The sequence below is a fragment of the Excalfactoria chinensis genome, chromosome 2, assembly GCF_039878825.1.
Source record: "Excalfactoria chinensis isolate bCotChi1 chromosome 2, bCotChi1.hap2, whole genome shotgun sequence".
In the NCBI taxonomy this organism is placed as follows: Eukaryota; Metazoa; Chordata; class Aves; order Galliformes; family Phasianidae; genus Excalfactoria; species Excalfactoria chinensis.
This window is the reverse complement of record NC_092826.1, coordinates 380,905-494,316: the sequence shown is the minus strand read 5'-3', so window position 1 is coordinate 494,316 and position 113,412 is coordinate 380,905. Positions and strand designations below refer to the sequence as shown.

The 113,412-nt window shown below is 57.6% G+C and overlaps 3 protein-coding genes across 4 annotated transcripts; all 3 read left to right on the top strand.

Moving 5' to 3' along the window:
* The first annotated feature begins 15,722 nt into the window (after positions 1-15,722).
* Positions 15,723-41,981, top strand: EPPK1 (epiplakin 1). The gene is made up of 5 exons (XM_072330589.1): positions 15,723-24,575; positions 24,624-28,278; positions 28,752-28,768; positions 35,800-36,192; positions 38,852-41,981. The coding sequence occupies exons 1-5, from the start codon at positions 15,723-15,725 to the stop codon at positions 41,825-41,827; spliced, it is 15,894 nt and encodes a 5,297-aa protein (XP_072186690.1). The 3' UTR covers positions 41,828-41,981.
* Positions 41,982-53,068: 11,087 nt separating this feature from the next.
* Positions 53,069-76,042, top strand: NRBP2 (nuclear receptor binding protein 2). Of its 2 annotated transcripts, none has more exons than XM_072329712.1 (18): positions 53,069-53,279; positions 64,109-64,231; positions 64,400-64,495; positions 64,894-64,983; positions 65,784-65,824; positions 65,901-65,995; positions 66,603-66,626; positions 66,864-66,947; positions 67,473-67,528; positions 67,831-67,926; positions 68,589-68,721; positions 68,871-68,973; positions 69,105-69,155; positions 69,328-69,463; positions 73,133-73,186; positions 73,555-73,618; positions 74,402-74,457; positions 75,237-76,042. In XM_072329712.1, exons 1-18 carry the CDS (start codon positions 53,163-53,165, stop codon positions 75,303-75,305), a joined length of 1,488 nt encoding a protein of 495 aa, XP_072185813.1. In that variant the 5' UTR covers positions 53,069-53,162; the 3' UTR covers positions 75,306-76,042. The 2 variants fall into 2 exon arrangements, with proteins under 2 accessions (XP_072185813.1, XP_072185812.1); XM_072329711.1 differs by having other exon boundaries at positions 53,080-53,279; positions 64,400-64,501.
* A 3,472-nt stretch (positions 76,043-79,514) lies between these two features.
* Positions 79,515-111,793, top strand: PUF60 (poly(U) binding splicing factor 60). The gene is given in 12 exon segments (XM_072329396.1): positions 79,515-79,635; positions 89,786-89,881; positions 92,581-92,670; positions 93,742-93,792; positions 98,066-98,227; positions 103,928-104,020; positions 104,373-104,586; positions 105,030-105,220; positions 108,766-108,901; positions 109,723-109,958; positions 111,367-111,510; positions 111,512-111,793. Coding segments are annotated over 12 exon segments (1,596 nt in total). The 5' UTR covers positions 79,515-79,608; the 3' UTR covers positions 111,668-111,793.
* Positions 111,794-113,412: the final 1,619 nt, after the last annotated feature.

The window sequence follows — 113,412 nt, the reverse complement described above, 5'->3', positions numbered from 1 at the left end:
TTGTCGGTCCGGGGGCGCCTTACTTATATGCAACCCCCCCCCCACCCCTTAAACCGGCTGAGCTCCCCCGGCTCCCGGTGCCGCCTGGGCGCTGCGCTCCGCCGGGACCCCCGGAGGCCGGTCCTGAGGCCCGGAGACGCTCGGCTCCAACCGGGTCCGTCCGTCCATCCGCACCCGGTGGGCGCGGAGGTTCCGTCTCGGGCTCGGAGCCCCGATGCTGGTGCTACCCCCGACCCCTCGGCCTCCCCTCATCCCCCCCCCCTCCCCAACCCCGTTGCTGAGGCTCCCGTTGCGCCCCGCATGTTCACCCCCGCTGACCGGACGGCAGTTAGAGCTGAATGGAACCACGGCGGGGCGCAGCCCCACCGCCACAATAAAGAGTAGAGAGCTTTTCCGTTCGCATCCAAGGGCGTGCCGTGCATTGCCGGCTGTCTGTCTGTCTGTCTGTGTGTCTGTGTGTGTGTCTGTGTTTGCTGCCGGGCTCCCAGCCAACCCAATGGCACCGGCACAGACGCGGCGCCGGCCGCAGTTGGCAGCGGGTCCCTCCGGGTTCTCAGCCGCCTCAATTCCTCTGCCAGGAACGCGACGCTGCCGCTCCTGCCGTGCCGGGGTGGGGGCTCAGAGGGAGACGCTGCCGACGCCCACGCTGCAAGGATGGGATGGGCCACGGCCTCAGCACCGTCACATCCATCCCATAATATCCCATCCCCATCCCATCCATCCCATCCCATCCTATCCCATCCATCCCATAATATCCCATCCCCATCCCATCCCCATCCCCATCCCATCCCATCCCATCCCATCCCATCCCATCCCATCCCATCCCATCCCCATCCCATCCCATCCCCATCTCATTCCCATCCATCCCATTCCATCCATCCCATAATATCCCATCCCCATCCCATCCCATCCCATCCCATCCCATCCCATCCCACCACCCATCCCATCCCATCCCCCATCCATCCCATTCCATCCATCCCATAATATCCCATCCCCATCCCATCCCCATCCCATCCCCATCCCATCCATCCATCCCATCCCATCCCATCCATCCCATCCCCATCCATCCCATTCCATCCATCCCATAATATCCCATCTCATCCCATCCATCCCATCCCATCCCATCCATCCCATCCCATCCATCCCATCCCATCCCATCCCATCCCCATCCCATTCCCATCCATCCCATTCCATCCATCCCATAATATCCCATCTCATCCCACCCCCTCTCATCCCCATCCCCAACTCTATCCCCATCCCACCCATCCCATCCATCCCATAATATCCCATCCCTTCCCATCTCATCCCCATCCCATCCCACTTCCTCTCATCCCCATCCCATTCCCATCCCCATCCCATCCCCACCTCTATCCCCATCCCATCCCATCCCATCCCACCCCCTCTCATCTCCATCCCCAACTCTATCCTCATCCCACCTCATCCCATCCCATCCATCCCATCCCATCCCATCCCATCCATCCCATCCCATCCCATCCCACCCATCCCATCCCATCCCATCCATCCCATCCCATCCCCATCCCATAACATCCAACCCATCCCCCTCCCATCCCCATACCCTCCCATCCCCATCTCATCCCATCCCCATCCCATCCCACCCCCTCTCTTCCCCATCCCCAACTGTCCTCATCCCACCCCTCCCATCCCATCCATCCCATAATATCCCCATCCTTCCCATCCTATCCCCATCCCATCCCTATTCCCATCCCCATCCCATCCCATCCCATCCCATCCCCATCCATCCCATTCCATCCATCCCATCACTTCCCTTCCCATCCATCCCATCCCCCTCCATCCCCACCTCTTTCCCATCCCATACCACCCACCCCATCCATCCCTTCCCATTCCCATCCCATAATATCCCATCTCTCCCATCCCCATCCCCCTCCCATCCCCACCTCTATCCCCATCCCATCTCATCCCACCCCCTCTCATCCCCATCCCCAACTCTATCCTTATCCCACCTCATCCCATCCCATCCCACCCATCCCATCCCATCCCATCCATCCCATCCCATCCCCATCCCATAACATCCAACCCATCCCCCTCCCATCCCCATCCCATCCCACCCCCTCTCTTCCCCATCCCCAACTCTGTCCTCATCCCACCCCTCCCATCCCATCCATCCCATAATATCCCATCCCATCCCATCCCCATTCCCATCCCACTTCCTCTCATCCCCATCCCCACCTCCATCCCCATCCCACCCATCCTACCCTCATCCCATCCATCCCATAATATCCCATCCCATCAAATCCAATCCCCATCCCACCCCCCTCCAATCCCATCCCATCCCCATCCCACCTCCTCTCATCCCCATCCCCCTCCCATCCCCATCCCCACCTCTATCCCCATCCCATCCCACCCCATCCCATCCATCCCACCCATCCCATCCCTTCCCATTCCCCTTCCCATTCCCATCTATCCATCCATCCCCATCCCATCCCATAATATCCCATCCCATCTCATAATATCCCACCCCATCCCCATCTCATCCCATCCCATCCCATCCCATCCATAATATCCCATCCATCCCATCTCATCCCATCCAACCCATCCATCCCATCCCCTCTCATCCCCCTCCCATCCCCATGCCCTCCCATCCCATCCCATCCATCCCCATCCCCCTCCCATCCCCATTCCCACCTCTATCCCCATCCCATCCCACCTCATCCCATCCCCATTCCAATCCATCCCATCCCTTCCCATTCCCATTCCCATTCCCATCCATCCCATCCCATCCCATCCCATCCCATCCCATAATATCCCATCCCATTCCATCCCATCCCATCCCATAATATCCCATCCCATTCCATCCCATCCCATCCCTACCCCCTTATCACCCCAGAATCCCCTCCCCACATCCCCCCGGTGTTGCCCTACAGCCATTCGGTTCTGGTTCTGCAGTTCCAGACCATCCATGGGCTGCAGGATGGGGGTGTGGGGACCCCATGGGCTGCAGGACGGGGATGGGGGGACCCCATGGGCTGCAGGATGGGGATGTGGGGACCCCATGGACTGCAGGATGGGGGTGTGGGGACCCCATGGGCTGCAGGACGGGGATGGGGGGACCCCATGGGCTGCAGGATGGGGATGTGGGGGACCCCATGGACTGCAGGATGGGAAGGGGGGACCCCGAGGGCTGCAGGATGGGGGTGTGTGGACCCCATGGGCTGCAGAATAGGGGTGTGTGGACCCCGCCGTTCCCAACCCGGTGGCAGCGCCGTCCCACTCCGTGTCTCGGTCGGTCCCCCCCCGCAGCGCCCACCACGCCCGGCGTGGGCCGCGGCCGCCGCTCCGTGTTGCGCAGCGCATTCCTGAGCCGCGCAAACCGAACCCGCCCCGCAAACCGAACCCACCCCGCACCCACCGCCGCCGCCGTCGCTTCACTTGGGGGTCCCCGCGCCGCTCCGCGCCCCCCACCAGCACAACGGGGACCTCCCTCTAAACCCCCGGGATGCCCGTTTCGTGCCGTGCTGTGCCGTACCATGCCATGCTATGCCATGCTATGCCATGCTGTGCCATGCTGTGCCATGCTATGACATGCCATGCTATGCCATGCTATGCCATGCTGTGCCATGCTATGACATGCCATGCTATGCCATGCTATGCCATGCTGTGCCATGCTATGACATGCCGTGCCGTGCCATGCTATACCATGCAGTGCTATGCCACGCTATGCCATGCTGTGCTGTGTTATGCCATGCTATGCCATGCCATGCATGCCATCCTATGCTATGCTGTACCATGCTATGCCATGCCATGCCATGCTGTGCCGTGCTATGCCATGCTGTGACATGCCATGCCATGCTGTGCCATGCCCTGCTGTGCCATGCTGTGCCATACTATCCCATGCTGTGCCATGCTGTGCCATGCCATGCTGTGCCATGTCATGCTGTGCCATGCCATACTATGTCATGCTGTGCTATGCTGTGCCATGCCATGCCATGCTATTCCATGCTGTGCTAACACATGCTATGCCGTGCTTTGTCGTGCCATGCTGTGCCTTGGTATGCGTTGCTATGCCATGCTATGCCATTCTATGCCATGCCATGCCGTGCCATGCCATGCAGTGCCATGCCATGATATGCCATGCCATCTATGCCATGCCATGCCACGCTATGCCATGCCATGCCGTGCTATGCCATGCCATGCCATGCTATGCCGTGCTATGCCATGCTGTGCCATGCTGTGCCATGCCCTGCCATGCTATGCTATGCTATGCCATGCTATGTCGTGCTATGCCATGCTGTGCCGTGCCATGCTATGCCATGCCGTGCTGTTCCATGCTATGCCATGCCATGCCATGCCATGCTGAGCTATGTTGTGCCATGCTATGCCATGCTATGCTGTGCCATGCCATGCCATGCTATGCATGCCGTGCTGTTCCATGCCTTGCTATGCCATGCTGTGCCATGCCATGCCATGCTATGCCTTGCTATGCCATGCTATGCCGTGCTATGATGTGCTATGCCATGCTATGCCATGCCGTGCTGTTCTATGCTGTGCTGTGCTGTGCCATGCTATGCCATGCCATGCCCTGCCTTGCTATGCCATGCTATGCCGTGCTATGATGTGCTATGCCATGCTGTGCTGTTCCATGCCATGCCGTGCCTTGCTATGCCAATCGGTGCCACGTTACTCTTCACGGTGCCGCCCGACGGGCTCATCCCGCACCTGGATACCGGCATCCGTCAGCCAACACAACTCCCCCGCACCGCAAACATTGCGCCCAACGCGGCCTCAACCGCCCTCCACGCACCGCCCGAACGCCCCGGAGCGGCTGGGGGGGGGACACGGCACGGATGGGGGGCGGACACGGCACGGATGGGGGGCGGACATGGCACGGATGGGGGGCGGACACGGCACGGATGGGGGGCGGACATGGCACGGATGGGGGGCGGACCGGGGCTCGTCCCGGATGGGGTCCGGGCTGGGGGCGCAGCGCTGCGGACGGGGCCCATCCCCGCAATGATCCGCATCGGGGGGTCCCGCAGCGCAGAGCTGGCACGGAGCTGAAGCGCGGAGCGTCGGAGGGGGGGGGGGGGGTGGGGGGGGGGGGGGGAGGGGAGGGGGAGGGAGAAGAAGGGACGGGGAGTTCTATGTGGGGGCAGAGATGAAGGAAGGGGGGGGTGGGGGGCTGCTGAGAGATGGGGAGGTGGAGAGGAGGATGCTCGGATGGGCGGAGGGAGAACAGAACCCAGTGACTCCAATGCAGGAAGGTGAACATGGGGGGGATCCGGGCTGGGGTTGGGTTGGGGGTTAGGATTGGAGTTAAGGATGGTATTGGGGGTTAGGATCGGAGTTAAGGTTGGTATTAGGGGTTAGGATCGGAGTTAAGGTTGGTATTAGGGGTTAGGATCGGAGTTAAGGTTGGTATTAGGGGTTAGGATCGGAGTTAAGGTTGGTATTAGGGGTTAGGATCGGAGTTAAGGTTGGTATTAGGGTTAGGATTGGAGTTAAGGTTGGTATTGGGGTTAGGATTGGAGTTAAGGTTGGTATTAGGGGTTAGGATCGGAGTTAAGGTTGGTATTAGGGGTTAGGATCGGAGTTAAGGTTGGTATTAGGGGTTAGGATTGGAGTTAAGGTTGGCATTGGGGGTTAGGATTGGAGTTAAGGTTGGTATTAGGGGTTAGGATTGGAGTTAAGGTTGGTATTAGGGGTTAGGATCGGAGTTAAGGTTGGTATTAGGGGTTAGGATTGGAGTTAAGGTTGGTATTAGGGGTTAGGATTGGAGTTAAGGTTGGCATTGGGGGTTAGGATTGGAGTTAAGGTTGGTATTGGGGTTAGGATTGGAGTTAAGGTTGGTATTAGGGGTTAGGATCGGAGTTAAGGTTGGTATTAGGGGTTAGGATTTGGAGTTAAGGTTGGTATTAGGGGTTAGGATCGGAGTTAAGGTTGGTATTGGGGTTAGGATTGGAGTTAAGGTTGGTATTAGGGGTTAGGATCGGAGTTAAGGTTGGTATTAGGGGTTAGGATTGGAGTTAAGGCTGGTATTAGGGGTTAGGATTGAAGTTAAGGTTGGTATTAGGGGTTAGGAATGGAGTTAGGTTGGTATTAGGGGTTAGGATCGATGTTAAGGTTGGTATTAGGGGTTAGGATCGGAGTTAAGGTTGGTATTGGGGGTTAGGATCGGAGTTAAGGTTGGTATTGGGGGTTAGGATCGGAGTTAAGGTTGGTATTGGGGGTTAGGATCGGAGTTAAGGTTGGTATTAGGGGTTAGGATCGGAGTTAAGGTTGGTATTAGGAGTTAGGATCGGAGTTAAGGTTGGTATTAGGGTTAGGATCGGAGTTAAGGTTGGTATTAGGGGTTAGGATTGGAGTTAAGGTTGGTATTAGGGGTTAGGATTGGAGTTAAGGTTGGCATTGGGGGTTAGGATTGGAGTTAAGGTTGGTATTGGGGTTAGGATTGGAGTTAAGGTTGGTATTAGGGGTTAGGATCGGAGTTAAGGTTGGTATTAGGAGTTAGGATCGGAGTTAAGGTTGGTATTAGGGGTTAGGATCGGAGTTAAGGTTGGTATTAGGGGTTAGGATCGGAGTTAAGGTTGGTATTAGGGGTTAGGATCGGAGTTAAGGTTGGTATTAGGGGTTAGGATTGGAGTTAAGGTTGGCATTGGGGGTTAGGATTGGAGTTAAGGTTGGTATTGGGGTTAGGATTGGAGTTAAGGTTGGTATTAGGGGTTAGGATCGGAGTTAAGGCTGGTATTAGGGGTTAGGATCGGAGTTAAGGTTGGTATTGGGGGTTAGGATCGGAGTTAAGGTTGGTATTGGGGGTTAGGATCGGAGTTAAGGTTGGTATTAGGGGTTAGGATCGGAGTTAAGGCTGGTATTAGGGGTTAGGATCGAAGTTAAGGTTGGTATTAGGGGTTAGGATTGGAGTTAAGGTTGGTATTAGGGGTTAGGAATGGAGTTAAGGTTGGTATTAGGGGTTAGGATTGGAGTTAAGGTTGGTATTAGGGGTTAGGATTGGAGTTAAGGTTGGTATTAGGGGTTAGGATCGGAGTTAAGGATGGTATTGGGGGTTAGGACTGGAGTTAAGGATGGTATTGGGGGTTAGGATTGGAGTTAAGGTTGGTATTAGGGGTTAGGATTGGAGTTAAGGTTGGTATTGGGGGTTAGGATTGGAGTTAAGGTTGGTATTGGGGGTTAGGATTGGAGTTAAGGTTGGTATTGGGGTTAGGATTGGAGTTAAGGTTGGTATTAGGGGTTAGGATTGGAGTTAAGGTTGGTATTAGGGGTTAGGATTGGAGTTAAGGTTGGTATTAGGGGTTAGGATTGGAGTTAAGGATGGTATTGGGGGTTAGGATCGGAGTTAAGGATGGTATTGGGGGTTAGGACTGGAGTTAAGGATGGTATTGGGGGTTAGGATTGGAGTTAAGGTTGGTATTAGGGGTTAGGATTGGAGTTAAGGTTGGTATTGGGGGTTAGGATTGGAGTTAAGGTTGGTATTGGGGGTTAGGATTGGAGTTAAGGTTGGTATTGGGGTTAGGATTGGAGTTAAGGTTGGTATTAGGGGTTAGGATTGGAGTTAAGGTTGGTATTAGGGGTTAGGATTGGAGTTAAGGTTGGTATTAGGGGTTAGGATCGGAGTTAAGGTTGGTGTTAGGGGTTAGGATGGGAGTTAAGGTTGGTATTGGGGTTAGGATCGGAGTTAAGGATGGTATTGGGGGTTAGGATCGGAGTTAAGGTTGGTATTGGGGGTTAGGACTGGAGTTAAGGATGGTATTGGGGGTTAGGATTGGAGTTAAGGTTGGTATTAGGGGTTAGGACTGGAGTTAAGGATGGTATTAGGGGTTAGGATCGGAGTTAAGGTTGGTATTAGGGGTTAGCATAGGAGTTAAGGCTGGTATTGGGGGTTAGGATTGGAGTTAGGGTTGGTATTGGGGGTTAGGATCGGAGTTAAGGTTGGTATTGGGGGTTAGGATCGGAGTTAAGGTTGGTATTAGGGGTTAGGATTGGAGTTAAGGTTGGTATTAGGGGTTAGGATTGGAGTTAAGGTTGGTATTAGGGGTTAGGATCGGAGTTAAGGTTGGTATTAGGGGTTAGGATTGGAGTTAAGGTTGGTATTAGGGGTTAGGATTGGAGTTAAGGCTGGTATTGGGGGTTAGGATCGGAGTTAAGGTTGGTATTGGGGTTAGGATCGGAGTTAAGGTTGGTATTAGGGGTTAGGATCGGAGTTAAGGTTGGTATTAGGGGTTAGGATTGGAGTTAAGGTTGGCATTGGGGGTTAGGATCGGAGTTAAGGTTGGTATTGGGGTTAGGATCGGAGTTAAGGTTGGTATTAGGGGTTAGGATCGGAGTTAAGGTTGGTATTAGGGGTTAGGATTGGAGTTAAGGCTGGTATTAGGGGTTAGGATTGAAGTTAAGGTTGGTATTAGGGGTTAGGAATGGAGTTAAGGTTGGTATTAGGGGTTAGGATTGGAGTTAAGGTTGGTATTAGGGGTTAGGATCGGAGTTAAGGTTGGTATTAGGGGTTAGGATCGATGTTAAGGTTGGTATTAGGGGTTAGGATCGGAGTTAAGGTTGGTATTGGGGGTTAGGATCGGAGTTAAGGTTGGTATTAGGGGTTAGGATCGGAGTTAAGGTTGGTATTAGGGGTTAGGATCGGAGTTAAGGTTGGTATTGGGGGTTAGGATTGGAGTTAAGGATGGTATTGGGGGTTAGGATTGGAGTTAAGGTTGGTATTAGGGGTTAGGATCGAAGTTAAGGTTGGTATTGGGGGTTAGCATTGGAGTTAAGGCTGGTATTAGGGGTTAGGATCGGAGTTAAGGTTGGTATTGGGGGTTAGGACTGGAGTTAAGGATGGTATTAGGGGTTAGGATCGGAGTTAAGGTTGGTATTAGGGGTTAGGATTGGAGTTAAGGTTGGTATTGGGGGTTAGGATCGGAGTTAAGGATGGTATTGGGGGTTAGGATCGGAGTTAAGGTTGGTATTGGGGGTTAGGATCGGAGTTAAGGTTGGTATTGGGGGTTAGGACTGGAGTTAAGGATGGTATTAGGGGTTAGGATCGGAGTTAAGGTTGGTATTAGGGGTTAGGATCGGAGTTAAGGTTGGTATTAGGGGTTAGGATCGGAGTTAAGGTTGGTGTTGGGGTTAGGATCGGAGTTAAGGTTGGTATTAGGGGTTAGCATTGGAGTTAAGGCTGGTATTGGGGGTTAGGATTGGAGTTAGGGTTGGTATTGGGGGTTAGGATCGGAGTTAAGGTTGGTATTGGGGGTTAGGATCGGAGTTAGGGTTGGTATTGGGGGTTAGGATCGGAGTTAAGGTTGGTATTGGGGGTTAGGATCGGAGTTAAGGTTGGTATTAGGGGTTAGGATTGGAGTTAAGGTTGGTATTAGGGGTTAGGATTGGAGTTAAGGTTGGTATTGGGGGTTAGGATCGGAGTTAAGGTTGGTATTAGGGGTTAGGATTGGAGTTAAGGTTGGTATTGGGGGTTAGGATTGGAGTTAAGGTTGGTATTAGGGGTTAGGATTGGAGTTAAGGTTGGTATTGGGGGTTAGGATCGGAGTTAGGGTTGGTATTGGGGGTTAGGATTGGAGTTAAGGTTGGTATTGGGGGTTAGGATTGGAGTTAAGGTTGGTATTGGGGTTAGGATTGGAGTTAAGGTTGGTATTGGGGTTAGGATTGGAGTTAAGGTTGGTATTAGGGGTTAGGATTGGAGTTAAGGATGGTATTGGGGTTAGGATTGGAGTTAAGGTTGGTATTAGGGGTTAGGATTGGAGTTAAGGTTGGTATTAGGGGTTAGGATTGGAGTTAAGGATGGTATTGGGGTTAGGATCGGAGTTAAGGTTGGTATTGGGGGTTAGGATTGGAGTTAAGGTTGGTATTAGGGGTTAGGATCGGAGTTAAGGTTGGTATTAGGGGTTAGGATTGGAGTTAAGGTTGGTATTAGGGGTTAGGATTGGAGTTAAGGTTGGTATTAGGGGTTAGGATTGGAGTTAAGGCTGGTATTGGGGTTAGGATTGGAGTTAAGGTTGGTATTGGGGTCAGGGTTGGGGTTGGATTTTGGGTTGGGTTTGGCATTGGTGGGCAGGGTTGGGGTTGTGATTGGGGTTGGGGTTCGGATGGGGTTGGGGCTGGGGTTAGGGTCAGGGTTGAAGTTGGATTTAGTATTGGGTTGGGGGTGGGGTTAGGATCAGCGTTGGGGTTTAGCTTAGTTCTGGGGTTAGGGTTGGGATTCGGCTCAGGATTGGGGTTGGGGTTTGGTTGAGGTTAAGGTAGAGGTTGGGGTTGGAGCTGGGATTAGGTTTGAGGGTGGGGGTCAGGGTTAGGGGCAGGATTGAGGTTGGATTTAGGGTCAGGGTTGGATTTGGGTTGAGGATTGAGGTTGGGTTTAGGGTCAGGGTTGGGTTTAGGGTTGAGGACTGAGGTTGGGTTTAGGGTTATGTGTGGGTTTAGGAATGGTATTAGGGTTGAGGACTGAGGTTGGGTTTAGGGTCAGGGCTGAGGATTGAGGTTGGGTTTAGGGTCAGGGTTGGATTTGGGTTGAGGATTGAGGTTGGGTTTAGGGTCAGAGTTGGGATTGGGTTGAGGACTGAGGTTGGGTTTAGGGTTAGGTTTGGGGTTATGTGTGGGTTTAGGGTTGAGGACTGAGGTTGGGTTTAGGGTCAGGGTTGAGGACTGAGGTTGAGTTTAGGGTCAGGGCTGAGGACTGAGGTTGGGTTTAGGGTCAGGGCTGAGGATTGAGGTTGGGTTTAGGGTCAGGGCTGAGGATTGAGGTTGGGTTTAGGGTCAGGGCTGAGGATTGAGGTTGGGTTTAGGGTCAGGGCTGAGGATTGAGGTTGGGTTTAGGGTCAGGACTGAGGACTGAGGTTGGGTTTAGGGTCAGGACTGAGGATTGTGGTTGGGTTTAGGGTCAGGACTGAGGACTGAGGTTGGGTTTAGGGTCAGGGCTGAGGATTGAGGTTGGGTTTAGGGTCAGGGTTGGGGTTCCGTATGGGTTTAGGGTTGTGATTAGGATCGGGGTTGTGGTTAAGCGAATGGTTTTGGCTCCGAGGGCTGGGCTGAGGTTGTGCTTTCAGGGTCCCCCCGACCCCACGGCCGGTCCTCCAGCCCTGCTGAGCCGCAGCCGGACCCCGATCCCATATTGTTGGGGGGGTGGGGGGGTTGGGGCGTGCCGTCGGCGTGCCGAAGGTGCGGGGTTGGGCCGTTGTGTCATCGGCGGGGGCGGGGAAGGGAAAGGTATTAAACGCGGCCCGGTCCCGGGGCAGGAAAGAGCGGCAGAAGCGTCGGGACCGCCGGCACCTGCAGGGAGAAGCCGGACCGACACCGCCGCGGGGAGGTAGGCGGGGATGGAACGACGGGAGGCGGCTGCGGGGCTGAGCGGAGGCTGCGGGAGCGCCGCCAGGAACGCCAGGAATGCGGCTCCGCCCGCACCTGCATCACCACCGACGGAGCGGGAGGGGGGCGGCGGAGCGGAGCGGGGTGTGCGGGGCGGGGGGGGGGGGGCGTGGGGGTGTCCCGCTTGGGCACGGAGCGAACCGGCAGCACAACCGACGGCCAACGGCACCGCGTTGGCCGCTCGCCGCCCCGCAGGATGGAGGACGCCGGGTGTCTCCTCCCTGATCCTAACCCTGACCCTAAACCCAGCCTCAGTCCTCAACCCTAAACCCAACCCAAAACCCACATGTAACCCCAGCCCTAACCCTAAACCCAACCTCAGTCCTCAACCCTAATACCATTCCTAAACTCACACATAAACCCAACCCTAACCCTAAACCCACACATAACGCCAGCCCTAACCCTAAACCCAACCTCAGTCCTCAATCCTAATCCCAACCCTAAACCCACACATAACCCCAACCCTAACCCTAAACCCAACCTCAGTCCTCAACCCCAACCCTAACCCTAAACCCACATATAACCTCAACCCTAACCCTAAACCCAACCTCAATCCTCAACCCTAATCCCATCCCTAAACCCACACATAACCCCAACCCTAACCCTAAACCCAACCTCAGTCCTCAACCCCAACCCTAACCCTAAACCCACATATAACCTCAACCCTAACCCTAAACCCAACCTCAATCCTCAACCCTAATCCCATCCCTAAACCCACACATAACCCCAACCCTAACCCTAAACCCAACCTCAGTCCTCAACCCCAACCCTAACCCTAAACCCACATATAACCTCAACCCTAACCCTAAACCCAACCTCAATCCTCAACCCTAATCCCATCCCTAAACCCACACATATCCCCAACCCTAACCCTAAACCCAACCTCAGTCCTCAACCCCAACCCTAACCCTAAACCCACATATAACCTCAACCCTAACCCTAAAACCAACCTCAGTCCTCAACCCTAATCCCAACCCTAACCCTAAACCCAACCTCAGTCCTCAACCCCAACCCTAACCCTAAACCCACACATAACCCCAGCCCTAACCCTAAACCCAACCTCAGTCCTCAACCCTAATCCCAACCCTAAACCCACACATAACCCCAACCCTAAACCCAACCTCAATCCTCAACTCTAAACCGAACCTTAACCCTAAACCCCTCCCCTCTCCCACCCCCCCAATTCTCGCCCTTCTTCCGCCCCCCCAGTCCCGGCCCACATCGGCCCCGACTCCCGAGGCCCCGTTGAGCTCCGCAGCGCCCGTCCCCGCTCCCCAGCCGCAGCTCCGCTGTTCCTTCCCCAAAGCGGCGCTCCCCGCCCGGCCCCCTTCCCTCCCACCCCCCCCCCCCCCCCCTGCGGTTCATGAGCCGCTCCGGGGTCCCTCAGTGCACCTGGCCGTGCGGGACCGAGCGCCGCAGCGAGGCGTAGGAGGGAGGGCTGTGAGGGATGGGAATGGAGACGGGGGGCTGGAGGGGGGGGGCGGGTGTGCGGCAGGGTGAGGAGCTGCTGCGTGAGGAGCAGGACGAGGAGTGGAGCATTGAGCAATGAGCTGAGCAATGAGCTGAGCTGTGCCCAAAGCAATGCACAGAGCAATGCCCAAAGCAATGCACAGAGCAATGCCCAAAGCAATGCATGGAGCAATGCATGGAGCAGTGAATGGAGCAGTGAATGGAGCAGTGAATGGAGCAGTGAATGGAGCAGTGAGCTGAGCAATGCATGGAGCAATGCACAGGACGATGCTGAGGGCAGTGCAGGGAGCAATGCATGGGACAGTGCTCAAAGCAATGCCCAAAGCAATGCACAGAGCAATGTGCAGAGCAGTGAGTGGAGCAATGCATGGAGCAGTGCATGGAGCAATGCATAGGACGATGCTGAGGGCCGTGCATGGAGCAATGCATGGGACAGTGCCCAAAGCAATGCACAGAGCAATGTGCAGAGCAATGTGCAGAGCAGTGAGTGGAGCAGTGCATGGAGCAGTGCATAGGACGATGCTGAGGGCAATGCAGGGAGCAGCGAGCAGAGAAGTGCATGGAGCAATGCATGGGACAATGCCCAAAACAATGCCCAAAGCAATTCATGGAGCAATGAGTGGAGCAGTGAGCAGAGCAATGCATGGAGCAATGCATGGGATGACGCTGAGGGCAATGCAGGGAGTAGCGAGCAGAGAAATGCATGGAGAAATGCATGGAACAATGCCCAAAGCAATGCATGGAGCAATGCATGGGACAGTGCCCAAAGCAATGCACAGAGCAATGTGCAGAGCAGTGAGTGGAGCAATGCATGGAGCAATGCATAGGACGATGCTGAGGGCAATGCAGGGAGCAGCAAGCAGAGAAGTGCATGGAGCAATGCATGGGACAATGCCCAAAACAATGCCCAAAGCAATGCATGGTGCAATGAGCGGAGCAGTGAGTGGAGCAATGCATGGAGCGATGCATGGAGCAATGCACAGTGCAGAGCACACCATCATCAGGCTGTAGTGTGCAGTGCTGTGCAATGCTGTTCAGAGCTGTGCAGTGCTGTGCTTTGCTGTGCTGTGCCGTGCTGAGCTGTGCTGTGCTGTGCCATGCATAGCAGTGCAGTGCATTGCTGTGCTGTGCTGTGCTGTGCCATGCTGTGCTGTGCCATGCATAGCAGTGCAGTGCATTGCTGTGCTGTGCTGTGCAGTGCTGTTCAGGGTTGTGCAGTGCAGTGCAGGGCTGTGCATTGCAGTGCTGTGCTGTGCCGTGCTGTGCATTGCTGTGCTGTGCCATGCATAGCAGTGAAGTGCATTGCTGTGCTGTGCAGTGCTGTTCAGGGTTGTGCAGTGCAGTGCAGGGCTGTGCTGTGCTGTTCAGAGTTGTGCAGTGCAGTGCAGGGCTGTGCTGAGGAGCACCCTGAGGGCAGCCTGGAGCCGCCCTGCCCAGAGCTCACCTTACTCACAGTTTCCATGGGGCTGATTGTGTGCAATAGAAGGGAGCAGCGGATCAGCGTCTCTCCCTCCCCACACCTTCCACCCCACTCCCACCTCGCTGTCCCCCCCCAGCCCCCCACAACTGTCCCTTTCAGAGGGCTGATGAGCTGTGAGCGCTCTTTCCTGCCAGCCCCATGGAGGCTGAGTGCCAAACCTGAGCCCTGCCCTGCTTTGTGGTGCAGGTTTGGGGCTCTGGAAGCATAGAATCCGAGGAGCAGAGATGGTTCCGTGCGCAGGGTCCTGCAGGGTGGGCTGGGGCTGTGAGGGGCCCTTAGGTGCCCGCTCTGCTCAGGGTGCACACGTGTGCATGCCCACAGCTGCGCCGCTCTGCATTGCTGATGTTTGCTCTGCCAGCGCCAGGCAGGGCTGTGAGCCCAGGGCGGGACGCATGCACGGCTGCGGCAATGCAGGCAGTCCTTGCCTTGGTGCAGCCACAGCAGTGCACTGTTTCTGTGCCTCACGTTGCAGTCCCGCTCCCAGCACAGCCCCCACATCAGCACGGAACATGGAGCCATGGAGTGGCTGGGTTGGAAGCAGCCTTCACAATCACAGAAGCGCTGCACGGTTGGGCTGGAAAGGCCCCCCCCAGCCCTGCCGTGTGCTGGGTGACCCCCACCAGCTCCAGGCCCCATCCACAGCCTCAGCCACCTCCAGGGACGGGGCATCCTTGGCTCTGGGGAAGGGATTTCCCCCTCATCCAACCCCACTCTCCCCCTGTTGGTTTAAAGTCATTCCCTCTGCTTTGCCCAGCACAGTGCTCAGCCACCTCCTGCTGCTACAGCAGCCCCTGCGCAGCCAGCAGTGCTCCAAACACATCAGAGTTCGGCACTTCCCACACCCCCAGCGGGGTCTGTGGAGCTCACCCCCTCCTCCGTGCCTTATGGGGGGCTTTGACCGCCTCACCGCAGTGCCCCCAGCTGCGGCCCTGAGCTCTGTCCACAGCATCACAGCATCACATCCTCGTGTGTCATCCTGAGGCAGGACCTCCTCAGGGAGCAGCAGAGGTGTTCCTGCAGCGGGTCTGGCTCTGTGCAGCAGGCAGATGCTCCGTTCTCAGCCCCGCTGCCCATGGGATACTTCTCCTTTCCTTCCCCACACGTAGTTTGAGCAAAGCAGATTTCTCACTGATTTCCCCGTTCTCTCCCCCATTCTTTCCCCTCTCGACAGATCGCTGTGAACGGGACACGGCACGGAGGGAGCAGGAGGATGGCGAGCAAGGCGCTGCTGAACGGGACAGCGGTGAATGGGGCGGCCATGAACGGTCACAGTGAGCACAGGGATGCAGCAGGAGCAAACTGCCTGCCGGGTAAGCAGAAGGCAGCGGCTGGCAGGGATGCGGCTGGCAGGGATGCAGCAGCGGTGCACCCCGGCGGAGCGCCCTCAGCAGCAGCCAGCAGGGATGCAGCAGCAATGCAGAGCAGCGGCGCGGCTGGCAGCATCGCTGGGGTGTATGTGGAGGCTTCGAAGAAGATGATGAGTTTGTACGAAGCCACCGGAGAGCACCTGCTGAGCCTGGAGCCGGCACTGCTCCTCCTCGAGGCTCAGGCGGCCACGGGTGGCATTGCTGATGTGGGGCAGAAGTCACGCATGTCTGTGGTAGAGGCCGTGCAGAGGGGGCTGGTGGGGCTGGAGCTGAAGGAGCGGCTGCTGGCTGCTGAGAGAGCGGCCTCCGGCTTCATGGACCCCTACACGGAGGAGAAGATCCCTCTGTTCCAGGCACTGCAGAAGGAGCTGCTCGGGAGGGAGCAGGGCCTGCGGCTGCTGGAGGCCCAGCTGGCAACTGGGGGCCTCATCGACCCGGCCACGGGCGGGCGGCTCCAGGCAGATGCTGCCTATAAGAGGGGCCTCCTGGATGAGGAGATGGGGCAGCTCCTGTCTGACGGTGGTGAGGAGAGCAAAGGGTTCCTCGACCCCAACAGCATGGAGAGGGTCAGCTACGCGGAGCTCAGGGGGTGGTGCGTGGTGGATCCGGCCTCGGGGTTCCTCCTCCTGCCCCTGCAGCTCACATTCGTGGGGCTGGGAGGACGAGTGAGCGGCACGGAGCTGCGGGATGCCGGCATCATCAGCCCCGATGTGCTCAGAGCTCTGCAGGAGGGGAAGGTGTCAGCCCGGGAGGTGGCCGAGGATGACTCAGTGCAGCGGTTCCTGCACGGCACGAGGAGCGTGGCTGGCGTGGTTCTACCCTCTGGGGAGCGGAGGAGCCTTTACCAGGCGCTGCGGGAGCACCTCCTGCTGCCCGGTGCTGCGCTGGCGCTGCTGCAGGTGCAGGCCTCCACCGGCAGCCTGACCGACCCTGTGCAGAACAGGAGCTTCTCTGTGGATGAGGCCGTCAGGAGCGGCCTCGTCGGCCCGGAGCTGCATGAGAAACTGTCTTCAGCAGAGCGGTCCGTCAGCGGGTACCGGGACCCCTGCACCGAGGACGTGCTGTCCCTGTTCCAAGCCATGAGCAAGGGCTTCGTCCCCAGGGACCACGGCCTCCACCTTCTGGAGGCTCAGGTGGCCACCGGCGGTGTCATCGCTCCGGGACGGCACTTCCGTGTCCCTGCAGAGACCGCGTGCCGTTGGGGGTACCTGGATGAGAACACCCTGCAGCTCCTCACCAATCCCACCGAGGACACCAAAGGGTTCTTCCATCCCAGCTCCCAGGAGAAGCTGAGCTACGCAGAGCTGCTGGCGCGGTGCGTCACCGACCCCAGCACCGGGCTCCTGCTGCTGCCGCTCGGTGATGGAACCGAAGGGACGCGCCTCTTCCTCAACCGCAGCACCCAAACGGCTCTGGAGAACACAAAGGTGCCCGTTGCTGTTGGCAGGTTCAAAGGAAAGTCGGTGTCCCTCTGGAAGCTCCTCTTCTCTGACTACATGCAGAGCGAGCAAAGAGCTGCCCTCAGCCGGCAGTACCTGGAGGGAGCACTCTCCATGCAGGAGATGGCCGAGGCCGTCCGTGCTGCCGTTGAGGAAGCAGCTTCTGCAGCCAACATCACCTTTGAAGGACTGAGGGGACGCGTGAGCGCCGACCAGCTCCTGAGCTCCGAGATCATCAACAAGGACCTGTTCAAGAAACTGAAGGAGGGGGAAACGTCAGCAAAGGAAGTAGTGGGCATGGACACGGTCAGGAAGTATCTGGAAGGGACGGGGAGCATCGCTGGGCTGCTGCTTCCTGAATCCCAGGAGAAGATCAGCATCTACCAGGCCAAGAGGAAGGGGCTCTTGAGGCCAGGGACCTCGCTGATCCTCCTGGAGGCGCAGGCTGCCACCGGCTTCGTCATCGACCCGGCAGCCAACAAACGTTATTCCGTGGATGAGGCTTTAAGGGCAAACGTCATCGGCCCCGACGTCTACGACAAGCTGCTGTCGGCAGAGAAATGTGTCACCGGGTACCGAGACCCCTGCTCAGGGGACAAGATCTCGCTCTTCCAGGCCATGAAGAAGGAGCTGATCGTCAGGGAGCACGGTGTGCGCCTGCTGGAGGCCCAGATCGCCACCGGCGGCATCATCGACCCCGTGCACAGCCATCGCATCCCCGTGGAGGTGGCCTACAAGCGCGGGTACCTGGACAAGAAGATGACCCTCATCCTGTCCGACCCCAGCGATGACACCAAGGGCTTCTTCGACCCCAACACGGAGGAGAACCTCACCTACCTGCAGCTGAAGGAGAAGTGCGTGACGGAGCCGGGCAGCGGGCTCTGCCTCCTCCCCCTGAACAGCAGGAGGCGGCAGTTGGTGGACGCTGCCACGCGAGAGCTGTTCTGCAGCTCCTGGCTGCCCGTCCGCTTCGGGCGTCTGCGTGGGGAGAGGGTCTCCGTGTGGGAGCTGCTGACCTCCGAGTACTTCAGCGAGGGGCGGCGCCGGGAGATCTTTAACCACTACCGGCTGAAGAAGCTCAGCCTGGAGCAGATCCGGGCCATGCTGCAGGAGGAGATGAAGAAGTGGGCCCCCATCAAGTTCCCAGCCCTGAGGGGCAGTGTCAGCGCGTACCACCTGATGGAGACGGGCATCATCGACAGGGCCCTGCTGGAGGAGGTGCTGGAGGGCTCCGTCAGCCCCGAGGAAGTCCTGCGCATGGACTCGGTCAGAAAGTACCTCTATGGCTCCGGCAGCATCGGGGGCATCGTGCTCCAGCCCTCGAACCAGAGGATGAGCATCTACGAGGCCATGAAGCAGAACATCGTGGTACCCGGAGTAGCCCTACCGCTCCTGGAGGCCCAGGCTGCCACGGGCTTCATTATCGACCCCGTGAACAACCAGAAGCTCCGTGTGGATGAGGCCGTCAAGGAGGGCGTCATCGGGCCGGAGGTGCACGAGAAGCTGCAGCAAGCAGAAGGGGCAGTGTCGGGCTATAAAGACCCCTTCACAGGCAGGAAGATACCCCTCTTCCAGGCCATGAAGAAGGGTCTGATTGCGGACAAACAGGCCATGCAGCTGATGGAGGTGCAGATGGCGACTGGAGGCATCATCGACCCAGCGTGTGGCCACCACATCCCCATCGAGGCTGCCCAGAAGCGCGGGTGCCTGGATGAGGATACGAGCAGAGCCCTTTCTGAGCCCAGCGACAGCAACAAAGCCTTCTGCGTCCCAGACAGCAAGGAGAACGTGAGCTACGCTGAGCTCATCCAGCGCTGCCAGAAGGATGAGGTCTCTGGCTTCCACCTGCTGCCTCTGCTGCAGACGGCCGCTCCTGCCTACACGGATGAGCAAATCCAGCAGCTCTTCCAGGAAACCATAGTGAAGGAGAAAGGAATCTCCCTCTGGGCGCTCATCCACTCCGGGTACTTCACCGAGGAGCAGAGGAGGGACTTTGTGGAGAGGTTCCGGGTGAAGGAAATGTCGTTGCAGCAGCTGATTGCGCTGGTGCTTGGGCTGGTGGGGGAGATGGAAATGAAAGCCCGCACCCACATCATGCTGGGGGGTCTGCGGGGCAGCGTCCCCGCCGTCTGGCTGCTGGAGGCCGGTATCATCACGGAGAAGATGTTTGAGGAGCTGGCTCAGGGCATCCGAACTCCTGAGGAGGTGGCTGAAGAGAGCAGCGTGAAGAGGTACCTGCAGGGCACGGGCAGCATCGCTGGGGTGCTCGTAGAGGCGTCCAAAACGAAGATGAGCTTTTATGATGCCATGAAGAACAACCTCCTCCTGCCCGGGGCTGCCCTGAAGCTGCTGGAAGCTCAGGCGGCCACAGGGTACCTCACCGACCCCGCCACGAGCCGCAGGCTCAGCGTGAAGGACGCCGTGCGGGCGGGCGTCGTTGGCGAAGAGCTCACAGAGACGCTGCTCCGTGCGGAGAGGGCAGTGGTGGGCTACACAGACCCCTACACCGGGAGCCCCATCTCCCTGTGCCAGGCTGTCAGGAAGGAGCTCGTTCCCATGGCTGACGCTGTGCCTTTGCTGGAGGCCCAGCTGGCCTCGGGGGGTGTCATCGATCCCATCCACCACCACCACCTCCCGCTCCAGGCTGCGTACAGGTACGGCTTCTTCGATGAGGACTTGAACCAAAGCCTCATGCAGCTGAACGACAGCACCAAGATCTTCTTTGATCCCAACACGAAGGAGAATGTGACCTACCAGCAGCTGAAGGACCGGTGCGTTCACGAGGCCGAGACGGGCCTCTGGCTCCTTCCTCTGACCAAAGATGCCATGTTCTGTGTGGACGACCAAACCATGGAGGTGCTGAAATCTGTGACTGTCTGCGTCAACGTGGGGCGGTTCAAAGGGCAGACGGTGTCTGTCTGGGACCTCCTCAACTCCGAGTACATCACGGACAGCAAAAGGAGAGAGCTGGTGCAGAAGTACAAAGATGAGAATGCCGAAGCACTGCAAGAAATCATAACCGTCGTCACATCGATTATCAAAGAGACCGAGGTGCAAGGCAAGAAGTTTGCATTCAAAGGCCTGCGGAAAAAGGTGTCCGCCGGCGATCTGTTCCGGTCCCAACTGATAGACAAAAAGACCCTCGATGAGCTCAACCAGGGGAAGAAAACGGTCCAAGAAGTCACCAAAATGGACTCCGTCCGCCTATACCTGGAGGGCAGCAATTTCATAGCGGGGGTCCTCATCCAGCCGAGCAATGAGAAGATGAGCATCTACCAGGCCATGCGGAAGGGCATCCTGAGGCCGGGCACGGCGCTGGTGCTGCTGGAGGCGCAGGCTGCCACTGGTTTCATCATTGACCCGGAGAAAAACAAGAAGCTCTCAGTGGAGGAGGCGCTGAAGGCCGGGCTCATCGGGGTGGAGGTTTATGAAAAGCTGCTCTCTGCAGAGAGGGCTGTGACGGGCTATGTTGACCCCTACACAAAAGCGCCCATGTCCCTCTTTGAAGCCATGAACCAAGGGCTGATCGTGAAGAGCCACGGCGTGCGCCTGCTGGAGGCACAGATTGCCACCGGCGGCATCATTGACCCCGTGCACAGCCACCGCATCCCCGTGGAGGTGGCCTACGAGCGCGGGTACTTCAATGAGGAGATGAACCGCATCCTGTCCGACCCCAGCGATGACACCAAGGGCTTCTTCGACCCCAACACGCACGAGAACCTCACCTACATGCAGCTCCTGGAGAGGTGCGTTCAGGATGCAGAGACGGGGTTGTACATGCTACAGGTTGTGCAGGAAGGGGGAAAATACTTCTACATTGATGAGCTGACAAGGCAGGTTCTGCAGTCAAAGCCTCTTCAAGTGAAAGTTGGAAGATTCAAGGACCAAACAGTGTCTGTCTGGAACATTCTCTACTCTCATTATATCTCTGAGCAGAAAAGGAAAGAGCTATTAAAGCAGTACAAATGCAAGACTCTTACTCTGGAAGACCTTATAGCTCTCATCCTCAAAATAATTGAGGAGACGGAGCAAAAAGGAGAAGCCCTCAAAGTTAAAGGGCTGCGGGGTGAGGTGTCAGTGTCGGAGCTGTTCAACTCGGAGATCATCGACAAGAGAACTCTGGATCAGCTGCAAGACGGGAGCCTGACGCTTGACAGCCTCACCAAGAAGGATGCAGTCAGAAGGTACCTGGATGGCACCGGGTGCGTCGCCGGAGTGCTGCTGCCATCAAGGAAAGAGACAATGAGCATCTACCAGGCGCAGAAGAGGGGGCTTCTCTCTGAGCAGTGTGCGCTGGGGCTGCTGGAGGCGCAGGCCGCCACCGGCTTCCTCATCAACCCGCTCACCAACCAGAAGCTCTCTGTGGATGAAGCAGTCTCATCCGGGCTGGTGGGCAGCGAGCTGCACGAGAAGCTGCTATCCGCAGAGAAAGCCGTGACGGGATACACAGATCCCCAGGCATGCACGAAGCTCTCCCTCTTCCAGGCCATAAAGAATAAGGCAGCAGCCAAGGAGCACGGCGTGCGCCTGCTGGAGGCACAGATTGCCACTGGGGGGATCATTGACCCCGTGCACAGCCACCGTCTGCCTGTGGAGGTGGCCTACCGGCGCGGCCACCTGGATGGGGACACGTTCCTGCTGCTTTCTGATCCCGACCATGGCAACAAAGGATTTATAGACCCAAATATCCACGAGAAAAGCAGCTACAGTCAGCTCCTGAAACGGTGTTCCAGAGACAAAGACACCGGGCTGTACCTGCTGCCAGTCCTGGAGAAAGAAGAGAACTATTTCTACATTGATGAGCAAACAAAGAAAGCACTGCTGTCAACAAAGGTAGAGGTGTCGGTTGGGAAATACAAAGGGAGTGAATTATCGTTGTGGGAACTTCTGTGCTCTGAGTACATCACGGAAGAGAAAAGAAAAGAACTCGTGCAGAAATACAAAGAGGAATCCCACCACATTATACAGAGAATCATTGACATAATTTTAAACATCATCAAAGAGAAAGAGCAGAACAGAAGCGACGTTTGGTTCCAAGGCATCAGACAGCAAATAACAGCGTCAGAACTTCTCAGCGCACAGATAATAACAGAAGAAACCATGGAAAAACTAAAGGAAGGAAAAGAGACTGCACAAGAAATAGCACAGAAGGAGAGCGTGAGACGATATCTCGAGGGAACGGGCAGCATCGCCGGCGTGCTGGTGCCCTCCAAGGCCGACCCTGACAAGATGGAGAAGATGAGCATCTACCAGGCCATGTGGAAAGGCATCCTGAGGCCAGGGACAGCCCTGGTGCTGCTGGAGGCGCAGGCTGCCACCGGCTTCATTATCGACCCAGTAAAGAACCAGAAGCTCTCCGTGGACGAGGCCGTCTCCTGCGGGCTGGTGGGCAGCGAGCTGCACAAGAAATTGCTCTGCGCAGAAAAAGCAGTGACGGGATACAGCCACCCATGCACAGGACAGAAGATGTCCCTCTTCCAGGCCATGAAGAAGGAGCTGATCGTCAGGGAGCACGGCGTGCGCCTGCTGGAGGCCCAGATCGCCACCGGCGGCATCATCGACCCCGTGCACAGCCACCGCCTGCCCGTCGAAGCCGCCTACCAGCGGGGCTACTTTGACCACGAGATGAGCCGCGTCCTGTCCGACCCCAGCGACGACACCAAGGGCTTCTTCGACCCCAACACGCACGAGAACCTCACCTACCTGCAGCTCCTGCGCCGCTGCGTTCCCGACCCGGACACGGGGCTGCTCATGCTGCAGCTGATGGACAAGGGCTCGGTGCTCTACCAGCTGAGCGAGGACGCCCGCAAAGCCCTGCAGGCCGCCCGCACCAGTGTCAGCGTGGGGCTCTTCCAGGGCCAGAGCGTCACCCTCTGGGAGCTCCTCTTCTCTCGCTACGTCCCCGAGCGCCAGCGCCAGGACCTCCTGCGCAAGTACAAGGCGGGGACGCTGAGCATCTCCGAGATGACCGCCCTTCTCACCGCCATCGTCAGCGGGGCCGCGGGTCGGGGCCGTACCACCTCCACCCCGGAGACGACGCAGCAGGAGGCCCCAGCTCCGGCCCACAACGGCAATGCCGGCAGCTCCCGGCAGGACGGCAAGCGCCACGGGGCCGAGGCCACGCAGCGGGAACGGGAGCTGGAGCTGGAGCTGGAGCTGGAGCTGGAGCGGGCCCTGTCGTCGCGCAGCATCCAGGTGTCGGGAGGCGACTTCCACGGCAGGAAGGTCTCCCTCTGGGAGCTCCTCTTCTCCAAGTACGTCTCCGAGGCCAAGCGGCACGAGCTGCTGGGGAAAGCCCGCGACGGCAGCCTGTCGCTGGACGAGCTGGCCGGGCTCCTGGCCCTCTTGGTCCAGGAGGCAGCGGAGCGCAGCAGCAAGGTGACCTTCCGGGGCCTCAGGCGGCAGGTGACCGCCTCGGACCTGCTGGACTCGGGCATCATCGACAAGGACACGCTGGCCGACCTGGTGCAGGGCTCCAAGACGGTGGAGCAGGTGACGCAGATGGCCTCCGTCAAGCGCTACCTGGAAGGCACGGGCTGCATCGCCGGCGTGCTGGTGCCCTCCAAGGCCGACCCCGCCAAGACGGAGAAGATGAGCATCTACCAGGCCATGCGCAAGGGCATCCTGAGGCAGGGCACGGCCCTGGTGCTGCTGGAGGCGCAGGCCGCCACCGGCTTCCTCGTCGACCCGCTCGCCAACCAGAAGCTCTCCGTGGACGAGGCCGTCTCCTCCGGGCTGGTGGGGCCGGAGCTGCACGAGAAGCTGCTGTCGGCCGAGAGGGCCGTCACGGGCTACACCGACCCCTACACCGGCGCCCAGATCTCCCTCTTCCAGGCCATGAAGAAGGAGCTGATCGTCAGGGAGCACGGCGTGCGCCTGCTGGAGGCCCAGATCGCCACCGGCGGCATCATCGACCCCGTGCACAGCCACCGCCTGCCCGTCGAAGCCGCCTACCAGCGGGGCTACTTTGACCACGAGATGAGCCGCGTCCTGTCCGACCCCAGTGACGACACCAAGGGCTTCTTCGACCCCAACACGCACGAGAACCTCACCTACCTGCAGCTCCTGCGCCGCTGCGTGCCCGACCCGGACACGGGGCTGCTCATGCTGCAGCTGATGGACAAGGGCTCGGTGCTCTACCAGCTGAGCGAGGACGCCCGCAAAGCCCTGCAGGCCGCCCGCACCAGCGTCAGCGTGGGGCTCTTCCAGGGCCAGAGCGTCACCCTCTGGGAGCTCCTCTTCTCTCGCTACGTCCCCGAGCGCCAGCGCCAGGACCTCCTGCACAAGTACAAGGCGGGGACGCTGAGCATCTCCGAGATGACCGCCCTTCTCACCGCCATCGTCAGCGGGGCCGCGGGTCGGGGCCGTGCCGCCTCCAGCCCGGAGACAACGCAGCAGGAGGCCCCAGCTCCGGCCCACAACGGTGATGCCGACAGCTCCCGGCAGGACGACAAGCGCCACGCGGCCGAGGCCACGCAGCGGGAGCTGGAGCTGGAGCTGGAGCTGGAGCTGGAGCTGGAGCTGGAGCGGGCCCTGTCGTCGCGCAGCATCCAGGTGTCGGGCGGTGACTTCCACGGCAGGAAGGTCTCCCTCTGGGAGCTCCTCTTCTCCAAGTACGTCTCCGAGGCCAAGCGGCACGAGCTGCTGGGGAAGGCCCGCGACGGCAGGCTGTCGCTGGACGAGCTGGCCGGGCTCCTGGCCCTCCTGGTCCAGGAGGCAGCGGAGCGCAGCAGCAAGGTGACCTTCCGGGGCCTCAGGCGGCAGGTGACCGCCTCGGACCTGCTGGACTCGGGCATCATCGACAAGGACACGCTGGCCGACCTGGTGCAGGGCTCCAAGACGGTGGAGCAGGTGACGCAGATGGCCTCTGTCAAGCGCTACCTGGAAGGCACGGGCTGCATCGCCGGCGTGCTGGTGCCCTCCAAGGTCGACCCCGCCAAGACGGAGAAGATGAGCATCTACCAGGCCATGCGCAAGGGCATCCTGAGGCAGGGCACGGCCCTGGTGCTGCTGGAGGCGCAGGCTGCCACCGGCTTCCTCGTCGACCCGCTCGCCAACCAGAAGCTCTCCGTGGACGAGGCCGTCTCCTCCGGGCTGGTGGGGCCGGAGCTGCATGAGAAGCTGCTGTCGGCCGAGAGGGCCGTCACGGGCTACACCGACCCCTACACCGGCGCCCAGATCTCCCTCTTCCAGGCCATGAAGAAGGAGCTGATCGTCAGGGAGCACGGCGTGCGCCTGCTGGAGGCCCAGATCGCCACCGGCGGCATCATCGACCCCGTGCACAGCCACCGCCTGCCCGTCGAAGCCGCCTACCAGCGGGGCTACTTTGACCACGAGATGAGCCGCGTCCTGTCCGACCCCAGTGACGACACCAAGGGCTTCTTCGACCCCAACACGCACGAGAACCTCACCTACCTGCAGCTCCTGCGCCGCTGCGTGCCCGACCCGGACACGGGGCTGCTCATGCTGCAGCTGATGGACAAGGGCTCGGTGCTCTACCAGCTGAGCGAGGACGCCCGCAAAGCCCTGCAGGCCGCCCGCACCAGCGTCAGCGTGGGGCTCTTCCAGGGCCAGAGCGTCACCCTCTGGGAGCTCCTCTTCTCTCGCTACGTGCCCGAGCGCCAGCGCCAGGACCTCCTGCGCAAGTACAAGGCGGGGACGCTGAGCATCTCCGAGATGACCGCCCTTCTCACTGCCATCGTCAGCGGGGCCGCGGGTCGGGGCCGTGCCGGCTCCACAACAGAGACGACGCAGCAGGAGGCCCCAGCTCCGGCCCACAACGGTGATGCCGGCAGCTCCCGGCAGGACGACAAGCGCCACGCGACCGAGGCCACGCAGCTGGAGCAGGAGCTGGAGCTGGAGCTGGAGCTGGAGCGGGCCCTGTCATCGCGCAGCATCCAGGTGTCGGGAGGTGACTTCCACGGCAGGAAGGTCTCCCTCTGGGAGCTCCTCTTCTCCAAGTACGTCTCCGAGGCCAAGCGACACGAGCTGCTGGGGAAGGCCCGCGACGGCAGCCTGTCGCTGGACGAGCTGGCCGGGCTCCTGGCCCTCCTGGTCCAGGAGGCAGCGGAGCGCAGCAGCAAGGTGACCTTCCGGGGCCTCAGGCGGCAGGTGACCGCCTCGGACCTGCTGGACTCGGGCATCATCGACAAGGACACGCTGGCCGACCTGGTGCAGGGCTCCAAGACGGTGGAGCAGGTGACGCAGATGGCCTCCGTCAAGCGCTACCTGGACGGCACGGGCTGCATCGCCGGCGTGCTGGTGCCCTCCAAGGCCGACCCCGCCAAGACGGAGAAGATGAGCATCTACCAGGCCATGCGCAAGGGCATCCTGAGGCAGGGCACGGCCCTGGTGCTGCTGGAGGCGCAAGCCGCCACTGGCTTCCTCGTCGACCCGCTCGCCAACCAGAAGCTCTCCGTGGACGAGGCCGTCTCCTCCGGGCTGGTGGGCAGCGAGCTGCACGAGAAGCTGCTGTCGGCCGAGAGGGCCGTCACGGGCTACACCGACCCCTACACCGGCGCCCAGATCTCCCTCTTCCAGGCCATGAAGAAGGAGCTGATCGTCAGGGAGCACGGCGTGCGCCTGCTGGAGGCCCAGATCGCCACCGGCGGCATCATAGACCCCGTGCACAGCCACCGCCTGCCCGTCGAAGCCGCCTACCAGCGGGGCTACTTTGACCACGAGATGAGCCGCGTCCTGTCCGACCCCAGTGACGACACCAAGGGCTTCTTCGACCCCAACACGCACGAGAACCTCACCTACCTGCAGCTCCTGCGCCGCTGCGTGCCCGACCCGGACACGGGGCTGCTCATGCTGCAGCTGATGGACAAGGGCTCGGTGCTCTACCAGCTGTGCGAGGACGCCCGCAAAGCCCTGCAGGCCGCCCGCACCAGCGTCAGCGTGGGGCTCTTCCAGGGCCAGAGCGTCACCCTCTGGGAGCTCCTCTTCTCTCGCTACATCCCCGAGCGCCAGCGCCAGGACCTCCTGCGCAAGTACAAGGCGGGGACGCTGAGCATCTCCGAGATGACCGCCCTTCTCACCGCCATCGTCAGCGGGGCCGCAGGTCGGGACCGTGCCACCTCCAGCCCGGAGACGACGCAGCAGGAGGCCCCAGCTCCGGCCCACAACGGCGATGCCGGCTGCTCGCGGCAGGACGACAAGCGCCACGGGGCCGAGGCCTCGCAGCGTGAGCTGGAGCTGGAGCTGGAGCTGGAGCGGGCCCTGTCGTCGCGCAGCATCCAGGTGTCGGGCGGCGACTTCCACGGCAGGAAGGTCTCCCTCTGGGAGCTCCTCTTCTCCAAGTACGTCTCCGAGGCCAAGCGGCACGAGCTGCTGGGGAAGGCCCGCGACGGCAGGCTGTCGCTGGACGAGCTGGCCGGGCTCCTGGCCCTCCTGGTCCAGGAGGCAGCGGAGCGCAGCAGCAAGGTGACCTTCCGGGGCCTCAGGCGGCAGGTGACCGCCTCAGACCTGCTGGACTCGGGCATCATCGACAAGGACACGCTGGCCGACCTGGTGCAGGGCTCCAAGACGGTGGAGCAGGTGACGCAGATGGCCTCCGTCAAGCGCTACCTGGACGGCACGGGCTGCATCGCCGGCGTGCTGGTGCCCTCCAAGGCCGACCCCGCCAAGACGGAGAAGATGAGCATCTACCAGGCCATGCGCAAGGGCATCCTGAGGCAGGGCACGGCCCTGGTGCTGTTGGAGGCGCAGGCCGCCACCGGCTTCCTCGTCGACCCGCTCGCCAACCAGAAGCTCTCCGTGGACGAGGCCGTCTCCTCCGGGCTGGTGGGGCCGGAGCTGCACGAGAAGCTGCTGTCGGCCGAGAGGGCCGTCACGGGCTACACCGACCCCTACACCGGCGCCCAGATCTCCCTCTTCCAGGCCATGAAGAAGGAGCTGATCGTCAGGGAGCACGGCGTGCGCCTGCTGGAGGCCCAGATCGCCACCGGCGGCATCATCGACCCCGTGCACAGCCACCGCCTGCCCGTCGAAGCCGCCTACCAGCGGGGCTACTTTGACCACGAGATGAGCCGCGTCCTGTCCGACCCCAGCGACGACACTAAGGGTTTCTTCGACCCCAACACGCACGAGAACCTCACCTACCTGCAGCTCCTGCGCCGCTGCGTGCCCGACCCGGACACGGGGCTATATTTCCTTAAGATTTGTTCCAATTAATCATAATTACTGCTCTTTTTTTTCCTGTGATGTTGCATAATTTTCTCTTTGTTCATACTTGTTTTGTTTATTGCATTTTTGTTACTCTTTTTACCCCAACTGCCTTACTTTGTTTTTCTTGTTCTCCTGAGAGCATTTTGTGTGTTTCCTTCTTCGCTTTCCTTTTTTCTTATTCATCCGGCATGTATTATGGTTTTGAAGTGACTCATTGATGCATTACGTTATTGCGTTTAATCCTTTCTGTTTTATTACCTGCTTGGAATTCGTGAGTCAGCCTGGCTTATCTCACTTATGTGCAATATATTCTACCTTTCTTCATATATGGACAGAAGTCTCTTTCAGTATTAGCTGGCGTGAGAACTGAGTTTTTCTTTCCCGTCTGCTGTCTATTCTTTCTGCACTGAACGTGTTTGCACTGATCTGCCGTGTCACTGACTTTGTTTTTGGTTTGCACATCTGAAGGTTACCTGCAGGCGCAGGTAACTAAGGGCACTAATCTGTCCTCCCCCCAGTGCAGCCCCTGTGCACACTCCCATAACTGTGGCAGCCTCGAGACCGCTGTGCTGTACGGTTCTGGGCTGAATAACTCTACTCCTGTCTAATAAAAGAAACTTACAGTACTCAGGCTCACGGCCTTTGGATGTTTGTAATTTACCTGGTTATGTTTAGGAAAAGCAAGTTTTGAGTGGTGTCTTTGGAGCTGATAGTAGAAAACAAAGGTGGGTGAGATGTGGGACTTAGCAATGAACCTCAGTGAAGCACCAGGGACGTGTGGGAGTCCCCATCCCTGGAGGCGTCCCAGAGCTGTGCAGATATGGCACGCAGGGACAGTGGCCATGGCGGAGATGGGGTGGGGTTGGGCTTGGAGGTCTTGGAGATTGTATTCTACCTTAATGACTGTGAATATATGATTGTATGAGTGAGCGTGGTGCAGGTGGATCTTTTCTAACCTGAATGATTCTGTGATGGTGGTGATGGTCCTCTCTTAAAGCAGACCTGGAGAGGGATGGCAGACCTCACCATAAGCACTGGGGAGGTGACAGTGACTGCGGATCATTCATAGGAAGATGGAGGTGCCCCTGCCCGTAGCACAGTGGCTGGAAGTGGATTATCTTAAAGGTCCCTTCCAACACAAACCATCCTATGATAAAATGCAGGAAAGGGGCTCAGCATTGAATTGTGGGCTCCAGGCAGACAGATAAGAGTCAAACCCTCCATGAGAGTCCTTGAAGGAACAGTCCTGATGCCGTGGAGAGCTCAGATAGCAAAGCTGAGATGTAACTCCATGCAAGTCAACAAGTTCTACATCTTTAAGAAAGAAGAAAAGCAGTATAAATAATATAAATATCATAAATAGGGACATAGGGCTGAGGTACTGGAACTGCTCAGTCCTCTGCTCACCACGGCCTTGTGGGAAGGAACTCACCAGGAGAACACTGCCACAGCAAAGTCCAAACCGCAGCAATGCATCAGGGAGCAGCACAGGGGCTGCCAGGAGCAGCTCGGGCAGCTGTGGGCAGCAGTGGTGGCAGATGGACGGAGGGCTGGCGAGGTGATCCCAGAGGTCTTTGCCAACACCACACAGTTAAAGGGTTTGAAAGGGAAAAGGAGGAAAGGCAAAGGGAAAGGTGAAGCAGTGGGGCTGCTCTCAGCAGGGGAGGCTGCGGGGCTGGGGGCCCACGGTGGGAGCTGGGCCATGGAACGTGTACAAACATGGGCTGGGAAGTGCTGAACGTGGAAGGAGCAGATGATGGTATTAAATTATTCTGCTCAGTAAAGAATCACACCAGCTGCAAAGGATGCAGGGAGAGCGAGCAACATGCAGCCAGTGCAATAATGATGGCAGATGGCATCCCAGAGGTAGAAAGGTGCAGGTGGGGAGAAGCAGCCCCAGTGATTGCATGCCTGGTGCTGAGCTGCTGATGTTCGGCAGCAAGAACTGTGATGGGGTGTTGATGTGTGCTCAGCCTCAGCCAGAATAACTAAAACTTAAGATTCCATCCTAGATTTCAGTGCTGTTTTCTTCAAAAGAGAGGAGATTGGAACACGTGGCCACAGCAGCCTCTCAGCCCTCGCTGCCCAGCAGCAAAGCCCACATTCTCCATCAACATCCCCATCACTCCAGGACCTGACCTGCACATCTCCACTCGGACCGCTGTGATCCTGCTCACCACTCTCATGGTAATTAATGTAAGTAATTACACACTACAGCCACAAAGAAGAGCACCGCACACTTTCCTGCCGCAAGATGCTGGGGGGCCAAAGAGCCCTAAAGTGCCCCATTTGGAGCAGGGTGGGAGATGTGTGACCACACGCTGCCCTTCTGGACACCACCACCAGGTTCCTGGCACAAAGGGCTGCTGATGGCAGGGCTGTAGGTTTGCATGTCCCAAAATGTCGGGGTGCTGTACAGAGGGATGTGGTTCAGCAGGAAATATCAGCAATGTGGTTGGACTGGATGATCTCGGAGGTCTTTTCCAACCTTGGCCGTTCTATGATTGTAAGATTCTATGATTCTGGTGCTGCTCTGCCATGAGCTTGGGGCAAAGCCAACCTGCTGTCCAGCAGGCACGGAGCTGGGGGTGCCTGTGACCTCCAGACACCCAGCCCAACGCACAGCCCCAACCAGTGCCCCCAACCCACAGAGCTTCAGCACATCTGAGGATCACAGAATGGTTTGGGACCTTTCAGATCTTCTATTTCCAACCCCCTGCTGTAAGCAGGGACACCTCCCATAGCCCAGGTTGCTCACAGCCCCACCCAGCCTTGCCTTGAGTGTTTCCAGGGAGGGGGCATCAACAGCATCACTGGGCAACCAGCTCCATTGTCTCACCACCCTGGCAGCCAAGAAATTCTTCCTAAGATCTGGTCTGAATCTTCCCTCATCCAGTTTAAAGCCGCTTCTCCTCGTCCTGTCGCTACATGTCCTTATAAATGTCCCTCCCCAATTTTACTGCAGGCCTCTGCAGGTCCTGGAAGGGCTGAAGGTTCTTCCAGAGTCTTCTCTTCCCCAGGCTGCAGAGTCCCAGCTCTCTCAGCCTGTCCTCATAGGAGAGGTGCTCCAGCCCTTCCATCATCTCCGTGGCCCTCCTCTGGACCCCCTCCAACAGTCCCATGTCCTTCTTGTGTTGGAGACCCCAGCGCTGGATGCAGAGCTCCAGGCGGGGTCTCACAAGAGCAGAGCAGGGGGCTCACAAAGCAGGCAGCTCTTTCAGCTGCTTGCAATGTGAGAACGTCAGGTCCGTGTTCCAGAGCACCTTGTGGATTTCCCAGGGCACCAGCAACAGAGGGACATCCGCTCCTGCTCTGCCTCAGTCAACAGCAGCAGCATGAGGGGTGATCGTGCCCCATAAGCACGTGTGCCCCCCGCTGCACATGGAGCTGCAGAGCAAACTCTGGTGCCAGGACTTCATGGGAAGCTGGAAGATAAGTGAGTTCTCTGGAAAGGGAGAGGGAAGCCGCTGCCGGCACCGCCCCGGGCTCTTTGCACCGCTGTGTGCAACGCGGGTCTGAAGCGCCGGCAGAACTTCCACTGACCCGCATCCACGTCTGGGTGAAAGATATGCAGCGTTCTGTTCCCACAGGGCTCCGAGTTGTGCAACCGCTCATCTCCGAGCCACGATGAAAAGGAGTTTTGTCTCTTCTGTTTGCCCATAGCTGCTGCTCATGCCCAGCCCTCAAGTGCTGGGTTTGGCCGGCTCGGTGTGCGCTCCAAAGAGCTCTAGAGCTGCAAAACATCCTGAGCATCCACAGGGACAGAATGGCTTCTGCCGGAGGGGGTCCCAACCCCACCGCAGGGTCACAGGATCATTAAGGTGGGAGAAGACGACCAAGCCCCCCAGCCCCAACCCACCCCATCATGCGCAGTGACCACGTCCCCAAGCGCCACATCTCCGTGCTCAGGGATGGAGACTCCATCGCCAGCCTGGACCCCTGCGTGAGGTACAGCAGGTGCGGTGTGGGCACCCGCAGCCAAGGGGATGCCCCCCATTCCCCGCCCTGCAGCCTCATCCATCCCCACGAGCCCGGAGCTGCCTCGTATGAGCGGCTCCAGGCACAGCGGCCACAGGGAATCCCGGTGCAAGAGCTCCACCGTGTGCCGCCTTCCGCAGTGCGCTGCGCACCACGACGGGCTGGGGCTGAGCTGATGGATTGTCATGAGCTTGGGGCAAAGTCAACTGGCTGTCATAGGGCCATGAATGAACAACACCTTACAATCATAGGTCCGTGAATGAACAACACCTTACAATCATAGGTTCATGAATGAACAACACCTTACAGTCATAGATCCATGAATGAACGACACCTTACAATCATAGGTCCACGAATGAAAGGTGCCTTCCAACCCAAACCTCCAGCTCTGCCAGAAGGACCTGGTGTCCTGGTGGCCAATGGTTGCCCACTAGCCAGCAGTGTGCCCTGATAGCCAAGAAGACTGCTGGGACCCTGGGGTGCCTTGCACAGAACGTGGCCAGCAGGGCACAGAGGTTCTCCTGCCCTGTATTCTGCCCTGAGGGGTCACAGCCGGAGCACTGTGCCCAGTGCTGGGCTCCCAGTTCAGGACAGACTGGAAGCTGCTGGAGAGAGCCCAGCAGAGGGGTGTGGAGATGGTGGGAGCCTGGAGCACCTCCTGATGGGAACGGGCTGAGAGCCCCGGGGCTGTGCACCTGGATGAGAGCAGGCTGGGAGGGATCTGATCAACCTGATCAATATCTGAAGGGTGGGGTCAGGGGAATGGGGCCAGGTTGGACCAGAGATCCCCTCCAGCCCCTACAGTTCTGGGGTTCCATGTCCACTCTGAGCCCACAGCCGTCCATCCTGGGCTGCGTGGCTGCAGGGAGCAGGGGAGCCATGTCAGCACCTCCAACAGAGAAATGTAGAAGGAAAGCAACACCCCCCCCCCCCCCCCCCATTGCCAAAGCATCCTTGAGAAAGGATCTCATCTCTCTGATGTGGTTGGCAGCTGCTCCAGCCAAGGACACCCACACCTTCCGGCAGGTGAAGCCGTGCCATCAGGCTGTGATGCCCACACGGCCCTTCCGGGCTGTCCAGGAAGCTGCAGGACCAGCCGCTGCATCACCCAGCACTGCGGGCTGCACTGCAGAGCATCCCATGTGTCCGTGTCTGGGCTTTGTGCAGCCAGAGCCACTTCCTGAGCCCTGCACCCTCACTGCTTCTTTCCTTACTTATAGCTGTACATAGAGCCAAACAAGGCAGGATGGCACCACAGCACCCCAGTGCCACATTGCACTGACCCCGGAGCGATGCTGGACAGTGATGCTGTGCCTCCCTGCCTTCTCCTCCAGCATTCCCTCTTCAGAGCGTGGTGTCGTCTGCACGCTCACAAACTTCCAGCTCCTGGCACTGCAAAATGTGAAGTCACTCTATTTTGTTTGTAAACCAAAATAGGAACTGCGGCCCATACTCCAAACCCTCAGATGGTGTGCGAAGTACACCAGGTGTGCTATCAGCTTGCAGTGGGTTTTGTCCTCGCACCATCCCTTGCCAAAGCAAGAGCACTCAAGGAGTGGGGGAGGGGGGCTGGAAGGCATAGAATCGGTTGGAAAAGACCTAAAAGATCATCCAGTCTAAGATACCTGCAGGACGTGGCACAGATGGAAGCAGATGGAGGAACAGCTGAAGGGAAGGAGGAGCTGGCTCTGTGATGCCAGCATCCCAAGGTCAAGGGCTGGTGCTGCTCCCTTTAAGCCTCAGGGCTAACACGGAGCTCCAGGAGCAGCGGGGAGCAAGGGGAGATGGGGACAGCAAGGCACAGCACAGCTGCACATGGACAGGCACTGAATGCAGCGCTCCAGCCTGAAGCAGTAAAGCTCCAGGCATTCAGCCACCTGCAAACAGCTGCCAGGAGTGCCTTAGGGCTCTGGAGGAAGCAAATTGCCCAAGGGCTGAAAAAGCAAAAGCACCGTCACATCTCAGAAACTGGCAAAGGAGAGGGGAGCAGCGAGTAGGATAAAATGCTCATCAGGGGAGAGTGACCCAATTCTCTGCTAACGAGAGAAAGAGGCACAGGTGAGGCACCATTATTTCCAAGGGATGCAGCTCCCAGGATGCAGGGCTGATTCACTGCAGGTGGTGCCTGCATGCAGTGCGGTCACCTGGCTGCCCAGGTAGGTCCATGCATCCTGCAGGAGGTGTGTGTGCTCGGAGCAGTTGTGCTCTGCTCTCTGATCCACTGCCCACGGCTATAGTGGAAGGCTGGGCTGCGCTGCAGGGAAATAAACCACAACCTGGTGCTCTGATGAGTCCAAAGTGATGCACCTCTGAGGGAAGCCGCCAGCTGCAGCACCCAGAGCTGGGGGTCCAGGCTCCAAACTGGAGATCCAAATGAGCTGGGTGGTTCCGGGTGGTGGTCTAGAGTCAGTGGGACCACTCGGGGGTGCACTCCTTGTGGCTGCAGTCAGTGCACGCAGAGCACAGGGCAGCGTCACACCGCCTGCTGCTGCCCGTGGCCAGGCTGGTGCTCAGGGCTTGTGCTGCTCAGAGCGGGACACAGAGAGGATCCTCCTGCTGGCACAGGCACCGTTTGCAGCCCTCACACCCAATATCTGCCAAGGGCCCAGCCCTGAACAAGGCTCTGTCTGCAGCACAACCCAAATACTGAACCTTCAAGCCTACAGTATTGGCTCGTGGCATCTGCGGCTGGAAGCAGGTGTCTGGTAAGAGCTTCTGGGGAGGGAGGAAAGGCTGCGGAACCGGGCCCTGCACACAGCTGCAGCCCCTTGCAAAGGGACCTCCTGCCCAGCTGCACTCAGCAGAGCCAAGTGACTCAGAGGGAAAGAGCACTGTGTGCTGCTCATCCAGTCCAGCCAGCACCCACGCAGGCAGGAATGTGCACCCACAGCAGAGCCCAGGGAGGGAAGGGCAGGGGCTGGGAACACCCCTGTGCACATACACACACACAAACACCCATGCAGCTGCACACAGAGGCTCACACAGGTGTAGGTGTGTGAGCACATCAGTGCTCTCCTTCGCACATACGCCATCAGATGTGCACACACGGTTAGGTTGCACACCTCAGAGGCGCGGTGACACGTGCCGGGTTTATGAGGGCACGTGTGCACACAGTCAGCATCCGAGCATGTGCACAGCTGTGCAATCACACACCAGAGCAATCCAGCCCAAACCACACTTCTGCTAGCAGAAAGCTCCAGGAAAGCTACGTTCACCACAGCTGTGGCCGCGGTCTGATGGGACATGGCTCAAACATGGAACAGAGCCCCTCGCCCACTGCCCCTCCATGTCCTATGCCAGCAAGTGGCCAAAAGGGCACCCCGAGCCCCCATGCAGGTGCTGGCCTGGCTCTGTGCTGTCTGCCCTGCTCTCTAGGAGCATGAAGGTAACAGAGAGATGCTGCCCAGAGGGGCTGTGGAGCGTCCCGCTTGGAGACCTTCAGCTGCTGCCTGGATTTGGTCCATGTGCACCCACTCTGGGCGGCCCTGCAGGGGTCCCTGCCGACCTCTACTGCTCTGTGACTCCATCATTCTGACAGGTGTCCATCTCAGAGCACCTCCCGCCCCAAAGACCACCCAACTCCACCCATCTCCAGTGCCTGCATGGTCCCGATCCCAGCCCCGCCAGGGGACAGGTTCGACTTCCATCCCCCATGGAGAGCGAGGAGGACCGTGGGAGGTGGCTGCAGCTCCTGCCCCAGCCGAGCCCAGACCCATACTCCCCCTGGGACATCGGGATCGCACATCAGCAGATGGTGGTAGTAGAGCCCAGAAGCGGCACCGTGCCCCCATCGCCCTCCATGCCCATCACTCACTCCACCTCCTGCCAGGGACGCACCCCGCGTGTCGTAGCATCAGCCCCTGCCCCCCCCGCCGGGCTCCTGGTGCAGCTGCAGCACTGCCGAGGCACGGGCACGCCACGGTGGTCGGCTGTATGTTGGCCGGGCTGGCGGCACGGGGCAGGGCCCGCCTGTCAGCCCCCGGGGCGGGGAAGCGGAGGATTTAAATTGGGGGCCCGCCTCGCTGCTCGTCCTGCCTGAGAGGCGGTGGGAGGAGGAGGAGCGCAGCCTGGTGGGGAGCAACGGCTCCGGGTCGGCGTACAGCAGGTAGGATGCGGCCCGTCAGGGAGCAGCGGGCAGCCTGGCACAGCTCTGCTGTTGGGTGCACCGGGGACGCCGCACGGATCGGCGCAGCTCCGGAGTTGCGCGCTCTGTGCAGACCCCGGGGGCTTGCAAGGGGTACGGAGACCTCTCCTCTGCCGCTGCCACTTGGAGGGCAGCTGAAGCCGTGGGATGGGTGAGCAGGAGGGCTCCAGGTAAGGCACGGTCCTTGCTAAGAAGAGATGAAGCGATGGAGCGGCTCCAGAGCTGATGGAGCCGGCGCTCCACGCGATGCGCTTCGTGTGGTGACACCGGGATGTGGAGGGCAGCAGTCAGAGCTGTGGGACCCTCCTGAGCCCGCAGGACAGAGCAGGACAGAGGGCTGTGCTGAGGGCTCAGCTGGGGGCCTGGCAGCGGGGCTGTGAGCAGCGGGGCTGTGGGCAGCAGGCTGGGGTGCAGTGATGCACACGCTGCCTGGGGTGCAGGCAGGGCATGGGGCCACGGCTCACCCCAGCCAGAAAACCGCTTCCACCGCGGCCTCGAGCTGCTGTGACAACCAGAAGGGACGGCGGTCCCAGCCCCGGGAGCTGCGTCTGCAGCCCGGCCCCAGCATCAGGAGGACTGATTAGAGACAGGCTAATGATAGCCTGCCGTTGGGCAATGTCCTTCCTGTATGGGGTGTTCACACGACATCCGCGTCCTACATAGGTGTCTCCTGCTGCGGGGTGTGACACTGACTCTGCTTTGCAGTGCTGAGGTGGCACAACCGGCCCCACACCTCCAGGGGGATTCAGCTGCGGGGAAGCGGCTCTTCAGGGTCGGTGCTGGGGGTGGGATGCAGCCCCTCGGCCAGAGGGAGCCCGGAGCCACAGGCAGGGGATGCAGGGATGTGGGGATGCGGGGATGCGATGTTCCAGCACCGTGATCCATCTCCACCAGCATCGGTGCAATATGTAAATGGATCGAAAGCAATGACTCAGAGACTTTGGGACCAGTTAGGTAAACAGTCAGGGAATTAAGCTGTGTCTTTGATAATTAAACTTATCATTAACGTCAGTCACTGCAGCTTTATGGGAGATGGGTGTTCCCAGATAAATGGGAGTTCTGTTTTGGCCTTGTTTACGAGATCCGTGGCCTTATCACCACTTGATGCTGGGGATGCTGAGAGCTTACAGAGCTTTCATAAGTGACTGCTCGGGAGAGATCCCTCCAGAAACTCTAAACAGCCCCCAGATGAGTTCATCCACCGAGCCCAAAACAGATACTGCCACAGTAAGCAGGGAAACGTTACACGCTGCCTCATTCTCCATCACCCCCATTGTCCACTTCCAGCTCAGGATGGAAATGAGACTGTGGGCTGCGGGGGCCCTCGGTCTGACCTTGCACAGCTCTGAAGAGCACAGCTGCCATCCTCCAGCACAGCTCAGACAGCACGATGGGTTTCTGGGTTGGGGGGCTGCATTTCTTTGTGAAGGGCACTGTAAGACTGTGACTCGTCGCACTTATTGCAAAGCATCTGAGCAAAGGGGAGAGCCCCCTGCAAGCACTTCTGCCCCACTGCAGGGAGAGAGCACAGCCAGACCAGCCCTCCCAGTGACCCTGCCCTTGTCCCCAGGCTCTGGAACTGGTTGGAATGGTCCCAGGGTGGTGATGGGCACAGGATGCCCAACCCTCCCTTGGACCATCTCCAGATGCACTTCAAAGTCAGTGCTGGCCACAGAGCGGTGTCAGGTGCATGTGGCACCAGCCCTTGGTTAAGGAGGTCAGGAGAGCATAACGGGACACGAGATGGGGCTCTGCCAGCCCTGTGGCCTCAGAGCCAGCAGAAACCCAGGCATACCTCATCCACAGCAAACCTCGGCTTTACAGAAGGTCTCTGCTAGTTCAGACTCTCTGCTGCATTGGATCTCACCAGCCCCCAGCACCCATCTGTCACCAGGACCAACCCCACGGCCTGTGTCACACCGGGGTGTTCTGAGACCACGGGGCAGGAGGATCTCTACAGCACTGAGCTGGGCTGTGCCCACAGTCCATGGTGTCCCACAGTGCGAAGGCAAGCAGTGTGATGGGGACAAGGGGAGGAGGGCAGGTGGCACGCAGCGCCGGCCAGCAGGATAGCTGCTGGTGGCAGCGGCATTGGGAAGTCAACGCTGCTTCTTGGCATGACTTCTGCTGGTCCGGTGATCACCGGTTAAATCTGCCAAGCCAGGGCAGCACAGCAGCCAGGGAAAGGTGAGCGGGGGCTGTGCTCACTTTGCACCCTGTGCCCAAAGCAGGCAGCAGCAGTGTCATTCAGGATCAGAAGCGGGAGCTCTCAGAGCTCCAGGGCTCCAGGAGAACCAGCAGCTCCTTAGAGGACTTGGAGGGAGGCCACGTGGTCCGTGCTGTTTCCTGCTTCCCTTTGGGCTGCCACATGGCTTCTCTTTGCTCACACCACGAGAGCTGCTCAGGAAGCTGTGTCTCATCAGGTCTCTTCTTTCTCTCTTGTCAGACAAACACGGTGCTCCACGGCAGCAGGACTGTTGCCCAGAGACAGAAGATGAGTGGAGCCCTTCAGAACAACAAGCCAAGCAACACGGCAATGAACCTGATTGCAAGGGAGCGCGCAGAGATGGGTGGGGGTGGGAGCAACTTCATAGCTGGCGTCTTCATCCAGGCAAAGAACAAGAAGCTGAGCATCTACGATGCCATGATCAGGGGGATCCTGACGCCGGGCACAGCCCTGGTGCTGCTGGAGGCACAGGCTGCGTCGGGGTTTCTCACCGACCCCATGAGCAACACAAAGCTGTCAGTGAAAGAGGCGCTGAGCGCGGGGCTCATCGGCAGAGATTTCTATGAGAAGCTGCTGTCAGCAGAGGGAGCTGTGACCGGGTACACCGAGCCATACACGGGACACAAGATCTCCCTCTTCCAGGCCATGAAGAAGGAGTTCATCGTGAAGGAACACGCCATCCGCCTGCTGGAGGCCCAGATCGCCACCGGCGGCATCATCGACCCCACCGACAGCAGCCGTGTCCCCGTGGAGGTGGCCCACCAGCGGGGCTACTTTGACCAGGAGATGTGCCAGTTCCTCCTGAACCCTAAGAACCAAACCAGAAGTTGTTTCGACCCCAACACGCACGAAAACCTCACTTACACGCAGCTCCTGCGCCGCTGCGTGCCCGACCCGGACACGGGGCTGCTCATGCTGCACGTGATGGACAAGGGCTCGGTGCTCTTCCAGCTCAACAAGGACGCCCGCAAAGCCCTGCAGGCCGCCCGCACCACCGTCAGCGTGGGGCTCTTCCAGGGCTCTTCCAGCGTCACCGTCTGGGAGCTCCTCTTCTCTCGCTACGTCTCTGATCACCAAAGAGAGGAGCTGCTGAGGAAATACAAAGCGGGAACAGTGACCATCCCGGAGATGATCGTCATTCTCAGCACCATCATCACCGGGGTGGAGACAGGAAACAGAGACCTGAGCTCATCCACAGCAACCACCGGCGGTGAGGTAGGAGAGTCACAGCCGGTGCAGGATACGCGCTCCCAGGAGCAGCAGTTGAGAAAGTCTTTAAAGTCTGCAACCATCTTCGTCACTGCTGGTGAGTTCCAGGGGCAAAACGTCTCCGTGTTGGACTTACTCTTTTCCACATACATCCCGCAGGAGAAGCGGCAGGAGCTGCTGGAGCTGTACAGGGCCGGAATACTGAGCACAGAACAAGTGGCTGCAGCTGTCAGCAACATCATAAACAAAATGGAAGCTGCAGATATCACAGCCACAGCAAATGCTGGGTATCCACAAAGGGCGATGTCAGGGGCAGAGGAAAATGGAGATGGTCACTCAGCACAAGATGATGTCTTGAAGTTTACCACCATTGACATCCCAGCCGGTGAGTTCTCTGTGTGGGACCTGCTCTTCTCTGACTACATCCCTGAGGACAAAAGGCAGGAGCTCCTGGAGCTGTACCGCTGGAGGGTGTTAACCCTGGAGCAGGTGATAACTGTTGTCACCACACTCATTAAGAAGAAAGAATCTACAGGCAGGAAATTCCAAATCACAGTGAAGCATTCCAACAAGAAAACTGTGCCAGCGGACAGAGAGAAGGATGATGAGTCCTCCAAGGAGGAACCATGGGAAACAGCCTTGAAAACCACAGTTGTCCACATGGAGGTCGGAGAGTTTCGGGGCCACAAAGTCTCTGTGTGGGACCTGCTCCACTCCAAGTACATCCCTGCAGAGAACAGGAAGGAGCTGCTCGAGCTGTACCAGGCGGGAGAGTTAACCCTTGAGCAGGTGAAAACCGTTGTCAGCACCATCGTGGCCAAGACTGAAGCAGCAAAGGCAGAGCAGTCAGCACACGTGAGTGGTCCAAGGGCAGAGATGGCCGCCACCGAAGCAGAGCACACCCAGCCCCTGCAGGAGGTCGGGACCTGGGAGGAAACCTTGAAGTCCACCACAGTTGAGGTGGCAGTGGATGAGCTTGAGAGGAGATATGTCTCCTTGTGGGACCTGATCTTCTCTGACTTCATCCCTGAGGTCAAAAGGCAGGAGCTCCTGGAGCTGTACTGCAACGGGACGCTGCCCTTGGAGCGGTTAATAACTGTTGTCACCACACTCATTAAGAAAAAGGAATCTACAGGCAGGAAATTCCAAATCACAGTGAAGCATTCCAACAAGAAAACTGTGCCAGCGGACAGAGAGAAGGATGATGAGTCCTCCAAGGAGGAACCATGGGAAACAGCCTTGAAAACAACAGTTGTCCACATGGAGGTCGGAAAGTTTCGGGGCCACAAAGTCTCTGTGTGGGACTTGCTCCACTCCAAGTACATCCCTGCAGAGAACAGGAGGGAGCTGCTCGAGCTGTACCAGGCAGGAGAGTTAACCCTTGAGCAGGTGAAAACCGTTGTCAGCACCATCGTGGCCAAGACTGAAGCAGCAAAGGCAGAGCAGTCAGCACACGTGAGTGGTCCAAGGGCAGAGATGGCCGCCACCGAAGCGGAGCACACCCAGCCCCTGCAGGAGGTCGGGACCTGGGAGGAAACCTTGAAGTCCACCACAGCTGAGATGGCAGTGGATGAGCTTGAGGGGAGACGAGTCTCCGTGTGGGATCTGCTCACCTCCAACTGCCTCGCTGAGGACAGAAGGCAGGAGCTCCTGGAGCTGTACCGTGGCGGGATGCTCTCCACTGAGGAACTCATCAGGACTATCTGCAGCACCGTGATGCACAGCAAAGAAAGACATCTGGCAGCCCTTCCCCAGCAGACAGTGGATCTCCTCCAGTCTGAAGGCTCTTACATTACCTGCGGGCAGTTCCAGGAGCAGAGGGTGTCGGTGTGGGAGCTGCTGTCCACCAAGCAGGTCTCCGAGTACAAACGAGAAGCGTGTCTCGACATTTACGGCACGGGAGGGCTGACTGTGAACAAGATCACCATCACCACCACTGTTGTCATGGGTACACAGGGAAAGAAGAGGCAGCACCAGGACCGCTAGCATCACCCACCCCAGAGGAGGAGCAAGCTCTGCCTCATAGGGGGAAATCCCACCTGGGCTCACCATTGGCTCTCCACGTAGCACCATCACCGGCAGGAAATCGTGGTGTGGAAGCGGTGTGCAGAGCGAGGCTGCTCCTGGTTAAACTCCTTCCTGTCTCAACTGCTGCTTCCCTGAGATCTTTTTTTCCCAGTGGAGCATTGCTGGGGGGTTCTGGGGAGGGCGTGGGGAGGCTTGTGGCTGCAGCCTTCTGTGGACCCACACAGGTGCTGACAAAAGACAGGGAAATGTGCAGCCGGCACCCGCAGCAGATGGGTCAGAGATGGGTCTCCACCAGCGGGAGCAGGCAGAGACCCCAGAGCAGATGTGGGCAGCACAACTGCCAGCTACAGAAGAGTGCAGAAGGACAGACCACCTCTGCCCGGGATAGCTGGGCACCGGCCTGGCTGAGGGAAGAGCAGTGGAGGTAGCACACATGGCTGTGGCCACCTGCGAGATGTTTCACCCTGACCTGTCCTTCAGCTCCATTGGGACAAGGGGATCATAGAATCATAGCATTGTTTGAGCTGGAAGGGACCTTTAAGGGCCATCTAGTCCCACTCCGCTGCAATGAATAGGGACACCCACAGCTCAGCCAGGGGCTCAGCACTCTGTTCTGCCTGACCTGGGGTGTCTCCAGGGATGGGACATCTGCCGCCTCTCTGGGCAACCTATGCCAGTGCTTCACTACCCTTAGCATGAAGAACCTTTTCCATATATCAAATCTACATTTCCCCTCTTTTGGTGTGAAAGCATTTCCCCTTGTCCCGTCACAACAGACCTCGCTAAAGAGTCTGTCCCCTTCTTCCTTAGAACCACAGAACCATTCACGTTGGGAAAGGTCTCCAAGATCACCACATCCAACCCCAGCCCATCCCACCGTGCCCACCGACCACGTCCCTCAGTGCCACATCTCCACAGCTCCATCCCGCCTGCAGGGACAGGGACTGCCCCACTGCCCTTTGCGGCCGTGCCAGGGCATCCCCACTCTATCCCAGAAGAACCATTCCCCAATACCCAACCTGAACCTCACCTGAAGCAAGGTGAGGCCGTCGCCTCTTATCCTATTGCTGCTCCCTGGGAGCAAAGGCCAATCCCCACCTCGCTCAGACCCTCCTCTCATGGAGCCGTAGAGAACTGCGAGGTCTCCCCTGAGCATGAGGATGCTGCAGGGCAGGGCAGCTCTCACAAGTGCCAGGGCACCGGGGAGGGGAAGCACATGTGTGGGAGCATCCCCACACCGCCCAGTGCTGCAACCAGCAGCCACGTGTGTGTGCCACGTAGGGAGCATGGGCACTGAGACTGCGTGCAGACACCGTGCATAAGTGTGCCTTGAACCTTGCACCGTCACAGGCTCATTAACAGATGTGGCACTGAGTGTCACACTGCTGCTGTCCCCTGATGGCACAGCGGGCCTCAGCTGGGCCCCAGTGGGGACAGTCCCTCCTCTGGGCCTCAATGGGGACAGTCCTTCCTCTGGGCCCCAGTGGGGACAGTCCTTCCTCTGGGCCACACCCAGGCCCACAGCGGGGGCCTCAATGAGGCCTCAGCAGGGTAAGCCCTCAGCAGGGCCCTCACCCAGGCCTTCATCCAGGCCCCCAGCTGGGAGTCACTCGGACCCTCAGTGGGACCCTCAGTGGGACCCTCAGTGGGACCCTCAGCAGGACCAGGCCCTCCGCCAGGCACTCATCCTGGGCCTCTGCCAGCCCCACAGCTGGGCCTCGGCCGGCACTCAGCCCCCGCAACTGGGCCTCAGCTGGGCCGGGCTGGAGCCAGACCCCCAGACCGCAAACCTGCAGCTGCCCCGTGCCGCTGTCCTGGGCCGGAGCTGCCCTCTGTGTCTTCCCAACTCGGCCATGTCAGCCCCTCTGCAAAGCCAGGCCGGGCAGGGCATGGCTGCCATCAGCCTGACCCCAGGGCACGCTGCTCCTCCCAGCAACGTGCAGACGCAGGTTGGGCCTGCACAGCTGCAGCACTCAGCAGCCAAACCCGTGCAGGCCCCAGGACGGGCTCCCACAACCCAAAGCCCCTCAGGGCCCTGTGGGTTCCCATGGATGAAGGTCCCTGCAGCACAGCGCCCTACAGCCTCCGGTGTCTCAGCCATGACCAGGGAACCCAGGCCTTGGCTTACATGGTCTCATTGCCACCCATGGTTCCCTGCTCGAGGCATCCCGATGCATGCTTGTGAATCCTGCACCGATACCAGGAGCTGCAGGAGCCGCCAGCAAGTCCAGCTGGCAGATTGATCCACCCCACCAGGCACAGTGCCTATGACATGGCTGGCACCCGCCCCAGGACACTGCAGGGAGCACGGAGAGGCAAAGCAGAGAGCACTGGATGTGCAGTCTGTGGAGGACAGTCCCCACGCACAGAGCTCTGGAGTCGTGCAAAAGCGCTGGGAGAGGCTGATGGGCAGCCCCGGGGCTGAATGGCCCCATCCCAGTCACCTTCACGTGCCACATGGGGACAGCAGTGCAGGCCCCGTGTGCCACACACAGCCTGCAGCCCACGGGGACACAACTCGTGGGCACCCATCCCTGCTGGCAGAGGTTCCTAAGAGCTCTGGCACTTCATTCTGAGCACCAGGAGAGCTCCTCCACGAGTGGGAGCTCACTAACAAACAGACCAGCTAATAGGGGCATGTGGCAGCATGGGCACTTCAGGCTGAGCCACGTTGCTCCAGAGGGAATGGAGCTGCTGTGAATTAACGGGGGGGGAACAGAGAACAGAACAGCATCTCCTGAGGTGTTCATGGTCACATTTTATTGTCCCACGTCATGAGAAATCAGACAAGCACGGGAACGATGAAGCACAGGGAAGGACTGAGTGGGTTCTGCAAGATGGAAGAGGCGACCAAGAGGTGGAGGATGCTGTGGCTGGTGGTGGGGATGCAGTCGTGTGTTCACCATGAGGACCAGGGCTATGGCAGAAGCCATTGGGTTGAAGGGAGTATTTTACTGGGCAGCGGAGCTGAGGGACTCCCTGCAGCAGGATGGAGGCTGGAAGTTTGTATTGGTCCAGAAAGCCATTGCAATAAGCCATGGAGGAAAAACCCATCGAGGATTCCTGCTGCATTACAAGGCAGATCTGTGTTCCAGGAGCCCCCAGAGCCACAAACCTTTGGGGCTGGAGAGCACAGACCAACCGAGCGCTGCTGTTTTCTCCTGCTATGCTCTCATGCTGCTCACTGCGCACATGCACTTGGCTGGCACTGGGGCTGGATGGAACACACAGACCCCGCATTGCTAATGGCATCAACCTGTGCCACAGGCTCTGGTGGGGCCATGGGAGCTGTATGGTGCCAGCTGTCAGAGGATGGTGGGCAGGAGCTCCAGAAGGAGCCGGTACCATTCCCTGCCCCAGCCTGCCTGGTGAGCCAGGGAGCTCCAGATGGCTTCCCTGGGCTCTGACTGCGCTCCCAATAGGAAGAAGCTGAATGAAAACAGGAAACTGTGTAAGGAGAGATTTGCATACATTTGCATAGTTATGAGCTAGTTGCATAACGGAAGCGTCCGAACACTCTTTGGAGGCATAGGGGCAATAGGGGAAAGAAACAGTCAGGTGGGCAGGAGCTGCTGCCCGGTCCCTTTGGGAGCATCACACCACAGTGAAGCTGGGGAGCTTCTCTGATGGGAAAAGACGGGGTTTGGGAGCAGAAGCCCCCAGCGCACCATCACTGCAGCCAGGGCTCAGGCCAAGCTGTGGCTACAAGCAGGGAAGCAGCAGCGTACCCACGGCACGGGCAGCTTTCCCTGCTGTGATGGCATCCCCTGCAGAGGGGGCCAGAGACCCCCTGAGCATGCGCCCAGGTGTGGGATTTACAGCCCAGCCACCCCGTTGCCTCCAGAGGGGCACACCAACCCACCCCAACAGAGCCAGCACGGCAGCACGCCTGCTCCCTGCCACACAGACATCTGCAAAATGGGGTGGGTGGGCATCCCCATCCCCTGCCTCTGCTCCAGGGTGGGTGGGCATCCCCTGTTTCTGCTCCAGGAGTCATTCCAGCTTCCCTCCCCAGCAGCCCCCACGCTTTCAGCCCTTTGACACCAATGTCCCCTTTAAGCAAAGCCCACCCATCGGCAGGAGCAGATCTGCTGCTGCTCCGCTGCTGTGTGCTGATAAACCACCCAAGCAATCTTATCGCCCCGTTCCACGCGCCATCACCCCGTGCTGCTCCCACCTCCTCTCTGCATTCCCCCAGCTGCCTTCCTCTGCTCCTTTCCCATCAGAGCGTTGTTCAGAACGGCTGCTCAGTGCCGGTGAGTTCTGCTGTGTTCAGCGTGGCTCTGCCCCTCCTGGACACACATCCCAGCAGAGTCAACACACCGCCTCACTGCGGTTGCAGGTTGCATTCAGGCCTTCTCCTCCTCATCCATTTCCCAGCCCAGGCTCCTAAAGCATGGCATGCACGGCACAGGCCTTTATTCGGTGAGCGCAGGGCATGACTTCACATTTTGTGCCATTCCATTCCCTCCTGCCGCCCTCAGCTCAATGTCATCCACGGCTCCAGAGCTGCTCCAGCCCTCACCTGTTGGCTGACACACACCTGACACTGTGCCAAAGCCTTTGATGGAGATACGGCATTGATTGGGCTTCCAGAGCCCGTGTTCCCCTTTCAGCACAAGGCAATCTCCTGGCGGCAGGGAGGACCTTGGCTGCGTTTACCCCGAGGCTGATACAGGAGAACAAAGTTATCTTCTGCCCTTGCTGCTTAGCGGCTCCACTGCCATTCTGGTTGTGCAGCTGCTCTGGTTGTGCCGCTCTGGTTGTGCAGCTCTGGTTGTGCTGCTGCTCTGGTTGTGCTGCTCTGGTTGTGCAGCTGCTCTGGTTGTGCCGCTCTGGTTGTGCTGCTCTGGTTGTGCTGCTCTGGTTGTGCAGCTGGTCTGCTGCTGCTGCTCTGGTTGTGCAGCTCTGGTTGTGCTGCTCTGGTTGTGTTGCTCTGGTTGTGCTGCTCTGGTTGTGCAGCTGCTCTGGTTGTGCAGCTCTGGTTGTGCAGCTCTGGTTGTGCAGCTCTGGTTGTGCTGCTCTGGTTGTGCTGCTCTGGTTGTGCTGCTCTGGTTGTGCTGCTCTGGTTGTGCTGCTGCTCTGGTTGTGCTGCTCTGGTTGTGCTGCTCTGGTTGTGCTGCTCTGGTTGTGCAGCTCTGGTTGTGCTGCTGCTCTGGTTGTGCTGCTCTGGTTGTGCTGCTCTGGTTGTGCTGCTCTGGTTGTGCTGCTCTGGTTGTGCAGCTCTGGTTGTGCAGCTCTGGTTGTGCAGCTCTGGTTGTGCTTTACCAGCACCCAACCTGGGTTCAGCATTAACACCCTGGGCAGTCTCTCTGCCTTTGTCTTCTCCAGAGTTGAGCACAGAATCACCTTTAAGCTCAGCCTGTTACTTTCTGCTATTGAAAGAAGTCAGGCAGGGAAAAGGAGCGGAAGATAATCGTTATGATGAAATCCCAGCTTCGTTTCCCACTTAACTGGTTCTGCTTCTTTTTCTGGGCAAAATAAGTGTTTAAAAGCTGTTGGGATTGGAAACTCGCCAGCTCTGATGTGCACTTAACTCCTTCCTGCAGGCACAGCATGGGGCCACATCCCCGATGGGTCCCCCTGGGCTGAAGGTTCCCAGCTGCAGCGGCCGCCCTGTTCTCCCCATGCAAACTGCAGGGTGGGGGTGCTCAGGCTGCACCTATGGGTGCTACCCCACTGCGCCCACCAGCATCCCCCAGGGCCAGAATCTCCATGCAGGGCAGGGTCTGTGCCTCAGGACGGGATGTTCTGGGGCGGCCGCGAGTGCTGGGGAGCTGCGGGGGGGTGCGGAGGGGGCGGCGATCCTGGAGGGAGCGAAAGGAACTGGCTGAGATTTGCGAAAGGGAACCACGGGCTGAGGGGCAGGAAATTCCCTGGCAGCCGAACACAGAGCTTGAGAAATGGGAACGGTGGGGTCCGGGGCAGCTCAGCCCTGCAGGCACGGAATGAGCTGATGTACCGAACGCGCTGCGCTCCGCCGGGCATCATCGCTACCTGCAGCCCGGCTCTGCTCGGCGGGCAGGAGGCAGGAAACGGAGCGGGGCTCCGAGCGGCCCGAGCGCTTCCAGCTGCTGCGAGGAGGGGAGAAGGGAGGTCGGTTTGGGGAGAAGGGAGGTCGGTGTGACAGAAGCCAGGCGTTCTTCGTGCTGCGAGCAGAGAACAAAAGGCAGCAGCCCTCTCTGTTCCAGCAGCACCCTCTCGTCCCGGCAGCTGCCAATGGCTGAGGATGCTCCTTCAGACCCTCGGGGTTTGGCTTGCACCCCCCTGTGCGCCCCGGCCCGTGTCACTGAGCCTTTCAGCCCTCTGTGCCGCTGTTCTCTGCTCGCCCCGCTGCCACCTGCATGCCCTGCTCACCCGCAGAGCCTCAGCCGCTCCAATTTTAGCCCTGAGCTCACAGTACAGCGTGTGCCCCACGCGGCGCACACCCACACTGCACGTCCAGCTCTGCCCGTCTGCGTGGAGCGCTGCCACATGTGCTGCTCAGCTTTCCTCTTATGGAAGCACATGTGGTGAGCTGGGGATGTGCAGGAGCTGCCAGGAAAGTGCCACGGCCCAAAACAGCAGCGCTGAGACCTTACAGAGCCTGCAGCCCTCCCAGCTCCATGGGGCACAACTCAGAGCCTGCAGCCCTTCTAGCTCCATGGGGCACAGCTCAGCCCTCCCAGCTCCATGGGACACAGCTTGGAGCCTGCAGCCCTTCCATCTCCATGGGGCACAGCTCAGCCCTTCCAGCTCCATGGGGCTCAGCTCAGCCCTTCCAGCTCCATGGGATACAGCTCAGAGCCTGCAGCCCTTCTAGCTCCATGGGGCACATCTCAGCCCTCCCAGCTCCATGGGGCACAGCTCAACCCTTCCAGCTCCATGGGGCACATCTCAGTCCTCCCAGCTCCATGGGGCACAGCTCAGCCCTCCCAGCTCCATGGGGCACAGCTCAGCCCTCCCAGCTCCATGGGGCACAGCTCAGCCCTCCCAGTTCCATGGGGCACATCTCAGCCCTCCCAGCTCCATGGGGCACACACAGCTCAGCCCTCCCAGCTCCATGGGACACGGCTCAGAGTCTGCAGCCCTTCTAGCTCCATGGGGCACAGCTCAGCCCTCCCAGCTCCATGGGGCACAGCTCAGCCCTTCCAGCTCCATGGGACACAACTCAGAGCCTGCAGCCCTCCCAGCTCCATGGGGCACAGCTCAGCCCTTCCCGCTCCACGGGGCACACACAGCTCAGCCCTCCCAGCTCCATGGGACACGGCTCAGATCCTGCAGCCTTCCTAGCTACACGGGACACAGGGGATGTTTGTCCTCTCCCACAGTCTGCCTGCCACCTGGACTGACCCTTACTCTGTGACAAAGGGCAACTTGTGCAAAACCAGCCGGCGTCACTGTGTCCCAACCCCATCCATCACATGGATATTAACCAAAGGAAAGCAAAGGGCCTCCAGCAGTCAGGAGAGAGGGAGGGAGGGGGGCAGGGGGTCCAGCCCCAACCTCAGTGCTGCCAACATCAGCAATGCTGGAGCCCAGGAGGGCCCTGGCTGTATCCCTGCTTTTTGCTGCCTATCCAGAGCTGGTGGAGTGCTCTGCAGAGGGCTGCGTGTGAACCGACCCTGGAAGGGGCTCACAGATCCCCTCAAACTGCAGCAGCTTAAATGCAGAGAGCACCCACGTGGTACTGAATCACAGCATGGCAGAGGGAGGTGGGACAGACCTCCAGGGCTCACCTCGTGCTGCAGGTCCCAGCTCAAGGGTGGGCGCAGTGATTGCGCATTGAACAGCTCCAGGAGCTCCTGCCCCGCTGCTCATCGCTGCACGATAACCCGCCAGCAACGCCACTCTGTGCAGCAGCTTTCAGGTCTCCACTCTCCTCCATGCAAACCGTGGTTGAAAGCACAGCGGTGCGGTTCCATCCCGACTCCTCAGTGCAGCAGTGTCCAAAATGACTGACCAACCCAGACCTGAGACAGGCAGGAGAAGGAAAGCACGCAGCTGATGCCTGAGTGTGGACAGGCAAGACAAATGGAGGCTCTGCTGCGTGTTTTCCAGCCAGGAGAAAGGCTATCATAGAAAGGTTAAAAGGGATACGAGTGGATGGAGCACTGAGGGAAGGGGTGAAGAAAGAGGCAATGGACATGGGTGCTCTGTGTGGTGATGGGCACTGAAGGCCCTGGGAAGGATCATTGCAGCGGAGCAGCCACTGACCAGCTCTGCTCCCACCTGCAAACCGGCTCCATCCCATGACGTGCCCAAGGAAAATCACAGTGCCACGCTGGGAACTCTGCACACAAAAAGCCGGGGTTGGGATCCAGGACGTCAGCAATCCGTGCTGCTGGAGGGGATTTACATTCCTCAAAGGATCTCCAGGATTTGTGCATGGCGAGCACAGCGGGTCCGGGGCGCTGCCAGCGGGAGGGTAAACCACAGCTGAGCTCAGCCAAGGCCTCGTGGGGATGGAGAGCTTTTCCTGCCCACAAAAGAGCCGACTGCAGAGAGCAGCACCCCTGGGCAGACCCACAGATCCCCGCTCCCATCGCTGCCCCTTTCTGGTGGCTCATCCCAAGGGGAAGAGTGGGGACCACGCAGGGATTGCCCCATTGCAGACCTGCAGCTTCTGGCACGGAGCAGCTCAGGGCCCCGCTGAGCCAAAGGCTGCATCTGCATCCTGCTGTTAAATGGCCTTCGATCAATTTCCCTCCCACAAATTTGCCTAATGGCTTTTAAAATCATTTTCTGCTTTGGCTGCCATCAACACCCGACGGCGATGGATTCCACGGTGCCGTCCCCAGGAAACGCTATCAGAGATGAGTGCCCTCCTGTGCTGCAAAGCTCTGTTTATCAGGCATCCCAAGCACTGATCCCGTGCAGCCGTGGGCTCCCACTTCTGTGTGGTGCCATCATTCTGCATGTCCCCGCTCAGCTGCTTTCCCAGCTCTTAGCTCTGCTTTGTGCCCGGGCTCTGCTGCCCCTTCTTGTATCCTGAGAGCTTCTGCAGCTCTTTGTGGGTTCAGAGCTGAGTGTGCCCAAACCTGGTGGCACCTCCAAGCGCTGCCAGCTCTGCTCGTCCCCGTTGGATGCTTTGTGAGCTGCACCACAGCCAACGCTCCAGCAAGGTGATGTTTGCTGTCCTCCAAACCTATTGGCCAAACGTTTTGCTCCAGCACTTGCTCGCCATTTCTGTTACGGATTTGTTACATGATCCAATCTTTTACCACCTCGTTTTGAGGCTCCTCCAACTTCCCCGGCATGAAGCCTCCATCTGTGACCCCTCTGCAGTAAGCGCCATACTTTGCTGTTATCCTATAGCCGTCTCCCTCCACGGACCCCACTGAGACCCCCTCAGCTCTTCACAGCCTCCGTTCAGGATCTTCCTTTCCACATTTTTGAGCCCCTCTTTTTCTCTTCAGCCCATTCTTGGCTGAGCCCCCACCTGTTGAGGGCATCTCCTGGAGGCGGGAGGTGCTCCTCAGTACAGGGCTTACACCGAGGCTGGGACTGGAGGACGGTGGCAGCAGGAAGGCAGCACCCAAGGCCAGGCTGGATGGGGCCCTGGGCAGCCCAGCCTGGTATTAAACATGGGGGTTGGCAGCCCTGAGTGAGGCAGGGACGTTGGGCCTTCGTGACCCTTGGGGTCCCTTCCAACCTGGGCTGTTCTGTGTGTGATCCACAGGGAGAGGCATTCATCGGAGCACCGCAGGGATGCAAGAGGATGGGAGCTGTAGGAAAGGCTCCTGGTCACGGCGTGTGCTGCTGTCTGTCCCCAGCCCTTCTGTTCCCCGTGCTTATTGCCAGCCCGACGTTTCCACTCTGATAGGAATCAGTGACTTCCTTACCCACAGGGCCGGGCTGGTAGGTGCAGAACAGGCGGTGATGGAGTAACTTTGGAGGGGGGGGGGGACGGACAGGCTGGGCTGGTGTTATACAGCCAGGATGTGATGGCACCGACTGCCATGGGGCGCTCTGTGGCACAGTGTCCCCACGGGCTCTATGTAGCACCGTGTCCCTGTGGAGCTCAGTGCTCCCGCAGGGAGGCTCCTGGCTCAGCCGTGCCTCGGTGCCACCTGGAGATGCCACTGATGGCCTCGGCCCCACCGGAGCAACCGCAGAACAGGGCTGGGCTCCCAGAACAGCAACGGAGCGGCGGGGTGGAGCGAGCAGGGCGGGACAAATAATGAAGGCGCTGAAAGGAACCAGAACGGCCAGAAAGCAAAGAAAAAACAGCAAACGAGCCAGGAACTGACAGAGGAATGAGCGCAGCTGGGCAGTTCCTTGCTCAACGCAGCTGAGTGGTTCTCGTTACAAAGCGTGAGGCCCTGCGGGGGGTGCAGCTCCGCGTCAGCTCTGCTCCCCAGCTCTGCCCCCCAGCACAGGGGTCCTGGGCTCCAGTTTGCTCCTGGCGTTGGCACAAAGACCCCCATTAGGAGGGGATGGGGTGGAGAGCGGCAGAGGTGGGGGCAAGGAGGGGACTGGTAGGGATGGGGATGCCCAGCAGCACACGGCATTTCTGCAGCTGGTGTCACGCACTGGGCGTGAAGGTTTGGCCATGGAGCTCTGCGAGCGGCCCTGTTGGGTTTTTGTTGTTGTTTACTCCTTTAGATTTGGAAATGATGGGGTGGAGACCCCGTTTCTGGAGGTGCCCGAGGCCGTGGATGGGGCCATGAGCAGCATGAGCCGGTGGGGAGCAGCCAACCCACGGCAGGGGCTGGAGCTCAGTGCTCTTCGGGGTCCCTTCCAACCCAACCGTCCCGTGTTTCCGTGGTTCTGTGGGTCCCAGCGCTGCAGCCCGGCGGTGGGATGGAGGTCAGGCATCCTCGAAGGGCAAAACGCAGCGTCTGGCTCTGTCAGACCGATGGCGGCGGCGCACCGCGGTCCCACCTTTGGGCTCACAGCCGGACCTCTAAACTGCAGAGATGGGTTGGATTTCAGCTTGAATACCGGGGAAAAGCTCTTGTCCGAAACTGTGTCCGTGCGGGGCACAGCTGCCCAGGGAGGAGGGGGAGTCCCCATCTCTGGGGGCGTTCCAGAACCGGGGAGATGCGGCACGTGGGGACATGGTCAGTGGGCATCGGGCCGGGGGGGAGGGGAGACTGCGGTTGGACGAAGCGTTGGTGGAGGTCCGCTCCAACCTTAACGATCCCGAAGCTCTGAGCCCCGGGGCGGGCGCTGTGCGGGGCGGCTCCTCCTCTCCCCGCGGGGCGGTCCGGGGGCGGTCCGTGTGAGGCCGCACGTCGGAGCCGGAGGGGGTTGGGGGGGGAACTGAGCGCGATCCGTCCACCCCGGAGCGGAGCGGTGCGGTGCGGGGATGGCGGTGCCGGAGCCCGACGCGCGTTTGGCGCAGGAGAAGGAGGAGGAGAGCGAGGAGGAGAGCGAGATCCTGGAGGAGAGCCCGTGCGGGCGGTGGCAGAAGCGCCGCGAGCAGGTGGGGGCCGGGAGCAGCCCCCGGGTGCGGGCGGTGCTGCGGGAGCCGCCGGAGGGCGGTGCGGGAGCGGCGGCGCCGCGGGGTGCGGGGAAGGTGCGGGGAGAGCGCGGTGCGGAGCGGGGCTCGGCGTGCCCCGGTGCGGTGAGCGCCGTGCGGGTGGCTCCGCTGCGGGCCGTCCCGGTGCGCGGCGCTCCGCGTCCCGTCGCGGTGGCTGCGCGGTATCCGAGGGTGAATCGCGGAGCGGCGCCGCCGTGGCCGCTACCCCCGGGGAGGAGGATCCGGTTCGTCCTCTCCGGAGGAGCGATTTGGGCCGCCGCAGCCCCAACCTCCCGGCCGGAGCCCCGCGGAGCGGCTCACGCGGTGCCCACCCGCGTCCCGCGGAGCTCCGGGTCGCCCTGCCGACCCCTCTCCCCCTGCGGTGTCCCCGGATCCGTGCGACGTGCCCTGGAAGCGGAGCCCGAATTCCCCCCTGCCCCCATCGGGGCGCCCGGGAGCGGCGCCAGAGCCGGGGTAAATCCTCGCCCCGGGCGGAGGTGGGACAGCGGTGGCAGAAAAGGGCCCAACCCACAGTAATCCCTTCTGTATGTCCTGGTGCGGCTCCCGGCGCTCTGCCCTGCCTTTGGGCATCCCTTGTTCCGAGTCAGACATCAGAGAACCATTAAGGTTGGACGAGATCCCCACATCGACCCTTTAAACCATCACCGCTGTGTGCCCATCAACCATGTCTCAGCCCATCAACCGTGTCTCTGAACAGAGTCAGAGACTCATTAAGGCTGGAGACGACTTCCAGGATCCCCAGTCATGCCCACCCCCACCGTGTGCCCACTGACCGTGTCCCCACGTGTCACATCTCCACGCTTCTTGAACACCTCCGGAGATGGGGACTCCATCACTTCCCTGTCTCGGCCCGGTTTGTGCTTTGCTGTGAGTCACCTTCCCGTGGTGGTGGTACCACCATCACCTGCCCAGCTGTGTCCCACCCCTTCTCTGTGGCATCTCCGTTCCCGTGGGTCGCAGTTCCATCTCTGTCCCCACCTCCCCTGCTGCACATCAGGGACTCGCAGGGGCTTTGCCAGGGCCTGATGCAATGTCCAGCATCCCACTTCTGCACCCCCAGCTTTTCCCCCGTGCTCCCAGACCAGCAAATCCTGCTCAAAGCTCCTTTGGGATGGCTTCTGGAGGTGCCCACCGCCACCACCTGCAGGCTGCACCCAATGGGTGCTGAGCTCCACTGCTGCGTTGTGGTGCCCCTCGTCCCCAGGGCTCACGGTGTGGGGTGGCCGCTGCAGATCCCAGCACTCTGTGGGACGGCCTGAAGGGTGGGGAGAGCTGTCAGGAAAACAACCAGGTTTGGGGCTGAGAACCCCCCAATGCTCCTGCCATGAGAGCTGTGGGCACCAAATGACTGGTGCTGCTCCTGCAATGAGAGCTCTGGGCACCAAATGAGTTGTGCTGCTCCTGCAATGAGAGCTGTGGGCACCAAATGACTTGTGCTGCTCCTGCAATGAGAGCTGTGGGCACCAATTGACTTGTGCTGCTCCTGCAATGAGAGCTGTGGGCACCAAATGAGTTGTGCTGCTCCTGCAATGAGAGCTGTGGGCACCAATTGACTTGTGCTGCTCCTGCAATGAGAGCTGTGGGCACCAAATGAGTTGTGCTGCTCCTGCAATGAGAGCTGTGGGCACCAAATGAGTTGTGCTGCTCCTGCAATGAGAGCTGTGGGCACCAAATGACTTGTGATGCGTGAGCCCAGCAGTGGGGACACGTTTGTTCCAAGCAATGCATAACTGCTGGGGAGGAATTGCAGCTGACCCGGAGAGTTGCCATGTTTTATCAGAGCTCTGGATGATGAGCGTTCATTGGTGACACAACGAACCCATCAGAACATCCCTCCTCCCACACCCCACAGTGTCCATTGCAGTGGGATGACCTGCAGTCACGTCCGGTTTGCACAACCCACGTCGATGCTGACCCACGGTGACACGTAATGCCATCTATTTCAATGGGATGAGGGCGCTTTTGGGAGCAGGGCTGCAGCCACAACTGACCCCAGAGGTTTGTCCCCCTGTCCTCTGCTGCAGCAAACAGCCGTGGCACTGTTGGTGGTGGCACTGTTTGTTGGTGGTGACACTGTTGGTGGTGTCACTTTTGTTGTTGGTGGCACTGCCAGCATCACAGAGACGTGGCAGCAATGCCAGCAAGTGTGGGGGAAGTTGTGTGCAGGACATGATTGCGTATTGCAGGGTGCTTCGGTCACACACCAGGAAGAAAACACGCTGAGTTTTGTGGCTGCTGTTTCCTAGTGCACACACGCAGCCCTTCTGTTTCACACTCATCCTGATTGCCACAAGCATTGCCACCGCAGGGATTCCCTCTTGCTGCCCTGATGACTGGCCTTCATTATTTATGCTCTTTCATTTGCTTTTGCAGAACAGCCGTGACCCTGCAAGGGCCCTGTGTTGCTGTGCTGGGTGCATGTTGCTGTGTATTGGATACTGCTGTTGTGTCCTAGTTGTGCTGTGCTGGGTGCACGGTGCTGTGCTGAATGCACGGTGCTGTGTTGGATGCATGGTTGGTACTGTGCTGTGCTAGATGCATGATGCTGTGCTGGGTGCACGGTGCTGTGCTGGTGCTGTGCTGTGCTGGATGTATGGTGCTGTGCTGGATGCATTGTGCTGTGCTGGGTGCATGGTGCTGTGCTGTGCTGGATGCATGGTGCTGTGCTGTGCTAGATGCATGGTGCTGTGCTGGGTGTAGGGTGCTGTGCTGGATGCATGGTGCTGTGCTGTGTTGTGATGGATGCACAGTGCTGTGCTGGGTGCATGGTGCTGTGCTGGATGCATGGTGCTGTGCTGTGCTGGGTGCATGGTGCTGTGCTGGTGATGTTCTGGGTGCATGGTGCTGTGCTGGATGCACGGTGCTGTGCTGGATGCACGGTGCTGTGCTGGATGCACTGTGCTGTTCTGGGTGCATGGTGCTGTGCTGGATGCATGGTGCTGTGCTGGATGCATGGTGCTGTGCTGTGCTGGTGATGTGCTGGATGCATGGTGCTGTGCTGGTGATGTGCTGGATGCAGGGTGCTGTGCTGGATGCAGGGTGCTGTTCTGGGTGCACGGTGCTGTGCTGGTGCGGGCACCCACGCAGGGCTCCGCTGCTGCACCACAGAGTCTGAGTGCAGGAGGAGTGCTGTGATTGGGTCCCGCAGGGCTGCACACAGGGCTGCACCTTTGTTTCCCGTTGCGGGGCTGCAGCCGTTCTGCACCACCCCACCGTGCAGCGCTGCGCCGCTCTCCAGCTGCGCCTGCAGCTCCGTGGATGCGCCTCATGCCAGGGAGAAAACAACGTCACAGCTTCCTCTGCGCTCTCCTGTTGCGTTTCTTTGTGGTGCATTTGAAGTTGTGGACGAGCAAATAGAAGCACTTAAAGTGCTCTGCAACAGACCTGGAGAAGCAGCTGTGACTCCTTCCATGGCTCAGTGTCAGCGCAGCTCAATGCCCCCATCACCTCCTCCCCTCACCTCCGCCCCTCACCTTCCCACCTCACCTTCCCTCCTCACCTCCCCCCCTCCCTGCTCTCACACAGAGCTGCTGTTTGCAGCCGTTTCCACTTTGGCCAGGTTTGTTTTCGGCATCGCTTTGGTGACGGCGTTGCCTTTTTCCAGCCATCCCAAGCATTGGGAGCAGCGGGGGTTGCAAAGCGCCGCTCTGTTTCTGCTGGAAGCTTTGCCGGCCTTTGGCAAACTCTGATCCCGTGTTGCTGGAAGCAAACGGTTACGGATCCACACGGTGTTTCGTTTTCAAACCTGTATCCATAGGGAAGGGGCTGCTGCCCACAGGCTGTTTGCTGCCACCCTTCCACCCCACATCTCCCTTGGTAAAGCCTTTAATGCTGGTCAGGAAAGGGTTAATGACTGCATGGACCCAGGGCTCTGAACTCTGAGCTTCGGTTCACCTCTAAGCCCAAGGAGAGGGAAAAGGGAGGAAAAAGAAGCAGCGGTGGAAGGAGGAGAAGGGCAAAAAGCAGACTTCGGGAGGATGGATGGGGTGAGGAATCTGCTGGGTGGGGAGGATGGGAAACGTCCCCAAAGTGAAACACAAGGAGGGGAAACAACCCGGCCGGCTGCATGCAACGGAGGGGCTGCAGCTTCCCCCTGCTGGAGTGCTCAAGGAGGCCGCAGTGAGGACGGGCAGCGCTGCGATCTGTTTTGCTGGGAAGCCTCCAGGTGTTGCATTTTTGCCATTGGAGCTATTTCTGACAGCCCTGATGGGAGGGAGGGCTCAGAGCTGCCGGGCTCTGCTTTGCTTTTGCCCAGCCGAGGAGCCTGGAGGACTTTGCTCCTTCTCCACGCGCCGCCTGTTTTTGTCCTTCCCTCGGCTCTGGGGGCGTTTGTTCACCGTTTGTTTGCTGTGGGGGTCGTGGCAGCCCGCCGGTGGGCAGCTCTGTGGCTCTGCAGCACTGAGCTCGGTGCTCTGGGGGGGTTGTGGGGCTGTGGGGCTGTGGGCATCGCAGGGCTCAGCGGAGGGCGTTTGTTTGTAGGAAGGCGCAGCTCACCGGTGGGTGACCTTTGCTGGGAGGAGGCAGCAAAGCCTCTCTCTCCTGGGCGTCACTTTGGCCTTGAAGCAGAGGCTGGGAGCTGCTCTCCCTGTCCACCTCGCGCCCTCCCAGTCCTTGTGGGTGATGCACGGAGGCGGTTCTGCATTTGTTTCAGCTCTGCTTTCTGTGCAACGTTCCCCATCCCCGGGATCCCTCCATCCTGCCCGGCCGCAACAATCCCGCTCCTTGTTCTGGGTGCTGTTGTTGGCTGCCCAGTGTGGGTGTGTGGCTGCAGAACGTCTCCTTCATCCCGCAGCACACAAACTGCCTGATTCCCACCCATTTTCCCCTCTGGAATGGTGTCATTTTGCAGCCTGTGGCTGCGTGCTGCGCTCCTTGCTCCCATCTGCTCCAGCCCTCACCATGTCCCAGACGCACACAGCCGGAGCTCTGTGCTCCTCAGCCCACATGCCAAGGAGGGCTGCTAAAATTACCCTGGCTCTCCGTGTTCTGTCCCTTCCTGTTTTTACCCAGCTGGTTTCTGCCCTTCCGCTTGTTTTTTGCCTGCAGGTATTTTTGTGTGCTGCGCTCAGATGCGTGGGAGCCTCCCAGGCTGTGCACCTCGCGTTCCCCTCACCTCCTTCCTTGTTTTGCTCCGACGTAACCATGGAACACACACGGTCCCGGCAGTGTTGGCATTGTGCTGCTGGGACAAAGGAGCTGCCCGCAGCCCTGTTACAAAACAGGGCAAACACCGCTGGTCTGCCCTTCTATTCCTCATGTTGGCACTGAGCAGTGAGGATGTGAGAGGCGGTGCTGGAGCGTTGCCCAGTGTGGTCATACGGGATCAGATGTGAGGTCGTGTTGCTTGGAGGGAAGAAGCATTGTGCAGGTTCAGCTGTGGTGTGTGCTGCACACTCACAGCATGAGGGCAAACACCTCCCTGCCACTTTATGGGGCTCTGTGATCTGTAAGGACCCTTCCAACCCAACCCAATCATTCCATGGCTCTGTGATCTGTAAGGACCCTTCCAACCCAACCCAAACATTCCATGGCTCTTATCTATAAAGACCCTGACAACCCAACCAGCCCACGGCTCTGTGATCTGTAAGGACCCTGCCAACCCAACCCAAACATTCCATGGCTCTGTGATCTGTAAGGACCCTGCCAACCCAACCCAAACATTCCATGGCTCTGTGATCTGTAAGGACCCTGCCAACCCAACCCAACCAGCCCACGGCTCTGTGATCTGTAAGGACCCTTCCAACCCAATCCAATCATCCTATGGCTCTGTGATCTGTAAGGACCCTGCCAACACAACCCAACCAGCCCATGGCTCTGTGATCTACAAGGACCCTGACAACGCAACCAGCCCACGGCTCTGTGATGATTCTATGATTCCTTTGCCCTTCAGGAGCAATTCCTCTGCCCTGGAGGTACCAACCAGGCATTGCCTTCAGCCCACAGCGTTGCGCCTGGCTCTTATCTGAGCAGTGGAAAAATAGACTTCTGCGCCCGCTCAGCAGTGGAACAGAGGTCAGGGATCCCAGGGTTTGCTGCAGCAGCTGCAGGGCAAGAAGGAAGGGCAGGCTTCAGCATGGTGAGAAAGGCACCCAGCCCCTACCGCTCTTGTGGTGGTCAGGCTGATGGTTGGACCGGCTGATCTGCGAGGTCTTTCCCAACCTTAATGATTCTGTGATGCTGTGGGTGGGCTCAGTGTGGGTGTGTTGGGGTCGGACTTGGTGACCTTGGAAGTCTGCTCCAACTCTAATAGTTCAAGGATTCTCCTGCCCGTGGTTCTGCCGCCTCTCTCCTCTTTGAGGTCCACCTGTGCAGGACAGGTGTTGCCCACCAGCACCCCAGCGTTTCCTTCCATCACTGCACATTGTTACGCTGCAGCACAGAACCATAGAATCACCAAGGTTAGAAAAGACCTTAAAGATCATCCAGTCCAACCCTTTGGACTCAGAGATGAGCAGATCTCACGGTGACTGTGCATGGCTCTCTTCCATCCCGGCTCGGCTAAGCCCTGCAGCTGGCAGCGTGTTCAGCCTCTGCCCACCCGGCTCTCAACTTGTGCTGAGCTCTTGTTTTTGTGAGGGCAGGATCAAATGCTTCCCCAGGATCAAAATATTTTCCATCTCATGTGTTCCCTTCACCTGCTCATTGTGTAACACGATCGTGCAGAGAAAACTGGCTTATCTGGCAGCTCAGATCCCTCGTCCTGCCGCTGCTCCGCTGCTGTGGGCTCGGGCTGTTCTGCTGCAGGCCGCAGACAGCAGAGGGTGGATGTCACCCCGTTGGCTTCTGTCACCTGCTGCCATGTGAGGTCCCACAGCAGCTGAGTGCTTTGCTCCCTGGGACAGAGGGGGCTCAGGGGAGACCACAGTGCTGCCTCCCACCCCCTGAAATGAGGCTGGAGTGAGGTGGGGGTTAACCTCTGCTCCTGGGGGACAGCAATAGGATGAGAGCTGATGGCCTCACCTTGCACGAGGGGAGGTCAGGTTGGATGTTAGGAACAACTGATTCCTGGAAAGAGTGGTGCTTCACAGCTGCACAGGGAAGTGGGAATGTGGCAATGGGGGAGGTGAGCAGCGGGTACGGTGGAGTGGGCTGGGTTGGATATGGGGATGTTGGAGCTCTTCTCCAGCTGTGCTCCTCATGCAGCTGATGCTGTCTGTCAGCCACAGCCCTCAGTGAGCCAAGACGGGCAGCCCAGCTGTTAATGTGGCTTCAGCTGTCTGAGCTCCTTTTCCTTTCCACGTAGTAGGAAGAATCATTTCCGTGTTGCAGCATTTCCCCCCCCACCCCAGGGCACAACTCTGCAACCCTGCATGTGCTGCTCAGAGTGCAGGCTCAGCTCTGAGGTGTCCCCGTGCAGCTCTGTGCCATCCGTAACTCCAGCAAAGTCTCAAAAGACCCACACGCAGCTCCTGCCCTCACCCAGGCTAATGAGATCCCAGAGCAGAGGAGCGGGTTGGGGTTTGCTCTGCTCCCCTGGGCACAGCATTCCCTGTTCAGCCCCAGGAAATCCCAGCGTTGTCACTTGGAGCCAAGTGGGCTGTGCCCACTGTGAGCGTCGCCGTCTCTGTGCCCTGCGTGTCCCCCCGTGCCTGCAGCTGGGCTTCTGCTCCATGCCGTGGGGTTGGGACCCGTGGCACAGCGGATGCCCAATAGCCACCAAACAACCGAGGCAGCAGCGCTCCTGCTGGTGAGCTTTGCTCTGTGCCTGCCCTGCAACCCCCTGCCCAGGGAGCCCAGGATGCTGATGTGAACCTGAGCCACCCAGGCTGAGCGCTGAGGCTTTGCCCTGCTCAGTTGCCTTGGAGACAAAGCAGCAAACCTGTGCCAGATTTTGGAAGCGCTTTGGGTAAAGCTCTTGCAGGCAGGAGGTGGCCTCCCCCGGGGTTGGAGCTGAGCTGAGTGCACACAGGAGGGTAGATCTGGATGGGAAGGGGGCCCGGGGGTGCTGTTGAGAGCCAGCTGACCCCGTGTCCAGCTGGCCAAGAAGGGTTGTATCAGATCCAGGGAGCTTCAGTGCTCAGCACTGGTGAGACGGCGTGGGCAGAGAATCACAATATGGATGGAGAAGTGAGCAGGCAACAGAAGGAGAGCAGGGGAAGGAGCTGGGGCTGCTCCGTCTGCAAAAGAGGAGGCTCAGGGCAGACCCCATCTGCAGGGAGGTTGCAGTGAAGAGGGTCGGTCTCTGTTGGCAGGTGGTGATGGGATGTGAGGAAGCAGCCTCAGGTGGCACCGGGGAGCTTTGGGTTGGATCAGCCTCTCTGCACAGAGGAACGGCTGGGTGCTGCTCTGAGCATTCCCAGCCCTCCTGATAGAGCTGCTGCTCCCCCACAGCCCCAGCGCTGCATCACCAACCCTTTTTCTGTCTGCTGTTTCAGGCTCCGTAACGTGAGAAGCACAAAAGGAGCGATTTATTGTAAGATGCAATCTGATCTATTGTAAACCTCCACTTACCCGTCCCTGTGGTCTCCCCATGCAGCCTCAGCTCCTGCCAGGGCCTTTCTGGAAGGAACCCGAGCACAGAATTTCCCAGTCTGGTGCAGGAGGAGCTTTGCCTCAGCACACAGAGCTGATGGGAAGCACAGGGTGAGATCACAGCGGTGACCGTGGCTGCTCCTTTTGCCTTCAGTCACCCCTGTGACCACAGACAGCGTTGATGTAGAGGTGCATCTGGAAGCTCCGTGCATGGGTCTGCTGCTCAGTGTGAGTTCTGTGGCCGTCCAGCACGCAGTGGCCGCTCGCTGGTGTCAGTTTGGGGTTTTTCTCAGGGCCACGAGGTGATTTTCCATCCATGTTTTATGAGGTGGGCAGGAGAGCAGCTTCATGGACACTCATGCATGGTGCACAGGGGCTTCCTTCAGCATCCCAGCACAGCCTCGTGGAATCATTAGGCCATAGGATGGGTTGGTTGGAAGGGACTTTACAGATCACGGAACTGTGTAGTGGGCTGTGTTGGAAAGGTCCTTAAAGGTCACAGAACCGTGGGCTGGTTGGGCTGGAAGGGACCTTCAGCCCCACTTCTGCAGTGGGCTGCGTGCCCCCCGGCTCAGCTGCCCAGGGCTCCATCCACAGCCCTGAGCACCCCCAGGGATGGGGCACCCACACTTCTCTGGGCAGCAGTGCTGGGGCCTTGGCGCCTCTGGGGAAATGATTTCCCCTTCACATCCAACCCAAATCTCTCCTCTTTCACCTTAAAGCCGTCCCCTTGTCCTGTGACCGTGTGGAGCCCCAGCAGGCTGAGCCCAGGCCAGCTGGCTGCATTGCTGAGCTCTGCTCAAGGCACACGGAGCCCGCGAGTGAGGGGGAACCGGTAATAGAAGCTCTTTGTGCTCCGGCAGCAGGAACTGGGCCACGAGTGCCCATCTGTTCCCTGCCAATGAGCCGGGGGTGCTGCACCCCCCCCCCAGCGCTGTGCCCACCAGCTGCCCCGTGCCACAGCGTCCGAGCTCCGAGCGGCAGCAGAACAATCCCGCATTCATCTGCATGCCGGCAGCTCCACACCGCGCCAGAAGATGCAGGGGGGGGGTCCCATCCGCTGGGAGGGGGATGCAGGGCTGCTGGTGTGCAAGGTACACACAGTGCAGGGGGCGCTGCTCCTGGCGGGCAGAACCCCTCCTCATGAAATCATAGGTGCTTTGAGTTGGAAAGTCAAAGGCCATCTGGTCCAACTGCCCTGCACTGAGCAGGGCTATTTCTTGATGCAGCCCGGGCTATGGTTGTCTCTCTGGGCTGCGAGGGCACAGTGCTGGCTCAAGCCCAGCTGCCATCCACCAGCACCCCAAATCCTTTTCAGCAGGGCTGTGCTCTGCCCTTCCATCCCCCGGCTCACACTGACGGCAGGGGTTGCTGTGATCTGGGTGCTGACCTTGCACACTTGGATCTGTTGAACCTCCCTGGGTTCCTGTGGGCCCAGTCCTCCAGCCCACCCCGATCCCTCTGGATGCCATCCCTTCCTTCTGGTGGGTCAGATGCAGCCCACAGCCCACAGCCCACAGTTTGGTGTCACCACGCACTTGCTGAGGGCGCACGCAGCCCCACCGCTGATGTCACGGATGATGCTGCTGGATGCAGTTTGCAGCCGTGCTGATGGCAGAGCTGCTGTCTGGGGGATCGCAGCTCAGGTGTAACCGCGTGGGGTGGCCACGGTCACCCTGAGATCATAGAATCACAGAATCCTAGGATGGCCTGGGTTGAACGGGACCCCAATGTTCATCCAGTTCCAACTCCCTGCTGCGTGCAGGGTCGCCAACCACCAGACCAGGCTGCCCAGAGCCACATCCAGCCTGGCCTTGAATGTCTGCAGGGATGGGGCATCCACAGCCTTCTTGATGCTGACAAGGCTGGTGTTAGGCCTTAGGTTGGTCGGGACCTTCCAGTCTGCCCTGTTCATTGTGCCTGTGGCCATCAGCTCAGAGCACGGGATGTTCCCCGACATCTGCTGGGATGTGGGGATCCACATGGGGTGTGTATTGGGGATGGGTGGCTCTCACGGTGCCATCCTGCTGTGCTGGGAGCTGCTCCCAATGTCTGGCTTTGTTCTGTGCCCTTGTGCCCTGGGGACCTGAGCCCCCGGGAATGGGAATCCTGAGTGCTAGGCAGGGCAGGCATTGGGCTGGGGGCTCCCCATATTCCAGCTTGGGCCTCCTTTAGGTGGGAATCCTGGAACAGGAGATCCATCCACATCCATGTAGTGCTGCACATGAGCTTGTCTACGGCATGGGAGCTGTGGGCACGTCATGCTGGTGGGGGGCATCACAACTTCTTGTGCCTTGCAGGTGAACCAGGGGAACATGCCGGGCATCCAGAGCACCTTCCTCGCCATGGACACGGAGGAAGGCGTAGAGGTGGTGTGGAATGAGCTGCTCTTCACTGACAAGAAGGCTTTCAAAGCACACGAGGTAATGAGCCCTCACAGCAGGGAATGTGCCCACAGCCCCCTGTGTCTTCTGTACCCCAAAAGCAGCTTTCCTCTGATCTGGAGCTGCTCCCCACACCTCCCTGTGCTCTCTGCGGTGTCCTGCCGTGTTGCTGAGCTGCCATCTCATGTGTTCTCTTTCTGCACACAGGAGAAGATCAAGACCATGTTTGAGCAGCTGGTGCTGGTGGATCACCCCAACATCGTGAAGCTCCATAAATACTGGCTGGATGTAAAGGACTCAAAGGCACGGGTAGGGGACGTGGGGGGGACAGCGGTGGGATCCCAGGGTCCTCTGCTCAGCCTGCTCCCATGGCTCCCCTTCTTCAGGTTGGAAATTAGCAAGAATTTCTTCTCTGAAACTGACCAGGTGTTGGCTTGGGCTGCCCAGGGAAGCGGAGGAGTCGCCATCCCTGTGGTGTTCCAGAACCGTGGAGCTTTGGTGCTTCAGGGCAGGGTGGGGATGGGTTGGCAGTCAGTCAATGATCTTGGAGGTTCTTTTCCAACCTGAAGGACTCTGTGATTCCCCAGGACACGTAGCAGGATGCTCGTCCTCAGCATGGCTGTCATAGTTTTGCACCATGACAATGGCGTGGTGCAGCGTGTGAGCCGGGCAGGAAGCTGACGCCTCTGTCCCCCCCCCAGGTCATTTTCATCACCGAATACGTGTCTTCAGGGAGCCTGAAACAGTTCCTGAAGAAAACCAAGAAAAACCACAAGGCCATGAATGCCAGGGTAGGTCCCGTAGGAACACAGCCACGTGAGGGAGAGGCTCTGTGCCTGCCGGGAGGGATCTCGGCTCTCTTACAAAGCAGAGCAAATGGGTGCAGCTACCAGGCAGCAGTGATGGGGTGAGGGGTGGTGGCCTCCCATTGCTCCGAGGGATGCCCAGTTTGGATGTCAGGAACAATTCCTTCCCAGGAGAGTCATGTGTTGGTGCAGCCGCCCAGGGAGGCGGAGGAGGCACCATCCCTGAGCTGTTCAAGAGCCATGGAGGCGTCCTCTTGGGGACGTGGTCAGTGCCTATGGTGGGGATGGGCTGTGTGATCATAGGGGGCTCCAGCCTCCATGACTCTATGATCCCCTGGTCGCTCCCCACATCACCCACTGTGTGTTCAGAGATCTGTGCTGGACCCCATTGCCCCCCCTAGAGTCTGAGCTCACTGCCACAGCAGCGCAGTCATGCACTTGCAGAACTGGGATTCACCACTGGTACAAACCGTGTGCCCTCACCCCATGAGCGTAGTGAGCTTTTGCCCCTTCTGCAGTGTGTCTGCCCACACTCCCCCCAGGTTTCGGTGCAGAGCTCTGTCTGACATTGAGGATGGCAGCACTGGGCTTCTCAGCTTTGGTGGTGTTCACCGAATAAGGACTGGAAAGGAGGCTGTTGTGACTGGGGCAGTGCGTGGCTCATCCTCGAGCCTTGGTCCCCGCAGGGTAGTGGGGTGGCCGTGTTCCCAGCTGCTGTCTGGGATCAGCTGGGGGCTGATCTGTGGGTCCGGGCTTGTCTCACAGAGCTCTGCTCTCTGCCCTAGGCCTGGAAGCGCTGGTGCACGCAGATCCTGTCCGCTCTCAGGTGAGTTCTCTGCATCACTGTCCTGCTGTAAGCTGTGTTGGGCAGAGCGCTCAGGGCAGCTCTGTGCCCCCTGCAGCTTCCTCCACTCCTGTGAGCCCCCCATCATCCACGGCAACCTCACCAGTGACACCATCTTCATCCAGCACAACGGGCTCATCAAGATCGGCTCCGGTAGGACGCGGCCCCGCAGCTTTGGGGCTGTGAATGGGGTGGGCAGTGGGGAGCTGTGGGGAGGGGGTAGGAGCTGAGGGTCCCCTGAGGGGTTACTGAGCATCACACATGTGCAATACCAACGTGGCAGAGAAGGAACTGGGGATGCTGACCATGAGCCAGCAGGGTGTCCAGGTGGCCAAGAAGGCCAATGGCATCCCGGCTTGAATCAGAAGCAGTGCAGCAGAGCAGGAGCTAATGGTCCCTCTGCGCTCAGCTCTGGTGGAGGCTGCAGCTCAGTACTGTGCTCAGCGTTGGGCCCCTGGCTGCAGGAAGGACCCCGAGGCCCTGGGCTGGGTCTAAAATGTTGGGTCAGAAATTGGCACAGCTGCCCAAGGAATCATTGGGGTCACCGTCCCTGCAGGCATTACAGAGCCATGGAGATGTGGCACTTGGGGATGAGGACAGTGGGCACGGTGGGGATGGGCTGGGGTTGGACTCGATGATCTTTGGCCCAACCCTGATGATTCTGTGGCTCTGAGGTGTGGCGTTACCTTGTCTTCTGTTTGTGTCCCCCGCTCTACATCTTCACACTTTAACCTCCTTTGGCATCGGCGCTGACCGGCAGTGTGGCACCGCGTATTTGCAAACGGTGAGTGGGATCCCTCTGCTCCCTCTCCAGCGCACCCAAATCATCACTGGGTGTGATATCCCCAGTGGGCACAAGGAGTGATCCCGGGGCTGTAAGCAGGATGGGCACTGCAGAGCCATGGCTGCTCCTGGGGGAGCTGGTGCCACCCTGTGGTCTGCATGGGTAGAGACATGCTCTAAAGTCCCACCTGTGTCCGCCTCAGAGTCGTGGCTCAGATTCTCTCTTGCTCCCCTGCAGCCCTTCCCGATGACCTGAGGAGCCCCATCCGCATCGAGAGGGAGGAGCTGCGCAATTTGCATTTCTTTCCCCCGGAGTACGGCCGTGAGTGGGGCTCAGTTTGAGTGGGGGGCTGTTTGAGGGGGGGGGGGCTGTGGGGAGGCTGCGGTGCAACGCGTGGCTGCTGAAGGTTTGCAGTTTGCTGCCTTCAGAACTCTCAGCCAAGAGAAGATATTGTGACCGTGGGGGGTTGTGCCAACGCTGCAGGTGAAATGCGGTGCCGATGAGCGCGGAGCTGTGAGCGTGGGGCAAATAGCCATGCCCACAGGGAGAATAGCCGTGCCCACAGGGAGAACAGCCGTTCCCACATTGCAGTGGGCTGAGCGTTGGATACTGGTGGTTCAGAACAAGGTCTTGGCATGACTGCAGATCACTGCCTGAAAAGGTTGTGGCTCAGAAGCACTCAGCAGCATGCGAAGGGTTACAGTGAGTGGGGAAAAGGAGCGTGGGGCCCATAAGGGGCCATAGGCACAAGTGTGTGGGATGAAGGATCCGTAGATGGGGGCATCTGGTGATGGCGTTGAAGTCCCACCACAGCAGGGCTGATGGGCTCCTGGTTTGGTTCTGCAGAGAAGGCTGACGGGACCGCCGTGGACATCTTCTCCTTTGGGATGTGCGCACTGGAGGTATGGAGCTGGGCTGCTGCAGAGCCTGGGAACCTGCAGGACCCCCACTTATGGGGCAGGGCAGTGCCCTGTGGAGCCTGCTGGCTGCTCCACACTGGGCTGTGAGATGCAGGTCCCTGATGGAGGTGAAGGCATTACTGCTGGGCTCAGCAGAGCATCCACTGCTGCTTTGGCTCAGCCTCCATGGGCTGTGGCACCCCTGGGGGGGGAGAACATGGGGCAGGGACGTATGGCGCTGCTCGGAGGGGGTCGTGGGGCTGTTGGTGTTGCCTGCAGACACAGCTGCGCTCCTCCTTCCCCAGATGGCAGTGCTGGAGATCCAGACTAACGGTGACACGCGGGTCTCGGAGGAGGCCATCATGCGGGCACGGCATTCTCTGGATGACCCCAACATGAGGGTGAGTGCAGGCAGCTGAGCTGTGAGATGGAGCCACTGGGACCCACATGTTTCAGGTGGCACTGGAGCAGCCTCCTGGGAGCAGCAAGCAGCAGGCAGGCAGGCAGAAAGACACCAGCATCCTTTCTGCTTGGCTGGTCATCATGAGATGCTGTCCCACTGGGAACAGCAGTGAGGCTGGGTGGCAGATCCCAGTAGGTGCACATGTACACCTGTGTGCGTGCTCTGTAGAGAAGGACCTGGGGGGTCCTGGTGGCCAGCAGGCAGACTGTGAGCCAGCAGTGTGCTCTGGAGGCCAAAAAGACTGATGGGACCCTGGGGTACATGGCACAGAGCATGGACAGCAGGGCAGGGAGGTTCTCCCCCCTCTGCTCGGCCCTGGGGGGCACTGCTGGAGCACTGCGTCCAGTGCTGGGCTCCCAGTTCAGGGCAAACTGGGAACTGCTGGGAGAGGCCAGCGGAGGGTGCGGAGATGGGTAGGTCTCCTGATGGGGACAGGCTGAGAGCCTTGGGGCTGTGTACCTGGGGAGAGATGGTCGAGAGGGAATCTGATAAATGCCAATCAATATCTGAACAATTTCTTCCCCAAAAGAGTTACCAAGCACTGGGACAGACGTGGAGCTGGGCTTTGTCTCCAGCTCGTGCTTTGTGTTTGACCCTCAGGAGTTTATTCTGTCATGCCTGACCCTCAACCCTGACAAGCGGCCGACGGCCAACAGCCTCCTCTTCCACCGCGTGCTCTTCGAGGTCCATTCCCTTAAGCTGCTGGCAGCGCACTGCTTCATCAACAACCAGTGTGAGTGACAGGGGAGTTCCCTGCCCCACGGAGCTCGTGGTCCTGGCCCAGCAGAGCTGGGGGGATGGAGGAGTCCAGGGAGATTGGCAGTGAGCACAGGGACCAGCCTGCAGCACCTCCGGCTGATGCCCCCCTTGGTTCTGCCCTAGATCTGATGCCAGAGAACGTGGTGGAGGAGAAGATAAAGGAGCTGGACCTGAACATGGTGATGGCAGAGATCCGGCGTGAGGGTCGGCCTGGAGCACAGTGGAGGTGAGGGTTTGGAGCACAAGAAGGTGTGAGCCCAGGATCTGCATCCGTCCTGACCTTGCTGTCACCATCGCAGCCCTTCCTGCTGCCCTCCTGCCCTGCCCTGGCAGTGACATTCCATCCTTCCCTCCCAGGTACTCAGAGGTCTCGTTCCTCGAGCTCGACAAGTTCTTAGAAGATGTCAGGTGGGTTTTGGGACGTCCCCAGATCCCATCACGTGGAACGTCCCACTGGCAGGACCGTGGGGTTGCTTATTTGAGTCCCACTGCGGCTCTCCACGTGGACGAACAGACCTTCCCCAGGGCAGCAGGAGGACGGGGCTCAGTCGGTCGTCTCCTCTCTCTGTGTCTGTACCAGGAATGGGATTTACCCGCTGATGAACTTCGCTGTTTCCAGACCCCATGCCCTCCCACGGGTGCTCTCTCAGCCCCCAGAGGACCCTCAGAAAGCCAAAACCCCCACGCCGGAGCCCTTTGATGTAGAGACCAGGAAGGTAAGGTCAGGCCAGGTACAGTCAGGGAAGTGGGGGGGGGGGTTGCATCCCTGGGGGTATCACAGAGCCATGGAGATGTGGCACTTGGGGACACAGTCAGTGGGCGCAGTGGGATGGGTTGGGGTCCAACGTGGGGATCTTGGAGTGCTGTTCCAACCTCAGTGGTTCCATGACTCTATGAGTGGGTGAGATGGGGCTGGGTTGACAGTTGGACCTGATGTTCTTAGGGGTCTTTTTCAACCTTAACGCCGCTATCATTCTCTAGGATGGCATCCTGAACCCTTTCAGCTCTTATTTTCAGTGATTCTGTGGGGGCAGCTCAGTTTTAAAGCCTTCTTTCATCATTTCCTATATTGTTAGTGTCCTGGAGTCAGTTTCAGGTGCTGGGAATAAGTGAGATCATCTCTATCTCCTGGGCTGTCAGATTTCACTCAGTGTCTCAGATTCAAGGGCTCTGTGTGTGTGTTTGTCTGGGGTTGTTAGCAGGAAGGGTGGGCGCCGTGGGTCCGACAGCACTTTGAAACGCTGAATCCACTTCTGGTCCCAGGATTAATCATTGCTGCGTGACCTAAATAGGGTATGCAGAGCTGGGTCTCTTTCTGCCGTGGTGGGAGGGGACACCAGAAGTCCAACTGGGTCTTAAAATCCTCCAGGGATGGAGACTCCATAACTGGGGTTCCCTTTGTCCATTCTCACCATGAGAAAGGATTTCCTTGGGTCCATCCAGAACATCCCTATTTAGGTCTCTCTTCTCTCTGCAACCAGCCTAGTTCCTCCACCCTCTCAGCACTCCTCCTGGTTATGGGCCGAGCTGCAGAGCTTTGGGATCCAGCATAGCTCTGTACACACCCCTCTTTCTTAAAGCAGCATTCTGTGCCTTTATTCCCTGCACGGTGTGTTTCCCTGATGCTATTTGGTCATTCCTCATGGATGGCCTGTGCCATTCCTTGTGTTACCGTGGATGTTATGAATGCAGCCTCATCCTGCACTCGATCCATGTTCAAAACACTCCGTAGACCCCAAACTGGTTCCCATTGCTGCCAGATGCTGTGAAATGCCTCCTGCAAAGCGTCTCTGTCAGCGCTTCCCTCACGCCGGCTCCCGGAGCGCTCAACTGATGGTTTATTCATAGCACTCCGTGCTTATTTTTAGAGCTCCGTTGGATAAACCGGAGGAGTGTCAATGAAAACCCAAGCGTTTATGCTGCCTCCCCCTCCGCATTTGTTATATGCTGCATTTTCATCCGGTGCCCCGGTTCTGCGAGCGTGTGGTCTGGCTGACCAGCCATGGCCAGTGAAAAAACCCGCATTGATTTTATTTGGGTCGAGAGGGGAGCAGCCATCTGAGCTTCACCGCATGAAATCTGGCACCTGGGCAAACCTGCAAGTGCCCGGTGAACATGAGCGCAGCGCTGGCTGCTCTGGGAGGCGGCGGTGGGATGCCCAGAGAGTCCCATGCACCGACCCAGGGCTGCAGCCCTAAGCAACCATTGTGAGCACAGCTGCGTGCCTGCGGGCAGCTGGTGGGTAGGCTTTGAAGTAGCTCTGAGCTTCAGCCACATTTGTGCTGCCACGCAAAGGGTGCTGGTGCTGCTGGCTGCAGGCCCTTGGTGGTGCTCCATACCCAGAAGGTGCTGCAGCACAATTGAGAGCCCATGTTAATGAGCTATCACTCTCTACATTTAATTTAAGCAGAAGTGAAGTTTCCAGCCTCTTTAGGCTTCCTAAAGCCTATGGGAGGTGTTTCTTCATTATGAACCCGCGTGGAACGGAGCGCTTTCTAGGCTGCTTTAGAACTTCTGAGATAGCATCGTTGTGCTGTGCAGGCGACTCGGGCTGCACGATAGGAAGCATTTCACCTGCAAAGAGCGGCGCTGCAGTGGCACAGCTGCACGGGGAGGGGGGGGAGTCACCGTCCCTGGAGGTGCCTGAGAACGGTGGAGATGTGGCACTTGGGGATGTGATCGGTGGGCACGGTGGGATGGGCTGGGGTTGGACGTGGGGGTCCTGCAGGTCTTTTCCAACCTCAGTGGCTGAGCTTGGGCTGGCAGGAGACTCATTTGGGATCTCTGCACGACACGGATGCATCCCGAGAGCTCTGAACAACCGGTTGTGTGTTCCCCCATGGAGTCACAGCTGAGGTTCTGTGTCCAGTCTCCCTCCTCAAGCTGTTCCACCCAGAGTGGTTTGCCCAGGACCATGGCTACAACATCATCCCATTGGATGCTCATGCATTTGCTGGTGGGCTCAGCTCTTTGGTACGAGGTCAGAGAGCAGCCAGGATGGGGAAGGTGGCAGAGGGCACACAGGGGGGCATGGTGTGAGGTTCCAGTGCCAGAAGTGGTCTGCAGGAGCCCAATGGAGGCCTCCATCTGTACTTCTCCATTTAGCAAACAGAAGAGGTGTGAGAAGCAGAAAAGGAGGTGAGAAAGAGAAGTGAGAGTGAGAGATGAGAGAGGTGGTGCTGACGTGTGGGTCCTGCACAGCTCACAGCCCAGCCTGGTGCTGACATGTGGGTCCTGCACAGCTCACAGCCCATCCGTCACCTCCTCTGGAACCAAATATTTGATCTGCATCTAAGCTGCAGAGTCAGCTACAGGAGGTGATGACTGCTGGAGATGTCTGGCTCAGTGGGAGCGCAGCTGCTTTCTGCTGTGGTGGAGCGGGTCGGGAGTTCAGGGCGAGAAGTCACTGTGCTTCCCCAGAGCACTGCTTCCTTCAGCAGCCAAATGCCTTCATTCCCCGTGGTGCTAAGATCTGTCTGAACGCCGCAGCTTGTTAATAAAACTGCATGGGGTGAGCTGTCGGTGGGATCGTGCTTGCAGTTCATGCTGTCACTGTTCTGCATCTGGGCAACACAGAAAGTGATGCCAGGCAGCATCGTCTGAACTCACTGCTTTCTTCTGGGCAGGGTGAGGTCTGGAGACCAGCTGATGTCCCCTCCAGCCCAGGTGATGATTGTGGGCATTGAGCAGAGGGAGCCTGGAGCAGGTGGCAGTGACGCACTCAGACGTCATCGGTGTTCTCAGGGATGCATGCAGGATGCGGGGCAGTTCTGCACATAAATGAAGGATCTCGGGTGTTAACTCAGTGTAAGGAAGGGACACCCACCGTGTGCGTGTTGTCATGTTGGAGCTTGAAGCTGACATATTAAAGACAAGCCATGTTGGTCAGTGTAATTTCAGTGTGCTGCAGTGCAATGCAGCATTCCCAAAAGGAATTCTGCATCATTTCAGTCATTTTTGACATTTGGGTTTCGTTTGCTGTCTGATAAGTTGTCTGATTCAAGTCGTGACCCCTCGGGGACACGAACACTGACCCAACACTGAAATGTAACCAAGAGTTCAGGCAGGGCCTCGAGGGGAAAAAACCTCCCAGACAAATGAAGTGGAGGAATTTGTCCTGGAGAAACACTGCCCCTGAACTGCACCTCCTGCAGTGCTCCCACCCAAACCCCATCAGCAGATGACAGTTCATACCCAGGTGTTGGGCTCAATGAACCCTCAGCCATTCTGGGCTGCACCTGCTGTTGTGGGTGGAGGAGAAGTCAGGCTGGTAGCTGGGTTTTAAGTGGAGTTTTGAGAGTTGTGCTTGGAAAATGGGAGCAAAGCAGACCTGGGGGAGTTTAAGGGGCTGTGTCAGGACTGACGCTCACTTTGACCTCTTCCAGGTGGTGCAGATGCAATGCAACATGGAGCTGAATGAGGACAAGACTCAGTGGCATGTGAGTGCACAGCCCCACCAGGATGCAATGAGCAGCTCCTACTCTGTGCACCGCGGCACAGCTTGCTCTCAGTTTGCTGTGGGACCCAAAGGACCTACTCTTCCATCTGGAGCAAAACAAGCCCAGAGAAGAGCAAAGCCCACAGAGCCCTCTGCTACAGCAGGCCACGATGTCTTAGGACATCTCTTTAGCTCTGCTTCTTTCCAGTTTAACAGAGAGAGCATCTCTCTGAGTCACCCAAACTATGCCCCAGAGACACCCCACACGTTGGCATTGCCCAGCACCCCCCTGCCCACCCTGCCAGCAGCTTCCAACATTGACACTGTCTCCTACAGATGGGTGTACAGAGCTCTCTCTTCTCTCTGCAGCTCACGCTCCTGCTGATCCTGGAGGACAAGCTGCACCGACAGCTGAGCTACGACTTGCTGCCCAGTAGGTCTCCTTGCTTCTTGTGCGTGAAGTATTGCCCCGTAGCGCCGGTCAGGTTCACAGTTAGGGGTAGGCGCAGATTGAGAGCGTGTTGGGTTTCATATCCACGTGGCAGCATTCTTGCCCCCTTTGGCCTGCAGTGCCAACCTGCAGCTGAAGCGAACTCTGTGAGATGTGTCACTGGGGCAATACCAGTGAATGAGCGCGTTCCTTCTCTTTTCCCAGCTCTGGGACAGTCCCCACAGCGCCTTCCAGGGAGCTGCTGCACTCTTCTCTAGGGGGATCCCATGGGCCTGGGGAAGGGCACTGCTCCTGGGGTCTGTCCAGTGCAGCAGCTCCTTCTCAAGGTGTGCAGGAGCCCCCTGCAGGCTGCGCAGCCGGAGTGCTGCACAGGCAGAACAAAACCCACAAAGCTTGGAAACTGGCGGTTGGGATTTGCTTCTCTGCCAGATCCTCACGTTCCTACCTGCAGGACGTAGCCTGCTTCCCTTTCATGCCAAGCCCAAGCATGGCAAGCCCAAAGACCTCACAATGACCCTCTGCCAAGGTGTTGTGCTGTGTGATGTGGGGCTGGAGCTCAGTCCTGCTTGGGGCTGCGATCAGCTCTCACTCACTGCACGTTCTGCTCTGTTGGCCCCAGAGTTACTCAGCACTGACTGCGAGTAGCAGCACAGTGTGTGTCCCCAGCATGCAGTGAGGAGCAGTGCAGCCGTGCTGTGGGCTGGAGAGGTGTGCTCTGTTGGGAGAGGGAGGCACCAATGTTCTCACTGTTCCTTCCCTCTGCAGCTGATAACTCCAAGGACCTTGCCACAGAGCTGGTGCACTATGGCTTCATCCACGAGGTAAGGCTGCTCGTATGCCGTGCTGTTGTCCATGTGCATGTGCCATGCCACAGCAGCAGAGTGCATTGTGTCTGTGCACTGTGTACCACAGCAGCACGATGCCTCGTGCCCTAATACCCACCTGCAGCCGCGAGCAGCCACATAGCCCCATGCTGCAGCTCCTGCCCTTGCATGGTGCCTTTCTGCTGGATTTTTCTGCACTCCCACTCTTTGGAAGGGATGGCCATGTAGCAGCGACAGGGTCACTACACACCACATCAACCCCACTGCCTTTACGAACGTGAAAAGCTGAGCAGTGCCAGGGAGAAGCAGCAGCCGGCACCCAACAGCCCGTGCTGCTCTCAGCTCACTTTGCAAACTTCCCCTTGCCAGAAGTGCCCTGCAGCAGCGCTGCGCTTCCAGGCTCTCCCTTGGTGTCTGCACACCGACCCAAGGAGGACCACGGAGCTGTGCAGTCATTTGGGGAAAAGGAGGGTGGAGAAAAAGAAAAGTGCATTTCTTTTTGATTTCGTACCAGTTGGGGATTCTGGGGCTGTAGGCAGAGTATGGAAGCACTTCTGGCTGCTGACAATGGAGCAGGAAGGGGTTCACTTCACTCACTGAGAAATAGATGTGAGGATGCCTGGGGGGAAAAAAAAATGCATTTCGACTTCCTTCTTTCCTTTCATCCGAGTGCAGCCAACGCACAGCTTAGAAGTGAAACAGCAGCGCTTTCTTCTGCATGATGGAAAAAGCACGGCAGACTCATCATCCGGCTTTGCTTTTTCTTCTCCATTTAGGATGACTGCGAGAAGCTGGCCAACTTCCTGGAGAACGCCTTCCACAAGCACCGCTCTCCTCCCCTGTGAGTCAGGGCTGGGCCAGCGGGGTCCCTGCGCTCTGGGGACGGGCACATACCCAGCGAGGAGCAGCCGTGGGCTCTGGAACCAACTCCTGCAGCGGGGCCGCTCCAGGATGAATCTTTGCAGTCCGTGAGAGGCGTAAGCCTTTGTTGCGGCGTGGGAAGACGACGGCAAGTGGGAGAGCAACTGGCTGTAACACAAGGAATGGCCTCTGCACCGGCACGTGCCCCGGCCTCGACTCCTGAAGCAGCAACCCAGGGGGAGTTGTGGGGCGCGGGGGAATGCAGGCGGTGTTTGTGAAGAGGTGGAGCTGCTGCAAGAGTCCCACAGACTGATCGGTTTGCCTCTGGGAGCGACAAGCTTTTCTCACCGCGGGTCCTAGAGCTCTTTTTTTTCCCCTCTTTGCCAGCTGGTGATGGGTGCAGGAAGGGAGGAAAGCTGCAGCACGGGTTGCAATCCACCACGATCCATCCTCTATCTCTATCCCTACCGTTCAGTTAAGGTTTCCCAAGCAGAGATGAAGCACTGTGATGCTTTTCAGTTAGAAGCTCACATCTTGTTGGGCTTTGTGAGCCAGATTTGAATGGCAGGAGAAGAAAGTGCAGCAATCCCAACCCAGCAGCTGGATCCCAACACGGGGAACAGCAGAAATGCCACTGGTGCTCAACTTTTTCACTTCCATTTGTCTCACAGCCTTCAAAAATCTTATGGTACCTTAAGGGGAAAGACCCCTATGTCTCTTCCTTCTCTGTGTGTTCTGGGCTGTTTGGAACTTCCACTGCTCGTGTAGAGAAAGGGGCGGTCGGAGCTGCTGCACACGTTGGGTTCTGTTGGTAAAAATGGCCAACAGAATCGGTGTAGCAAAAGCCGCTCTGCTCCGTGCTGCTGACGCTGTGCTGTGAGCAGCCCTGCTGCCGTGCTGTGCCATGCTGTGCCGTGCTGTGCCAAGTCTTCCATCGCCTGCATCGCGCTTTGCAGTGTTGCCCCAGCTGTGTGACGCTGGGCTGGGCCTACCGTGCTACGCCGCCGCGCTGAGCTGTCAGTTGTTTTGCGCTTCCCAGCTGTGCTGCGCTGTGCCAGCTTGACAGGAACTGAGAAATCAATAAAGCCATTGCAAGCAGCTCATCTCCTATGAGGAGCTGGTGTGCTGGGCGAGCACTCGGTGACCTCTTAGTCACTCTTATAGTTAGGAAGAGTGAAGGAGTTTCCTCGAGTTCAACACTGATCCAGCATTGTTGGGTGAATCAGATAGAGAAGGCATTCCCAGGAAGCACAGTGTTCAGCTGTGTGCTGCAGAAGTTGCTTTCTCCATAACAAGCTTGCATTTGCCTTTGCAAACTAAGAAGTGCCTTCATGCAGCAGCTGCTGCTTCCCTGATCATCCGGGGCACTCTCCTGTAGTACATTTCACCTGACTCAGTTCTTTGCATGTCACCACAGCTCAGCTTGAGGGATGGATCTCCCTCCTCCTGGCTGCCCTCAGCAGTTATCAGTTTCACTGGCAGCCATGGGACATCTCAAGCACGCTGCAGGCAGCAGCAGCATCACAGAAGGTCTGATGTTGAGGACCCACTCGAGGTCCAGCTGCCCTCTGCGGTCCTGCAGCATGGTGCTGGGTGGTCCGGCACCACGTAGTCACGTCCACTCAGCACTGAGAATCCCCACGGATGGAGACGTCACAGCCTGGCCGGGCAACCCCTGCCAGCATTTGTCCGACCTCACTGAAAAAGAATCTTTTCCCATTTTTAATTGGGGCTCATTGCTCAGCCTCTTGTCCCAGCTCTGGGCACCACAGGGAAGAGCCCGGCTGCATCTTCTGGGGCTGGAAATGGATGATCTTTGAGGCTCCTTCCAATACAAACCACTACGATCTCTAAAGAGCCTTCCAACCAAACCAGTTCTACAATTCCATTGTTCTTCATCCACTGATCAGCCATTTGTTCACACTGAGCTGCAGCTCAGGCTCTCCCACCAGGTGCGCTCTTCGGCTCCGAGCCCTTTGCCATCTGAGCAAATGGGCTATGCCCTATGAGGAGAGACTAAGGAAGCTGGGGCTGTTTAGTCTGAGGAAGAGGAGGCTGAGGGGAGACCTTATTGCTGTCTGCCAGTACCTGAAAGGTTCTTACAGTGAGAGTGGGGCAGGTCTCTTCTCACTAGTGACAAGTGACAGGACGAGGGGAAATGGCCTCAAGTTGCGCCAGGGCAAGTTCAGGTTGGATATTAGGAAGAACTTCTTTACAGAAAGGGTGGTTAGGGACTGGAATGGGATACACATGGTTAGGGACTGGAATGGGATACACATGGTTAGGGACTGGAATGGGATACACATGGTTAGGGACTGGAATGGGATACACATGGTTAGGGACTGGAATGGGATACACGTGGTTAGGGACTGGAATGGGATACACATGGTTAGGGACTGGAATGGGATACACGTGGTTAGGGACTGGAATGGGATACACGTGGTTAGGGACTGGAATGGGATACATGTGGTTAGGGACTGGAATGGGATACACATGGTTAGGGACTGGAATGGGATACACATGGTTAGGGACTGGAATGGGATCCACATGGTTAGGGACTGGAATGGGATACACATGGTTAGGGACTGGAATGGGATACACATGGTTAGGGACTGGAATGGGATACACATGGTTAGGGACTGGAATGGGATACGCATGGTTAGGGACTGGAATGGGATACACATGGTTAGGGACTGGAATGGGATACACACGGTTAGGGACTGGAATGGGATACACATGGTTAGGGACTGGAATGGGCTCCCCAAGGAGGTGGTTGAATCGCCATCCCTGATGTGTTTAAGAGCCGTTTGGATGTGGTGCTCAGGGATATGATTTAGCAGAGGGTTGTTGTTGTGGTGTTGTTCCGTGGTTGTTGTTTAAGTGATCGGCTACTGGTTGGGCTGCGGTTGGACTTGATGATCTTCAAGGTCTTTTCCAACCTGAGTAATTCTATGATTCTATGGGCTCTGTACTTTGGTGGAGCCTCAGCAGAGCAGGGCAGAGCGGAGGAGGGTTCTTCCCTCGGCCAGCAAATGATGATTTCCTGGGGCAGCCCAGCTGGCTGTGGGCCTTCTTTGCTGCAGGAGTATTGCAGGCCCACAGCTCAGCATCAAGAGACGTGCACAGCCTTCTCTGCAGAACCATCACAGAACAAGAACGGAAACCCTGCCCTCATGTTTGCTAGTCAGACAACCGTCCTGCCAGGCAAGGGAGGAGATGTGTCCTTGGGCGCTAATGGTGGTCAGCTGCTCAGCTCACGATGCCTGACATTCCTGTCCATGTAGCACAGCTGCAGTGCGGCACATAGAGTCATAGACTCATGAAGGTTGGAAAAGACCGAGATCATTCAATCCAGCTGTCCACTTATCACCAACACTGCCCTGAACCACATCCCTCAGTGCACCTGAACGCTCCTTATCACCAATACTGCCCCCAAACCACATCCCTCAGTGCATCTGAACGCTCCTTATCACCAATACTGCTCCCTGAACCACATCCCTCATTGCATCTGAACGCTCCTTATCACCAATACTGCCCCCAAACCACATCCCTCTGTGCACCTGAATGCTCCTTATCACCAATACTGCCCTGAACCACATCCCTCATTGCATCTGAATGCTCCTTATCACCAACACTGCCCCCAAACCACATCCCTCAGTGCATCTGAATGCTCCTTATCACCAATACTGCCCCCAAACCACATCCTTCATTGAGCACCTCCCATGTTGGTGACTCCGCCAGCCCATTGCAGCCCCTTGCAGCTCCCGGCTGCTCTTATGGACAAGTTTTCCCACCGTCCAACCTGAATCTCCCCTGCCTCAACCCGAGGCCGTTCCCTCCCGTTGCTGTCACACGGAGCAAAGGCCACCCCCAGCTCCCCACAGCCTCCCTTCTGTGGCCGCACAGAGCGGTAAGGGCAGCCCTGAGCTGCTCTCCTCCACGCTGAGCCATCCCAGCTCCCCCAGCCATAAGGTTTGTGCTGCAGCCCCTCCCCGCTCTGCTGCCCTCAGCGCACAGCCCAGGGCCTCGGGGTCCTTCCTGCAGCAGCGCTCGGCGCTCCTCCCGGCCGCCAGGGGGCGCTCTGTCACGGGGCGCGCCCCGAGAGCGGCTCTCCGGAAGCGGGGGGGGGGGGGCGTGGCGGCGGAAGCGGAAGCAGAGCGAGACTGGCGCCGTCCCGCCCGCCCTCACGCGACTCTCGAATTCTCGCGAGACGTCATCCCGGCTTTTTCTACGGGCTCCGAAGGCTCTCGCGAGAACTCGCTGCCGATCGCCGACGGGGTGGACAAGATGGCGGCCACAACGACCATCTCCCTGGTGAGTCGCATCCCGAGCCTCCCCTTCTCGTCGTGGGGCGGGCGGCTCGGTTCGGCTTCCTTCGGTTCCCTTCGGGTCTTCCTGCGGCTCCCCGAGGCCCGGCTGCCGGCTCGGGGCCCTCTGCCGGCTCGGGGCCCTCTGCCGGCTCGGGGCCCTCTGCCGGCTCGGGGCCCTCTGCCGGCTCGGGGCCCTCTGCCGGGTCGGGGCCCTCTGCCGGGTCGGGGCCGCGGCCTCTCGTAGGTCGCTCGGTCCGCTCGGTGTCCGCAGCCGAAGGGGCCGCGTTCGTGCTGCGGTGGAGGCGCCGCTTCGAGCCCCCCTCGATGGGATTCGCGAGTGTGAAGCGCAAAGAGCCCCCGGGTTGTTCCGTGCGGTGGTGAAGGACGGACTCGGTTTGGGGGAGGTTGGATGAGTTAATGCCGGGAAGGAGTAGGTGAGATTGAGGTGTGGGAGGGTGAATTGGGCTGCGAAGGGGATGGAGGGGGGGGCAGGACGGCAGGGGGGCAGGATGGTGGGGTAGGGGGGCAGGAGGGCAGGTAGAGTGGCAGGCGGGGTGGTAGGATGGCGGTTAGGGGGTGGCAGGACGGCGGGCAGGGTAGGGGGCCAGGATGGCAGGGTAGGGGGTGGCAGGTAGGGGGGCAGGATGGAGGGTAGGGGGTGGCAAGATGGCAGGTAGGGGGGCAGGGTAGGGTGGCAGGCAGGGGGTGGCAGGATGGAAGGTAGGACGGCAGGTTAGGGGGTGGCAGGATGGCTGGCAGGGGGTGGCAGGTAGAATGGCAGGTAGGGTGGCAGGGTGGTGGGGTGGCAGGATGGCAGGCAGGGGGGCAGGACGGCAGGGCAGGGGGTGGCAGGATGGCAGGTACGGGGTGGCAGGTAGGGTGGCACGATGGCAGGGTAGGGGGTGGCAGGACAGCTGGTAGGGTAGGGTGGCAGGTAGGGTGGCAGGCAGGGGGGCAGGATGGCAGGTAAGGGGTTGCAGGTAGGGGGTGGCAGGTAGAGTGGCAGGGTGGCAGGTGGGGTGGCAGGTACGGGGGGCAGGATGGCAGGGTAGGGGGGGCAGAGTAGGGGGTGGCAGGATGACAGGTAGGGGGGCGGGGTGGCAGGTAGGACGGCAGGGTAGGGGGGCAGGATGGCAGGGTAGGGGGGGCAGGGGGCAGGATGGCAGGCAGGGGGGCAGGCAGGGAGTGGTAGGATGGCAGGCAGGTAGGGGTGTAGGATGGCTGGTAGATAGGGGGGTAGGGTGGTGGGCAGGGTAGGGGGTGGCAGGCAGGGTGGCAGGTGGCAGGATGGCAGGCGGGGTGGCAGGATGGGGGGCAGGACGGTGGGTAGGGGGGCAGGACGGCAGGTAGGGGGTGGCAGGACGGCAGGGTAGGGTTGCAGGCAGGGTGGCTGGCAGGGTAGGGGGCCAGGATGGCAGGGTAGGGGGGCAGGGGGGCAGGCAGAGTGGCAGGGGGGCAGGCAGGATGGCAGGATGGCAGGCAGGGGAACAGGACGGCAGGGTAGGGGGTGGCAGGATGGCAGGGTAGGGGGGCAGGACGGCAAGTAGGGTGGCAGGTGGGGGGGGCAGGATGTTGGGTAGGGGGGCAGGATGGCAGGGCAGGGGGTGGCAGGCAGGAGGGCAGGGTAAGGGGGGGCAGGATGGCGGATGGGGGGGGCGGATGGCTGGCAGGGGGTGGCAAGATGACAGGTAGGGAGGCAGGATGGCAGGCAGGTGGGGGGCAGGACGGCAGGTGGGGGGGGCAAGACAGTGGGCAGGACGGCAGGGTAGGGGGGCAGGCAGCGGGGCAGGACAGCGGGTAGGGGGTGGCAGGACGGCAGGGTAGTGGGGCAGGATAGCAGGCAGGGGGTGGCAGGTAGGGTGGCACGATGGCAGGGTAGGGTGGCAGGTAGAGTGGCGGGGTGGCAGGGTAGGGGGGCAGGGGAGCAGGGTAGGAGATGGCAGGGTAGGGGGCAGGACGGCAGGGTAGGGGGTGGCAGGCAGGGGGGCAGGAGGGCAGGGTAGGGGGGCAGGAGAGCAGGGCAGGACAGCAGGCAGGGGGTGGCACGATGGCTGGCAGGGTAGGGGGGCAGGACGGCAGGGTAGGGGGGGGCAGGACAGCAGGGTAAGAGGGGCAGGACGGCATGCAGGGGGTGGCAGGACGGCGGGTAGGGTGGCAGGCAGGGGGGCAGGACAGGGCAGCAAGGGGGCAGGGTAGGGGGTGGCGCAATGGCAGGTAGGGGGTGGCACAATGGTTGGTAGGGTGGCACGATGGTAGGGAACCTTTTAAGCTGGAAGGGACCCTTAAAGGTCATCTAGTCCAACTCCCCTGCACTGAGCAGCAGAATGAACATCTACTGCAAGATTAGGTTGCTCAGGACACTGTCCAGCCTGACCCTGAATGTTTCCAAGGCCAGGACATCCAACAACTCTCTGGGCAACCTGTTCCAGAACCTCAGCATCCTATGGCCAATCTGATTCTCCACTACAATGTCTCCCCAGAGCCTTCTCTTTGCCAGGCTGAAGACCTCCAGTTCTCTCAGCCTGTTCTCATAGGGGAGATATGATGGTACAGTGGTATGATGGTACAATGGTATGATGGCACAGTGGTATGATGGTACAATGGTAGGTTGCTCAGGATGTACAAGAGGAAAAGGTCTGCTTTTCCTCCCAGCATTTTGCTCTGCAGCCATTGTGTGCTCTGAGATCTGCATGTTTTAAAGGGACAGTGAAAGCAGGGAGCCTCCGCCTGGTTCCGCTGCATGCAGTGAGCTGGGGGTGGCTGCAGGCAGGAAGCTGTCAGAGCTGCAGCTCCATGCATGGCTGCATGCAGCGAGCTGGGGGTGGCTGCAGGCAGGAAGCTGTCAGAGCTGCAGCTCCATGCATGGCTGCATGCAGCGAGCTGGGGGTGGCTGCAGGCAGGAAGCTGTCAGAGCTGCAGCTCCATGCATGGCTGCATGCAGCGAGCTGCGGGTGGCTGCAGGCAGGAAGCTGTCAGAGCTGCAGCTCCGTGCATGGCTGCATGCAGTGAGCTGCGGGTGGCTGCAGGCAGGAAGCTGTCAGAGCTGCAGCTCCATGCATGGCTGCATGCAGTGAGCTGCGGGTGGCTGCAGGCAGGAAGCTGTCAGAGGGGCTGTGATCCCATCACAGAGAAGCATTGCATGGAGCCCAAGCAAGCCGTATTGAGCCTGGTGTTCCTCCAGTGAGAGGAGTATTGAGCCTGGTGTTCCTCCTCTCACTGGGGCCAGGAGTTCATGTGGGCTCTGTGCACTCCAATGAAATCTGGGTTCGGAGCTGGAGCTCCTCTAACAGTGAATGGCTGCACCGGGCTGTAGGTGAGCTCTAGAAGCTGCCAGCAGCAGCACTGGGGCCAAAGGGAGCTCTGAGTACTGCTGGGATGGGAGGTGAGGAACGACATGCGTGTTTTGGGTGCATGAATTTGGTCATGCAGCGAGCAGTCATGCATTGCAGCGGGGTGATGGAGGCCCCGCCGGGGGGCTCTTGGATGCGTGGATGTGGTAGGAAGGGATTCTTCCTGCGTGTGAGCACTGACCCCTTGCCTTGTGAGCTCCGTCTTGGTGCCTCGCTGCTTTAAGGCTCCCCTCTGTGCTGGCAGACTGCTCTGCTGTGCCCAGCTCAGTGCTGCTGCACCCGCTGCTGCTGCACCCGCTGCTGCTGCACCCGCTGCTGCTGCACCCGCTGCTGCTTCTGCTGCAGCTGCAGAGCTTTGCTGCTCGGGGACCGTTCAGGCTGGCTGGGAAAGCTGGGAGCAGAGTGTGAAGGCAGGCAGAGCTCTGGACTATTGTAAGCATCATTTCAGCTCCTTTCAGAGTGGGGGTGTCCAGGTGGGCGCTGCTGTTGGACTGGGAGCAGCTGAGCTGGGAAACCAGGAACAAATGGAAAGGAGAGGACGTTCCTATGTCAAAAGCAGCTCATCTTTGCAGGGGGTCGAGTTGGGCCTTGTAAGTGCTGTGATGGCTGCACAATGGCTGACCACTGTTCACTGCCTGCTCCTTTGGTGCCACAGATTCAGCAGGTATCGAGCCCACACTTTGCATTTATTGAATGCATTTTATGCGACAGCTGCACTGTTTGGGCAGGCAGGAGAGGATTTGCCCCTTCTTCATCAGGCGTCTCCCATCCCTCCAGCACCAACTCTGTGTGTTAGCAGGGTCCTCATTTCCCACCCCTGAGGCTGGCAGGCAGCTTGTCTGTGCATCACTGTGCTTCCCCTGGGGTAGCTCTGCTGGTTCTCCTCCCCACCCTGCATTGATTTCTCAGCCCCCTTTTGATGCCCTTCATCCCAAACTGCTACTGCAGGCCACATAACTCTGTTTGCAGTGCCCGCCTGCTCAGCTGCTCTTCAGGGCCTGCACAGCTGCCCCATCCAGCCTGTTGGCTCTCGCTGTCCTGTTGTTGCAGGTGCTCCCTGGATGCAGGGCCTCTTGGTGCTGCAACGTGCTGCCGTGCAGCCACCCCTGGGCTTCGTCCTCCCCGTTGCCGTGCTTTGTGGTGACACATGATGCTCCATTGGGCAGCAGCTCGCTGTTCTACAAGGGGTTGAGGTGGCGGTCAGGAGGGCAGCATGTGGAGGGGACACACAGAGCAGTGTTGGTTGGGTGCCTCGGTTCTGTTGCAGCTGAGAGTGGTGCATGAAGCATCACCAGAGCTGCATCAGGGAGCGTGGTTTGTCCGTCATGGGACTTGAAGTTCTATGGGAGAGGAGCTGAGTTCTGCTTCAGTGCATGCTGCAGGCGGAGCCAATGGGAGCAGCGGAGCAGGCCAGGTGTGTGGCTTCAAGGCAAGGATGCAGTCCTGGTGGATGGCTGCTCTGCTGCGTTCTGTGCTCACTCCTTGCACTGCTGCGTTGCTGTGTTCTGTGCTCACTTCTTGCTCTGCTGCACTGCTGCATTCCATGCTCACTTCTTGTTCTGCTGCGCTGCTGCATTCCATGCTCACTTCTTGCTCTGCTGCACTGCTGCATTCCGTGCTCACTTCTTGCTCTGCTGCGCTGCTGCATTCCATGCTCACTTCTTGCTCTGCTGCGCTGCTGCATTCCATGCTCACTTCTTGCTCTGCTGCACTGCTGCATTCCGTGCTCACTTCTTGCTCTGCTGCGCTGCTGCATTCCATGCTCACTTCTTGCTCTGCTGCACTGCTGCATTCCGTGCTCACTTCTTGCTCTGCTGCGCTGCTGCATTCCGTGCTCACTTCTTGCTCTGCTGTGCTGCTGCATTCCATGCTCACTTCTTGCTCTGCTGCATTCCATGCTCACTTCTTGCTCTGCTGCTCTGCTGCATTCTGTGCTCACTTCTTGCTCTGCTGCACTGCTGCATTCTGTGCTCACTTCTTGCTCTGCTGCATTCTGTGCTCACTTCTTGCTCTGCTGCATTCTGTGCTCACTCCTTGCTCTGCTGCATTCTGTACTCACTTCTTGCTCTGCTGCGCTGCTGCATTCCGTGCTCACCTCTTGCTCTCCTGCACTGCTGCATGGCTGAGAGTAAATCCAGGTGTGTTGTCAACACGGGCAGCACAGAGAATGGGCACCTCTAGGAAGGGAGAAGAAGGATAAATACTCCTTAGCAAGAGCGCCACCACCTTTGATAGAGAAACAAGGAGCTGGTTTGTGTGCTGTCCCAGCAGCAGTTAGCACCGCCGTGCCCCCGTGTGCTGCTGCATCAAGCACTGCATGGAGGGAGGGGAGCTGCAGGCCTGGGGCAGCCCCAGCTGGAAGGATTGCTGCAGCACTGCATGGAGGGAAGGGAGCTGCAGGCCTGGGGCTGCCCCAGCTGGAAGGATTGCTGCAGCACTGCATGGAGGGAAGGGAGCTGCAGGCCTGGGGCTGCCCCAGCTGGAAGGATTGCTGCAGCACTGCATTAAGGGAAGGGCCCTGAGCTGAGGGGCCGTTCTTCCACCCTTCTTCTGTCTGGGAGGGCTGGGAGGTGGCCGTGTGGGCTCAGGGTGTCTGCTGAGAACACAACCAGGTGGCATTTCCTTTCTCTCTGCTGCTCACCTCTTGAACTTGGCAACCTCTGTTGTTTCCGTGGCAGTTCTAAAATGAAACCATTGCCCGGTACTGAGAACAGGAACGTACCCGGGATGTGTTTGCATTGAGCTGGAACCCGTCTCTTGCTATGGAAGGAATGGGTCTGCTTAAAGTACTGGAGCACTCTTGCAGCGCATGCAGCTCCTTAGGGGTGTGTGCATGTGCTGTGCATGGAGCCCTGTGCTGCTGCAGGCTGTGACACGGCCCGGTGTGATGCAGAGCTGCAGCATCCTGCTAGCAGTGCATGCTGCCCGTGGGTACTGGGGGATAAAGAGAGCACAGGGAAGTGCAGCTGTATGTTGTGTTGGTGGGCTCCCTTTAGAGGGGGGGGGCCTCGGTGGGCTCCCTTTAGAGGGGAGGGCCCTTGGTGGGCTCCCTTTAGAGGGGAGGGCCCTTGGTGGGCTCCCTTTAGAGGGGAGGGCCCTTGGTGGGCTCCCTTTAGAGGGGAGGACCCTTGGTTCCAATGTTGGTCTGACTGGTTTATTATAAATCTTAATCAGGGAGATGGGGAAGGAGAGGATGGGCCCTATATAATATAGGGTGATGGAGAAGGAGAGGACAGGCTCTATTATGATATAGGAGGATGAGGAAGGAGAGAAGGGACACTATTATAATATAGGGTGATGGGGAAGGAGAGGACAGGCTCTATTATGATATAGGGTGATGGGGAAGGAGACGTCAGGCTCTATTATGATATAGGGTGATGGGGAAGGAGAGGACGGGCTCTATTATGATATAGGAGGATGGGGAAGGAGAGGAGGGACACTATTATGATATAGGGTGATGGGGAAGGAGAGGACGGGCTCTATTATGATATAGGGTGATGGGGAAGGAGAGGACGGGCTCTATTATGATATAGGGTGATGGGGAAGGAGAGGATGGGCTCTATTATGATATAGGGTGATGGGGAAGGAGAGGATGGGCTCTATTATGATATAGGGTGATGGGGAAGGAGAGGACGGGCTCTATTATGATATAGGTGATGTGGAAGGAGAGGACGGGCTCTATTATGATATAGGGTGATGGGGAAGGAGAGGACAGGCTCTATTATGATATAGGGTGATGGGGAAGGAGAGGACGGGCTCTATTGTGATATAGGGTGATGGAGAAGGAGAGGACGGGCTCTATTATGATATAGGGTGATGGAGAAGGAGAGGACGGGCTCTATTATGATATAGGGTGATGGGGAAGGAGAGGACGGGCTCTATTATGATATAGGGTGATGGGGAAGGAGGGGACGGGCTCTATTATGATATAGGGTGATGGGGAAGGAGAGGACGGGCTCTATTGTGATATAGGGTGATGGGGAAGGAGAGGACGGGCTCTATTGTGATATAGGGTGATGGGGAAGGAGAGGACGGGCTCTATTGTGATATAGGGTGATGGGGAAGGAGAGGACGGGCTCTATTATGATATAGGGTGTTGGGGAAGGAGAGGAGGGACACTATTATGATGTAGGGTGATGGGGAAGGGAAGTAGTCAAGATAGGAAATAGAAGCCAAGAAGTCTTTGCAGGAAGCAAGAGGGAGATAGTCAGCACCACGGATCCATTGAGGTTTGTAGTGCAGCCATTGATCTTCATTAGCGGTGTGTTGTCAGACGTTGTTGTTCCACTGATGATGGCGGTGACCACGACGGGACACGACGGCATCAGTCCCCAGTTTCCCCATCCCAAGCTGGAGCCATTGAGTCCCAGCCAGATCTTCCACCTGCAAACAGCTCTAGGAAGGTGCTGGCAGGTGCCGACAGGGGGATTGTCACACGGCGGAGGAACTCGGTGTGACCTGATGTGGTGAGAGGGCTGTAGGACACAAGCGTGAAGGCAGCGGGATGCGTTAAAGCAAAGCAGGACTTGGTGCGTCAGCGGAACCAAGAGCAGTTGGTTCAGGAGCTCAGCGCCTTCCTTCAGTGCTGTGCAGGTTATGGAACTTGGGGCAGCTTTGGGAAGGGTTTGTAGCCGGTGCTGCTGTGCTGGGGTTCTGGAAACAGGTATCGACAGGTCTAAACAAACAGGTATCGACAGGTATAAAGTGGTATAAAGAGGTATAAAGAGGTATCAACAGATATAAGCAGGTATAGACAGGTATAGACAGGTATAGATAGGTATAGACAGGTATAGATAGGTATAGACAGGTATAGATAGGTATAGACAGGTATAGATAGGTATAGACAGGTATAGATAGGTATAGACAGGTATAGATAGGTATAGACAGGTATAGATAGGTATAGACAGGTATAGATAGGTATAGATAGGTATAGATAGGTATAGACAGGTATAGATAGGTATAGACAGGTATAGATAGGTATAGACAGGTATCAACAGGTATAGACAGGTATCAACAGGTATAGACAGGTATCAACAGGTCTAAACAGGTATCAACAGGTCTAAACAGGTATCAACAGGTATAAAGTGGTATAAAGAGGTATAAAGAGGTCTAAACAGGTATAGACAGGTATAAACAGGTATAAACAAACAGGTATAGACAGGTATAGACAGGTGTAAACAGGTATCAACAGGTATAAAGAGGTATAAAGAGGTCTAGACAGGTCTAGACAGGTCTAGACAGGTATAAACAAACAGGTATCGACAGGTATCGACAGGTATCGACAGGTATCGACAGGTATCGACAGGTATCGACAGGTATCAACAGGTATCAACAGGTATAAATTGGTCTAAATAGCTATGAACAGGTCTAAACAGGTATCAACTGGTATCAAGAGGTATAGACAGGTATCAACAGGTATAAACAGGTGTAAACAGGTATAAACAGGTATAGACAGGTATAAACAGGTATAAACAAACAGGTATAGACAGGTATGAACAGGTATAAAGTGGTATAAACAGGTATAAAGAGGTATCAACAGGTATAGACAGGTATAAACAAGTATAAACAGGTATAGACAGGTATAGATAGGTCTAGACAGGTATCAACAGGTCTAAACAGGTATCAACAGGTATAGACAGGTATCAACAGGTATAAAGTGGTATAAAGAGGTATAAAGAGGTCTAAACAGGTCTAAACAGATATAGACAGGTATAAACAGGTATAAACAAACAGGTATAGACAGGTATAGACAGGTATAGACAGGTATAGACAGGTATAGACAGGTATAGACAGGTATAGACAGGTATAGACAGGTATAGACAGGTATAGACAGGTATAGACAGGTATAGACAGGTATAGACAGGTATAGACAGGTATAGACAGGTATAGACAGGTATAGACAGGTGTAAACAGGTGTAAACAGGTATAAACAGGCATAAACAAACAGGTATAGACAGGTATAGACAGGCATAAACAAACAGGTATAGACAGGTATAGACAGGTGTAAACAGGTATAGACAGGTATCAACAGGAATAAATAGGTATAGACAGGTCTAAACAGGTATAGACAGGTATAAAGTGGTATAAAGTGGTATAAAGAGGTATCAACAGGTCTAAACAGGTCTAAACAGGTATAAAGTGGTATCAACAGGTATCAACAGGTATAAACAAACAGGTATAGACAGGTATAGACAGGTATCAACGGGTCTAAACAGGTATCGACAGGTATCGACAGGTATGAACAGGTATAGACAGGTATAAACAGGTATGAACAGGTATCAACAGGTCTAAACAGGTATAAACAGGCATAAACAAACAGGTATAGACAGGTGTAAACAGGTATAAACAGGTATAGACAGGTATCAACAGGAATAAATAGGTATAGACAGGTCTAAACAGGTATAGACAGGTATAAAGTGGTATAAAGAGGTATAAAGAGGTATCAACAGGTCTAAACAGGTATAAAGTGGTATAAACAGGTATAAACAGCTATAGACAGGTATCGACAGGTATAAACAGGTATCAACAGGTCTAAACAGGTATAAAGTGGTCTAAACAGGTCTAAACAGGTCTAAACAGGTCTAAACAGGTATAAACAGGTATAAACAGGTATAAAGAGGTATCAACAGGTCTAAGCAGGTCTAAACAGGTATAGACAAACAGGTATAGACAGGTCTAAACAGGTCTAAACAGGTCTAAACAGGTCTAAACAGGTATAAAGTGGTATAAACAGGTCTCAACAGGTCTAAACGAGTATCCTGTGTGGTGAGCAGCTTTTCCACGAGTGCTTTTGTGTTTCCTCAGGGCACGGAGTCCATTAAGATGGAGAACGGTCAAAGCACAGCAGCCAAGCTGGGGCTCCCTCCCCTGACGCCGGAGCAGCAGGAGGCCCTGCAGAAGGTGAGCGTCCCCACCGGCCTCTGCGTCCCTCCTTGAACCACCCGCCTTCCGTTTCGGTTTAGCTTTGTTTGACAGGTGCTGTGCTTGGAAGCACGCCTGTATTGCTGATGTTACCAGGGCAGTGTGTGTGTGTGCTCCGCGTCGTGCCCCAGGATTGCTTGCTTTAGTTGGCAGGTGAAGGTGACTTTTGCAGGGCACAACACGTGGTTCCCGTTGGGGTAGGAGGTGTGCTGTGATTGCAATAGACCCGGATAGCAAACACCTTCAGATCCCATTGAGACCATTGATAACCGCAGAGCTGCTGCGTGGAGCAGCCTGACCCCACTGCAGCTCCCTCCTTTCACCCACACAAAGCACCCGCTGTCCCCTCACCCTCCTGTTGCACAAGGAGACCCAGCAGCTTGCGGGCGGTTTGTGGCCTTCATGGAGGTGAAACCTGAGTGCAGCTGTGCTGTGGGTACGGCTGTGCGGCCTGCTTTGCCACCGGGAGCAAAACTGGGATAAGAGGAGGAAGAGAAGCAAAGCAAAGCAGGGGCTGTGGGAGCTGTGGGTCGGCTCCCAGCCAGGTGAGCGCAGTGCTGTTGTGGGGCGGCTTCACAGAAATCACAGAAATTTTCAGGTTGGAAAAGACCCAGAAGATCATCCAGTCCAACCATCACCGATACTTCCCAGCTAAACCATATTCCTCAATGCAGCATCCAAACGTTTCCTGAACACCCCCATGGTCAGTGACTCCACCACCTCCCTGGGCAGTGCATTCCAGTGCCTGACTACCCTTTCTGAGAAGTAATACTTCCTAATGTTCAGCCTGAACCTCCCCTGGCGCAGCTTGAAACCATTCCCTCTAGTTCTATCACTGTCTACACGAGAGAAGAGGCCGACCCCCAGCTCGCCACAACCTCCCTTCATGAAGTTATAGAGAGCTATAAGCTCTCCCCTGAGCCTCCTCTTCTCCAGGCTGAACAATCCCAGTTCCCTCAGCCGCTCCTCATAAGGAGCAGCCTGTGCTCCAGACCCCTCACCAGCTTCGTAGCCCTTCTCTGAACACGTTCCAGGGCCTCAATGTCTCTCTTGCAGTGAGGGGCCCAAAACTGAACACAGTACTCGAGGTGCGGCCGCACCAGTGCCGAGTACAGGGGGACAATTACCTCCCTGTTCCTGCTGGTAACACTGTTTTTGATGCAAGCCAGGATGCCGTTGGCCTTCTTGGCCACCCGGGCACACTGTGGGCTCACGTTCAGCCCAGCATCAATCAGTTCCCCCAGCTCCGTTTCCTCCACACAGTCCTCCAGCCACTCTGCCCCAAGCCTATAGCGCTGCCTGGGCTTGTTGTGGCCAAAGTGCAGGACCCGACATTTGCTCTTGTTGAACCTCATCCCATTGGCTTCAGCCCGGCTCTCCAGCCTGTCCAGATCCCTCTGTAGGGCCTCGCTACCCCCAGGTAGATCCACACTCCCAGCCAATTTAGTGTCATCTGCGAACTTACTGAGGGTGCACTCGATGCCCTCATCCAGGTCATCAATAAAGATGTTGAAGAGGACAGGCCCCAGCACCGACCCCTGGGGAACACCACTCGTGACCAGTCACCAGCTGGATTGAACTCCATTTACCACCACTCTCTGAGCCCGGCCCTCCAGCCAGCTCCTTACCCAGCCGAGACTGTACCCGTCCAAGCCACGAGCTGCCAGCTTCTGCAGGAGAATAGCATGGGAGACAGTGTCAAAGGCTTTGCTGAAGTCTAAGTAGAGCACATCAACAGCCTTACCTTCATCCATCAGACGGGTCACAGGTCCTGTTCCTCTGACTGTTCCCGTGGCTGAAGCTGCTTGTGTGTGTTTGGCTCGCGGTGTGAGACGGCCTCGTTTCCTCCGGCTTCTCCGTAGCCGACAGACGTGCGTCACCCCCTTGTCCATTTCCAGGTTCCCGAAGCGCACGCGGCTCAAGTGCACGGTTTAGAGCCTGCTGTTCCCTGGCTCCTCCCAAACACGTGCAGCCGTGGACAGCAGGTGCCCCCGGGGCTCTCTGCCTCAAAGCGTTTGGGCACATCTGTGGGTTCCAGGTCTCCTTTGACAACAAGCACCTTTCTGACAGCTGGGCTCTGTCCCGTTGCCAGGAGGCTGAATATAAAGGACGAGTCGGCTTCGTGTCCGTAGGTCAGGAGCTGGAAAGCTGGAGGGTTTTGGTGAGCAGTGGGTCCTGCAGATGAGAAGAGGGACAGATACAGCGAGGCGAGGGAGGGGTAGCGCATAGCCAAGAGACGTTAGGAGCCCCTTTCCCTTCTGTAGAACCTCTTTGTGCAGACGTTCTGAGTGGCAAGGATTTGGAGGAGGCTCTGTGTGCTGCCCTCGTCCCGCCAGGTAAGGCGCTGCGCTGGGATCTGAGGGGCAGAGGGAGGAAGAGGGGAAACCCCGAGTGTGTGGTGCATGCCGCTTTGCTAACACGGCGCCCGCTGCGGATGGAGCCCGTCCCATCCTCTGCTCAAGCGTTACGCTGGATTTCAGGGCTTGCGACTCCTGCAGACCGAGCTGTTAGTGAGCTGCTGGCCGCTGCCTAACGTACCGTGCCTTAGCGCTTAGGGCTGGAGCAGCAGGAAGCAGCGTTGGCAGCCAGCTGAGTGCGGAGCGACGGCGCCGGGTCCGACGGCGTCCCGTTGTTTTGCGGTATTGCCTCGTGATTACAGGGTCTGTATTTCCTCGCAGGCGAAGAAGTACGCGATGGAGCAGAGCATCAAGAGCGTGCTGGTGAAGCAAACCATCGCCCACCAGCAGCAGCAGCTCACCAACCTGCAGGTGAGAGGCCTTCCCGGGTGCTCTTTCTGTCCTCCTCTCCCCAACGAGGTGGAGTTCTTTTGACACTTAGAAGCAGAGCACAGCCCTGAGGCATGCCCGGAGCCAGGTACAAGCACTTCTATTTCCACAGTGAAATCGAAGTTATTTCAGCCTTCAGCCCTCTAAACAAACGCCCTTTGCTCACCTGTACAAATTGCCCCCCCCCCAGTTTCACATATTCAAAGAGAAAATCGCTAAGAGGAGTTTGTCTCCCGTGAGCTGGCCAAACACTTCTTAAAACACCAGAAGCTAAAGAATTAGCTGTGGGTTTCCCCTTCAGCTCACGCTTCAGATGGTGCCTGGGGTCGCTGAGATCAGTATCCTTTCACCAGCGCAGGGGAGGGTGCCCCCTCTCTGTTATGGCAGTGCTGCCCCATTCCCTTCCCCCTCAGCCGGGCGCTGGGAAGTCATTGGCTGCTCCTGAAATCTCAGCTGCGATGATTCTTACGTCCCCCCCGAACTGCCATTTACTGCCGTTAATTTACTGCCACTTATTTAGTGCCATTAATTTACTGCCACTTATTTAGTGCCATTTCCGTCTCCCTTCTGCCCGAGATTTCAACGCATCTTCCTGCTCTCTGCTCAGTGGGGAAGCCCAAAGTAACGGTTGTGTGGGGCCGGATGCGTTTAATGCAGTGTCACTGTGGATGTGCTCGCCACGTTAGGCAGCTCCGGTCTGTCAGGGCCGTGCGTGTTTCTGAGTGGCCGCTCTAGTCCGAGGGGCTTCTGCTTTTTAAATGCTGGGGGTGAATCAACGACAGTGGTTGCAGAGGTTACTATTGCCTTGAGTCCCCCCCTGGGAGAAGACCCTGCTTCCTGAGGCGGTGGCAGCAGCACAACTCCACCCTGACCTGGTGGCCTGGAATCTGCAGGGTCCCAGCGCCGGACAGTCCTTGGGACCAGGCAGCGAGGGGCGAGGAAGGAGAGGCCTCTCTCGCAGGTTCCCCGTGCCGCCGCTCTGCTCGAGTTTGTACAAACAGCCGTAGTATGCTCAGCTCCAACAGACTGAACTCTGTCTTTACTGTCTTTCAGATGGCAGCAGTGACAATGGGCTTTGGAGATCCTCTCTCACCTTTACAATCGGTCAATAGACATATTCACTTCTTCTTGGGCACTTAGTCAGGGTCTAGAATGGGGAAGTACGTAGCGGTGATACAATGCTCTTAATTCAACCCAGCACAACCCTCCCACTTACCCACCCGTTACGGACAAGCGCAGCAAGCAGAGGCAAAGTGTAAACTCCCCAGAGGAAGACCCTGTGGGCTGAGTGCAGTCTGCTGGGACGCGGGCGGTCGGGGCCCTGGAGTCAGTTGGCAAAGACAGCCTTAGATTTCGCACAGTACTGAACACACCCGTGAAATGGTGGGAGCTGCATTTCTAGGGACGCTGCAGTCCTGAGGTCCCGACCTAAATCTGACTGCCAAGGTAACTCACCAGTGGGCGATTTCTTACTGAAGCAAACTGACGGCAGCAGGAGCCCGGCGGGCCGCAGTGCTGGGGAAGGCTGGGGCGCTGCAGGCTCGCAGGGCGCGCTATAGACGAGGTGTGAGATTGTTCTTTGCTGTACGTATGTCCAGCCTAGGTGAATACGGGACGATTCAAGTCGAGCGAAAGCATGATGGAAGTGCCAGCCCCGCTCAGATCACCCGTGTCTCTTTAGTGCTGCTCTTCTTTATCACGGAGAGCTCAATGGCTCTGAGTTCCCAGTGTTATCCACCCCCTCCTTTTCCCTACACGTATTGGACGGTGGCCATTGCAGGAAGCGTGTAATGAGCTCCACTGTTGCAGGAAGCATGCACTAAGCTCCACTCTGCATGCAAAGGTTCATCGGCCCGTCTTGTCCATGCTGTGGGGCTGTTTCCATCCGGCCCAAATGCAGCTGGTGGGCTGTCCTTCCTCCAATAGAACTGCCTGCTTTCCCTCCTGTATTGCCATCACAGTAGGTGGCGCGTTGGCAGGACAGCCAGGATCAAACTGGCAGATGGGTGTAAGCAAGGAGCAGGAATCACAAAGAGGATTCTGCACAGCTGGTTTCTGAACCCTTGTGCCCCAGAAGCCTTTACCAGCTAAGGCAGATGCTTGCTTAGAGCTCTGACCCCACCAGATCTTGCTTAGGTTCTATAGCTCATTAATAGGCTACAGATGAGCAGTACAGATTGATAACGTGACAGGAGGTGTTTAATTTCTCACTGGGCTCAGAGACGTAGTTGGTGTAACGAGTCCTTCCCTCAGGCTGTGGGCAGTTGGACAGTGCTGCTGATGGGGCAGAGCCCAGAGGTAGGAGCCTCCTCTCAATCCCAGCCTCCTCTCAATCCTGGCCTCCTCTTAATCCCACCCTCCTCTCAATCAATCCCGGCCTCCTCTCAATCCCATCCTGCCTGGTGCTGCAGCTGGGTGCAGTTCAGGTGTGCATTACCCAGCAGCCGCCCATCAGGGACGTTGGGAATGCAGACAGGCCGTGTCCAATGCACCCCATTGGTGAGGTTCCTCCCTCCCTACCCGAAGGAAGCGCAGTCTGAGCTTCCCATTGGGGTATCTCAGCGCCTGCCATTACAGCTTCCCATCTGCTTGAACCCTCCGAGTGTTACAGCTGGAGATTCCCATTCCGCACCAGCAGGACGAGCCCAATTTCCCAGCTGTTGAGTTAAAGCTGAGGCTGGCGGTGCTGGTTCTGCATCACCTCCTGCCTTTAAAAGCAAAGTTCCAAGGTGACGTTTTGGCTTCTCCTTCAAATCACCTTCCCAAATGCTAAATGCTCTACAACGTGGCACAGATCGAAGCACAAAGTGTCACCCGTGCAGCGAGGTTTGCAGATGCCTTAAGCTCTGCTTTGGAGGTGGACTCAGGGGGTCCGTGGCCAGCAAAAAACAACTTGATGCACTTAGCAAAAGCCAACAACGCGTTCCTGTCCGTGAGCCTGGCACACACAGCTGTGCCCTGCATCATCCCCCTATGAGCCTCACACACACAGCTGTGCCCTGCATCATCCCCCTATGAGCCTCACACACACAGCTGTGCCCTGCATCATCCCCCTATGAGCCTCACACACACAGCTGTGCCCTGCATCATCCCCCTATGAGCCTCACACACACAGCTGTGCCCTGCATCATCCCCCCTATGAGCCTCACACACACAGCTGTGCCCTGCATCATCCCCCTATGAGCCTCGCACACACAGCTGTGCCCTGCATCATCCCCCCAAGGCGGTGCTGCTGACCCGTGTTGGTGATCACACACCTGCACTCATCCCCATTGCTCCAAATTCTGCCCTTTTCAACCCACTTTTCTATCGTGCTCCAGCTGCAGCAGCCCCGGCCTGTGCTGCCTCTTTCAGCATCTGTGCAGCGGCGCAAGGTGCGGGTTGTATCCCCCTCTGAAGGGTTGCTGCCATGGGAGGGGACGACGGCCACGTTCCTTGCCGCTGCTGCACTGATAACTGAACAGAAGGAGCCCGCTCTTATTGAACACAGCCTCAGCAGGTGCAGTTTGCCTCTGCCCGCCGTGGGGCTGCGCTGTCTTGTCCAGGAGCAGCTCTAGCTTTGTCTCACGGGCTGTTAGCATGGGTGAGGCTCTGCTGAGACACGGGGCTGCGGTGGGGGTGGCTCTGAAGCCACCAAAGGAAGGGCTGCAGCACACGGGTGGAGGGTTTGCTCACTGGCTTTCATGCACCAAAGCTGGGAAGGTGGTGGAGAGGCCACACGTTGGCTGTCATGCACGTGCCCCAGTCTTCCCAGCTGCAGCACCGCAGGGCTGCTGACAAACTGCTGGTTTTTAATTGCAAGAAATACTTCACGCCCGACCAAGAGGCAAGTTTTAATTCCCTTCAGGAGCAGCAGCGTGGGGTGAGAACCGTTCCTGCTTGTAGTATCCCTGCTCTGTGGAGTCCTATATAGGAGTTGAAGCTTCACCGGTTGTTTCCTCCTATGGTCAGGGAGAAGAATTCCTGCAGGTACGGCTCACCTCTACAGTCCCACCATTGCCAAAGATGGAACGCTGCCCTCCTGCTCTGCCATGTGAGCACATCAGAGCTCCTCGTGCTCGTGATGCCGGCCTGAAAGCAGGGCGCTCCTAAAGGCCCTGACTGCAGACCCCTCCGCCAGCCATCCTGGGGGGGGTTGGGGTGATGTGCTTGTCCAGCACTCCCCACTTCCATGCCTAGAAAGGAAGGGAGAGGCATCAAAGCTTCATGCTGCCCGAGGGCCTTCCTGCCCTGCTTTCGTCCCATCTGTCCCACGTAGAGCAGCAGCCCTGCGCCCGTCTCCAATGCGCTTCCTCTTGCTGGTCGTAGGGAGCTGCCTCTACAGAGACGTCCCTTCTTGGTCCCGAGATGTGCTCTAGGACGTGCTGGCCAAAGCTGTGACTTTAGCAGGCAGAATCTTCCTAAAATAACCTTAATTAGCCATTGCAGCATCGCAGTGCGGGTGAGGAATTGTGGAAGGGTACTGCTTTATTGGATGCCTGCTTTAAGAACTGTCTGGCTTTGTCTCGTGAACAGGTTTTCAGGCATACTTAGGAGAAAATAGCACAGAGACCTTCTCTGCACCGAAACTGATAAGCCTTTGGGGGCTGCACCACTATCTGAGCCAGTAACGCCAGGCAGTGATAAGTACTAGCACCACACGCTGAACTCAGAAGTCCCGTTTTTTTAACTTTTTTTGAGTTGTTTCTTTTCGTTTCACTTTGAACTTTTCTTTTTGTTTGTTTGCTTTGTTTTCCTTTTGAAACGTGCCGGTGGAAGTGGTGCCTAGTACTGGATCTCATGCTGCCTGGGGTGGGCGGTGGGGAGGAGGAGGAGGAGGAGGTGGCGTGTGATGCTGGAGGGGGCGGGGAGGAGGTTCCCAATTCCAGGTCCTTTGCTGTCTGGGAGGACGGGGGGGTCTTGGGGAGGGGGGGGGGGAGGAGTGATGAGGTGGTGCCCGGTGCTGGATCTCTTGCTGCCCCACGAGGGAGAGAGCGGGAGGGATTGCGGTAGCGTCTAGAAGCGAGCCCTTTGCTGCCAGGAGGGGGTAGGCTGTCCTAAAACGAAGTGATTTCCTCCTCCTGCAAGCGTTGCTGGAGATGTGATCACGCTGGGGAGGGTCAGACCTTATCAGTGGGCTTGGAGTTAAGGCTCCCGCGGTGGCAGACCCCAGCAAAGATTTGACTGCCCCGGGAGTGAGCTGTACCGCTTATCCGCTCCAGCAGTCTGTGCATCGAGCAGGAAAATACTTCCTTATCACTGCGTGTGCCAGGCTGTGCTGCAGCACAGTGAGGAGCTGTTGGGTCAGAGCTCCTGGGAGGGAAGGAGGAAGGGAAGGAGGTCCTGACGTCCGTGGCCACCCCCTGAACTAACCAGACAGTTCTTCTTTCCAATACAGATGGCAGCTCAGAGGCAGCGCGCCTTGGCCATCATGTGTCGCGTTTATGTGGGCTCCATATACTATGAGCTGGGAGAAGACACCATCCGCCAGGCCTTTGCCCCGTTTGGACCTATAAAAAGCATTGATATGTCCTGGGACTCTGTGACCATGAAGCACAAGGTTGGTTAACAGCCCTCGAGTCGGGCGCTTGGTTCTCAGAGATGGCTCCTTTAGAGCCTTGGTTCTCAGAGATGGCTCCTGTAGAGCCTTGCTTCTCAGAGATGGCTCCTGTAGAGCCTTGGTTCTTAGAGATGGCTCCTGTAGAGCCTTGGTTCTCAGAGATGGCCCCTTTAGAGCCTTGGTTCTCAGAGATGGCCGCATTAGAGCCTTGGCTCTCAGAGATGGCCCCATTAGAGCCTTGGTTCTCAGAGATGGCTCCTTTAGAGCCTTGGTTCTCAGAGATGGCCCCATTAGAGCCTTGGTTCTCAGAGATGGCTCCTGTAGAGCCTTGGTTCTCAGAGATGGCTCCTGTAGAGCCTTGGTTCTCAGAGATGGCTCCTGTAGAGCCTTGGTTCTCAGAGATGGCTCCTGTAGAGCCTTGCTTCTCAGAGATGGCTCCTGTAGAGCCTTGGTTCTTAGAGATGGCTCCTGTAGAGCCTTGGTTCTCAGAGATGGCTCCTTTAGAGCCTTGGTTCTCAGAGATGGCTCCTTTAGAGCCTTGGTTCTCAGAGATGGCTCCTTTAGAGCCTTGGTTCTCAGAGATGGCTCCTGTAGAGCCTTGGTTCTCAGAGATGGCTCCTGTAGAGCCTTGGTTCTCAGAGATGGCTCCTTTAGAGCCTTGGTTCTCAGAGATGGCTCCTTTAGAGCCTTGGTTCTCAGAGATGGCCCCTTTAGAGCCTTGGTTCTCAGAGATGGCTCCTGTAGAGCCTTGGTTCTCAGAGATGGCTCCTGTAGAGCCTTGGTTCTCAGAGATGGCTCCTTTAGAGCCTTGGTTCTCAGAGATGGCTCCTTTAGAGCCTTGGTTCTCAGAGATGGCCCCTTTAGAGCCTTGGTTCTCAGAGATGGCTCCTGTAGAGCCTTGGTTCTCAGAGATGGCTCCTGTAGAGCCTTGGTTCTCAGAGATGGCTCCTGTAGAGCCTTGGTTCTCAGAGATGGCCCCTTTAGAGCCTTGGTTCTCAGAGATGGCCGCATTAGAGCCTTGGCTCTCAGAGATGGCCCCATTAGAGCCTTGGTTCTCAGAGATGGCTCCTTTAGAGCCTTGGTTCTCAGAGATGGCTCCTGTAGAGCCTTGGTTCTCAGAGATGGCTCCTTCAGAGCCTTGGTTCTCAGAGATGGCTCCTGTAGAGCCTTGGTTCTCAGAGATGGCTCCTGTAGAGCCTTGGTTCTCAGAGATGGCTCCTGTAGAGCCTTGGTTCTCAGAGATGGCTCCTGTAGAGCCTTGGTTCTCAGAGATGGCTCCTTTAGGGCCTTGGTTCTCAGAGATGGCTCCTGTAGAGCCTTGGTTCTCAGAGATGGCTCCTGTAGAGCCTTGGTTCTCAGAGATGGCTCCTTTAGAGCCTTGGTTCTCAGAGATGGCCGCATTAGAGCCTTGGTTCTCAGAGATGGATCCTGTAGAGCCTTGGTTCTCAGAGATGGCTCCTTTAGAGCCTTGGTTCTCAGAGATGGCTCCTGTAGAGCCTTGGTTCTCAGAGATGGCTCCTGTAGAGCCTTGGTTCTCAGAGATGGCTCCTGTAGAGCCTTGGTTCTCAGAGATGGCTCCTGTAGAGCCTTGGTTCTCAGAGATGGCTCCTTTAGGGCCTTGGTTCTCAGAGATGGCTCCTGTAGAGCCTTGGTTCTCAGAGATGGCTCCTGTAGAGCCTTGGTTCTCAGAGATGGCTCCTTTAGAGCCTTGGTTCTCAGAGATGGCCGCATTAGAGCCTTGGTTCTCAGAGATGGCTCCTGTAGAGTCTTGGTTCTCAGAGATGGCTCCTGTAGAGCCTTGGTTCTCAGAGATGGCTCCTGTAGAGCCTTGGTTCTCAGAGATGGCTCCTGTAGAGCCTTGGTTCTCAGAGATGGCTCCTGTAGAGCCTTGGTTCTCAGAGATGGCTCCTGTAGAGCCTTGGTTCTCAGAGATGGCTCCTTTAGGGCCTTGGTTCTCAGAGATGGCTCCTGTAGAGCCTTGGTTCTCAGAGATGGCTCCTTTAGAGCCTTGGTTCTCAGAGATGGCTCCTGTAGAGCCTTGGTTCTCAGAGATGGCTCCTTTAGAGCCTTGGTTCTCAGAGATGGCTCCTGTAGAGCCTTGGTTCTCAGAGATGGCTCCTTTAGGGCCTTGGTTCTCAGAGATGGCTCCTGTAGAGCCTTGGTTCTCAGAGATGGCTCCTTTAGAGCCTTGGTTCTCAGAGATGGCTCCTGTAGAGCCTTGGTTCTCAGAGATGGCTCCTTTAGAGCCTTGGTTCTCAGAGATGGCTCCTGTAGAGCCTTGGTTCTCAGAGATGGCTCCTTTAGGGCCTTGGTTCTCAGAGATGGCTCCTGTAGAGCCTTGGTTCTCAGAGATGGCTCCTGTAGAGCCTTGGTTCTCAGAGATGGCTCCTGTAGAGCCTTGGTTCTCAGAGATGGCTCCTGTAGAGCCTTGGTTCTCAGAGATGGCTCCTGTAGAGCCTTGCTTCTCAGAGATGGCTCCTGTAGAGCCTTGGTTCTCAGAGATGGCTCCTTTAGGGCCTTGGTTCTCAGAGATGGCTCCTGTAGAGCCTTGGTTCTCAGAGATGGCTCCTGTAGAGCCTTGGTTCTCAGAGATGGCTCCTTTAGAGCCTTGGTTCTCAGAGATGGCCGCATTAGAGCCTTGGTTCTCAGAGATGGATCCTGTAGAGCCTTGGTTCTCAGAGATGGCTCCTTTAGAGCCTTGGTTCTCAGAGATGGCTCCTGTAGAGCCTTGGTTCTCAGAGATGGCTCCTGTAGAGCCTTGGTTCTCAGAGATGGCTCCTGTAGAGCCTTGGTTCTCAGAGATGGCTCCTGTAGAGCCTTGGTTCTCAGAGATGGCTCCTTTAGGGCCTTGGTTCTCAGAGATGGCTCCTGTAGAGCCTTGGTTCTCAGAGATGGCTCCTGTAGAGCCTTGGTTCTCAGAGATGGCTCCTTTAGAGCCTTGGTTCTCAGAGATGGCCGCATTAGAGCCTTGGTTCTCAGAGATGGCTCCTGTAGAGTCTTGGTTCTCAGAGATGGCTCCTGTAGAGCCTTGGTTCTCAGAGATGGCTCCTGTAGAGCCTTGGTTCTCAGAGATGGCTCCTGTAGAGCCTTGGTTCTCAGAGATGGCTCCTGTAGAGCCTTGGTTCTCAGAGATGGCTCCTGTAGAGCCTTGGTTCTCAGAGATGGCTCCTTTAGGGCCTTGGTTCTCAGAGATGGCTCCTGTAGAGCCTTGGTTCTCAGAGATGGCTCCTTTAGAGCCTTGGTTCTCAGAGATGGCTCCTGTAGAGCCTTGGTTCTCAGAGATGGCTCCTTTAGAGCCTTGGTTCTCAGAGATGGCTCCTGTAGAGCCTTGGTTCTCAGAGATGGCTCCTTTAGGGCCTTGGTTCTCAGAGATGGCTCCTGTAGAGCCTTGGTTCTCAGAGATGGCTCCTTTAGAGCCTTGGTTCTCAGAGATGGCTCCTGTAGAGCCTTGGTTCTCAGAGATGGCTCCTTTAGAGCCTTGGTTCTCAGAGATGGCTCCTGTAGAGCCTTGGTTCTCAGAGATGGCTCCTTTAGGGCCTTGGTTCTCAGAGATGGCTCCTGTAGAGCCTTGGTTCTCAGAGATGGCTCCTGTAGAGCCTTGGTTCTCAGAGATGGCTCCTGTAGAGCCTTGGTTCTCAGAGATGGCTCCTGTAGAGCCTTGGTTCTCAGAGATGGCTCCTGTAGAGCCTTGCTTCTCAGAGATGGCTCCTGTAGAGCCTTGGTTCTTAGAGATGGCTCCTGTAGAGCCTTGGTTCTCAGAGATGGCTCCTTTAGAGCCTTGGTTCTCAGAGATGGCTCCTTTAGAGCCTTGGTTCTCAGAGATGGCTCCTTTAGAGCCTTGGTTCTCAGAGATGGCTCCTGTAGAGCCTTGGTTCTCAGAGATGGCTCCTGTAGAGCCTTGGTTCTCAGAGATGGCTCCTTTAGAGCCTTGGTTCTCAGAGATGGCTCCTTTAGAGCCTTGGTTCTCAGAGATGGCCCCTTTAGAGCCTTGGTTCTCAGAGATGGCTCCTGTAGAGCCTTGGTTCTCAGAGATGGCTCCTGTAGAGCCTTGGTTCTCAGAGATGGCTCCTTTAGAGCCTTGGTTCTCAGAGATGGCTCCTTTAGAGCCTTGGTTCTCAGAGATGGCCCCTTTAGAGCCTTGGTTCTCAGAGATGGCTCCTGTAGAGCCTTGGTTCTCAGAGATGGCTCCTGTAGAGCCTTGGTTCTCAGAGATGGCTCCTGTAGAGCCTTGGTTCTCAGAGATGGCCCCTTTAGAGCCTTGGTTCTCAGAGATGGCCGCATTAGAGCCTTGGCTCTCAGAGATGGCCCCATTAGAGCCTTGGTTCTCAGAGATGGCTCCTTTAGAGCCTTGGTTCTCAGAGATGGCTCCTGTAGAGCCTTGGTTCTCAGAGATGGCTCCTTCAGAGCCTTGGTTCTCAGAGATGGCTCCTGTAGAGCCTTGGTTCTCAGAGATGGCTCCTGTAGAGCCTTGGTTCTCAGAGATGGCTCCTGTAGAGCCTTGGTTCTCAGAGATGGCTCCTGTAGAGCCTTGGTTCTCAGAGATGGCTCCTTTAGGGCCTTGGTTCTCAGAGATGGCTCCTGTAGAGCCTTGGTTCTCAGAGATGGCTCCTGTAGAGCCTTGGTTCTCAGAGATGGCTCCTTTAGAGCCTTGGTTCTCAGAGATGGCCGCATTAGAGCCTTGGTTCTCAGAGATGGATCCTGTAGAGCCTTGGTTCTCAGAGATGGCTCCTTTAGAGCCTTGGTTCTCAGAGATGGCTCCTGTAGAGCCTTGGTTCTCAGAGATGGCTCCTGTAGAGCCTTGGTTCTCAGAGATGGCTCCTGTAGAGCCTTGGTTCTCAGAGATGGCTCCTGTAGAGCCTTGGTTCTCAGAGATGGCTCCTTTAGGGCCTTGGTTCTCAGAGATGGCTCCTGTAGAGCCTTGGTTCTCAGAGATGGCTCCTGTAGAGCCTTGGTTCTCAGAGATGGCTCCTTTAGAGCCTTGGTTCTCAGAGATGGCCGCATTAGAGCCTTGGTTCTCAGAGATGGCTCCTGTAGAGTCTTGGTTCTCAGAGATGGCTCCTGTAGAGCCTTGGTTCTCAGAGATGGCTCCTGTAGAGCCTTGGTTCTCAGAGATGGCTCCTGTAGAGCCTTGGTTCTCAGAGATGGCTCCTGTAGAGCCTTGGTTCTCAGAGATGGCTCCTGTAGAGCCTTGGTTCTCAGAGATGGCTCCTTTAGGGCCTTGGTTCTCAGAGATGGCTCCTGTAGAGCCTTGGTTCTCAGAGATGGCTCCTTTAGAGCCTTGGTTCTCAGAGATGGCTCCTGTAGAGCCTTGGTTCTCAGAGATGGCTCCTTTAGAGCCTTGGTTCTCAGAGATGGCTCCTGTAGAGCCTTGGTTCTCAGAGATGGCTCCTTTAGGGCCTTGGTTCTCAGAGATGGCTCCTGTAGAGCCTTGGTTCTCAGAGATGGCTCCTTTAGAGCCTTGGTTCTCAGAGATGGCTCCTGTAGAGCCTTGGTTCTCAGAGATGGCTCCTTTAGAGCCTTGGTTCTCAGAGATGGCTCCTGTAGAGCCTTGGTTCTCAGAGATGGCTCCTTTAGAGCCTTGGTTCTCAGAGATGGCTCCTTTAGAGCCTTGGTTCTCAGAGATGGCTCCTGTAGAGCCTTGGTTCTCAGAGATGGCTCCTGTAGAGCCTTGGTTCTCAGGCGGCCATCCTTCTGTCCTAGGGGTTTGCCTTTGTGGAATACGAGGTGCCTGAAGCTGCACAGCTGGCCTTGGAGCAGATGAACTCTGTCATGCTGGGAGGAAGGAATATAAAGGTGAGTAGCAGGCATGCTCCGAAAACTCTTAGCTCTATTTACTGTCAATAAAGGCTTCCAGGCCTGGAAGTGCTTCCTGTAACACTGTACTCTCGAGGGTAATGGAAGGTCTGTTCCCTGGCAGATCTTCGTTCTCAGTGCAAAGCACTGTCGGTCCCTTAGCAGTCCCACAGCATGCAAATAAAAGCAAGAAGCTTGGGGGGCAAGTAGGTATTTTTTGTGCCGTGTTCTCTGCCTTGCATTTCTCTGCTGCGTTTTTGCAGCTTCCAGGGGCTTTAGGAGCCTTCAAGGACGCAGAAGGGCTTTGTTTTGCTGTGGGTGCTTCACAGACTGCTTGCCATGTTCTCTGCAGGTGGGAAGGCCGAGCAATATCGGCCAGGCCCAACCCATCATTGACCAGCTAGCAGAAGAGGCGCGGGCTTTCAACCGCATCTACGTGGCTTCCGTCCATCAGGACCTGTCGGATGACGACATCAAGAGCGTCTTCGAGGCCTTCGGGAAGATTAAATCCTGCACGTTGGCCAGGGATCCCACCACAGGAAAACACAAAGGCTACGGGTTCATTGGTAAAATGGCTCTCTGCTCTTTGTTCTGGGGTTAAAAAAGTCATTGGTGTTGTCCTCGCTGATTTAATTTAGTGCAAGAGTTACTTGAAACGATGGGATGGAGATCAATGCGGAGCCGATACGCAGCCGTGCTTAGAAATGAAATGAGCAGCCAGGTGTTTTCACTGGGTATCTACATGGATTGAGTGGTCTTACTCGACTGCACGTCCTGCTTTGGACAGCACGGCGGTGGTCAGAGGGGCTGATCTGAGCAGGCTGAGCACCGGGGGCTTCTTGCCGGAGCTCTCAAGTCGTTTTTGTTTGTGTGGGTTTTTCTTGTTGTATTTATTTTACCAATATCAGCCATGTTTGTGCAGTGAGAGCCGCATTGAGCAGCTGAATATTCCTCCTTCTGAATATTCCTCCTTCTGAACATTCCTCCTTCTGAATATTCCTCCTTGCAGAATACGAGAAGGCTCAGTCTTCTCAGGACGCCGTATCCTCCATGAACCTCTTTGACCTCGGGGGTCAATACCTGCGCGTGGGTAAAGCCGTGACCCCCCCGATGCCCCTCCTGACACCCGCCACCCCGGGGGGGCTGCCTCCTGCTGCAGCTGTTGCTGCCGCCGCCGCCACAGCAAAGATCACGGCGCAGGTAAGAGATGGGCTGAGGGACCCAGTGAAGTGGATGCTTATTATTGGCCCCCTGCTGCAAACAAGCGTGTGTGCTCTCCCACCCCGTTGCACTCTCTGCTTTGAGTGGCCTCGATCAGTCTGGTTCCAAGGCTTCAGGTGTAGCAGCTCGCACAGGGTATTTGTGAGCATCTGAGAAGGATGCTGGGGTTCTGCTTGGTTTAGCGTGTGCACTTGCAGCCCTGAAGGCCCAGCTGTACCCTGGGTTGCATCAAGAGGAGTGTGATCAGCGGGGTGAGGGAGGTGGTTCTGCTCCACTGCTCTGCTCTTGTGAGACCCCACCTGCAGCACTGCATCCAGCTCTGGATGGATGCAAGGAAAAGGAGCTGTTGGAGGGGGACCAGAGGAGGGCCAGAAAGATGAGGAGAGGGCTGGAGCACCACCCTACAAGGACAGGCTGAGAAAGCCAGGGTTCTTCAGCCTGGAGAAGGCTCCAAGGAGACCTAGCACCTTCTGGTACCTGAAGGGGCCTACGGGAAAGCTGGGGAGGGACTTTTTATAAGGGCATGCAGCAACAGGACAAGGAGAAACAGCTTCAGACTGGAAGGGAGTAGATTCAGACCAGACGTTAGGAAGGAATTCTTTACATCATAGAATCACGGAATCCTAAGAGCTGGGAAGGACCCCTAAGGCCATCTAGAATGGATGAGCATCAGCTGGATGAGATTGATAGGGCCTGATCCAGCCTCACCTTGAAGGACGCCAAGGATGGGGCTGTAGTGGCTGCATGATGGTTGTGTCTGTGCTGCAGGTGGACGCGAGGCAGGAGAAGAGTAAAATGAAGCTGATCTTTAGGAAAGCTGAATTCCAGCTCTCCATGGGGTCAGTCAGCAGAACGCCCTGGGAAGCTCATGGGCAAGGATGGGGGGTAAGGGTGGGAGCTGGCAGGTCTGTAAGGAGGCTCTATTTGGGGTGCAAGAGCTCTCTGAACACAGGTGAAACAAGTCAGGAAAGGGAGGCAGGAGGCCAGCATGGCGGAACCGGGACCTGCTGGTCAAACTGAAGAGCAAGAAGAAGACGTACAGGCAGTGGAAATGGGGACAGGTATGGTGGGAAGAATGGAAGGGAGCCATTAGGCTGTGGAGGGGTGGAAAGCCAGGGCCCAGCTTGAACTGCACTTGGCTGGGGGTGCCAAAAAGAACAAGGGAAACATCCACAGGTGCTTTAACTGGGAAAGGGAATCCAGGAGGGCGTCCCCTCCCAGTGAGTGGCAACAGCTGACAAGGAGAAGGCTGAGATCTGGCTCTAAAGGATTCCAAGATCCTTCCTGCAGGGGGGGACATACCGACCCTTAGGGGGCTGGTTATGGTAGAGGCTGAAAGAACATGATGGTGTGAATGGGCACACGGGAATGGGAATCAGCACACGGCTGTGAAGGCAGCAGCAGTTGCATGAGGGCAGTGCAGGTGGGAAGGACCCTTGATTGCACAGCAGGGTTGTGCTGCTCGTGGCTGCCAGCTGTTGAGAAAGCAGGAAATGCATTGGGTTCAGCAGAGCTGGTTGTCAGTGCAGGACTGGAATGGAAGCTCCTGTCTGATGGGTACAGGTGGAGCATTACCATATAGCATAACCCTCGTCTGCATTCCTTGCCTTGGGAGGCAGGGAACTCTGCCTGTGTTGCTGCAGTCCAAGAAAGCAGGAAGGCTCATCTGTATGCTGAGCAAGGCAAAGAAATGGCAAGCAGGAGAGGGAAATTTGGAGTCAGAAATGCAACTTTAGGTCTGAAATGCAGCTTTTAGCTGGAATTCACGTGCAAGCCAAGCAAGAAGAAAGCGCCTCCATACCTAAAAGGAATTAGGAATAGAGAGGGGTTGGCTGTGGCTAGAGATGCAAACAGAGTTACTGGGTCCTCCCTGAGTGGGAGGCTGCCCTGTGCTGTTGGCAGTGGCAGGTCCTTCCTAATTAGTCAGGGATGTTACTGTGTGATAAAGAAGAGCTAATGGGGCACTTGTGGGCAGGGTAGCATGGAGGGCTAATGCAGTCATAGCCGCAGACTCTGCTCTGACCCCAATGGGAGGGAAAGGGTGAAAACCAGCTTTGTAGGAAGAAAAAACACATGGGAAGAAACAGCCACGTCTTCTATCTGGATGTTTTGGGACACGGCTGCCAAATGGGCACAGCTGCCTTCGATAAACTGCTGTTAGCCTTGATAAGGAGAAATGTTTCCTGCTCTTCTGTCAGTGGTGCAGGAGCCTTCATTTCTTGCTGTTTGCAAAGGCACCGCTGATGTTACCGCACGCATTGGGAGGAGAGTGCTGATTTAAACCTGCAGGTAACACAGATTGGAGGAGTAATTAACGTAGAGTCTAATTGTGATAGCAGAGAGGAATGGAGGAAGAACCGTGCAGAATTTAGCAGTAGAATTCAAGATCAATGCTTCATTAAAGGAGCAAAACCCCGGGATGTTTGCACCGATCTGTCAGCATCTCTATGAGAGGGAAAGGATCTGGATCAATAAATGATGGCTGTCATAGCCTGGAAAGCAGCAATAAGCCTTGGAAATGAGGTGCCCGTTGCATCCCGTGTCTCCTGTAGTGACATGGAAGTCAGGGAGAAACCAGGGCCGTGTCCCGGGACAGCTGTAGGACAGCACTGAGCAGCACAGCGGGCTGATGGAGCGCAGGTCGTATGGAGGCAAAGAAGGTGAGGAGATGGAAGGGGAGAGGTGAGGACACAGAGTGGTTCGGAACTGCTTTAATCATCAAGGCTGGGAGCTGGAAGCAAGTTTCCCATCACCAGCAGGAGTGAATCTCAATAGACTTCACCTCTAAAAAGGGTGGTGGCAGAAGTTAACGGCACCATTTTCCTCTTGCAAAGTTTGTTCCTGTGACAGCGGCTGCAGCTGCTGCGATCACTGAGGCTGGTTAAGGGCTGCGTTGTAACCAGAGAGGTGAGATGCCCGGTTTTAAGCCGTCCTGCAGCTGTGTGGCTGCTGTAGAGGATGCGGCCGTGCTGCCTCTTGCCCTGCCTGGTGCTTGCAGGAGCCCTTCTGGCTGCTCTGTTCCTCAAGTCAGACAGCTTGCCTGGAGGAAGGTTAACCCTTAATAAGGAGTTAAGCAGCAGGTGGGAGCGAGTAGATGTTATTCCTCCTCTGAAATGAGCTGCAGGGCATGCACTGGAACCCCTTGTTGTCCCGGCTGCTCGAGGGGGTGGGTGAAACTGAGTTGCAGTGTATCTGATGCTGCAGAGCTGACGGCGTTGCTCTCTTGCAGTGTATCTGATGCAGCAGAGCTGACGGCGTTGTCTCTTGCAGTGTATCTGTTGCAGCAGAGCTGCTGGCGTTGCTCTCTTGCAGTGTATCTGATGCAGCAGAGCTGACGGCGTTGCTCTCTTGCAATGTATCTGTTGCAGCAGAGCTGACGGCGTTGCTCTCTTGCAGTGTATCTGATGCAGCAGAGCTGACAGCGTTGCTCTCTTGCAATGTATCTGATGCAGCAGAGCTGACGGCGTTGCTCTCTTGCAATGTATCTGATGCAGCAGAGCTGACGGCGTTGTGTTCTCTTGCAGGAGGCGGTGGCAGGAGCTGCGGTGCTGGGCACTTTGGCCACCCCTGGTCTCGTATCCCCCGCTCTGACCCTGGCTCAGCCGCTGGGGGCGCTGCCGCAGGCGGTGATGGCGGCGCAGGCTCCGGGAGTCATCACAGGTGTGTTTGCTGCTGGTTGTGTCTCTTGTCATTGCTGTTAGAGACCCAGTTCCACGCTGCTGGAGTCCAGATTAAAGAGGGTTTAAAGCTGAAATCCCCTCCCCTGCCCGTCCTGGTTGAGAGCTGTAATCAGTGCTGCATGGCAGGGGCTCATGTTGATGTGTAATAGGTAAAACAGGGCCACAGGGTTTGCAGCAGGAATGCGTGAGCCCTGAGCAAAGCTGGGATGGTTGTTGCCTCGTGCAGAGCCCTGCACTCAGCTTCAGGGCAAGCATACGGCCAATGCATGCAGTGCTTACAAAGGCTTCCACCTCCACGGCTGTTGGGTTGGATGGGGGCTGGTTGGGCTGGATGGGGGATGGTTGGGCTGGATGGGGGGCGGTTGGGTTGGATGGGGGATGGTTGAGTTGGATGGGGGGCGGTTGGGTTGGATGGGGGGCGGTTGGGTTGGATGGGGGGCGGTTGAGTTGGATGGGGGGCGGTTGAGTTGGATGGGGGGCGGTTGAGTTGGATGGGGGGCGGTTGGGTTGGATGGGGGGCGGTTGAGTTGGATGGGGGGCGGTTGAGTTGGATGGGGGGCGGTTGGGTTGGATGGGGGGTGGTTGGGTTGGATGGGGGCTGGTTGGGCTGGATGGGGGATGGTTGGGTTGGATGGGGGATGGTTGGGTTGGATGGGGGTTGGTTGGGTTGGATGGGGGCTGGTTGTTTGCATAGAGCAGATAAAGCCGTCGGGATGCTGCGGTCCCCTCAGCACCAGTGTGTGAGTATCTGCGTGCCGCCAAACATCACTTCTTGGTGCCACAAAACCTGTTCCCTTGTAGGTGTCACTCCTGCCCGCCCTCCCATTCCCGTCACCATCCCCCAGGTGGGAGTCGTGAACCCCATCCTGGCCAGTCCTCCAGCGCTGGGTCTGATGGAGGTCAAGAAGGAGAAGGAAGAGGAGGAGGTGTTCCAGGAGTCCGAGAGGCCGGAGATGCTGAGCGAACAGGAGCACATGAGCATCTCCGGCAGCAGCGCCCGCCACATGGTGATGCAGAAACTGCTTCGCAAACAGGAGGTGAGTGCAGCAAAGAGGGTGAGTGCAGCAAACGGGGGGTGAGTGCAGCAAACAGGGGGTGAGTGCAGCAAACAGGGTGAGTGCAGCAAACGGGGTGAGTGCAGCAAACAGGGGGTGAGTGCAGCAAACGGGGGGTGAGTGCAGCAAACAGAGGGTGAGTGCAGCAAACAGGTGAGTGCACCAAACGGGGGGTGAGTGCAGCAAACGGGGTGAGTGCAGCAAACAGGGAGTGAGTGCAGCAAACAGGAGGTGAGTGCACCAAACGGGGGGTGAGTGCAGCAAACGGGGTGAGTGCAGCAAACAGGAGGTGAGTGCAGCAAACAGGAGGTGAGTGCAGCAAACGGGGTGAGTGCAGCAAACAGGGGGTGAGTGCAGCAAACAGGGGGTGAGTGCAGCAAACGGGGGGTGAGTGCAGCAAACAGGGTGAGTGCAGCAAACGGGGTGAGTGCAGCAAACAGGGGGGTGAGTGCAGCAAACGGGGTGAGTGCAGCAAACAGGAGGTGAGTGCAGCAAACAGGAGGTGAGTGCAGCAAATGGGGTGAGTGCAGCAAACAGGGGGTGAGTGCAGCAAACAGGAGGTGAGTGCAGCAAACAGGGGGTGAGTGCAGCAAACAGGGGAGGTTGGGCTGGATGGGGGTTGGTTGGGTTGGATGGGGGTGGTTGGGTTGGATGGGGGCTGGTTGGGCTGGATGGGGATGGTTGGGCTGGATGGGGGCTGGTTGGGTTGGATGGGGGGCGGTTGGGTTGGATGGGGGGATGGTTGGGTTGGATTTGGGGCGGTTGGGTTGGATGGGGGATGGTTGGGTTGGATGGGGGGCGGTTGGGCTGGATGGGGGGCGGTTGGGTTGGATGGGGGGCGGTTGGGCTGGATGGGGGGCGGTTGGGCTGGATGGGGGGCGGTTGGGTTGGATGGGGGGCGGTTGGGTTGGATGGGGGGCGGTTGGGTTGGATGGGGGATGGTTGGGTTGGATGGGGGGTGGTTGGGTTGGATGGGGAATGGTTGGGTTGGATGGGGGATGGTTGGGTTGGATGTGGGCTGGTTGGGTTGGATGGGGGGCAGTTGGGCTGGATGGGGGGCAGTTGGGTTGGATGGGGGCGGTTGGGCTGGATGGGGGATGGTTGGGTTGGATGGGGGGCGGTTTGGGTTGGATGGGGGATGGTTGGGTTGGATGATCTCAGGTCTTTCCCAACCTTGTTGATGGTGTGATTGCGGTCTCAGTGAGACCAGCTGAGTTGCAGCTGGCAATGAATGAGCCTTGTTTGTGTTTCTGGTACCTGTGGAGAGAAGCTGCACGCTTTTCCTGTATTAGTTGGGATATTGTGACCCCGTTGCCTTCATGCAATGTGTCTGCAGTGGTGTAAGGAAACCCAATGCACCGATTGATGCGTCCGTTCCTTCTCTCTGCAGTCCACCGTGATGGTGCTTCGCAACATGGTAGATCCCAAGGACATCGATGACGACCTGGAGGGAGAAGTGACGGAAGAATGCGGCAAATTCGGGGCCGTGAACAGGGTCATCATCTACCAGGAGAAGCAGGGAGAGGAGGAGGACCGCCGAGATCATCGTCAAGATCTTCGTGGAGTTCTCCATGGCCTCAGAGACTCACAAAGCCATCCAGGCTCTGAACGGCCGCTGGTTTGCGGGCAGGAAGGTGGTGGCGGAGGTGTACGACCAGGAGAGGTTTGATAACAGCGACCTGTCGGCGTGAGCCGCGCAGGAAGGACTCGACCCCCGTTCCCTCTTGTCTTTTTTAGCCATGTGTAAAGATTGCTCCCATGGGGAGCAGCTCTCCGTCATGTACCCCTAGTTTGGATAAAAGCACCAAGGAAGTTCACTCGTGTCTTCACCTGTCTTAAAGGGACCAGCAGCCAGCAGACAGGGCAGCTGGCTGCAGAGGACTGAGCCAGCCTGGAGGTGCAGAGCTGGAGCCTGAAGAGCAGCTCTGTGTGTGCTTTGTGCCTCCTGCTGCTGCAGGTCAGTGGCTCCTGCTGCAGCTTAGTGGCTCCTGCTGCAGGTTAGTGGCTCCTGCTGCAGCTCAGTGGCTCCTGCTGCAGGTCAGTGCCTCCTGCTGCAGGTCAGTGGCTCCTGCTGCAGCTCGGTGGCTCCTGCTGCAGCTCGGTGGCTCCTGCTGCAGCTCGGTGGCTCCTGCTGCAGCTCGGTGGCTCCTGCTGCAGGTTAGTGGCTCCTGCTGCAGGTTAGTGGCTCCTGCTGCAGCTTAGTGCCTCCTGCTGCAGGTCAGTGGCTCCTGCTGCAGGTCAGTGGCTCCTGCTGCAGGTCAGTGGCTCCTGCTGCAGCTTTGTGGCTCCTGCTGCAGCTTTGTGGCTCCTGCTGCAGCTTTGTGGCTCCTGCTGCAGGTTAGTGGCTCCTGCTGCAGGGTTAGTGGCTCCTGCTGCAGGTTAGTGGCTCCTGCTGCAGGTTAGTGGCTCCTGCTGCAGGTCAGTGCCTCCTGCTGCAGCTTAGTGCCTCCTGCTGCAGCTTAGTGCCTCCTGCTGCAGCTTAGTGGCTCCTGCTGCAGGCTTGTGGCTCCTGCTGCAGGCTTGTGGCTCCTGCTGCAGCTTAGTGCCTCCTGCTGCAGCTTAGTGCCTCCTGCTGCAGCTTAGCGGCTCCCGCTGCAGCTTAGTGCCTCCTGCTGCAGGTTGGTGGCTCCTGCTGCAGGTTAGTGCCTCCTGCTGCAGGTTAGTGCCTCCTGCTGCAGCTTGGTGGCTCCTGCTGCAGGTTTGTGGCTCCCGCTGCAGGTCAGTGCCTCCTGCTGCAGGTTTGTGCCTCCTGCTGCAGCTTAGTGGCTCCTGCTGCAGCTTAGTGGCTCCTGCTGCAGGTTTGTGCCTCCTGCTGCAGGTTAGTGCCTCCTGCTGCAGGTCAGTGGCTCCTGCTGCAGGTCAGTGGCTCCTGCTGCAGGTCAGTGGCTCCTGCTGCAGGTCAGTGCCTCCTGCTGCAGGCTTGTGGCTCCTGCTGCAGGCTTGTACCTCCTGCTGCAGGTCAGTGCCTCCTGCTGCAGGTCAGTGCCTCCTGCTGCAGCTTAGTGGCTTCTGCTACAGGTTAGTGCCTCCTGCTGCAGCTTGGTGGCTCCTGCTGCACGTCAGTGGCTCCTGCTGCAGGTTAGTGCCTCCTGCTGCAGGTTAGTGCCTCCTGCTGCAGCTTAGTGGCTCCTGCTGCAGCTTAGTGGCTCCTGCTGCAGCTTAGTGGCTCCTGCTGCAGCTTAGTGGCTCCTGCTGCAGGTCAGTGGCTCCTGCTGCAGCTTAGTGCCTCCTGCTGCAGCTTAGTGCCTCCTGCTGCAGCTTAGTGCCTCCTGCTGCAGGTCAGTGCATCCTGCTGCATGTTAGTGCCTCCTGCTGCAGGTGGTGGCTGCAGATGCACTGGTTCAGGATCCCGCAGGACCTCGAGGGCTGGAGTAGAGCAAGGATGGGCAGGGATGGAGGGGGGATTTGGGGGCTCTCTTAGCAGCACAGCAGCACT

Coding starts and splice junctions, on each gene's coding strand:
- EPPK1 (XM_072330589.1), top strand. CDS start 15,723: ATGCAGAGCAGCGGCGCGGCTGGCAGCATCGCTGGGGTGTATGTGGAG. Junction 24,576..24,623: donor GGCAGGACGACAAGCGCCAC/GCGGCCGAGGCC, acceptor CTGGAGCTGGAG/CTGGAGCTGGAGCTGGAGCG. Junction 36,193..38,851: donor GCACGCCACGGTGGTCGGCT/GTATGTTGGCCG, acceptor CTCTCTTGTCAG/ACAAACACGGTGCTCCACGG.
- NRBP2 (XM_072329711.1), top strand. CDS start 53,163: ATGGCGGTGCCGGAGCCCGACGCGCGTTTGGCGCAGGAGAAGGAGGAG. Junction 64,232..64,399: donor AGGCTTTCAAAGCACACGAG/GTAATGAGCCCT, acceptor TTCTGCACACAG/GAGAAGATCAAGACCATGTT. Junction 65,825..65,900: donor CAGATCCTGTCCGCTCTCAG/GTGAGTTCTCTG, acceptor TGCCCCCTGCAG/CTTCCTCCACTCCTGTGAGC.